Genomic DNA, 138,059 nt, shown 5'->3' with positions numbered 1-138,059 from the left:
CCAGCGACCTTTCTCTTGTAAGTGTGCCAGGAACGGCAACCCGCTCGCATCCCGGAGAGGCAGTGATGAGACAGGATGGGTTTCCTGTGAGAAGCCAGTGCCCATGCATGTGGCGGTGGGGGTCTACACCAGATGCCGCTGCTGCCCTGTGCAGGTGCCACAGGCTTGCGCTCGCCCATCTGCCGTCCCGCACTCCAGCTGCTGCCACTGCTTCCACCTGCTGCCTTCCTGCAGGACGCCCTCGGGGTGATCTGCACCGCCCGCCATGTTGGGGCTCAGAGATCGTGCCCATCGCCGCGGGGCAGCTCGTGGCCAAGACCAGCTGACAGGTCACCAGTGCTCATGCCTTTGCCATAAGACAGGACAGAGGCTCCGTAGCCTTTTTCAAAGCAAGGTACAGGAAAGAATTAAGTCCCACAGGAGACGACATGAGTGACTGTTTTCTTAAGTCTCTCCAGGATGGCTCACAGATAGCACGCCCTTCCAGGAGCATGGGAGAGGAGAGAGTGCGTGACACGTAGCACGAATCTTAGCGCTGACGATCTGAAGGATATAGTGACTGTACTAGTTGAAGAAAAAAAAACCACCGGGTGACTTTCTTGTTTATAAGTTTACTCCCAGGGGAGGGAGAACCACAAAGACCTTGGGCTCAGGGACCCCAGAGGCAGTGGAAGAGAAGGGCTCTATGCAAAGCAAGGATGAAGGTCAGGGTCTCTCCTCTCCCCTGCCTCCCAGATGAGGGCACTTGGGAAGTTAGAGGATAACTTTTAGAGAAACTGGCCCAAGCATAAGAGCCTTATGAATCGTCTGTTGGTGTCTCCCAACAAAACGTCCTTCCGGCTCACCCTCTTGCCGCCAAAATTGGCAGACCCTGTCTAGGCATGAAAGGTTGCAGTGAGCTCACGAGAGCATCTCTCTTGAATACAAACAGAGAGCAGACCCCCCACAGGAGACCCGAGCAATGCATCTAATAGCAAAAATTAATGCAAACAGGAAAAAGGATTCTTTTATAATTATAGTTCATATTTCCAGAGATCTCAGGAAGATATTTTTCCAGGGCTGCTCATGAGGCTAGATGAACTGTTATGGGCATCCTGGTTGTGTAGAGTCTGCCTCTAGGGTTACTCTTTTTTCCATTGGCTGGTTCTGTATTTATCCTACTCATTAATGATTCTGAATATCACTACTCTTTGTATGCTAAAAAAAAAAAGAGAGAGAGAGAGAGAGAGAAACTTTTAAAGAACAACAATGATGCCCACAGTAAAAACCACGTATCATCCCCACAACCATAACCATCACAGCTTGGATGAGAAAAAACAACCAACAGCGACATGAGGGAGACACTGGGGTTACCTGACAGGTATTTTCAAGCAGCAATCCTAAAGAATGTTTCAACAAACAATTATGAACACTCTTGAAACACATGAAAAAGAAAATCTGAGCTGAGAAATAGAAGACCTTAAAAAAAAAAATCAAATGGAAATTAGAGAACCAAAAAATGCAAGAACTGAAACTAAAAATTTACTGGAAAAGCTGAATACTAGAGACAACAGGGGAAAAAAAGAGTCTGTAAACCAGAAGCCCTATTTTGGAAATGACCCAGTCGGAGCAACAGAGTGAAAACAGACTGGAAATAAATGAGCAGACTGTTAGGAATCTGTGAACAACAATGAAAAATCTAACACTTGTGCCAGCAGAGTTTCAGAAGAAGAGAAGAAAGAATGTGGGCTGAAACGTGTTTTTAACTGAGATATAACTGAGATACTACATTAGTTTCAGATGTGGCCCATGGTGGTTCAGTATTTGTGTATGTTGTGAAACAATCACCACCGTAAGTCTTGTTAATATCCATCGCAGCACAGAGTTACATTTTTTCTTGTGGTGAGGTCTTTTAAGATCAACTTTCTTTCTTTCTGACGCAGCACAGTGTGGTAACTGCAGTGCCACACGAAACGTGGGGTATGGGACAGCCCCAGGACTTACCGATTTTTATAACTGGAAGTCTGCATCTTTGGACCCCCTTCACCCATTTTGTCCACCCCAAAACCCCACCTCTGGCAACCACCAATCTGTTCTCTGTATCTGTGAGTTTGGTTTTGTTCTGGTTTTGATTCCACATGGAAGTGAGATCACACACTATTGGTCTTTCTCTGACTTCTTTCACTTAGTTTATGCCCTCGGGACCCAACGGTGTTGCTGTCCATGGCAGGATTTCCTTCTTTTATGGTTATTACTCCAGCGTGTGTAGATGCTGCATTTTTTCTTAATCCATTCATCCATCTACGGACACTTTGCTGCTTCTGTGTCTTATCCGTGGTGAATAATGCTGCAGTGATCATGGGGTCTGCCACAAGAAGCATCTTTCCGAGTTAGCGTCTGTCTTAGGGTAAAGACCAGGGGTGGAGTTGCTGGATCATAAGCTAGTTCTGTTTTTAACATGGTAAGGCATGTCTGTCCTGTGTTAGAGGGGCTGCAGCCAGCTTGCCTTCTCACCAACAGGGCACAGGCTTCCGTTAACTCCCAGCCTCGCTGACACTTGTTACCTCTTGTCTTTTTGATAACAGCAATTTTACAGGTGGAAGGTAATACCTCACTGTGGTTTGGACTTGCATCTCCCTGATAATGAGTGATGTAGAGTGCTTTCCCATCTACCCGTTGGCCATCTGTATGTCTCCTTTGAAAAATGCCCATCTGGTCTTCTCCCCATCTTTAATTAAGTCAGGTTATTTTTGTTTTGCTACTGAGTTGTGTGAGTTCTTTATATATTTTGGACATTAGCCCCCGACCAGAGATACAATTTGTAAATATTTTCTCCCATTCCACAGGTTGCCTTTTCATTTTGCTGACGGTTTCCTGGGCCTTGTAAATCTCTTCAGTTGGATGTGGTTCTGTTGGTTCATTTTTGCCTTTATTGCCTTTGGCATTAAATCCAAAAAGATCATCACCAAGACTGAGGTCAAGAAGCTTACTACTTTTGTTTTCTTCTAGGAGATTTATGGTTTTGGGTCTTACACTCAAGTCTTTAATCCCTCTTGAGTTGATTCATGTGTACGGGGTGAGGTAGGGGTCCATTTCCTTTCTTCTGCAGGAGGTTGGCCGGTTTTCCCAGCACCATTTATTGAATGGACTGTCCTGTCCCTATCACATATTCTTGGCTCCTTTATTATAATTTAATTGACCATGTATATGTGGGCTTATTTCTGGGCTTTCTGTTCTGTTCCATTGATCTATGTGTCTGATTTTTTGCCAATACCATATTGTTTCATTTCCCTTAACTTTATAATAGAGTTTGAAATCAGGGATTGTGATGCCTCCAGCTCTGTTCTTTCTGAAGATTGATTTGTTTGGCTATCCGACATCTTTTGTGGGTTCCATACAAACTTTAGGATTGTTTGTTCTATTTCTGTGAAAAATGAAATTCTATGGAATTTTTATAGGGATGGCTCTGAATCTATAAATTGCTTTGGGTAGTACAGACATTTCAACAGTATTGATTCTTCCAATTCATGACACGGAATACTTTCCCATTTATTTGTGTCTTGTTCAATTTCTCCCATCAGTATCCTAGTTTTCAGTGTACAGGACTGCACCAACTTGATTAAATTTATTCCTAGGTATTTTAAGCTTTTTGGTGCAGTCGTAAATGGGATTGTTTTCTTAATTTCTCTAATAGTTTGGTATTAGATTATATAGAAATGCAACCAATTTTTATACTTTAAGTCTGCAGGCTGTGACTTCACTGAATTAATTTATTCTAATAGCTTTTTGGTGGTGTCTTGAGGGCTTTCTATATATAATACCATGTCATCTGTAAATAGTGGCACTTTGGGGGGCACCTGGGTGCCTCAGTCAGTTAAGCATCTGACTCCTGGTTCGGCTCAGGTCGTGATCTCAGTCCTGAGATCGAGTCACACATCAAGTCTGCGTCTCCCTTTCCCTCTGCTCCTGCCCCCGCTCACTCTCACAAATAAATAAGACCTTTTTTTAAAAAAAAATAGTGACACTTTCACTTCTTCCTTTCTGACTTGGGAACATTTTCTTTGTCTTCCTACTTGCCTCGCTAGGACTTCCAGCACCATGTTGAATAAAAGTGATGAGAGTGGACATCCTTGTCTTATTCCTGATCTTAGAGGAAAAGCCCTCAGCTTTTAAACATTGAGTGTGATGTTAGCTGTGGGCGTGTCCTGTATGGACTTTATTAGGTTGAGGTACATTCCCTCTGTACCCACTTTGTTGAGAGATATTTTTTAAAATCATAAAAGAATACTGAATTTGATCAAATGATTTTTCTGCACATATTGAGAGATCAAATATTTTTATCCTTTATTTTGTTAATGTAGTGTATCACATTGCTTGATTTGTGGATGTTGAACCAACCTTGCATCGTGGAATAAATCATATATCATTTATTGGTATATGCAATGTATACAGAGACCCTGCTTCTCCCTTTGCCAGCCCCTACCCTGCACACCTGCTCTCTCTCTTGCTCACTCCCTCTCTCTCAAATAAATAAATAAAATATTTTTATTTTATTTATGGTATATGATCTTTTTAATGTGTTGTTGGTATATGATCATGGTATATGATCCTTTTAGTGTGTTGTTGAATTCAATTTGTCGATATTTTGTTGAGGATTTTTGCATCTACATTCATCATGGATGTTGGCCTATAATTTTCTTTTCTTGAGGCATCCTTGTCTGGTTTTGATATCAGAGTAACACTGTCCTCATACAATGAATTTGGAAGCCCTTTTATATTTTTTTGAAGAGTGTGAAAAGGAATAGTATTAATTCTTTTTTACAGGCTGGGTAGAATTTACTAGTGAGGCCATATGGTCCTGGACTTCTTGCTTATTGGAAGGTTTTTTTTTTTTTAATTTGGAAAGTTTCTTTATTACAGATTCAATCTCCTTATTAAGAACCAGTCTGTTCAGATTTTCTATTTCTTTGTGATCCAGTCCTGGTAGGTTGTGTGTTTCTAGGAATTTGCCCATTTCATCTTATTTGTCCAATTTGTTGGCATATAATTTTCCATAGTAGTCTCTTATGATCCTTTGTATTTCTGTACCAGTTATAACATCTTACTTCATTTCTGGTTTATTTATTTGAGTCCTCTCTTTTTTTCTTGGTAAGTCTAGCTAAAGGTTTATCAGTTTTGTTTGTCTTTTCAAAAAAACAGCTGTTTGTTTCATTGATCTTTTCTGCTGACTTTTTAGGCTCTCTTTCATTTATTTCCTCTCTGATCTTTATTATTTCCTTCCTTCTAGTTGCTTTGGGTTTTCCTTTTTCCTTGTTCTTTGAGATGTGGAGTTAGGGGGTTTATTTGAGCTTTTCCCTTGTTCCTTGAGGTAGGCGTTTATCACTGGAGTTTCTTTTCTTAGAACTGTTTTTGCTGCAGTCTGTAAGTTCTGGTATATTGTATTTCCATTTTCATTCATCTCAAGGTATATTTTTATTTCCCCTTTGGTTTCTTCTTTGACCCATTGGTTGTTCTGTAGCATGTTGTTTAATCTCCACATAATTGTGAGTTTTCCAGTTTTCTTGTGATTTCTAGTTCCATGCCCTTGTGGGCAGAAGATTCTTGAGATGATAGCAATTTTCTTAAATTTATTAAGACTTGGAGCCCAACCTGTGATCTCTCCTGGAAAATTCTCCATGTGTATTTGAGAAGAATGTGTGTTCTATAGTTTTTACATAGAATGTTTTGTATATATCTGTCAGGTTCCTCTGGTCTGACCTGTCAGCCAACGTTTCCTTATTGACTTTCTGTCTGAAAGATCTAACCATTGAGTAAGTGTATTAAACCCCCCTTTTATATTATATTTGTTGACTTTTCCCTTTAGGTCTGCTAGAATTTGTTATATATACTTATGTGCTCCTCCTATGTTGGGTGAGTAAATGTTTATAAATATATCCTCTTGTTGGATTGATCCCTTTATTATTATGTAGAACCCTTCTTTCCCCCTTTATTATAATTATTGTTTTAAGTTCTATTCTGTTTGATAGGAGTATAGCTACCCAAAGTTTCTTTTGGTTTCCATGCACATGGAATATCTTTCCCATCCCTTCACTTTCAGTCTCCGTGTGTCCTTACATCTGAAGTGAGTCTCCCTCCTACAGGCAGTGTATAAGTGGGTCTTGGGTTTTTTTGTTGTTGCTGCTGTTTTTTAATCCATTCAGCTCCTCTGCATCTTCTTAAAAAATATTTTTATTTATTTATTTGAGAGAGAGAGTGAGCAAGGGAGAGAGCAGGAGTGAGGGGTTGGGGGAGGCAAAGAGAGAGAAGCAGGTTCTCTACTGAGCAGGGAGCCTGATGTGGGGCTCAGTCTGGGACTCCAGGATCATGACCTGAGCAGAAGGTTAATGACTAAGACGCTCAATGACTAAGCCACCCAGGCGCCCCTACTCTGTGTCTCTTTATTGGAGAATTTAGTCCATTTATGTGGAAATAAGTGTTGATAGGTATGTACTTATTGCCATTTGCTCATTGTTTCCCGGTGTCTTATAGTTTCTCTGTTCCTCTTGTTCCCTTCCTTTGTGATTTGATGATTTCCTGTAGTAGTGTGCTTGGGTTTTTTATTTTTTTCTTTTGTGTGTCTACCATAGATTTTTGTTCTCTGGTTACCATGAGGCATACATAAGACAACTTACACTTGTAACAGTCTGTTTTAAGTTGATAACAATGGAAGTTTTAATGTATTCCAAACCTCTAGATTTTTACTCCCCCTCACACATGCTTTATGTCTTCGATACCATGAAGTACATCTTTTTATCTTGTGTTTCCCTTAATAAATGATTGTAGCTATCCTTTATTACTTTGTCTTTTAACCTTCACTCCAGCTTTGTAAGTGACTAACCCACCACCTTTACAACAGTAGATTAATTCTGAATTTTGAGATTTATACTTTCTTATGTTTTCCTGTTAGTAATTAGCACCCTCTTGTTTCAGCTTTGAAAAGTCCTTTTAACAGTTCTTGTAAGGCTGGTCTGGTGGTGATGAATTCTTTCAGCTTTTGCTTGCCTAGAAAACTCTTTCTCTCTCCTTGCATTCTGAATGACAACTTCGCTGAGTAGCACATCCTTGGTTAGAAGCTTTTCTTCTTCCAGTACTTTGAATACATGATGCCACTCCCTTCTGGCCTGCAGAGTTCTTGCCAAGAAAGCTAGTAAACGTTTTACAAGAGTTCCCTTGTACACAAAAGTTGTTTTTCTCCTGCTGCTTTTAAGATGGCCTCCTTGTTTTTCACTTTTTACTTTTTTACTTTTTGTTTTTTACTTGTTGGTCCCCTGGTTGTTCAGTAATACCCTTATGCTATCTTAACTCCTTTTCACCCTTCCTGCTCTCTGATCTGGTGAGCTCCACTGCTCCGTCTTAGAGTTTTCTGATCCTTTCTTCTACTTCATCTCATCTGCTGCTGGGTCCCTTTTCTGTATTTTTCTTTTTAAAAAAAATTATTTATTTGACAGAGATCACAAGTAGGCAGAGAGGCAGGCAGAGAGAGAGGTGAAACAGACTCCCCACTGAGCAGAGAGCCCGATGTGGGGCTCAATCCCAGGACCCTGAGATCATGACCTGAACCAAAGACAGAGGCTTAACCCACTGAGCCACCCAGGTGCCCCTTCTGTATTTTTCATTTCAGTTTTTATACCCCATAGTTCTGTGTCTTCTCTCTGGTACTTTCTCGTATTTTCTACCCTTTTGTTGATATTCTCACTTTGTTCATCCAAGTCTTGGTGCACACCTTTATGACCATTATTGTGAACTCCTTAGCAGTTAAGTCACTTAACTCCACTTCATTTTGGTCTTTTCCTGAAGTTTTATCTTGTACTTCCATTTGGAACATGCTCCTCTCTATGTTCATTTTCCTTGACTCTCTGTGTGTGGGTGTTTTTGTGCATGAGAAAGCAGCCCCTTTCCCTGCCTTGAAGGAGTGGCCTCCTGGGGGAGATGAAGCTTATCGCTCAACCCTGCCCTAGCTCTTGGCTGTGTCTCAAACTTTAGTGATTATACAAATACCCTACTTTTAGTGACTTGAAAAAATATTTTGAAGAGCTAAAAATTTCCCCAACTTGGTGAAAGGCCTAAACCTACAGATTCAAGAAGTTGAACAAACTCTACATAGGAAAAAAAAATCTACGTTGAGACATATTGTCATCAAAGGTCTGAAAACTAAACACAAAGAAAGCATCTGGAAAGCAGCTGGAGAGAAATGACAGAACACCTGCAAAGGAGCCACTCTTGGAACAGCGTATTTCTCACCTAAAACCTTGACGGCCAGAAAGTGACATTTTTGGAGCGCTGGAAGAAAATTTGAATTCTGAAAATCTGAATTCAATGTCCAATAAAAATATTTTCCAGGAATTAAGAGGAAATAAAGAGATTCTCAGATGAAGGAAAACTAAGAGAATTTATCATTGGCAGGGTTACCTTTAAAAAATTACTATAGGGGACCCTATAGTAATTTTTTAAAGGTAACCCTGCCACCTGAGTGGCTCAGTGGGTTAAAGCCAATGCATTTAGCTCAGGTCATGATCTCAGGGTCCTGGGATCGAGTCCCGCACTGGGCCTTCTTTTTTTTTTTTTTTTTTAAGATTTTATTTATTTATTTGACAGAGAACACAAGTAGGCAGAGAGGCAGGCAGAGAGAGAGGAGGAAGCAGGCTCCCTGCTGAGCAGAGAGCCCGATGTGGGACTCGATCCCAGGACCCTGAGATCATGACCTGAGCCGAAGACAGCGGCTTAACCCACTGAGCCACCCAGGCGCCCATGGGCCTTCTGCTCGGCAGAGAGCCTGCTTCCCTTCCCCTCTCTCTGCCTGCCTCTCTGCCTACTTGTGATCTCTGTCTCTGTCAAATAAATAAATAAAATCTTTAAAAATAAATAAATAAATATACAAATAAATAATTAATTAATTACTAGGGGAAGTTCTCCAAATAGAAAGAAATTTATAACAGAAAGAGGCCTGAAACTTCAGGAAGTTGGAAAGAACAATAGAGTGATATAGGGCTCCATGTATGTAAAGGAAATAGTTAAGACAGTTCTATTTTAGGAGGGATATAAGGAACTAAATGGAAGTAAGTTTTCTACACCTCACTGGAAGTGATAAAATTTTGATACCAGTTAGATTGTGGTAAGTTACATAGGCATTTTGTAATATACCATTAAAAAAACCTACATAGTAAGATACACTAAGAAAATATGGATTGGGGGTAAAAGCAAATTATAAAGGTTAAAATAACCAACAGGTAGGCGAGAAACAGAAAACAAGAAAAACAGGAAAAACAAGAAACAGGGACCAAACAGAAGACAAATAATAAAATGTCAGCCTTGGGCCCTGACACATCAATAATTACTTTAAATGGTCTAAAAATATTAATTAAAACTCTGAGATTGAAAGAATGGATTAAAACACACACACACAGAGACACACACACACATACACACACACACCAGCTATATGCCGCCTACAGGAAACCCACTTGAAATATAACTATATATATAAGATGAAAGTAAAAGAATGGTAAAAGATATACTATGCAACCACTGGCTTTTAAAACACACACACACACACACACACACACACACACATATATATATATTAAGATTTTATTTATTTATTTGACACACAGAGAGAGAGGTCACAAGTAGGTAGAGAGGCAGGCAGAGAGAGAGGGGGGAGCAAGCTCCCTGCCGAGCAGGGAGCCCAATGCGGGGCTTGATCCCAGGATCCTGAGACCATGACCTGAGCCGAAGGCAGAGGCTTAACCCACTGAGCCACCCAGGCACCCCAAAATGTGTGGATATATTAATACCATATAATGCACACTGCAGAGAGAAGATGATCCTCAGACACAAAAAGAGATGGTCCTGAAAGTGAGGTCAGCAAGGTTGCCGTGAACAAGCCCAACACCAAAATCAATCACATTATTACACATTAGCAACAAACAGGGAATCTGACATTTAAAACAGTGCCACTCAAAATTGCTAAAAAGACAAAAAGGTATAGGTATAAATCTAACAGAACCAGTACAGAATCTATATGCCAAACATTGAAAAACTCTCATAGAAAATAAGATACTCAGACAACTGGAACAGCATATCATGTTCATGACTTGGAAGAGTCAAGAGTGGTGTCTAGGGGCCCCTGGGTGTCTCAGTGGGTTAAACCTCTGCCTTCGGCCCAGGTCATGATCTCAGGGTCCTGGGATTGAGCCCCGCATCGGGCTCTCTGCTTGGTAGGGAGCCTGCTACCCCCCTCCCCCTCCTGCCTCTCTGCCTGCTTGTGATCTCCGTCTGTGAAATAAATAAATAAAATCTTTAAAAAAAAAAAAAAAGAGTGGTGTCTGTTCTCCCTGAATTTATCGGTAGGTTTGTCACAATTTCTATTAAAATCCTACTAAGATTTTTAAAATAGATAAAAACAAGCTTATTCTAGAATTTATATGGAAAGGCAAAGATATTTGAATAGTTGAAATAATTTTGAAGGAGAGTGAAGTGGGAGGAGCCACTGTGCTCAGTGTCCAGATCACCTTATAGCTTCAGCACTTGGGACAGCGCAGTGCTGGTGGAGAGAGAAACACAGACTGGGGAGCCCAGAAAGAGACCCTCACGGTGCAGCTGCTGGATTTTCATGAAGGGGCAAAAGCCATCTGATAGAAGCATGAGGAGTCTCTCCAACAAGTAGTATGAGAGCAACTGGACGTCCACAGACAAAAACGCAATGGCCAAAGGACCTTTGACCTAAACTTCTATAAAAGTGAATTCAAAATGGGCTATGGGCTTAAATGTAAAAAAAAAAAAAAAAAAAAAAAAAAAAGAAAGAAAGAAAAAGAAAAGAAAAGTAAAACTATAAATTCACTAAAATAAAATGTAAAGAACGTGTTCAGGACCCAAGGCCAGGCAAGAGTTCTTAAATATGATACCAAAAGCCTAAAATAATAAAAAAAATAATAAAACATAATTTCAACACATTAAAAACTTTTGTTTTTAATTTAGAAGATCCTGTTAAGAGGTGGACAAGACAAGATGAGCTGCAGACGAGAGAGAATGTTTGCAAACCACATATTGACAGAAGTCTTGTATCTAGAAAGCACAAAGAACTCTCAAAACTCAGCAGTAAAGACAAAAAATTCATAAAATGGGTAAAAGATAAGTATTTCTTCAGAGAAGAGATACTGATGGTTAAGTAGACACATAAGAAGATGTTCAACAACATTGGACATCAGAGAAATAGAAATCAAAAGCACCACGAGATGTTACCAGAAAACTATGAGAGCAATGAAAAAAAAAAAAAAAGCAACAATACCAACTGTCAGCGAGGGTGTGGAGAAATTATATTTCAGGAATCTAAAATGGGAATGTAAAATGGTGCGGCCATGCTGGAAAACAGGGGAGCAGTTCCTGATGGGAATCAGGCACTTCCCACACAGCCTGGCAATTGCCCTCCTGAGCATTTATCCCAGAGAAATGAAAATTTCAGTTCACACCAAAGCCTGTATGCAGATTTTCATAGCAGCTTTATTTGTAATAGCCCCAAATCGGAAACAACCCAAATGTCCTTCAAGAGGCGAATGGTCAAACGGTGCATGTCATTTATACAACGGAATATTACTCAGCGATAAGAAGGAACATACCAGATACATGCGTGAACCCAACAGATCTCAAAGGCCTATGCTCAGTGAAAGAACCAATATCCAAAGGTTACATAGTGTCTGATCCCATTTATAGAACATTCTAAAAAAGGACAGAGATGAACAGATTAGTGGGGCCAGGGGACAGGGATGGAGCTGGAGGCATGGGGGAGAACCATGGGGGTGGTTTCGCGTCATGACCGTGGTGGCGTTTACACAAAGCCGTATACCCCGGACACATCTGCAGACCACACACACACGTGAGTGCATGTGAAGGCTGGTGAATGCTGGATAAGATCTGTAGCTTGGTGAACACAGTTGTACCCACAGACTAAATACCTTCCTGCTTTCAGTGCTGTACTACAGTTAGATCTTCGCGTCGGGGAGTGGGGGAGCTCGGAGACTATGTACTCTTTCTGATGGCCCTATGATTATTTCACATTGAAAAAACTGAAACACAAAAAACCTCCCAGAAAGAACAAAAAGGCCATGCAGTGGAGTGAGACAAGGTGCCGTGGGTGTGCGGTGACCGAAGGAGAGCTCCCTCGAGAAGGCATGTTTACCCCTGCCCCTGCGTTAATTCCTGGTACCACCCAGTCTGCCCCGCAGGTGGGTGAGCTGTCCATGGTGCTAGTGAAGACCAGCCATTCCATAAAGCAATAAGCCTCATTCCTTCTTCCTCAACCACTAGCGGCAATCCCCCCGCCGCCCCGCAACACACACACATCATCAGTGCCTTTACTAGATCCTGCAAACATCCTGGTGTGGCTCCCGTCTCTATGTGCCACACCCTTCACCCCCTCAAGGAGAACGGAGGCTCCAGAAGGGAGGTACGCAGTACAGAAAGCAAGAACACGTTCCTTGGCACAGTCGGTGGTAGATAGTATGTAAACCCCAAGCCTGCTGCATTTGTAGAGAAGAGGAACTAGAAAGACACGCACCAAAATGTGACCCATGGCTTATCTTGGGGTGGTGAGACAGTGACTGCTCTTTTCTTCTTTATGGTTAACTCTCTTCTAAAGTTTATGTAGTAAAAGGATTACTTTTGAGATAAGAAAAAAATCAATAGAGGTGGTTGTTCTAGAAACTGCCATCGTGGGGCCCCTATAGCCTGACTCTCATCTCTTTATGCTTGCAAGGCGGGCCATCCCAGCCTGGGGGTCCCAGCAGCCCTGGCCCCACACTGCCCCAGCCGCTGACCTCCCACTGGGTACTACCTGCCCCTTGGGGCAGGGTGGGTCCCATGCTCGTCTCCCAGAGCCTGTTTGTCCTTTGGGGTCTTGGCCTCCCCAAGAAGTCTCCCCCGGTACGAGGCACTCACAGTCTCCTCCTCTATGTCCTCCTGGCACTCCGTCACTGCTGCTGGGCTGCCTCTCCCATTCGCCCCCTCCCTTCCCTACGTCCTTCTCTGCTGCCTCCTTGACTGATAAGTATGGATCTCATCCCTGGGCTCTCTGAGTCCTGGGGTTCTGGCTGTTCAGCCAAGGGGAGCCCTGCCAGGGAAGGGAGAAGCATGGGGGGGGACACATGGGCCCCTGCTCCCTCCTTGGAGTCAGCTCAGGCTGGTGGTCCTCTGCTGGAGGCCCCTCTCCAGGGCACTGGCGGGTCTCTGACAACGGTTCGTCCCGTGACTTCTCCCTTATCCCGATGGGCCACCATGAGCTGCCCACATGGCTGTTGCTATCCTGCATGGGTCCCCTATCCCCTCCCTCCGGAAAGCGTCCCTTTGTAGGCTTCCCCCCTTGAATTACTGTGCGATGTGTTATCACCTTTTTCCTGTGGGCGCCGTGACTGAGTCACTCTCAAAGGAGCAGACGGGTGTCGTTGACGTCTCCAGCATCCCGGTACACAGTAGGCGATCTGTAATCGCAGTTTGAATGAGAGAAATGTGTGAAACCTAAGGAATACCCGTCTTGGATTTGCTGCTCCCTGTGCTCTGAGGTCTCCCCGCATTTGGCATCTGTGCGCAGATAGACCTAACTCTTCAGCCCTCCCTGCGTCTGTGTCTCCTGCGTCTGTGTCAGCTGCCTCCCTTTTCCCCACCAGCCGCCCCAAGGACACAGACAGGCTGAGTGAGAGCCAGAGCGCCGACCCTCCGGGGGTGTGAGCAATAATGCATTGGGGTTGTTTGCAATGCAGTGTTATCGTGTCTGTGGATACCTGGTGAATAACCAGTCTGGTCCCATGTGCCATTCGGCCACCACCGTGACCCCGAGTGGTGGAGGAGGGGCAGGCGTCTCAGCAGCGTCTGCCATGGTCCCGAGTGGCAGAACCTTGGTTTGGGCGTCTGCTTTTGGCCTTCGAATGCTGTCACCTGACAGACCAAGAGCTGGCCTTTGGGCACCTTGGCGAGCTGCCCACTCGGCACCTTGGGGACACGGAGTGCCGATCCCGGACAAGGGCAGGGTGTACCTTATAGGTCTTCAGCCTTCACTCAGAGCTCAGTCCTGAGCCCACAGGACGCCAACCTCTCCCGATGTTGTAGCCTCCAACCCCCTCCTCACTACGATTCCCTTATCCCGACCAAACACCACCCCTTCCAGGAAGCCTTCCAGGTTCTTCCTTTGTTGGGCTTCCCCACTTTCATTGGCCTCCTAGGTCTCGCGCCACCCTGAGCTGGGTCACCTGCTTCTGCCTTAGGTGCCCTGATGGCCGTGAGCTCCTCAAGGGTGGGGGCAGGGCCCAACAGTGCCCCGCATGGAGCTCTGCACACATTAGGTGCTTAATAAGTGTTTGTCTCTCCCATCCCATGCTGTTGCTTCTTGTTGATGTCACTACCTCTTTCAAATAAGGGCACGGTGACATACACATCTGTGTCTCGGAATGGGCCTGGCGTTGGGCATCCAGCTGCCTTTCTAGGGCCCTGGCTGTTCCCGGGAGGGTCTGTGCTTCTGGAACGGGCTTCTTGGCTGCTCCAGAGACACCACACCTGCCTCCCCCTTTATGCATGTCCCTCCCCCAAGGCCCCTGCCCCGGGGTAGTGCTCCTGGTGGTGACGTGTCCCTCTTACACACCTGGTCTGTCTGGCCAGCTGCCCTGCCTGTCCAGGGCACGCACCTCTCTTCTGTGCCCGTTGTTCTCCAAGCCCCTATAAATAGCCAATTTTATCTCCTCGGTGACAGCAAGCAGCTGGCTGAGAGGCCTGGCCCCACTTCTGTCCCCTGGCCAGGACTGTCCCACGTCACTCTGTGACCTTGGGCCAGGCAGTCCTCTCTCTGGGTCTCCCCCACCCCATTCCTGCCCCTGCTTCCCTGGGCCCCCTTGCCCATCACCAGGCTCCCTGCACTGTCCTCCCAGGGCCCCATGGCAGAGACTGAGGAGCCGCCCGGGGCTGGGGAAACCTGGGCCTATCGGGGCAAGCAGGGAGCAGGAGGCGTACCTAGTCCTCGGAGATGACCCATTCTGGAGGGGCTCCGGTCATGGGGACCAGTCAGGGTCATGCGTTCCACACAAGCCTCATACACAGGCCCTCAACAGGGTCGGCTGACATAGAGGTCAGGAGCAGGTGGGGGGCGGACTGGGCCTGTCCACAGTGCTGCGTGGCCACTAGGGCTGGGGGTGGGGTGGGAGCTGGGCCCTGTGGGAAGCCACTGGTTTCCCCTCAGTCCCAGGGAGGGACCTAAAGCTGCAAGGAGCTGACAAGAGGAGTGAGCTCCCTGTCCCTGGAGGTATACAAGCAGAGGCTGCTGATCTTAGAGCTGTTTCCAGTCCTGACTCCTTTCCTACTGACCTGCCAGATTCTGAAAACCCGCTTGCACCCCTCTGTTCCCTGCCCCAACATCTCCCAGGGTCCCTGTTGCCTCTGGGATCCAGCACCTTCTCCCGCCAATGCCCAATCGGGTCTTCCTCGGTTGAGTCTGCGTTTGCCCCTGGCAGAGAGGGTGAGGCCTTAGGAAGGAACAGGGAGGGCCTGGGGTGGCCAGGCCAGCAGCGCTGGGGAGATGGGATGAGGCTGGTGGGCCAGCCTCAGGGTCAGCAGAAGAAGGGAGGGAGTCCCTGCAGGGCCCTGGCCACCCACTCCCTGAGGGAAGGTGGCTCCGCTGGACTCAAACTGGACCCAGTCTCCCATGGGAGACTGTGGCCTCCGTAGCAAAGACCACTGACACTGGCCATGGACGGGGGCTTTGCTTTGGAGTTTGGACGGTCTGGAGTGGTTCATACATTCCCAACTGCTTACTAACTCCAGATCTGGGGCCACACTGGGGAGGGCGAGGTGCCCGTGCAGTGAACTGTCTGTGGGTCTGGCCAAGGGGCTTAGGCTGGCCCACCCCCGACTCTGACTCACCTGCCAGTCCTCTCCGGCTCACCCCCACTCAACGGCAAAGCCACATCAGCCACCCATCACCTCTGGCCACCCACTCACACCCACGCGTCACAGACACATAGCCCTAGCTCCTTCCTGCCCTGTCCACACTGCCTCTGCCCCCTCTCCAACCTGGCGTGGGCTCTCGTGTCTCCCCCGCTCTGGGTCTCCAGGGGTGACTCCTATTCTCCTGGGAGGAGGGCTTAGTGGTAACCCTGCTTGTAACCCCAGAGCCCCAGCCCAAGGCCTAAATCAATAAAACCCCCACTAAACAGCACATAAAACAAACCCAAATCATTCTCTAAATCCCCAGAGTAAAAACCCAGTACAAGCATTTGGGTTTTTCCCTTTGCAGATTTTTTTTTTTTTTAGTAGACATAGTCTCTTTCTCGTTTTACAGCAAACATTGCAAATATAGAAATATTTTTCTGTACAACGGGAGGACCACAGCGTACGGTGGGGACGAAGACAGAGCACATACGTCCGGCCCGCGCCCCTTCCAGCCACACCCCAGGCACAGCCCTCCCCAGTGCCCCTCGCGCCCCACAGGGCTCCGGGCAGGTCCTGGAGGCCACCCGGCTGCCTCGCTTGCTCTGTCCCTCTTTGGGGGCCTCTGGAGTTCGCAGCAAAGAAATGGACCGGGGAGGGGACCCACAGGGATCCACAGCAAACCTGGGCGAGGCAGTCGTGGGAGGAGCCGGGTGGCCACTCTGTGTCTAGCGTTTTATGTCTTTAAGAGAACTTGACTTTTATTATTTTTTGTTTAAAAAAGGAAGAAAATAAAGACAGAGAGTAAGATCAAGAAGGCAGAGAAGAATCCAAGAGGAAAGAGAATGAAAAAAGTCCCCTCCCCCACCCCCATCCCCAGACACAGTTTTCTCAAGTCCCTTGTGTGTGTGTGTGTGTGTGTGTGTGCGCGCGTGCGTGTGTGTGGGTGTGTGGAGGCCACGGCTCATTCTCTGTTGGGACTGGCAGCGCCCCCTCCCTGCGCTCTCTGGGGGCCCCAGGCTTCCACCCTGGCTGCGTGTGTGTCTGTGTGTGAGCGTGTCTGTGTGCACGTCTGTGTACACATGTGCACATCTGTGTGAGCGTGTCTGTGTGCACGCGTGCGCGTGTCTCCCTGTGTGAGCGTGTCTGTGTGCACGTGTCTCTGTGCGTGTCTACGCGTGTGTACGTGTGTGGCGCGTTGCGTGGGAGTCTCTGGGTTACGATAGCTGCAGTGGGTCTTGTGTCCTTTTTGGTCCCGTGGGCGTCACGAGTTCTGGGGAAGGTGCGGGGTGGGCGCGGGCCGTGGGCTCAGGACTTGTGCTGGGCCGACACGCCCTTCCAGTAGTCCAGGATGTCGTGCAGGTCCTCGTCTTTGGCGAACTGAACCTTCTTGCGCAGGGCGTGGCCGGCCGCCATGAACTCCTCGTGGTCCTTGTGGCGCCGGCGGCTCAGTCTGAGGCGCTCCCAGATGCTCTGGGAGGCCCTGCAGGCATACTCGGGGCTGGAGGAGTAGCTCAGGTTGTGGTACTGCGGGGACAGCGGCGAGTAGGCCAGCTCGCGAGGCCGCGGCCGGGTCAGCGGCTCCAGGATGGACGCCTTGCGGCCGCCCAGGCTCTCATGGGGCGGGGGCGCGGGGGGCGCGGGGGGCTCGGCCGGGTGGGAGCCGGGGTATGAGTGCCGGTGCTCGCCGTAGTGGCGGCCTTTCTCGGCCTCGGCCCGCAGCACGGCGGCCGCGGGCGTCACAGTGAGGATGGCGTCGGTGGCGGGGGAGCTCTTCTCAATGTACTTGGCCTCGGCAGCTGCAGCCTTGTGGGCGCCGGTGGCCTCGGCGCGGAAGGCTCGCGGGCTGCGTGCGGAGCCGCTGGACGAGGAGCTAGCACGTGGCGGGCCGGTGGCTGCCTCCACGCTGTGGTGCCGCTGCAGACCGTGGCCAAAGGCGTCCTTGTAGACGGGCGCCAGGAAGCCGTGCTTGCCGGCCAGCGGCTCCGACAGCAGCACCAGCTGTGGCTCAGCCGCGGACACAGCCCCGGTGCCAGCCTTGCCGCCCTGGAAGGAGGTGGCCTCAGACTTGAGCGCGTCGATGCAATTGTTGATGATCTGGTTGACCTTGTCCACCTCCTTGGCGATGGTGGAGATCTCGGCCACCGAGCTCTGGCTGTCGGGGCCGGGCCGGCCCAGCTCACAGTCCCTGCGCTCTGCAGGCTCGCCCGTGCGCACCTCCATGTAGCTGCCCTTGCTGGCCTTGGGCGTCTCGCCGCTCTCTGCCAGCTTGTACGGCTCCATCTCGCCGGCTGCCAGGTATGGGATGCGGGTGGTGGCCTCGGGGCCCAGCAGCGGGCCCTGGGACAGCGGGGCCAGGCCGGGGGCCTCCAGCTCGGGCCCATACTTGAGCTCGATGATGGTCTTCTTGAGGCTGCCGGCCGCGGCCGCCTTCTTGTGCTTTTCCTCCTGGCGCCTCCGCCGGCGCAGGCAGTAGTAGACGGCGCCCAGCACCAGCACCATGCCGAAGAGGCAGCCCAGGATGGTCATGATGTAGTGCGTGGCCGTGGACGGGCTGGGCACGGGGCCGGGCGGGCCGGGCGGCTTGGGCAGGCCGATGGTGAGGCAGGTGTGGTTGTGGTGCAGGCCAGAGCTGGTGGACACCACACAGTAGGTGTAGTTGGTGAGCGTGTATAGGTTGGTCAGGCGGATCTCCTCCTGCGGCTTGGTCAGCCGGGACACGGTGGACGAGCGGCTGTTGTTGAAATGCTCCAGCGTGTACATGCGCGTGAACGGGCTGGGCAGCTGCACCATGATAGTGGCCGAGTTCTGTGTCAGCTGCTTGACCTTGAGGAGGGGCCGCGCCTCAGCCTGGGGGGCCAGCGTGGGCAGCGCCACCAGCGGCGTGGTGCCGTCGCCGGAGAAGCAGTCCTCATCGGCACAGGGGGGCTCGCTGGGCTCGGGGGGCGGCGGGGGCGGGGGCGGTGGGGGCGCACGGCCGGGGGGCAGGCGTCCTGGCACAGGGGGTGGCTCAGCCACGTAGGCGCCGTCGGTGCACACGGACTGCAGCTTGGCGAGGATGCTGCGCTGGCCGTGGCGGCCCTGGCCCAGCAGGAAGTAGCCGGCGTAGAGCGGTGGCGACTCACACTGCACGCGGTCGTGGGCGTGCGTGGCGTTGGCAAAGGCAGCCAGCCAGCGCAGGAAGCCCAGGAGCTCGCAGGAGCAGTAGAAGGGGTTGCTGTAGAGCTCGCACACGGACAGCCGGGCCAGGCCGGCGAAGGTGGTGCCGTGCAGCCGCTGGATGCGGTTCATGGACAGGTCGACGTTGACGACGTTGGGGCACTCCCAGAAGGCGCCGGGCGTGACCACCTCGATGAGGTTGGCCTGCAGGTACAGGTACTCGAGCTTGGCCAGCCCGCGCAGCACGCCCTCCGTCAGGTTCCGCAGCCGGTTGTAGCCCAGCTGCAGCACCTGCAGGTTGAACTGGCCGGAGAAGGCGCCGTCCTCAATGTAGCCAATCTCGTTCTTGGTGAGGTTGAGGTACGTGAGGTTGCCGAAGCGGCTCAGCGAGGCGTAGTGCACACTGCGGATCCGGTTCTCGTTCAGCCGCAGGTCCACGATGGTGCTGTTGATCTGCTGCGGGATGGCCTCGTAGGGCGGCTGGTTCTGGCTGCAGATGGCCAGCCACACGAAACCCTTGTCGCCCTCGATCAGCCAGCAGTCTCCGCGGGCCAGGCCGCCCGCGTGCAGCAGGATGGCGGCCGCCACGCACGCCCATAGCGCGCCCCAGAGGCACCCGGCCATGTGGACGGCCTCCGTGGGACAGCCCGCACCGCCTGCCCAGGGGGACCGGCCGGGAGACCCTGGAGGAACCAAAGGGGCCGGCGCTCGCGCTCAGGGGTGTCCTGTCCCAGGCCGCATGCTGGCGTCGTGTGGGCACTGGGAGCCGGCTGCCACCCTCAGTGCCGCAGGCCCCCGGTCATGCGCCTATGTCCTGCCGAGGCCGTGGTCGCCTCCCCCATCGGCCCGGGCGTCTGGACAGCTCCGCCCTGCGCCTCCAGCTCCACGGTCCTGTGGCAAGACAGAAGAGGGGAAAGCATCAGGAGGGGCTGGGGTTCCGGCAGGCCCCACCGCGGAGGAGCAAGGCCCTGTTGGGCTGCCTGGTCAAACTAGAAGGCATGTTGGGGGAGCCCATGGTCCTACGGGACAATGTTGGGTACCAGAAGGGCACAGGACAGGTTGTGCCTGGAGGGAGGGAGTGAAGGGAAGCCCCCGTCCCAAGCCCTCCCCGGCCCCCAGACCCATTTCCTCCCAGAGGCGACAAAACCCCACCTGCTGGGCTGGGCCCTGGAGATTCAAGGACTATGGGTCTGGCACAGGCAGGGCCACTTGCGGGACAGTTGGGGATCAGGGACGCCCTCTCCCAGGAGGGCCCGGCCAGACTCACAGCCACCTGCAGAGGGTGCTTGGAGCCCTGGCCTAAGGGTCCTCAGCCCAGGACATATATTCCTCCAGGGCCTAGGGCGCCTCTGGCTCCCCTCCAGGGAGGCGCAGGGAGGCGCAGGGAGGCATCTGGCCCCAGGGACGGCCAGGTTCGGGGCCTGAGCCCTCCCGCACTGGGTCAAGGCACACATCACACTCCTCTGACCCTAAGTTTCCCCAAATTAGACTACTGGATGGTCTCAGGAGAAAGGAGGCTGCCACCACCCCCTCGTGGGTGGATCCCGGTAGAAAGGCTGGGAAGCCCCCGTGCCCACCCACACCCCCACCCGGGGCCTAGGAAAGGCCCGATCTCTCCCAGCTCTGCCAGCCAGCTCCTGAGACAAGTGTGAGGGGATGGCCACCGGCCCCTGCACAGACCCAGGATGGGACCGTCCCTCCTGGGTCAGACTGGGGAGCCTGCGCACAGGGAGATGGGGCTGGACACAGCAGCTCCCACCAACGGGAGGACCTCTGGTCTGGGGGACCCGCCCTCTGCCCCCCACCCCAGGTCTCCTGCGGGACAGAAGAGCAGGCATGCCTTTCCTCGTTAACATCTGGATTTATAGCCGGCCTCTGTCACCGCTCTGTGGCCTGGCCGGCAGCCAGCTGAGTGTATTTCACGGATATTGACGTTTGCAACTAGTCTGCACTGAGGCAGCTTAAATTAGGGAACAAAATATAATGATGTGAAATGGATTTTCTTCCCCTTCGGAAACTTCACAGAGCACTGTTTTGATCTGGCTCCTGGGGAGGAGAGTGACTGGCAGATGGTGGGGGGGGGACCCGGGGCGAGGTCCTCCTGGCCAGCCTGTGGCTGTGTGACTTCCTGCAAAGCACGGGGCCTCCCCTGGCCGGTGGGACAGGGAGGGAGTCTGTCGGGGGGACGGTGGGGTCCCTGCATGGTGTCCCTGGGGAGGACGGAGGGCATCATCTCAGTACCTGCCCCTGCCCCTCCACCAGGGGCCCCGCCGTGCGGGTAAGGCAGGTGGGGGCAACAGGGTCAGGCGGGCTCCCGCTGCTGAAAGCAGGTGCGTAGAGCCTGTCTAGGAAGTGTGGCGTCTCAGCAATGCTGATTGTAATCACCTTTAATCTCTTGCTCAAAATAACCCAAAGTCAAGTTAAGGAGGATTACAGGGGCCTGAAGAAGCCTTATCACAGGCAGACTCCGGTGGAGGAGGGACGGCCTCCAGGCTACCGGCCTCTCCCTGCTCCCCCCCACCCCCAGCCAGGGCCGCTGGGTCCCTTGGCGGCTCTGGGAGCAGCACGCACACGTGGGTCTGTGTGCGGCGAGGGAGGTGGTGGGGGACGGGGGGCTCACCCCGCAGGCAGGCTCCCACACGTGGGAGCTGGGGTCTGCATGTGCGAGCGGGAGGCTGTACCAACACACATGTTGGGACCCATGTTAGCACCCGTGCACGTAGACAGGGGTGCCTTCGGGAGAGCACGGCTCCATGGAAGCCTGCCCACGTGGTGGGTGTGAGCCCCCCCCCAGCCCCACCCTCCCCAGAGCGCACGTCCAGGAACACAGCATCTTGGGACAGGCACGTGATTCTGGGGACCCGTCTTGTCTCCCCTGTGAACCGCCCCCTCCCCCGGAGCTGCCTCCACCAGGCCAGCCATGTGATGAGGGAGGCAGGGCTGGCCCCCCTGCCCTGAGGACAGGGCACGTCCCCGCCTCTGGCGCTCCCTCTGGCCCGGCAGGTGTCCTGTTCTCAACTTCGTGGGCCATGCCTGCCCCCAGAGCCTGGGCTCTGTGGGGATGGGCGGCCTTAGGGGGAGGGACATGCTAGGAGTCTGGGTGTGACCCTGCTGGCTGGTCCCCTCTGCCCCCTTATAGCCCCCAAGACCTGGCCTCAGAGGGACGCCAGGATTCTCCTTCTACAGCTCACTGTGCAGATGGGAAATGGGAGACCTGTCTGAGGTCCCAGTGCAAGTGGCCCTGTCCTCCTGTTAGGGCTAGGCGTCCACACCTGCAGGCACCTCATCCCTCCAGGAGGCCCTCGGCTGCAGAGACTGGGCATCCTGAGCGGAAACGGATGCCCAGGGAAACGGCCTGATCGGCTGGGAGGGCTCTGCTCAGGTGGCGTGCTGTCCCTTGGCCTGCCCCCTCCTCCTGGACTCACTCGCTCACCGCCCATCGTCAGTAACGGACCCCAGCGCCAGCCCCACCCCCGTCTCTCTCTCTCTCTCTCTCTCTCTCTCACACACACACACACACACACACACACACACACACACACGTCATCCATGCCTGACTGGTCACTCATGAACCAGACGTACCCATAGATGTGGGAGGCACAGGCCTGTGTCACAGCAGCCCCCACCTAGCCCTGCCGCCCGCACCCCTGCAGGCCGGGGGTCCCTCTGCCAGCACCTCTCCCTCCACACCATCCCTGCCAGCTCGTGGTGCCCCATGTGGCCGCTGGCCGCTCGAGCTGTACTGTAGTCCTGGACAGCACAGTTCTACATTCCACAGAAGCACCTTGACCAGAACCCCCTCCAGCCCATCCAGGCAGTGTCCACCCCGAATGGTCACCAGCGACCCATCTCGCCAGCCCTGGGGGCACACTGTTTCCGCATCCCCCAGCCCCACAGCAGCCTCTTCCTGGAGCACCTTCTGCTCCAGGTCTGGGAGCAGCCGCTCCTCCCGACCGGTCCCCTCCACAGCCCCTGAGGCCAGACTCCGGCCTCAGCTGTCACCGCCTCTGCTCACTTCCCCGAGGGGATCTCAGCGCCCCTCAGGCTCACGGACAGCTCCCCCCGTGAGCTCGTGCCCCACCCCCCCCATTCCTCAAACCCCACACCAGTGCACCATCCTCGAGCACGCTCTCCCCTCTCCCCACATGCAGCCCAGAAGCAAAAGCATCCCCCCCACCTCCCTGGGCCTCTGGGGTCGTCTCCTGGCCTCTGCCGCCGAGGCCGCGCTGGTCCAAGCCACGGCCCCCTCTGGCTGGGCTCCCACCTCGTCTCCTGCTGCCCACAATCCACCCTCCCCACCGCAGCCACGGGAACTGGGGGGACCTTGGAGCGCGGTCATGGGATCCTGCCACTCCGCCATCCCCGCCCACAACCCGGGATGACATCCGTTCTTCCAGGAGGGAGCAGAGGAAAACCCAGGCTCCACCGGGACCTACCAGGCCTCGCCTGCTGGGGCCCCATCCATCCGCCGCCTCCCCCTCCACCGCATGTGCACCACCCCCGTCCTTCTGGCTGCAGGGCCTGGTCCCTCCCCGCAAAGCAAGAGCTTCGGATCCTAGAGCCGACAGCTCCCCCATCGGAATAGCACCCCTTCCGAGCCCCTGCCCGGTACTTGCTTATTTACTTGGATCACTGTTGGCTCCCTCCCTGCCCCCTGGGGTCACAAGCCCCAGTGCCCAGACCCCACGTCCCACCGGCTGGGACGCCCCCCGCCCAGAGCGTCAGCTGACAGGCAGGAGTTGCATGGGGTCAGGCTCCGGCCGTCAGCTCTGTTTTCTCATCTGTGAAATGGGAGCCAAACATGCCGCCTTCCCCAGGACCCGTGGGAGGGACCTGTTCCCACCCCTGCCCTGCAGGGATCCAGACCACCCCACGTCACTGTGGGCCACATCACCCCGAGCCGCCTCTGACCTGCGGGTTCAGACACATCCAGCGGGATGAGAAACACACGTCGGCCTCACGTCCTCACTTGGCAAAAACACCGCAGTGCCCCCCGCAGTGTTTCTCCGTGCACACCTCGCCTGATGGACAGAGAACCCTGAGCACGTTCCCTCAGCCCCAGGAATCCTGCTGGACCCCTGCCCCCTCCCTTCACAGACGCCTCACGCTGGCCCCTGCAAGGCCATGTGACAGAGACCCCACACCTCGGAAGGACAGACGGGCCAGGTGCAGCCTGGCACGTCCCAATGGGACGGGGCATGAGTTCTGGCCCTGACCAGAATAGCCTCGGGGCCAGTCCCTGCTCACCTCGCTTCTGCCCTCAGTCAGTGGGCGTAGAGCCTGGGGCCCCCTCATGTCCCAGCAGAGACCAGAAGCGCCCCAGCCCCAGGTGCCCTGCACAGTGGCGGATCACGTACACACGACAGCCAGCCTTCTGTGTCTGCACATGTGTATAGGGACCTGTGTGCCAAACTGTATCCGCGGCCCCACGCCTGTCTGCACATGCATGTTCACATGTGCCTGGGGGATCTGACAGTGGTCACTGAAGTGGACTGTCCTGAGGTCATCAGATACCAGTGGGGAGGGACAGGAGAGACAGTAGGGCCTGGAAAGGGGCTCCCCTCCCGTCATCACCATGACCATCGGGACAAGTCCCAGAGCCATCACCTCATTAAGCCTCATCACTGCCCTCCACAGGGACAGGGGACAGCCACAGTGCCCTCTGTGGCCCAGGAGAAAGGACCAGCCAGGGAGCCTCAGCTAGTCAGGCAGGACTCAGGCCACCCGAGCTGCTCCACTGACCCCACAGCTCCCCGTGGAGGGTCCCCCTGGAAGGGGGGCAGACGGAGCCCCTGGCTGCCCAGGGGGTGTCTGGCCCCACCCAGGCCTGCAGGGATGGGGAGGTGCTCACGGGGCCACCCAGGGACGGGCCTGGTTGTGGGGGGGGATGCAGATGGCAGGCATGACCAGCGTTCCCCAGCCCCGGGGCGTGCAGAGCTGGGGGCTTGGACGGAACCCCAAGAATGCAGAGGGGGAGGGTGGATTCCCTATCAATGTGCTCGGCTATTGTTAGAGGGGCGCTCTAGGGGACCCCAGGGTGGATGCCTGGTGCAAAGCCCTGTCTGGGAGCCACGGGCAGTGTAAGCCCCCCAGCAGGTGTATTCATCCGGGAGGGGAGCTGGCCGGCTGAGGGCAGGGGCCTGTCCTGGATGGTGACGCAGCATCTGGCCATTGGAAGGGAAGCGGTGAGAGCACGAGCTTGGAGAGGACCCTCAGAAAGAAAGAAGTTGGACTTTCCTAAAGAAGCATCACATCTGGATGGCGCCGGGGCGGGGGGTTGGGGTTGGCAGGGAGGGATGAGTCTTCCTGCCACTCAGAGTGAGGCCCAGCCTGACTGCAGAAAATACCAGACGTGTGACGGTCCCGCACACACACACCCCCACGTCCGGTCCAGCCCCTGCCAGGAGGGCCCTGGCGTTCGTTCGCATCCTCGTCCACAGCAGGGACACGCGCCAGGCAGCGGATATTTAGGAACAGGTCCCTGAGGCACGGATGGGGCACTGGGGGAACAGCAGGGAACAAGAGGGAGGCCTGCTCAGTACCAGGAAGATGCTGGAAAACTGTAGGCAATCAGGGAAGGCCTCCTCTAGGAGATGCCATGTGAAGGGTTCTAGTAGGTGAGTAGGAGTTTGTTAGGCAAAGAGGGGTTACCGGGCATCCCAGGTGAGAAGGAGGAGGCAGAAGGCACGTGTGATCAGAGCACAGCCCCTACGCAGGGTGTGCAGGGTGCCCAGGAATGGGGCAGGGGTCTCGGAACCAGAGTGGAAGGGCATGGTGGCAGGAGAGGAACCCAGACTCCCTGTTCCCGAGAGCCTGAGGCACGATGGTGGCACTGGGCTGGTAGGCGGGACCCCCTCCTCCCTCTCAATCCTGGGGTTGTGGGGAAAATTGGCGACAGTGGGGGAGGACAGGGACCTGCCCCACCCTGGCCTGCTCCCAGCCTCAGTTTCCCCACCTATAACATTAAAGAAAGGGCTGAGCTAGGTGCCTCCAAGCGGAGGTGCCCCAAGTCCCACGTGGTGGCTCCTAACCCCCCCCCACCTGGCGCTTGCACACACTGCCCCCTCCACCCGCTGCCTGGGGGGACGCCGGCGCTCAGGAGGCTGGTCCCACCTCTGTTCCCTCATGTCAACCCTGCCGACATGTTGCCGCTAATGAAATAAAGAAATATGGTGGTTCCAGGCTTTTAAACTTGTCACGGCCAGATTTGCATAATCACCTGCCTAAAAATACCATTGCTCTGCTCCATCTCAGTGCCCAGACTGGGGGCCAGCGCTGGCCCGGGGATTCTGCACAAAGCCCGACTCTCACATCCCGAGGGAAACGGGCTGAGCGCCAGGCACACGGGGAGGCGGGGAGATGGGCGGGAAGTTAGAGATCGATAACTTTTTACCACTCCAATGTTTGGCCGATAGATCATGTTTACTGCGAACGTTTGTCTGCCGCTGCAGCCGGGCTCTGCCGCAGAGGCCCCGGGGCCACGACGGGCACAGTGGGAAGTGCCATTGTGGGGCAGATGCCAGGGCCTCGGGCCAGCAGAGCCCGGGGTGGGGTGGTGGTGGTGGAAGCGGGGGGCTGGGCCCGTCCACCTGAATGGGGCACACCACCGGCTGGGGCTCCAGGCCCCCAGGCCGGGCCACGAATGTTGGTTCCTCCACGCTCTGGCTGTGTGACCTTGGGCAAGTCACTGGCCTTCTCTGGGCCTGTTTCCTCCTCTGGCAGATGGAGATCACGGGGGCTTATCCCTCACAGCCTCACGGCGAGGGTAACACGACATTACCCTCCGTACCTTCCTGCATGTACGCGCGCTCTATAAATATTCATTTCCTCCTAGGGCAGCCCCTTGGCCTCAGGCGGGCAGGGGAGGGAATGCACTGTTCCAGGCCGTGTGGGTAGACTGAGCAGGCCAGCAGGACAGGCCTTGGGGGTTTTTTGACTTCAGGAGCTCCCCATCCCGGTGCCCCCAGCACTGAGGCCGAGCGAGTGCTGTCCCCAGCCTCATCACCCACCTTGAGCCTGCCCTCCCTGCTCCTGCTCCGTATTCACCCACGGAGGCTGGCCCGGGCTCCTGCAGCCGGCCGTCCCGCAGTGCTGACTCAGCCGGGCTCCAACCTCAGGACTTGGCCACAGGGTCGGCCTGGCAAGCCCCCGACCTCAGCTGGCCCTGCCCTCGTCCTCTGGGAGGCAGGCTGGGAGGCCCACGGTGGAGAGACCATCCCTTGTCCCTTGCCCTCCACCCAACAAGGGTACATGCAGAGGGAGCCGGGAAAGGTGACGGGATGGGGCCCAGGGAGAACAGGGAGGACATACCTCACCCACCCAGTGACCTTGGGCGTCCCCCGGAGCCCTGAGCCTCAGCCTGCCTGGCTAGAGTCCGGGATGGGCAGCAAGCATGCAAACAGCAGTGGTCTCCAGTTTCCTATAGGACCCCACGTGCAGCGAGTGTCTCCTGTGTGGGAGCACCCCCAGGAAGACGGAGAGGAGGGAAAGCCAGCAAGCCCAGGCTTTCCCCCCGAGCAAGGGCAATGGAACATGGCATCAGAATCCACCACTTCGCTTGGTAATTCCAGCCCTACCCCGGGGTTTCCAGGGGAAACCCTGCAGCTGGAACCCAAGCTGCAGCCCAGGGCGGGGCTGGGCGAGGGTTCCTGGAGGGGCAGACACAGCAGCAAAGGCCCCAGGCAGGGCTGGAGTCTGGCCCCCACAACGCCGGGCTCGCTCTGTCCCTGTCCCGCCAGGCCCCGCAGCTCCCGGCTGCTCTGAGTTAATTAGGGATCCAAACATTTAATGGTCTGTTATGCTTCCACTGGGCATCTTTTTAAATTAAAAAAACATGATGTACGGCACTGTTGGAGGGAGAAATCACTTTGCGATGGTTTCCTGCTCAGGCACTGGCAGGGACCGGGAGAGGGTGGCTGGCTGGCCTCCAGGGAGGCCGGACGGCGACACGTGACCCTCTCCAGGAACACTGCCCCCAGCCCCCACCGTCGGGAAGCATGTTGCAGACTCCAGGCAAGGGTCTGGGTGTCCAAGGGACACCTGGCACTCTTCCCCATGACACCCTCCTAACCCTGGCAGCCAGGAAGTTCTATCTTTAGTCTGACCTGAATCTCTCCAGTTGTTTTGAGGGATGGCCAGCCTGAGACCGCACTTGGAGATGCGCTGGTTCTGCTCTTCCCAGTCGAACCTAAACCCCCAGGAACCCTGAGCTCTGGGAGCCCTTTCTGGGCACGGGGATTCTGTCCCTCTTCCCATCTCCTGCAAAGGGCAACGTAGACCGCTGGGAGGGCCTCGGGGGACACTGCCCCCCGTCCCCATGCTCCACCAGCCGGGGCCACGCACCCAGACACGGGGACCGCTGCCCACCCTGATCACTCATCAGGTCCTGTCTCGAGTCCCCGCTGCTGTGATGATTTTCTCCGAGCACAGTTTCCGGCCACTACGAGTTGCACTAAAGATCTGGGGCATGGTTTTCAAGCAGAGGTTGTAAGACAGCAGTCAGCTCCTCAAACATCACATGAAGGAGGGAAACCAGGTCCGAAGCAAAGTCCCACCTAAGGCAGCATCGGTGACCCCACCCCGGCCAGGGACGGAGCCGAGACACAGGCTGTCCCTGGGCTAACCGGGCCCCCGGCTATGTGTCGGGATCACCGGCCATGCTGGGATGGCGTCATCACTCTGGTGAGGGGTCCTGGGGAGAGTCCAAGATTGGGGAAGAACAGCCAGTAGGGTCCCTTAGCAAGCAGGGGGTCTCCGCGTCGGAAATGGGGCTCTCTCCCCACATGACCAGATCAACACGGGGCTTCCGACCAAACAGCCTCCCCAGCGCCCCCTCGGCCACAGCCAGGACCACACCCCCCCCCCACAGGCCCTCTCCCTCCAGAAGCCACCCCTCCCTCGAGGGCCCCTCATGGACACCTGTCAGGAGGCTGCTGCAGCTCCCAGGGGCAAGGATCCTTCCCAGGCTCCCCGGGAGCTCTGAGAACAAGACCCCCTTTCTCTGCAGCCCCTGTGCCCCAGGGACCTCAGGCTCCTGTCCCAGGAAAGAGGCTTCTGGAGGGGAATCCAGCACCATTGGCAGGCCTGGGCCCAGACTCTTGTTCTTAATTTGTCACTGAATCCAAGCACACACACAGACACACACACACATGCACAGGGTCTGCTGCCTGGCGGCCTGGGGAGCCCGGAGCCATCCTAAGAGCAGACATCACCTCTGTCTGCTCACATCTCTATGGTCCCATCTAGAAAGCATTTCACTGGGATGAAGGGGTAAAATCGGTCCCCCCAACCCCATATCAACAGGCAATGAAACGTCCAACACCATATAGTGAATCATCTGTTCCCTCGGCTGATCTGTGATGCCCCACAGGGTGAGTCAGGTCGAGCCTGCCCTCCCCCTGTAACCCCGCATGGCTCCCCAGTGCCCTCAAGAGAGATCATGTCCCCGCCTGTCTACCTCTCTCTGCCCCCACCTTGCCCTGTAAGACGATGGTCAACCTGCTTCTCTTGCATTTTCTCTAAGCTGCTGTTTCCCAGCCTGGGACACATCCCCCAGCCACCACTGTAGTCTCTGCTTGGACTCCCGAGAGGGGCTGGGGTCTCCCCTCGTAAGCACGAAGTGGCCCAGCTGTGCCCCCGTGCGTCCCGCCCTGTCAGCCAGACTGGGGGCTGCAGGCATGGGTGGCTGGCTCTTCCGCGTCCCTCCCAGGCACAGGGTAGGCAGTGGACGGGGACTGAGCCTGTGGAGGTGCTCAGTCCGTCACCTGGAAGGGAGGGTAGCTCCATGTCTTGATTCTCCCTGGACGGTCTCCACACACCTGCTGTTCGGTGGCACTATGCGTGGAACCCCCCCACCCCAGTCACACACCCCGCCAGGTGGCTCACAGTTGCATTGGTATGGACACCTCTGCTGGGGACCGCGCCATTGTTATCGGTGGCCCCTTGCCCCTCTTGTGACGCCTAAACGGCCCTGTTTATGTCCCTGGGACATAAACTCTGTAATGAGCTTGCCCACAGAGGACGATAGACACCCTTTCGCGCTTCTCCGTTTCTAGAACCTTGGCTCAGCGTCCCTCTCCCAGGTGATTGGGCACAGCTCTTCCAAACACGCAGCCAAGATGCAAGTGGGACCCCACAGAGCCTACAAATTAACTTTGGAAGAACCTTCGAGATTTTAATATTTCGGCACGGCCTGTCCCGTGACGCCCGCTATCTCTCTGGTCTCCCAGGAAGACTCCGCAGAGTTCCGCACGATGATCTCAAAGTTTTCTCATAACTGCATTCATGGGAATCCCACGGGGTGTTTGTGTTGTTGCCACTGTGAGCGGGGACCGCTGATCTCATTATGTTTTCCGACCAGCTGTTGTGGGTACAGATGAGAATGACCGACTTGTGTGTGTCTGTTCAATATCCAGCCCGCTACTTTCGCCAAGTTCTCCAGTGACCACTTCAGTGGCTTCTTGGTTTCCTCAGGCCTCCGATCAGGCCGCCGGCAAATGATTACAATTCTTTCCCAGAGACCGCGCATTTAATTCTGTTTCATGTCTTATTGCTATGTCCAGGATTTCTGGACAATGATAAAGGGCTCTGTTGGTGGTGGCTGTTTGTTGTTTGTTTTTTTTTAATAAAAGTTTTTGAACTCCCAGGAATTTGAAAAATCTCATCATTTAGCATGGTCCTGGCTGTGAAGTTGGGACATAGTTTCTTTACTGGGATGAGAAACCATCCCCGGTTCCATTTTTAGCAGTTCCTTTAAGATCGGAAACCAGAGCTAGATTTTATCAGATGCTTCTTGTCATTGCTCAACAGGGTCCCACCGCCAACCTGTTGAGGTTGTTATGTATTATATTAACAGGTTTCCCCACTATTAAGCCATCTCTGAATTCTTCTGATAAATCCTACTTAATCACAGAGGATGTGGTTAGGTAGGATCCTAACATTAGGATCCTATTAGGATCCTAACATTCTGGGAAACGGGATCTGTGTGTATCTCACCGAGGATTTCTGATGCCATCCCCAGGGGTGAGATCTGGGTGAGGTCTTGTTTCTGTACAGTGTTCACAGTCTGGGGCCGTTCTCACCCTCTCTCACCGGGGTGACTTCCTGCAGACAGCAGCTTCCCGCTCCGGTGAGACTCCCGGGTCTCTGAGCTTGGGGCCCCTCCCCGGCGAACGTGTTCCCAAAGCCATGTGGGCAAACACCACGGACCACTCCGTCAAGGGACCGTCACCCTGCGTTCATTGTTAGTACGTTCCTGATTTTCATGATTCGGGGTTAGCTCCAGGCCGGTTACACGGCAGGGAAATGGGCTGGAAAGTGGACACCAGCCTGGGGGAGGTCAGGACTGTGACACCACCCGCCGAGAGGACCCTGCAGGGCCTCCTGCTCTGTGTTCCTTGTCACCCACAGGCAGACGGATGGACGTCACGTCGGGCATCAGGGGCACGGAAAACACAAAATGAGGGAAGGCCCGGACCCTCTCAGAATGTCCCCTCTGAGGAGAAACCCCGCAGAAGTGAGGGGCTTGGCAGGAAGGACACCCCTGAAAGATGGTACCATCTCACTGTCCGCCTGCCACGCTGGGACCTGGACCTACCCCTGCACAGGATGTCTGTCTCTGCATCCCTTGAATCCGGTGGTCCTGACCACACTGGCCACCAGCGCTGCCAGAAGTGAGACCTATCTATCCTGGGCATGGCCCTCGGCTGCTGACACGCGGACGCAGCCGCCGCCACCAAAAGCGACAAGCTTCGGCGTGGTTTGTTACATGGCAACATGACACAATGCCGCGTGTCAGAGCAGGACAGTGACAGGGAGCGGGAGAGCCCCGCGCCCCCCCACCCCGCCCATCACAGGGAGCTCCTCACCCTCACAGTCCAGGAGGGGGCGCCTGCCAGGTCGGGCGGGGGGGGGGGGGGGTTGCGGGGGCGGCGCCTGCAGTGTGTGGGTCAAGGAAGGCCCGTCCATGCCCACGCCCCTGAGCAGTGGCCTGGACAACAGGGTTTTTGACCCGCGAGAGACTCAGGCCCTGGTGCTCTCCAGGCCAGCAGGTTTGTGCAGATGCCTTCACTTTGAAGGCTCAGTTTACCTCCCTGACCAACGGGGCCATGGGCCCCTGCTTACAGGTAAACGCAGCCACGTCTGGGAACAGCCAGGACCCAGTGTGGCAGGTGTCCCCGGAAGCAGAGGCTCATGGGGTGCAAACCATCTGCCCCCAGACCCCTTGGACTTTCTCAGCTGCATCTTGTCTGCTCTGGGAAGTGGGAACAGTGCACGGAGCCCGCAGGTTCACCAAGGGGCCTGGGCAAGACACGCGTGTTCGTGCACCATGCCACACCCGACGGGGCCGCGTGAGGTTCTGGCTGCTGCCAGGATGTGGGGACAGGGCTGAAGAAGAGCTGATGCAAAGTCCAGGGGGCGCAGGCAGGCCTGGGCAGCTGGAGGGTTGGGTTCCCCTTTCCCAGGGCGTGGGCTGCAGTCGGCCCACAGCTGTCCCTCTGAGGGCCCGCCAGCTCTCAGAGTCCATAAAAAATCAATCTAATGACACAGCAAACATTAATTATAGCCGTGAGACCAGGAATGGGATTGATCTGGAAGGGGCCGCTCTGCTGTTAGTCATCAAGATGCTCTGTGGGGGTGGGGAGGGGCCGGGGCTCGGGGGCAGAGGCCATGGAGCCGACCAGAGCCTGCCCCCCAACATCGGGCTGACAGCAGGGGAGTGGAGGCTGCTGGGGGCCCAGCCGGGGGTCAGGGTCCTGGGAGCTCGGTCTGGCCCTGCTTCCCACTGGTTTTCTGGCCCAAAGGGACACTGCAAAGGGGCGGGGCTCCCTCCAGAAAGCTCCGGGTGGGGAAGGACCAAGCCGGACTCCTCAGCTCTCCCTGCTGTGCGAACAGCAGAGCTCCCAAGTGCAAGGAGCTGAGCATGAACCCTCAGGGGCACGGCCAGAGCCCCCTGCCAGACGGCCCTGGGGAAGGGCCTGCAGTCAGCCAGCTGGACAAGGACATGAACGGAAGTCCCGGTGGGGGCTGGGCAGCCAGCGGCACAGCCTCTGACCCACGGAGGGACACAGACATGTTTTAAGAACATGCAGAACATGTCCCGTGTCCCCTGGGGAGGGGGCACCTGGCAGCCCCCCGCCCCTCCTCTAGGTGGGGAACACAGGCTCCATTCTCCCTAATGCTATCCCCCGAGCAGCACACTGGTCTGTGTTCTGGGGGGCGTGGGGCGGTTGGGAGAAGAGGTGCTCAGGGACCCTTCCCAGGTGAGAAGTGACCGCAGATGCCCTCGGATGGCGGGCTCCCCTCTCCCACAGTCCCACCCATGTCCCTGAGGTCCAGGGGTGCTAGGGACCACCATGTGGGGCCAGGGACTGCTCCGGCCAGGCCTCCCTCTGCGTGTGTGGCTGGGGAGGGGGACTGGAGCGCGTCTGGCTGTGCCATGCCTCCGAGCATATGTCTGAGCAAGAAATCCAGCGAGGTCCATATGCCGCTGTTCTAAATAGAGCCTCTCTGGAGCCTTCAAAGGGCCAAGGTCAGTGAAACTGGAAGCCAGGAAGCATGGTGGGCAGGGGGCTGGGCTGAGATGGCGACCTGGGTCCCCCTCCCGGGGCAGCTTCGAGGTGAGGGTCGGGGAGGCCTGTATCGAGCGCCCCTGAGACCCGCAGGGAGGAAGTGTCTGTGGCGACCTCACGTGTGTGTCCCCAGAGTGCAACCCGGCAGCCCTGGGCCCTCTGCCTGCCCCCGCCGCACCTCACGCGCACACACCCGCACGCACACACGGGCGTCTAATTATTGTCTCGCGGCGGGCAGGAGTCCGACCGCCGGAGCAGCTGGAGGACATTCAATTCTCGGCGTAATTGACAGTGCTGGAAAGCACCCAAGTGGGGTGTGAGGACGCGCTCCCCTCCGCGACTCAATCCTTCATCGCCGAGCACATTACTGCCTTGGTTCACACTGCCTCCGCCCCCTCACCGCCTGCCCGCCTGGCTCTGGGCCTCCGTCTGTCGGCCGGCCGTCTGTCCGTCTGTCGCCCGAGATACCACCGGCCACCGGCCTCACCTCTGTGCGTGGAGGGAGCTGCTTTCCCCCCGACCGCCCGCACCCTACCCCCCCACCCCAGTGTCAGGCCCCGGGGACGGCTATGGGGAGGGACTTCAGGGAAGGACTCTGGGACATAGCGTTGGGACTCCAGGGGTCACCACCCCAGTCCCTGGGCTGCCCGGCAAGTGCTAGGAGGCCAGGGGCACCTGCCCCCACTCGCTCCTCCCCAAAGGCTCCTAGAGGACAGTGTGACATTCTTGGGGACCGAGCCTCCCACAGGGGATAGGGCCAGTTAGCAGGCATGCACAGACAGGGCAGTTGCCTGGGTGGCAGAGTGACCGCGCACCCAGAGTGACCGCAGAGTCGGGGGAGGTGCAGAACACATCCAGGGGCTGGGGGGCACCCACAGGGCTATCTGGGGAGGTCTCCGGGCTCTGTCCTCATCCGTGTGAGCAGCAGCCTTGATGAACTCTGAGAACCTGTAGGAAGGGGACGGAGGCTGAAGGCCAGGACTGGGAGCCAAGCACTCCCTCCAGCTCGACGAATATCTCAGGGCAAAAAGCATGCCAGAAAGGGGTCAGCATGGCTCTACATCACCCGTGGGGAAGAGAATGAAGCGAGAGCCGGTTGGACAGGTCAATGTGGCCACCTGAGAAGGTAACTGGCTGACTTAATAGAGATATAGCAGGGAGAACAGAGAAGGTGATGACCCGGCTCTAGGCAGCACGGCTCAGCCTGTGCTCAGAGCATCTGGCTCCAGACTCCAAGGAACATGACCAGAGCCCACACTCCTAGAGCACCTTCTAGGAGCTAAACTCTCGTCTATCAAACTATTCAGAACTGGGGCCAGTCCTGTGAAGCAGGAAGTAGTATTACGCACCTAACCAAAGAGGCACGAAGTTCTTAATGAACTTGGCTGAGTTTCCACAGCTGCTTAGTCATGGGGCAGGATTGAAACCCAGGCACCTTGGCCCCAGAGCCCCAGTGCCTACCCACACGTGATGCAGCCAACAGACCCAGGAAGGCGCGTCTGAAAGCGACGGAGTTGGGAGAGCACGGACGCGAAGGTACGGACGCGAAGGTGGGAGGGACGGCGTGGGGGTGTCTGGCTGAGAGGCTGCCTGCAGAACAGGCCCCCCAGGCCCTGGGGTGGACCTTTTCACCCTCCCAGAGAACTCCCCGAGTCTGCTCACCAAGGTTTAACACACACGGCCTCCCTGGGAAACACCTAGGTGGCATCGCACAAAGATCAAGACCCACGGAGCCCATGAGCCCAATTCTGGTGTATTTTACCACAATGGAAAGTTCAGAAAGAAAGGTGGCGGGTGGGGGTGGTCTGAGAGGGGCACACAGAGGCCCCGGCAGGGGTGGGGGGGCGGGGACTGACACTCAGCTGGACAGTGTTCGGGTTCTCAGGGTATCGCTCTTCACACCTTGAGCTGTATTAAATATATCATAATTAGTGAAATATTTGAGATTTCTTAAATCTTTGAGACGTCTGCAATACTTTATAATACATTTTTAAATGTTTCGGAAAGGAATGGGCTGCTGTGTGCGACTGAGTTCCCCGTCGCCAGAGGTGTGCAAGGAGAGGCTGGATGTCAGAGAGGGCACTTCCCCCAGCAGGGGGGTGCCTAGAACCAGGAAAACGGTCAGCATCACTCGTGAGCCTTTACGAAACAGAGACTTCCGGGACCCATCTCTACTCCTGATTCGACAGGTCCCAGTGTAGGGCCTGGGTGTCTGCGTTTGTGCCACAGGCCATGTGTCCTCTGTCCTGGTTGGGACACAGATTCTGGCTCATGCTTTGTTTTCTCTGGCCTTGAGGACCAGGCCCAGGCTCCTCGGCCCCCGTCAGGCTGAACACAAGGTGGGGGTACCAGCCCCAGGAGCTGCAGGCGTGGGGCCTTCGGCAAGGTGTGCACGGCCCCCCTTGCAGAGACGGGAGCACTGAGGACCAGAGAGGGGAAGAAAGAGCCTGAGGGTCACAGGAGAGAAGGGAGGGGAGAGAGATGTCCTTTCTGTTCCAGGGCTGCCCCGGTCACGGGTGTCCCCCGTCCTGGTCGTCAGAGCACTAATGTTGACCCGTGGTGTCTGGAGACAGTCCCTCCCTCACAAGGCCCCCCTCAAACCTGAGCCCCTCCCGCCTCTGACCACACACAGAGGAAAGGTTTGACGGATGGAGCTTGGCAGGTGTGTAGCTTGGCGCCCAGCAAACAGGCAAGCTGACCGACGGCCCTGAGCTCTGGCCTTTCCTCGTCTGATGGTGTTGAAAGCGGCTGTGTGCCCGGCCCAGGCCAGAGCTGGGCAGCGGCAGACAGAGGTGGCCACGAAGCCAGGTGCCTGAGGAACCCCATCGAGAGAACCTCCCGACATTGGCCTCAGCCTTGTGAGAGTGTGCACTCAGGCCTCGAGAAGGAAAGGCATTTTCCCCGGATCACACAGAAGACTGTAGCACAACCAGGACGAAGGCTTTGCTCTCCTGAGCCCTCTCCAGCCCTCCTGCAGCTCCAGGGCATTGGGGCTGTGCCGTAGCCCAGGGCGGGGATTGGGGGGGTGGTAGGAGGCTGCCCCCACCTGCCTGCCGCTCCAGTACCCACGGGGGCCTTGGAGCAGCGGGGTCGAGTGCCCAGGCTGGCAGACAGAGATGCCACCTGGCTGGTGACGGCCTCGTGGGAGGCCCGCAGCGGCCCCGCAGGGCTGGGAACCTGTCACCGGAACGGCGGCTTCCCGCCACGGAGGTCTGACTTTACCAGCGCCGTCGCACATTTCTGTAAACGTTAGCACAAGCGCAGCATCGCAAAGGAGCGGAGAAGCGTGCACCGTCCTCGCTCTGCTGAGGAGGAAACAGGTGGAGGCTGGGGGGAGGCCAGGCGGGGACCGGGTCGGAGAGTGAGTGGGGACAGTGGGACAGCCCCGGGGGCCACCGGAGAAAGTGCGGCTGAGCGCACTCGGTATTTAGCTGCGGTTGATTCCAGTAATAACGAAGCAACGTTCGCACTGTAGGATCAAGATAACCATACCAACCCATCCCACAAAGAGAGACCCAAGTACTAAGACAGGAAGGAGGCTCAAGGGAGGAGGAGCCAGTCCCGGGAAGGGAGAGGTGGTCTCAAGGGCCCGCGGGGACCTGGAGCAGGAAGGGGCTTTGAGGGACTCGGGGCCAGAGCCCCGCGCTGCCATTCCTGCCACACAAAGGCTGGGACAAAGGGCCATCTGGTCTACCCCCTGCCCCCACCCCTAGGTCGGGCTGGGCTGCTGACGATGGCCCAGTACCCCTTCTGGAGGCTAGACAGGCCTCCCTCCCGACCCGGCCCCCTGCATGGACAAGGGGCTTGACATAATCCACAAGGCCTCTGGGGAAATGAAAAGCAGGAGGAGGAAGCTCACGGACCAGGCTAGAGAATTCGCACCCCACCCCCTTGGTTCTGCCTTCTTCTTCCCAAAAGAGGTAATGGGTAGAGGCTTTGTCCAGACGGGGGGGGGGGCCCGGGTTCAGGGATGCGGGCTTCCTCCTGAGGAGGACAGCAGGTGTGCTGTGGGGTTGAAAAGGAGAGGTGTCCGGCCAGGCTGGGCTCACAAGGGAAAGCATGCTGGGATGCTGTGGACTGGGCTGGGGCTGGGACAGAGGTGGGGGTGGCCAGAGCCCACCAGGGCCAGGCTGCAGGAGCCATGGGCCTCCCCAGGGATGTCCTCCTTGCTGGACCACAGTGCCCATCCCTCCACGGTCCGAGGCCAGCCCTCTGGGCCCTGCTATGTCCTTGGCTCTCAAGACAGCTCTGTATTCGTGCCAGCTGCCTTGGGAAGAACACGTCCCCACAGGCTCCGTGTCGGCGGTCCCTCATTCTGCGGACCGGCTGGGTGACTGACCATGCCACTCTGGAGCTCCCCGATCGTGCACCCACACCATGGGGGCTGCAGCTCTGCCCTGCCCATCCAGAGTCCACACCTGGCAAGCGAGTCCCTGCCACGTGCCAGAGGCAGGGCTAATGGGTTGCAGAGGGACGCCCAAGTTTCAACCAGTACGTGGGTCAGCCGGGGACGCAGCCTGGTCTTGTGGGCCCAGGAGGGCTCCCCCAGAGAGCTGACATTTCTGCAGAGACTTGAACAGTGAAAGACCAACCCTACAAAGGCAGTGGGGGAGACAGGGCAGGGGAAGGGGCCAAGGAGGCCGGAAGAGCCAGGAGGGTGGGGGTGAAAAGACCCGAGAGGCTGCTGGGAGCCTTGATCTCACCCCGGCGCCCCTGCCAGAGACCGGATGTGATCTCAGGGGCAATAGGGAGCCACTGAAGGTTTGGCGCAGATGACGTATGATGACTCTGGCTGTTGATGGAAAAGGGACTGTTGCAGGACAACCGTGGATGTGCAGGGAATCGAGCAGAAGCATCTGCAGTCCGCGGGAGAGGGGGCAGGAGCCCGGTCAGTGAGGGGCAAGGGAGGGACGTGGGCGGAGCCGAGAGGCAGAGACACGCCCGACAGAGCACATGGGGACCTGTGCGGGAGTCCAGGGTGTACACAGCAGCCGTACCCGGATAGCCCCAAACCGGACATTACCCAAACGCTCGTCCACAGGCAGACAGACAGCTCCCAGCGGTGCAGCCATGACAGAAAGCTGTCACGCGGCCACAGAGACGCACAAGCCGTCCCGACGCAGTGACATGGAGAAGCCCTACCCTGGAGGGTGTGCAGACCGCCCCAGGGAGCCGCTGAAGCCCGGCCGTTGGTCTGGGAGCTGGGGACATAAGACCTTATGAGAGAGTTATAAGAACTTCAGAGAGCCATGCTGGTCTGGGGTTCCTCTGTCCCCATGGCCCGCACTGGGCAGAGAACCAGCGCGGTCTGCATGAGGACGTAGCTGACCCCAGACCCCAGGGCAGGACAACTGATGCAGCAAGAGAAGGGGCAGGCACTTTGGGGGCACCAACTTCTAAGGGGGCACATGAGAGAAAGCATGTCAAGGCAGGAGAAGTGCGGATGCCAGGAGCAGAGGAGGGGCTGTTGCGAGGTAGAAGGTGTGGTCTGTGACCCTGAACCGTGAGTCTGCAGGGACCCTGCGGAATAACCGGGAGCTGTCAGGGCTGTGGCCCATCCCACATGTGGGCCAGCATCATGATGCATTCTCATGGGTAGCAGGTGCCTGTCCATTGTGCTGACACCAGCCACCAACACACAGTCCAGCTATGAAGGGCTCCAACAGCACGCACATGGGACAGGTGCAGGGGGACCTGTCCTGGCCACACACGGAGGAGGGACTGTGGACAGGACCAGGGCAGGTGGGACTGGGGAAGGGAGCTATCTCTGAGCCACAGACATCCGCCAGGACACGTGTGTCCACACCAGACCCTGGATGCGGAAAGGGGCACTAGAGGGGGTCAGGGCTACCTGACCGGGTACTACTGGTGGGGAGCTCACCTCCGGGGCGTGGCGAGGAGGGACAGGTGGCACTCAGCTCGCTGACATTGTGCGGGTGGTCAGGACCCTGGACACCTCAGGCCTGCCTAGATGCTCCCGGAGGCAAAAATGGGGAAGGCCAACCCTGCCGGCCTCAGAAGAGCTCAAACCCAGACTCAGAAAGGCAGAGATGCTCAGGAGAAGACATGACAGACTTCCCGAGGCCCTGCTGTCAGGGGGTGGGGGCTGTATCCCAGGCCCCACCTGGAACAGTGGAGATGCGGGAAGCATCTCTTGTCCCAAGCCCGGTGTGCATTCATGGTCGTGTCTTGGGGTGGGAGGGTCGGTGCCCCCCTGAGCCACATCCCCAGCCAGAACTAGGCTTGTGGGAGCACACAGTAGGACAGCAGCACAGGCCCTGCCCCCACCTGCCTTCCCCAGGAGACTCAGAGCAGCCGCTGGCAAGCCCAGAAGAGCCACCGGCTGATGTACACACCGCATTTCAGGGCCCAGTGCCAAGCAACCAGGCTGGGGACGTCCGTGTGCCAGGGCGAGGGCCAGCCTGGAGCAGAGTCCCTGCAGGCAGCCCTGTGTACCCTCCTCCCCATCAGAGAGCCCAGATACTTCCGCAAGGTGGGCGCATGTCAGACCCCCCAGGCACATGCCTTGGGCAGGACTCACGACCTCCCTCTACCTGCAGACCTTGGGGCAGTTGTTCAGGGCCCCTGGACCGGAAGGCCCAGTACTGGAGGTGGTGCAGAGTCTTCTGGACTAGGATGGAAAGCCTGTGCAGAGTAGGTGCTCAGGAAGGGAGACCTCCCCCAGCCCGCTGCGCCCTCCCCCTCATCCTGGCAGAGAAGCCTTGCCAGAGCTCTGGGCCACGTCCCTCCGTATCAGATCATGACTGTGAGAAACAGCCCTGTCTGCCGGTTTCCTCTGGGCTGCTCCAAGCCTCTCTCCCCCCACCAGCTCCCCTCCTCTCCCATCAACCCCATGGCTGCACCAGGCCTCCCTGCCAGACCCTCCCCCTCTCCGCAGACCCCCTGACCCACTTCCAATGCTGGATTCAGGGTCCACAGGCTGGGGCGCCAGGCCGCTGTGAGTCCCTGGCGTTGACCACGTGGAGCCAGGGGACAGGGCAGGATGGCAACAGGCACCGCAGCCCCCAGCCCCCCAGGGCCATGGGGACACCTACGCAGAGATGCTTACACACATGTGTGCAGAATGTGGACATGCACAAAGCCGGAGTTGGTGGGGAGAGGACAGGAGAGGCACAGGCAGGCGCCTCTCGTTCACTTTATCAGCGATCTGAGGAAAATCTGCTGTGGTCCCCGTCACACAAAGAACACAGAGAGGTTAAGTGACTTGCCCCTGACTGCACAGCTGGTTAGCAATGGGGTCTGCAGTGGGACCCCCTGCACTGGTGGCAAAAATAGGGGTCAAAGGCCAGAGGCAGGAATAAAATCTATGACGGGAGGAGGCGAGAAGCAGCTCAGGCCGAAAAGCAAAGCTTGTGGCAAGGAGGGGCCGAGCCAGGAGCCCTGCGCCGACAGAGGAGGGGTCCCCAGGGCCTGCAAGCCAGAGAGAGGCCAGAGGCGGGAGGCACCCCGAGGCCCGCCCACTCCTCCTGCTCATTAGAGCCAGGAACCCAGGATACGCATTCCACAGGGAAATGAGAAAACAAATTAAGACCTATAGCAGCAGAAATGCAGCCCTGTGGCCTGCTGGGCTGCCAGCTGAGAGACCAAACTGCCAAGAAGGGGCTTCAGGGAGGCTGGAGAGGGAGAACGGGGAACCAGGACCCCAAGAGAGCTGTGGGGGAGGGGGAGAGGGAGGGAGGGGCTGCTCCTTTCCCAGGGCAGCCCAGAGGTGGGCAGCTTGAGCCCAGACCCTCTCCAGCAACACCCCCCACCTCGCCCCACAGGTGGTGAGGACAGGGAAGGGTAGTGGGGACAGCACAGGGTCCACCCTGAGCTGGGCCCACTGTGGGCAGCAGAAGCCAGGTGTGGGGGAAGGGGAGGCCCCAGGAGGGTGTCCTGGGATGGGTCGTGACTCTTTCCACAGATGCCAGCACGTGACCTCACGGCCGGGGTCTACTGCCTGGAAAATGACAGATAGCACATCAATATAGAGCCAACAGGCAAACTCTTCAGTGAGAATGTCCGTGAGGCAACAGTGGACCATGGTGGGTGAGAGCACAGGCTCCAGTGCCTACCATGATCTTCCTGATAACAAGGAACCGACTCAGCCAGCACACTCCTTTCTCTTCACCACTGCTTTTCCTGCCTGGAATGCAGACATGATGGCTGGAGAAGCCACTGCCATCTCGAGGCCATGAGGACAAATGCTAAGAATGTCTAAGAAGAAGTCTATGTGGGGTGATGACTGACAGCTTCCTTGGGCTGTGGACCAACACTACAGCCATCCTATATTTCCATGAGAAAGGAGAACCCCTATGCAGGGCTCAATCATAAGACAGGGTCTCCGTTTCATGCAGCCAAACCAAATCCCTGGCTGATACAGCAGAAAATAATGCTGAATTCTTTTATGAAGAAAGTTACCTTCAATGTAATTCTTTTCAGGGCTTCTAACTACATCAAAAAGAAAGTCTCGGTTTGGGGCTGGTAAGTGTTGAACACCTCTGCACACTTCCTGTTCTCCCTTTTTAATAAAGCAACAGCAGGCCTTGGGCTCCAAGCCTCCCCTGGGCTACAGCATCCAACTAGAATTTAATAACGTTGTTTTGTTTCCACTGAATTTATTTTTATGATTATGAATTCTATTTATGGCAAAGGAGGCTTGTTTTCCATTTGTAGTAGTGCTATAAAACTTCCCTTTTAAATAAATGTATTTATTTAAGTTTTTTAAAAGTGAATTTACTTAAAGAAAAACAGTAAGAACACAGAGGGAATGTGGGGGCACATGGGCGGCTACTGCCCAGCCCCACACTTCCACCGCTGGGGACAGTCTGCCCCTGGGCTCTGTGGGGGAGGCGCGCCCTCCAACATGGGTTGGGGACACAGTGTCTGTGGACTGTCCAGCCTGGGGCAGGGGGCGGACGGCTGGACCCCTGGTGCTGGGAATCTCTAGGCGAACGAAGCCTAGAGTCGTGGGCTGGGCAGTCAGGCGATGAGCCGTGGCCAGGGGTTTGAAGCTGTCCTGGTAACCAAGCCACTAACTCAAAGTCCCAGGTTCCTTCCAGCCCGACTTGTGAGGCCTGACTTCAGAAGCCGGGCTCGAGCAGCTGGAGTGACCTTTTGCTAATTAGCTCGGGCTGTTTGCTCTGCAACCGCCAGCTGATCTCCGGACAGCAGCTCTAACTCCAGCCACTGCCTCCTGTCACCGTCAGGCAGATAAATAACTCTGCTCTGGGAAGGGGGGAGGGAAGGGGGACTGTCGGAAGGCTGGGGGAGGGGCAGGACGTGCAAGGGAGAAGGTGGGTGGCCTTGGGCAAGTCCCCCGTGTGTCATGCCAGCCTATGCTAGGGAAAGCATCACCCCCACTTCCCAGAGAAGAAGACTGAGGCCTGGGGGCAGGGGTCTTAACAGTGGAGGCTGGGCTCTGCCTCTGCTGACCCCCAGCCCCCAGACCCCATTTCCCAGCATGCCTTCCATGGCACCCAGGGGCCCAGGGTGGGGCTGGCCGTGGCTCTGTCCCTGGTGCTGAACACAGGGCCAGGGCCAGGGCTGGGTTGGGGCCAGCAGGTCACCTGGGGTCATCAGAACACACAGAAGCCTCCTTCTGGCCTCTTAGTCATTGCTTCAGTAAAGCAACTTCCAGGGACGACGAGGCCTCAGGACCAGGAAACGGAGGAGGGAGGGAGGCAGGAATAGAACTGAGAAAGTTCAACTCGCCGCATGATAAAACGTTGTGTCTGTGCAGGATCTCGGGAACAGTGCGCCCCGCACCCACCTTCCTGAACCGCCGTGTGGTGTCCGTATGCCTCTGCCGGACCCTGCAGGAGCCTCAGGCCATCTGGTCTCTCATCTGCCTCCTAGGTGGGCCAGGCTGGGAAACATCCTTCCATTCATTCGGCGCGCACTCGCTCAGCGACTGCCACCTGCCAGGCTCAGGAGGGGCAGAACACGAGGCCCTGAGGTGAGGGAGAGGACAGAGACGCAAGGGTCTGGGGCTGATGGGGGGGACTGAGCCCTGCCGGGCTCCCCCTGGGCTCCAGGGACCTGGGACCAACTCAGGGAAGCCTGAGCGTGGGCTTCGAAGTAGGCAGAGAATAAACATTGCTTGGATGGGACGTCCCAGAGACTCTGCTGTCTTGTGCTCAGAAAGGGGGGCATAACCATCAGAATTTGTTAACTGCCTACTGTATACCGAGCAACTTGCACGTCCTGCTGAATGCTCACCTTCTGGGAGAGGTTATTACTCCACTTTACAGATAAGAAACAGGAGGTCAGAAGTAGTAGGTGACTTTCAAAACTCTACATGCAAAAGTCATCAGAATAGGGTCTATGGGACACCCATACTACCCCAAGGACAGGCAGAGTGGGGAGACAGGGTGCTCTATGCAAATGCACAGAGGTGGGAAAGCACAGGGCTATCGCCAGGAGTCTTGGCCAAAATCCTGCTCGGGCTGGCCCATGCCCGGGGGTCAGCACCGTCAAGTCCGCCCAGCCTAGACCCAACTGCCCCAGCACCTCTGAGGGGTGCTGTCAGCCTGTAGTGGCCCGCCTGCCCCACTGCTGCATGGGTCTCTGTGTCCTGGCACGGTCAGAGCTGACCCTGACCCCAGACCACACACACTGCCCTCTCAGCAACTCTTAGCCTCAGGGGACATCCTTCAGGATGGTCCTTGGGGATACCATCATGTTTCAGACAGAGAAACTGAGGCCTGTGGAGGGGTAGGTGCTGTTCACTGTCCCATGAAATGAGAGGCAGGGATGGGTCAGACCCCAGCCCCTCACCCCGGGCTTTCCTGATGTCCGCTGAAGGGACGCAGCCGTCACATGGAATGAACCGTATGACCTCACACCCCTTCCCTCGTTCTAGACTCTGCGCTCCTAGAGGGATGTGTGTCTCTAGCTCCGCAGTGTCTGGCAGATGGCAGGCACTCCATGGACATCTGGAGGAACATGACCAGGCAGCTTCACCCGCCCTGTGACCTAGCCCCTGTCCGCCCTGCAACCCCGTGGCTCCCACGCCCACAGGTTCCAGGGAGCCTGGTCTCCCCGTGAACCTCACACACACTAAGCTTGTCCCGCCTCAGCTCTGCTTCCCCAGCCGGTCCCTCTGCCCAAAACGCCCCGCTTTTCTTCTCATGGGGGGCTCTCCTCCCCCCTCGGCGCTCCCCTCCTGGAAGTCTCCTGCTAAAGCCACGGAGAAGGCTGGGGAGCCTGCTAAAGACACCAGCAGAAGGCATGCCCTTGGAAGTTCTAGGAGTCTCTGCTCCTCCCTGCTACCAAGGACAGAGCCCTGTATTCCCAAATGCTCCCTCTCTCGGTGCATCAGAATTGGAAGAGCCTGAGTAATCACGATCGCAGTGGCCGGATGCAGCAGGCAAGCAACATGTCGCAAAACTCCAAACCCTAAAACACACATTTCAAGGTATTGAGTCACTCACCCCCTTCTGGTCACGCGAGCCAGGACAACCCAGCTCCAACAGACGGGCCACCTCCCGAGTAGGAGCACCTGCGCCAGAACTGGGTTTGCAAACAGAAGTCAGTCCCAGCCCTGCAGGAAGGGCCCCCGACAGCGGAGTCCAATGCACAGGGGGCAAGAGGGGTTCTGTGACCTGGGACAGTGCTGAGGAAGCTAAATCCCAGCACGCCCAGCGCCCCAGGCCGCAAGGACACTTGCTGTGTCACCTGAAGGCTGCCCGATTCCCCTTCCTGAGGCGCTCAAGTCGGCATTCCGGGTCACTGTTTCCATAGGAGACCCTGTTTTTCAAATACACGGGGTGAGTCCCTATTAATACACAGCACATCGTACACTTGGCCTTCGACATGTAACGGAAGCGCACAGCACAGCGCCCAGCACCGTGAGGTGGTAGAGGATGAAACCCACACGGCACCCCAACTCACCGGGGGGGACGGTGGAGCCCCAACCCCACTGTGCACACATTGAAGTGGCCCGTTCCTCGGCCCGAATGCCCCGTCGGCTGGGCAGCAGCTCCATGTGGGGACCTCTGTTTCCGTGGACCAGCTGAGCCTGACCCTGAGCCTGGCTCTCCCAACGCCTGCGTGGTGACCCCAGCACACAGGTCTTCAAGACCGGCCTCCCCCCAACCCCCCACATGCTGAGCGCATCGGATGGGCCAGAGCGCCCCTTACCTTCCGGTTAGGGCCCGGCGGCGACACGGCACACCGGGGCAGTATAGGCTGGCGGGCTCCTCCCTGCGGGGGTCATACACGTCTTCTCCACCTTCCAGAACCCAGAGAACAGCACATGGACACCCAGGCAGCTGCCACTGCAGGGAGACAGAATGGGACGCCGGTGAGAAGGGTGCTGGGAGCCATCGCAGCTTGAGCAAGAACCCACCTGCAGGAGCCACGGGGACATCCGTCCTGTTGGCCCCATGCACGGAGAGTCGGCCTCCACGTGCACACCACGGAGGCCCATGCCCCAAGGGCAGAGGGCAGGGAGAGGAACACAGCCTGAGGCAGGATTTTGGCAGGTCAGATGGGTTGGGAGGGGGAGGCAGGGCGGGCGGGGGTGGGGGGGCGGGGGTGGAGGGGCCTTGGTCACAGCTGCTGTTTCCGACTCGGTGGGTCCCCCAACTGCTGCAGCCCAGGTGTGTGTGGGGGACCAGCTCTGATTCCCTGACCCCCTCACCCCCCAAGGAGGTGGGCTACACAAAGACCCAGGGCAAGGCCTCTCCCTGCAGGCCCCACCTCCACGCCACAAGCGAGTGCTTGCTGGGGAGCAGAGGGCAAGGACTCCAGACCAGGTCCCCGACGACATGGGAGGGCACCAGCCGGGAAGCCGAGGCTCGCGCGGGCCCAGTGAGCCTGCCCACCACTGGTTCCCCCACCTGCCCATGAGCTGCATCCCTCCCTGCCCCCTTCCTTCCCTGCAGCAGGCCCGGCAGCCGCGCACAGGCTCACTGTGGACCTGGATACATGCCCCGCTCAGCCACACTCCTGCACACTGGGTCCCCATTCTGCAGACAGGGAAGCGGAGGCTGGGAATGGTGTCCACGCCCCAGGCCACAGCACAAAAGTGCAGTGTCAGACCAAACCCGGAGGCACAATGCCGACGACTCACGTGGCAGCATGGGATGGGGGGGCAGGTGGCACCTTCGGGACAAGGGGACTCCCTTGAGGCCCTGCAGGCCAGGTGGTGACCCTCAGGAGGGCCTGGACAGGAGCCAGAGGGGCCCCTTGCCCCAGCTGTGCAAACCACCCCTGCCAAGAACCCCCAGGCTCCTGGGCCAGGAGCAGGAATTGGAAGGCAAGAAAGAACCCGTGGTGTGAGGAAGAGCTTGTGCGCGTGTGTGTGTGTGTGTGTGTGTGTGTGTGTGTATGTGTGCGCACGCGCAAACGTCTGAGTGAGTGGCACGTAATTACCTGAAATTGTGGTTTAGAAGCAGATGTAAATAACCAAAAAATATGTGGGGAGGTGGGGAAATGCTCATCAATTAGAGCTAATTACCTAACAGCTAATTGAAATAATAATGGACTGCGTTTGAATATGCTAATAAGGCCAAACCTGTCTTGGATAAGGTGATTGGGACAGAATGAGCGTGCTCTCCGCACGCAGGGCCCCAGAGGAGGCCCCCAGGCTGAGGCCCAGGGCCCAGGCACCTGGATGCCTCTTCCTTCCTGCCCCCTGGGCCTTTGCCCACATGGGTCGCCTGCCGGGAAGGCCCTCTCCCTGCTGCCCACCCGGCCAGGGCCTGCTCTCCTCTCCCGGGCCTGGGAGCCTGAAAACGGCCTCCCCGGCCGCTACAAGGACCCATAGCTCATGAGTGAAGCCGGCGGGGAACAGGGATGCAAGCTTCTTGAGTGCTCACGGGATGCCCAGCCCCACTTTGCAAAGAATCCCAGGTTTTACGCAAGGAAACTGCTTTGGAACCACAAGGCGCGGCTGCAGCCTGGGCGGGCCATGGGAAGGGCTGGGATGCGGGCTCCTGGCCACCCTCAGACCTCAGGGCAAAGCTGGGAAGGTGGAACATGAGCCGGGGCACCGCGCTTGTGAGTGGAAACCAGTTGAGCGCGGAGGTGCCTTGTGGCCTGCAAGTGGGCTGTGTTCTCAGAACCGAGGACTAGGTGCCTGGGCTAGAGATCTCACTGTCCACGAGCACCCCCTGGGATCCCACGTGCTTGTTCACACATGTGTACGCACGCCTGTGCATGCACACACACCCTCCACTTTCCTCACAGGCACACTGGACCCCAGGCCTCCCACATGCCGGCTCTAGGCTGGATCCGGGTGGTAGCCCACCACCCACGCCCCGCCACCACCGGCACGCGGCCTGGAGGGGCTGAGTCCAGAGAGGGTGGCCGGGCTGGCAGGTCGCGCCTGGGCCGCCCCGACCCACCGGCCCCTGGATCACACCCACTCTCACCTTCACGGCCCAACCCAGGGCATCTCTCGGTGCCATCCCTGGCACAAGCCCTGAGCCTCGTCGACCCGCAGGGCCTGGCAGGAAGCCTCGCTCCTCTCTGGGGCTGAGCTCCTCCTGGAACGGAGTCGGTCCGAGAGCTTTTAAGACCTCGCTCGGCAATGCAGCTGGAAACGTAGGGTCCCAGCACCTTGTTGATAATGTGGGATCTGCGGCGGGTGGGGTTCGGGTGAAGCTGGTGATCTGACACAGGGGGCCTCCCTGGCCCTGGGCTGCGAGGTGCAGACAGATCAGGGAGAGGGTTTCCAGGGGGAGCGGCTTGCTGAGGCCAGAAAGGAGGAGCCGGCCCTCAGGCCCTCATGGTGCAGGGAGCCGCCAGAAAGGAACCAGGCACTAGACAGAGCTGGCATCCGACCACGCTCATGAGGGAGACCACCACAAACCCCGGCAGGCCATGCCTCAGATTTTCCTCTGTTGAATGGGGATGATGGTGGGTACCTCCCACTGGGTCACACAAGCCCAGGCTTGTCAAAACCCACTGGCCTGGAAGCCCTGAAACCTCAGGGAGCACCCGGGCTGGAGGAGCCACAGGCAGGGACCCACCCTGGAAAACACACACACACATCTTTTGCATGCTATCTGGGGGTGCACCCGTCCAGGAGCCCTATGTCTCCACGTGACAGCTGGGAACACATCCGTGCAGGATTTTATAGATGGGAAACTGAGGCCCAAACCCATCAATAGAATTACTCCTGAGCCAGAGAGCACGGCGAACAGACACACCACAGCGGGAGGCTGGGGGAGCCCATTACACAGACAGGTAAACCGAGGTTCCCAGAGGCCAAGTATAACTGGCCCCTGATCACACAGCAAGGAGGGGAGGGGAATGGGAGGTCTCCCTTCTAAGGCCTCCCCCCACCCCTGCACACCACTGAGGGGGGAGCCTGGGTGTCCCTCAGGCTGCAGAGGGAGCTGCTGTCGGGGAAGCAGTCGCCTCAGAGGAGAAGGAGGAAGAGGCAGGAGGGGGGGCCCCAAATCCTCCTTCCAGGGCTGAACGGTAGACTTGCAAACGTCAGGGTGAGGGGTGGGGAAAATGAATGCGCCCAAACTTGACATTTGCATTTCAAACACTTATATCAGCAAAACAAATAACAGTAATTATACCATTTGCATATTTTGTGCAATGATTGTTTGGCGAGGTAAGGAGGAGGGGCTCCTGCTGATGCCAGCAGCTTGGGCTCCCCACAGCTGTGCCTGCCCCACCCACGGGGTCCCCTGAGTCTCCAGCCCGCCCCCCACCACCCACCAAGGCTGGGCAAGGGAGGAACCCCAGCGAGCAGAAAGATGCCCATCCCAGGTCGGGTCGGACTTGCCCCACTACCTGGCTCGGCCTCCCCTCTGAGGAGCCAGGCCCCCACCTGGGAAATGAGGGTGCTGCTGGGTGCCCTGGGACTCTCCTGGGGGCCCCACCCCACCTACCAACCTCAGGTTGTACCATTCACTCCTCTAGGCTCTGTCCTTCCGCCACTCCTCTGCCTTTCTGTTTCTCCAACACATCCCTCCTCCTCCCCCAGCATGTGGCCACCTCAGGACCTTTGCACAGGTACCCCCTAGCCTGGAAGGCTTCCTCCCAGATCTACCCACAGCTGGATCCCTATCATTTGGGGCCCAAATCCAATGTTCCCTCCCCAACGCCCTGATGGGACAGGTAGGGCTGCCCTCACTGGGGCCAAGAACTCCAGCAGGCCTAAGGGGACCTGGAGCCTTGGAAGGCCAGCAGAGCCCACAGCCTGGGACACACGGGCCCTCAGCAATCGTGATACACCCACTCAAGTCCCCTGCCTGCCATTCAGAAGCATTAGTGAGGCCCCTACTGTGTGCTGGGGACTTGCACTGACACCTGGAGGTGGAATGCTGGGGGGAGAGGGCAGGGGAGAATCCTCCCACTTAGAGGGGAGCCACGGAGCAAGTGGTAAGGCTGGGCAGGCAAGCCTAGCTGTCTAGGGTCTTCTTGGGTCTTCCTCAAAATTCCAAGCAGACCCCTATGGTGCTGCTATGGTGAAAGAGCCAGTCCTGAGCTCACTTCTGCCCCCCAGTGACCTTGCTCCACCCCAAGGGGTCCTGAGGGAGGCTAACGGGCCCTTCCTCCACCCACCCCTGCAAGGCTCCAGGTGGCAGGTCAGGCACAGGGAGCAGGTCCCATGCCGGTCCCAGATCTTCATGATAATCATGAGCGTGTGCAGACCCCTACGGAGGGAGCTGGATGGGCTCTCGCGGCCCCTGGGTGCAGAAGGTTCCGTGGCCTTTCCTGCCCCAGGTCCCACCCCTGCCGTGTCTCCTACAAAGTGAATGCCAGGAGGGAGGAGAGGTAAGAAGAGAAGGGGGGACGGGGGGGGGGAGGGGAGGAGGCAAGGAGAAGAGAGAAGGCCATCCGCATCACCTCAAAAACTGAAGTGCCAGAGAGGACAAGCCAGGCTCCTGACTGTGCGGGGCAGCGGGGCAGGTGAGGGCTGACAGGAGTGGGAGCTGCCCAGGGAGGGCCCTGGTCTGCAAGGGCGAGGCAGAGGCATGATGGGAGCAGGAGAGCTGAAAACCAGCTGTGGCCCGGAGCACAGCTCTGCCAGTCATATGCGTACCTCGTGTGTATGTGTGTGTGTACTTCTGTGCATGCATGCATGTGTGCACGTGTGTGTGCGTGTGTGCGTATACATGCCTGGTGTGTGCAATGTGTGTGCATACATGTGTGCACATGTGTACACGTGCCTGGTGTGTGCACTGTGTGCACATACATGTGTCTCGGGTGTGTGCATGCACTGCATGTGCATGTGTGCATGCGTGCCTAGTGTGACTGTGTGTGCACGTGTGTGTCTGGGGTGTGCGTGCATGCATGTACATGTGTGCCTGGTGTGTTTGTGTACACGTGTTCATGTGTGTTGTGTGTGTGCGTGCCTGGTGTGAGTGTGTGCCCACGTGCACACATGCATCTGGGATGGTGCACACATGTGTGTATATGTGTGCCTGGTGTGTGTGCATGTGCCTGTGTTGTGTGCATGGGTGTATGCATGCCTGGTGTGTGCGTGGCCTGTGTGCACGTGCACACACATGTGTGCTGGGTGCACTGTCTCTGCACCTCTGTGTATTAGAGCACATGTGTTTCTGACCCGTGAGTCTACATAGGTGGTGGGTCTATCCGTGCATGTATTTCCATGTCTGTGCGTGTGTGTCCAGTCTTGCATGAGTCTGTGATACGTGCGCATGGCTATGCGGGCATGTGTGGCTGTGGAGGGCGGGCACTGTGTGTGTGTGTGTGCCACCGTGTTCTACTTCTGCCCAGATCAGGAAGAAGAGACTGGGCTCTGCATGCCCATCCCCCCATAGCTGGGGGAGTGAGGAGGGGAGGTGGGGGGGGCATGCCCCACCCCCTTAGAGCTGCAAGAAGGAGGGGCCTTCTGTGCCATGCCACTTCTCCCCCCAACCCCCCCCGCCCCCCGCTCTCCTTTCCCCATCACAGCTGGGCCAGGGCCCTACCCAGAAACCACACTGGGAACCCCCTCCCCACAGAGACGCTCCTCACCCTCTCCCAAAGGTGAGCAGCAGTAACAACCCCGCAATGCCTAGCTGCTGGAGAACTAAGAACCAGACACATGGCCCAGGGCCCCACGAAGAGCAACTATAGTACTGTCACTCTGGTTTCCAGATGGAGAAACTGAGGCCCAGAGAGAAGTGTCGTCATATGCCCAAGGTCGCACAGATGAGCCAGGATTTGGACAGGGCTGCCTGACCTCTTGCTTTCTGCAGGACGCGTCCGACACATACACTCCCAGCTGGACGGGTGTCATTAGTATGCCCACTTCGCAGATAAGGAAACTGAGTCCCAATTACATTAAGAGATTTGCCCTAGGATGTTGCTGAACTAGGCTCACAGCTCTCTGCTTTGGACTTAAAGGGAGGCAGAGGCAGCTGACGGGACTGTCCCGAAGGTAATTACAGCACCACAGTCCCAGGGCTGGCTGCAGCGGGGGCTGACTCCCTCCTCCCTTTAATCTCCTCCCGCTCAGCCTAGATGTGGGGAAGCCAGAGCCCTGAGACTTGGAAGTGCAAATGAGGCCCCTTCCCCTGGTAAAGAGCAGAAGCAATTAACTCCCAGCTTCACACCCCACAGCCCCACCAACTCCAGACGGAGTAAACAGTTAAATATGAAATATTAAGCCATAAAAAAAAGCTAGAGGAAAACAGAATTCAATACTTCTCAGTCCTCAGGAGGGAGACAAGCCTTCCACGCTCAGGAGGAATAGAATAAATTGTAAAAGAAAAGAGGCAGATTTGACCATATAAAAGTAAGGAAAGGGAGCATAAGAAAAATAACAAAAATTAAAAGAGATACAACATACACAGGGAACACATTTGTAGCAAACGTGACAGGGAAATGACACCTATCTTCATTCTGTAAAGAACGCACTCAGATTTGTTAGGGAAACACCAACAGTGTATCAACAAACGGAGGGAGGAAGCGAAGCCCAGGACAAAACACAGGTGGCTGATGAATATGTAGGACAATGTTCCACCTCTTGCATAATCAGGAAAATGCAAATTTAAAAGAGATACAGTAAGACACCATTTAGGCTCATCAGAGAAACAATGATCTAAAAACAAAAACCAACCAACCCTCCAGGAAAAAAAAAAAAACCAAAAAAACAAAACAAAACAAAAAAACTCTAAAGATAATACCCAGTGCTGGTAAGCTTATGTTGAAAACGGCACAATTCTTTGGGAGTCATTCATTGATACCAATTGAATGCTTATAAAAGGAGCACAGCCTACAGCAGACAACTCGCCAAATGGTGAACTAGGCCTTTCCCTTTGAGATCAAGAATGATGCAAGGATGCCCACTACCACCACTTCTCTCCAACACTCTGCTAGTGGTCTCAGCCACTACAGTAAGACAAGAAAAAGAAACACAAATGATACACCTTCAAAAGGAAGAAAGAAAACTGTAGCTCTTCCCAGGTGCTACAATTGTGTACATTAAAAAAAAAAAAAATCCCAAAGAATGTCTAAATACAGTCATGGATAAGAGGGCTTACTTAGAGCGCTGGGTATAAAACCCATACACAAACAGGGACTGGATGTGTATACATCTGCAGTAAGTAGAAAATAAACATTTATTAAAAAGTCAACACTGCAAATTGATCCATAGACTCACAGCAACTGCAATCAAAATCCCAGCAGATTTTTTTTTCTTTGCATGGAACTTGACAAGCTGATTCTCCAAGTTCTAGCCGTAAATAACTATGTTGAGCGGGGGTTTCACTCTATCAGATAATTATGATTTATTATGCAGCTGCAGTGATAGAGTGTGGTCTTCATAGGAGATTGGGCAAATGAACCCCGGGATCAAAACAGAAAACTCAGAGACTGACCTAGGAATTAACCCTTGATGTGACAAAGGAGGCCCGGCGAGGAAAGGACAGTCCAATCATTAGGTTGTGTGTGGGTGGGGGGAGGGAAATGAACTTGAACCCCTACCTCACACCACAGGCAGAATCAATCCCAGGTCGATTGCAGACCCAAACGGGAAAAGAACTATGTATTTTAGAGACACAGAAACATACACTGATGACTTGGAGGCAAGGAAGGACTTCTTCCCACCCACGCGCACAAGAATATATGGATAAACTTTACTGTGCACAAATGAAGAATTTCTGCCCTTAAAAAAACACTATAAAAAGAATAAAACCGCAGGCCACAAACGTTACAAGGTGGATGTCTTCCCTCCATGCAGAGAGAATGTTTGCTTTCTCACTCGGAATCTGTGAACTCCTACACGTGAATGAATAAAATACAGACACCCCAGTAACAAGATGGGGAGAGGTCTCGAAATGGCACTTCATAAGCGAGGACCTCCAAACAGCCCAAAAACCCAAACCCCAAAAGATGCTCAACTTCACGAGCCGGGAAGACGGAGAAGCTTCCACAGCCTGGCGACACGGTACGTCAGGGAAGATGAGAGCCCCGTGCCCTGTGCTGGGAAACAGGGTGGTGCGAGGCCGCGCGGCCAGACGGTGGCGATCCCCTTCCCTGGTGTAAACCTGCCTTGGTGGCCCACGCGCAGAAGAGACACAGAGAGGCTCATCCTGGCCCCAGAGTGGGGACGACGATCCTGGGCTAGTCCTGGAACAGAACACTCCACAGCAATGAGGAGGGACAGACAGCACCTCGGGATGGGTTAGGATTCGTCCCCAGATGATGTCGACCAAAAGGAGGTGGTCAGGTAAGACTGTGTACGCTGCGGACACATTTATGTAAATGTCAAAAACGGGCCGAGTCAAGATAAACTGTTTGGGGATGCCGGCTGCCTTGCTCGGGATGCAAATAGGGCTGCGGATCGGGGAGGAGTGCTAGGCGGGCTGTCTCTGCTTTCCCCTTGACACTGATGTCCCCTCAATAATCATTCCTTATCTTCCTGGAGGTTTTTCTGTTTTCTCCTGTACGTACTGTAAAAGCCATGGGGTGTAGGAGAAAAGCTCATATCCTCAAGCCAACAGTCTTCCTCCTAAGAAACTCTCATAAGGAAATAACTCCATAGAGGAAAAAAAAAATGTATGGCTGAAGACTTCCATGGCCACTTATTACAGAAAAGGAGAAAAGGTGAGAAGCAGCCTAAGTGAGCAGAAGAATGACTAAATCAATTGCAGCACAGCCTTACTGAATGCAGCCCGGCCATTTCGGTAATGCTGATGGATATTCTGCAACTGGGAAATCGTTCAGGGTCAGTAAACAACCGGACACACCAAGTCCGCTCCCAGACGGACACACAAACATATACCCACATGCACACATGGTCAAGGAAGGAGGTTCTTAGCAAGGCTATCCAGGGCAGCCCAATCTCAGACAGCCTCAGTGTCCAGCCGTGGGAGACAGGCTGCTCCTTCCCAGAGTGGGTATCTCGGTGCCTGGGAGGACCAAGCCACAGTGAAGACGGGAAACCCACAAGGCCGAGTGAATGTCACCAGCAAAGCCAGACAGAGCGCATAGCGTCCGACTCCGCACAGAGATGGACAGAAGGTGGCTGGTGAGCCGACACCATGGCTGCCCGGGGAGGGGCCTGGCCCGGGAAGGCACGAGAACGAGAAGGCTTCCACAGGGGGCCGGGCCATTCTGCCTCCAGACTGGGATGCTGGTCAGACCTTGCAAAGATGTGCTCAGCGGTAACCTGCGGTTCGGGAACTTATCTGTGCACTTCGATTTCTTACAAGGGTTTTGTTTTGTTTTTAAAGATTTTATTTATTTATTTGACAGAGATCACAAGGAGGCAGAGAGGCAGGCAGAGAGAGAGAGGGGGAAGCAGGCTCCCCGCGGAGCAGAGAGCCCGATGCGGGGCTCAATCCCAAGACCCCAAGATCATGAGCTGCGCCGAAGGCAGAGGCTTTAACCCACTGAGCCACCCAGGCGCCCCTTGTTTTGTTTTTTAAAGGAGAGATGGATACTGACACTGTAACAAACTCTCGTGTCGAAAGAAAGAAAAGACCAGAAGGACATTCTCCAAAGCGTAGACGTGCTCAGCGCCCGGCGGCAGACCGGGACTCCTGCCTCCACCCTGCAGCAGCGTCTCCAAACCTCCTTCAGGGAAGAAATACGGGGACCCCTTCTGAAATAAAAAAACAAGTAACAGACTATTTATCATGTATATTTACACGCCTGGCCCAAATCACCCGCGTTTGTGCTGACCGGCGCACTGTGGACCCGGACAGCCGCCGGACCCTTCCTCCGACGCGACCCACGCGCCGACCTGCCGAGCAAAGTCAGAGGGAGCTCGGGGCGCGAGCAGGGAAAAGAGACCGCAGCAACCTGAGGCGGGAATTCTCAGCAGGCACTCGCCTCACCGGTGGTATGTAAAGGCCGTAAATTCGATACGTGCTTATTAGAGACGTGAAAATGAGGCTGAGAATTTTCTTGTTTGCTGAAATGAGGCTGAGGTCCCCTTGGACTGTAATTGGGTAAAACTTTGGTGAGATACTGCACTGTAGGCACACAGGACATGAAACCCGCAGCAGAGCACACAGCAGGCACCCTGGAAAAGCCCCTAGGAAGCAGGTCTGGGAGTCTGCCATGACCCCTCACCCCCTCCTGTCCCCTCCTAAAGGCCGTCCAGGCCAGCACTGAAGCCTCGACCCCAGCCCACATCCAGCCAGCCTGGGCACCTGTCTCTCTGCCCACCGCCTCCGAGCTGACCTCCAGGCTAGCGCTGATGGTGATGAGGGTGGCAGCGACCGTCAGGGACCTTGACTACCACCCAAGTCTCATCTCTCATCTACCACCAGCCCGACCCCAGGGGGGTGAGGCCTCTCTTGAGACCCATTCTACAGGTGGGGAAACTGAGGAGCAGGAACAAGTCGCTGCCCTCCCAATTCTCACCCTGCTCAGAAGCCCTCACTAGACCAGCTGCCTCCTTGTTGGACATGGTGCCCCGTGGGAAGGCCCACAGGCTCCTCACGGTGCCCTTGCTCCCAGATCCACAAGTGGTTCGCTGGAGATGACAAATGCCTTACGTAGTCCCAGAAGAACGGGTAGGGCTGGGGGGGGGGGGCACCCCTGAAAAGGGCCTGAAATCATAGGGAAAATATTGCATATCTGGCAGATGCTGGTTTTCACAGATGTGTCCCCGGGCCAACTGTCTTCTCACTGTGGATCCTTTCGATGGATAAGGTAATAGCGTCAGAGGCCCCAAGGCCAGTGGGAAGGCAGCTGGGATAGGAACCCCGATCAGATACTCCCCGCACCCCTGAGGCCACCCCAGTGCTCCATTCCAGCTTGTGGAAGGAGCGGGAGCTCAGAGAGGCCTGTGGTTGGTGTCCATCCGTGTGCCCCACTAACAGCCCGGATAACCTCCAGCGGGGGAGGTGGGGGGAGGTAGAGACAGCTGTCCTAGGACTGTCCGGAGCCTCGTCTGCGTTCCGAGGGTGGCAAAGCAGGCGTGAGACGCAGTCCCTACCCCTTCTGGAAGCTGACTCTCAGCATCTCTCTCGCCAAGAATGGTGGCAGTGTCTCTGTTCTATACCTCAGGAGGAAGGCCACCTTGTCCCCTTCTCCCTAGCTTGGAGCACACTCTCCCTACCCCTGCCGGCGAGCCCAGGTCACGAAGGGCAATGGCTTCTCCAGGGTCTCAAACTGAGTGTCAGGGGGTGCAATGCCACCTCCTCCAAGATGTCTTCCCAGGCTGCCCCACCTCAAGGAGCCTCACAATGGCCGCTGGTAGACTGCCCAACCAAGGGACCTCTGCAGAGCCCGATCACTCTAGCATCTGTCTCCCTTCCTCCCTCACTCACGTCACCCCCACCGGCTGCAGTGCCCTCTCCTCCATGGCTGTGCCCCGGGGTCTACACTAGCTCAGGGCTTAGCACACAGTAGGAGCTCAATAAACGCATACCTCATAAGAATACGGACTTTGTCTTGCAGCCCCTAGGCCTGGCACTGGGTAGGCCCCACAGGCTTTGCTGGGGAAATGTTTGTGGGTGAGTGAATGGGGACCAGTTAAGCCAATACCAGCCAGGCTTTAAAAGCAGGGGCCATGGTGGGGGGCAGGAGGGTGGTGGTGGGGAGAGCCATATCCCTTTCTCTGCCTCCGGGCAGCGTCTGCTCTAGACGTGTATCAACGAGCTCATTCCTGCCCTGCACTTGGATCCATGACCTTGAAAGTACAACCCAAAGGGAGAGGATGAGGGCTGGCATTGGGAGGGGGCTGGATGGAGCCAGTGGGACCCCCCTCCATGTGGACTAGATCTGCCCGGGGTCGCAAGCATGGAGGGAACAGAGGCTGCCGGCACCCATGTCAGCAGGAGCATCTGCGTGGACCCACTGAGCGACAGCAACGCGTCACAGGCCCGGCCCAGCTGGAAGGTGGGCACTAAAGTCACAGGGCCGGTCCCTCCCTGCGCGTACCCAGAACACGCAAGGGACGCGGATGGCCTTCACAGTAACCTGTACCTGCAATGTCTCAGAATGCTGATGGAGAAGGAAGGGGCACAGACCCAATGCTGGCTTCTAGGGTCCTTTATGTCCCCGTGCGGAGCCGGCGGCCCCAGCATGGCAAGTGTGGTCAGCAGCCACACCGTGGCTTGTGGCAGGGGTCAGGGAGGCAAGAGTCTGTTGGAAAGGGTTTTTTTTTCAGGAACAAATCTTATGTCGGTTCCAATGAGACCAAGAAACTCAAGGGCAGGTTCCAAGGCCTCCAGCCCTGCAGGGTCTGCCGCTGGGGTGGTCATGGGACCCCTGTGGATCAGGTGTGTTGGCCAGCTGCCCTCAAAGCCAGGTGAAGCTTGCCAAAGAGCAGCTGGGCCGGCCAAGTGTGGTGGCCGGCCTTGATCCTGTGAGGGTCTCTGCAGGTGGACAGGTGGGGGCATCCTTGGTCGGGGCGGGGGGGGGGGGACAGTGTCCTGTCTCTGGGCAGCAGAAGAATGCTCGGGACCCACTTCCAGGGTCACACAGCTCATGCCCGCAGAGGAGGGACTGGAGGACGGAGAAGCCAGGAATCCCCTCCTCCGTCCTGGCCCTTTGTGACGCACCACGGTTGCCATGGGAACCCTGCCAGCTGAGCCCGGACTTCAGGGCAGAAAGGGAGGAGCGCGGCTGGGCCCGCCTGGTCTTGCAGTAAAGGTCCTGGACAATTAGCCAAACGGCAGAGGCAAAACTCGGCCCTATGGGGAGGGAGTTCCAAGACTGGGAGCCCGCGGTGGGTGTGGGCAGAGTCCGGGCTCTTTCCAGAGGGAGGTGGGTGGGGCCCACAGCTGCAGGGCTAGGCAGGGCCCCCCACCCCAAGCTGGCTCTATCCTCAGTTTCCCTTTCCCCAAAGCGGGATGAGACTACAAACAGGGCTCCTGGCTGTGTCTGTGAGCAGCATTGACTGGGAACAGGAAAGCACCTTCACATCTTCCTAAAGCCCCGGCCCAGGGCCCCTGATTGGCTCGGCCCACCTCCGGGGAACCTGTCACGTGGGCCCCACCTGTCAGCACCAATTCGGGTCTCCCAGACACCTGCTCTGCGCAGGGGGTTGCCATGGGGACGGGTCGTGGGGAGTGTGTGGACACACCTGTCTGTGTTCATACGGAGCTGCGGCCACCGCGGAGATGTCCACACGGGAGCGCGCAGGCTGAGCACACGCCCACAGCCTTGACCATGGTCCCCTCTGGTGCTGGGAAAGGGAGGAGGCCTGTTTTTCCTCTCCTTCATCCCCACAGCTCCGGGAGAGGGACTCAGGAAGCTTCTCCCCATTTCCAATTAAAGAAACAGAGGCTCAGAGAAAGCGCTCACTTTATGCAAGGTCGCTGAGCCCCCAGAAAGTTCCAGAGCCGTGAGGGTTGGGGTTGGAGGAGGGGCCAAGAGGGCCCCAAGAGTCCGGTGGAACACGGCCCCTCCAGCAGCAGACCGGCACGCGGGTCCCTGGCCCCGGGCGCCTCCTGCATCCCGCTCTGCGTCTGACACAATGAGCAGCTCGTGCAACACGACTTCCCTTGGCTGGGCCCTCGCAGCCGTGGCCACCACTGACCGGCTCTAGTGCTGCTTCGCTGCCTCAGCCCCACTCAGACACCCCGCAACCCACTCCCCTTCCCTGCCTCCGGGCCACAGGGCCCTCTGGCCCAGCTGGGGACAGAGAAGCCACTGTCCCAGGGTGGACAGTGAGTGGCCATGAGGACAGAGGGAGGGACCTCGGGCCCGATAGGCACAGCCTCGCTTGTCCCCGCAACCAGCAAGAGTGCTATGAGGGGGCCTCTGAGAACCCAGCTGTGGCTGGGCAGGCTGGATGGAGCTATCCGGGTCCAGTGAGCAGGGCTGAGAGCTGGAATATGGCTGCAGCCTGGGGGAGGAGGGTGCGCCCAGCCCCCTTGCCTCCAGGAGAGAGGCTCCTTCGGCCTCAGGAGGCTACAAAGCCCCCTGCCCACCCCTCACGGGCAGTGTCCATTTCCTGTCCTCTGCTTGGCACACAAGTCACAATGCAGGTGGCAGGTGGAGAAACTGAGGCTTGGAGTCAGACATGGCTTATCCAAGGTCACAGAGCCAGGAAACGGCAGACGCTAGGAGGGTCTGACCTGGGACTGGGTCACCACCCGCAGGGACAGATGATAGGAGTCCCTGGTCCCAGTACCATCCCCGCCAGCCACCCCAGCTGTCCCGGCTGCCCAGGGCACCCATGCACCAGCCCATCCTGGGGCCCAGGACCGCCGGGCTCAGCAAGCCGACGCTGCTGCTCAGGAATGCAGAATTGGCCTTTAAATACTTCAGTGATTTCATGCCGTGGCATCTCCCTCTTCCCCAGCCGCCCGAGGCACCGGGCCGCGCCGCTGAGGCCTAATGAGCTGTGAAGGTCCATTTTTCAAAGTTAAACATTTCCCGGGCTCCCTGGCCCCAGCCTTCAGATGCAGCCCCAGTGCGGGGCCAAGACAGCCACCGGGGGAGGCTGTCGTCCACATGGATTCCCATCACACGGTCAGCTCCCACGGCCCGCTGATATCCACAGAAAACCTGCCCGAGTAGCCAGCGCGTGGACGCAGAACCAGGGTAGACGAGGTCTGGCGAGCTGGGGATCCCAGCTCAGTGTAACCTTCAGCTGCCTATGCCCCAAACCTTCCCCTTTACAGATAAGAAACCCGAGCGGGCAGTGATAAACCCCCTCGTGTCCAGGATCACAGCGTCTTACCCACTCTGCTTCCCTCGGGGTCTAATATGGGGCCAGGCACACAGCAGGGGCTGAATGAAGGTCTGCTGCCGGGAGGCGCTCACTGGACGTGCGGAGAACATAGTGGTAGTCGTGGATGGGGCTCTGGGGCCCAGAACCTTGCCCCTGGATCTGCAGATTGGCCTGTGGGGGGCTCGACCTGCCCTGTGTGCCGGGACCCCTGCCAGCTTCCACATGCGGTGACCTGACCCCTGGTCTCCACCCCGCCTCTCCAGGGGGGTTGCTGGTGGAAAGAAACCTGAGTGTGGACTTGGGCAGAGTGGGGGCGTCAAGCCCCCGATCTGCTCCCACTGGGCTCTGTGAGCTTGGGCAAGCCACTTCTCGGGGGCCCAGGGTCTCTATCTGCCGTTTGACAACATTAATCTTTTCAGCCAAGTCTTCTTGCTCCCATTTCTTCCAGCCCCTGGACGTCCGTACGGACGCTGTCCCTCCTGATCCCCACAGGAGCATCTGTTATCTATACCGTCGACATAGGTGCATCCAGCTTTCAGCCATGCACCCGTCTAGTCATTCACCCATCCACTCATTCATCCTTCCACAGTCCACCGCCCCCCATCATCCAATTCATCTACCTGTCTATACACTCACCACCTCGCCGAGCCATGTGTCCAATCACAGATATACAAAGAATGCGGCAAGCATACAGTCTGCCAGCTGTGGGTCAGGGCTAGAGCCCAGTCTCCAAACCCTGACCCTGACCTTTCCACGATGCCAGGAACTTCAAGAGCTCTGCCTCCGAGCCCTGCCTGCTTGGGGAAGAGCTCCTCTCCCCAACTCGAGATCCCTTGGAGAAAACCGGAAGTTAAGGCACCAGCAAAGCCCCACAGTCCCCACCAGCCCTGCTTCAGGACCACGTGAACCAGGTTGAGAACCTCAGACTTGCCGCCTACAATGGGCATGCGATGGCACAGGCTTTGAATTGGGCCCCACCAGGAAAACGGGCGGGCTCGGAGGACCACGAATAGACAATATAGTTAGGAGATCCAACAGAGTGACTACAAACAGAGGAACAAGATACATTTTCCCCCTTGCCACCAGTTCCATGCTTCTCGAGAGTCTGTGGCGCCCTGGGTTCCAGCCACCAGCAAAGGTGGGACTAGGCGTCCCCGGGTGAGCCCTCTGCAGATCCCAGGGCAACTGATTCGGCTGGCAAATCCCAATTATACCAAACACCCAGAAATACGTGCAGGGTTCCTTAGCAACCATAGCTGTAGGGATTGAGCTGGGAATCTGTGTTTTTCCCTGCGTGGCCCTCCATGCTTTGGTCCCCTCACTTGTCCATCTGTACTCTCAGCCCTCGGACACATTATATGCCGGGGATAGTGACTGACATTGTGCTTACTCCAAAGCACACACACCTGCATACCTACCATATACCGTGTGCCACAAGGAGAGGCTAAGGTCAAAAAGCATTACTACTGGGCACCTGGGTGGCTCAGTGGGTTAAAGCCTCTGCCTTCAGTTCAGGTCATGATCTCAGGGTCCTGGGATTGAGCCCTGCATCGGGCTCTCTGCTCAGTGGGCAGCCTGCTCCCACCCCACCCCCCGCCCACTCTCTGCCTGCCTCTCTGCCTACTTATGATCTCTGTCTGTCAAATAAATAAATAACATCTTTAAAAAAGAAAAGAAAAGGAGTGGACTATTGATAAAAACAACAACTTGGGGGAATCTCTGGGGACTTTCGTTGAAAACAAATCCAATCCCCAGTTTACATAGGATATGATTCCACTTTTAGAGCATACTCGGAAAGACCTCATTACAGAAAGAACATGGTAGTGGTTACCAGGATCAGAGACGGGGCTGGGGGCAGGGAGCTAAACGTAGCTATAAAGGGCAATGAGATGGAACTTTGTGCCAGTGGAGATGTTCTGCATCTCAACGGTGTCACTGTCCCTATCCTAGTCGTCACACTACTACAGTCCTGCAAGACGGCATCCCTGTCGGGAACTGCCAAAGGGCATGCGGGATCTCTCTGAATTATTTCTCATGACTTCATGGGACTCTACAGTAACCCCAACATAAAACAAGATTAAGTTCCTATAAATGATGTCATAAAAAATGGATGGTATTTTTAATAAAAGATGTAAGATCAACTGGATTAATACATGGAAAGACCTGAAACTTGATCCCTACCTCCAGCTGTAGTTAAAAAATTAATGCCGGTTGGGCCACAAATCTAGCTGTCAAATGTAAAACAATAAAGCTTTAGAAGATGGCATGGAAGAGCATCTCTGAGAACCTGAAATGAGAAAACATTTTGTTATAAGCCAATGAAAAACACTAACCATGAAGGATGACTTGGACCACAATAAAATCAAGAACTTCTTCTCTTTTCTTTTCTTAAGATTTTATTTATTTGACAGAGAGAGAGAAAGAGGCCACAAGAGAGGGAACTCAAGCACAGGGAGTGGGAGAGGGAGAAGCAGGCTTCCCGCAGAGTAGGGAGCCTGATATGGGGCTCAATCCCAGGACCCCAGGATCACGACCTGAGCTAAAGGCAGATGCTTAACGTCTGAGCCACCCAGGCACCCCAAGAACTTCTTCTCTTTAGAAGATAGAACCAGGAAAGTAAACAGCCAAGACGTTGGATAGAAGAAGATATTTATAACCTACATAATCAAGAATAGACATGTTTATAGACATACAAAGAATTTCTACAAATGTGGAATCAAGACAAACCGCTCGGTAGAGGAAAAAAAATGGGTAAAGATTTTGAACAGATGCACTACAAAAGAGAATATCCAAGTGGCCAATCTACTTATGAAAAGGTACTCACCAGGAGGGCTCATGTTCAAAGGACAAGCAAATATCAAGTGTTGGCAAGGACCTAGGACAACCAGCAGGTGAGGCACATTCCTGTAAAAATCAGCACAACCACTTCTGAAATCTGTTTGGTGGTAGCTACTGAAATCCAACATCGGAACAAACCCACAACCCCACTGCTGGGTATCTGTCCCACAAATGGCGAGTACAAGGGTGTTCACAACAGTATTGTCCGTAAGCACCAGAGACTGGAAACAACCCAAATGTATGTCCATGGTAGACGAGATGAACGTGATACAATACAGCGTCGCGCCGGCATTTAGGGACCACGCGTATATATCTTGTTGAACAAAAGAAACCAGCCTCAAGAGCACACATATGGTGTGGTTCTGTTCCTAGAAAGCACAGAAACAGGAAAAACTAATCTATGGTGTGAAAAATCAGGGAAGTGTTTCCCTTTGAGGAGGAAAGGGGAGCGGTGATAACAGAAGAAGCAGAAGCACTATGAGACATGGGTGATGTCTCATTTCTTGATCTAGAAGCTCCTTCTATGAATTCCATCATGTGATTTTACGGAGCTGCATAGGCTAAGTTTTTCAGAGTTTTGTTTTCCAAAGACAATACCACAGGGTGGGACTCGCAGCATGCTAGAGTAAAAAGGTCACTAAATCCTGTCACCAAAACAACTATAAACAGAGTCAAAACGATAAAAAATAACATTTTCAACATCCTAGAAACTGACCAAAGGCATTTCAGCATGAAAAACAGCTGAACTTTGAATAAGACAGGGTAAAGGGGGCGTTCTTGCCTGAAACTGTTCCCATCTCCCCACTCCCAACTCAGCTGGTGCACCATCATAATAGGACAGCAAAGGGCATGGAAGGCCAACGAAACTAGAAGCTTCACTGCCAGAGGCTGATTTGATTCAGAGCAGAAGACACAAAACTCATGAACAGCAGCAGTGGTGTCCGTGATAAGTGGCACTCTCGGCGCAAGGGAATGGGGAAAGCCTGAAATTCTACCAGGCAGAGCCTGTGATCCTGACTTGGGCAGCAACACCCCAGTGGATTAGCCGGAACTCTGACAGAGAGAGACATGAAATGTGACAGTCGTAGCAATGCTCTATAAGCTCTCCACGTGCACCCAGCTGATGGGCTGTGCACATGAACAGGAGAGAGCAGAGAGGGCCCATGAAATTCACCTATCCCTGGCTTACTGAGAGCCTGCAGACATAACACAGAGGAGACACAAGAGGTTCTGGCAGAAAGTAAGTACCAGGCAGGCTTGAAAACTGCCTGGTCTTTAAATGTGCTCTTAGACCCACAGGCAGATTCATTGGCAGAGAGTGGAAGACTGACCGGCTCCAGGTGTTTGCACACAACCTTGGACCAATCACCAACTGACCGCTAGGCTAAAGCAGACATAGAGACGATCCTTGGGAAGCCAGAATTCAATACAATAGCAGGACTTAAAATGGGGAGGGGGACAAAACAGAAATATCCACAGTTATACGATGGGGAAATGGATTTCAACGTTTTAGTCCAGAAGAGTTATTCAAAACCCAACAAAAATACCAACTTTGGGGTCAAAGATGGGGGAGATCGGAATCTAGAGCTGCTGCAAAATATTATCTACAATGCCCCTGTTCAACCCCAAATTGCAAGACAGGCAGGGAAACAGAAAAGGGTAACACATACTCAGAATAAGAAACTGTCAATAAAAATTGTCCATGAATGTCAAAAGATGTTGCATATAACAGACAAATACTTCAAGACAGTGATCACAAAGCTTTTTTTAAGAAAGACAATTATGTTTGAAGAATGAAAGTATGTGGGTGCCTGGGTGGCTCAGCCATTGAATGTCGGCTTCCTGCCTTTGGCTCGGGTCATGTTCCCAGGGTCCTGGGATGGAGCCCCACATCAGGCTCCCTACTCAGCGGGGAGCCTGCTTCTCCCTCTCCCACTCCCCTTGCTTGTGTTCCCTCTCTCACTATGTCTCTGTCAAATAAATAAATAAAATCTTTAAAAAAAAAAAAGAACAAAAGTATGACAATGACTCAAAAATAGAGAACCCCCAAGAGAGAGATTATTCAAAAAATGAGAATTCTGAAATTCCAAAGTATGCTAACTGAAGTGGGAACTTCACAAGAGATGGCAGAAGAAAGAATGAGTAAACCTGAAGCAGATCAAATGGAATTACCCAACCTAAGACAGAAAAAGTAGGGAAGGAAAACAAACCAAGCCTTGCACACAAGTGGGACATCAGGGACACCAACACCCATGTGATGGAAGTCCCAGGATGGGGTGGCAGGGAGAAGCAGAAAAAATATCTGAAGAAATAATGGCTGAAAACTTCCCAAATTTGATGAAAAACATGACCCTGACAAATGCAACATCAACAAATCTCAAGGAGGATGAAAACAAAACCTGCACATTAGACACACCATCATCAAACAGCTAAAAGATAAAGAGAAAATGGAGGAAAGTGGTCCATCCTGTGCAGGGTGAAGACAGTATGACTGATGGCTGACTTCTCATCCAAAATTATGGAGGGGAGGAGACAGTGGAGTGGCATTTTCAAAGTGCTGGAAGAAGAAATGTCAGCCAAGAATTCCATATCCCATGAAACTACCCTTCAGACATGGAGGCAAACTAAAGACCATCATAGACAGAGACTGAGAGAAGACAGTGCTGCAGTCCTGCTTCAGGAGAAATGCTAAAGGGAGTCCTGTAGGCTCTAAGGAGACAATGGCTGTAATTCACATCCATGGAGAGAAAGGAAGAGCATCAGAAATGGCAAATGTGGGGTGCCTGGGTGGCTCAGTGGGTTAAGCCTCTGCCTTCGGCTCAGGTCATGATCTCGGGTCATGGGATCGAGCCCCGCATCGGGCTTTCTGCTCAGCAGGGAGCCTGCTTCCTCCTCTTTCTCTGCCTGCCTCTCTGCCTACTTGTGATCTCTGTCAAATAAATAAATAAAATCATTAAAAAAAAAAAAAAAAGAAATGGCAAATGTGTGGGCAGCCACCAGAGTTCATAAAGGGTGCCTGGCTTGCTCAGTTGGAAGAGAGTGCAGATCTTGATATCGGGGTTGTGAGTTCGAGCTCCATGTTCGGCACATGGATAATTTTAAATTTAATAAAGTTTAAATAATTTTTTAAAAGCGTATATAAATGTCTTTCTTTCCCTTTCCTTAACTTCTTTTAAAAGCATAAGATTAGGGGCACCTGGGTGGCTCAGTTGGTTAAGCATCCAACTCTTGGTTTCAGCTCAGGTCATGATCTCAGTGCTGAGATCTGAGCCCCACATTTGGCTCCACACTCAGCGTGGAGTCTGCTTGAGATTCTCTCTCTTTCCCTCTGCCTCTCCCCCAGCTTATGCTCTCTCTTTCTAAAATAAACAACTTTTTTTAAAAAAAAACTATATATTAGAATAAAAACAAGATTACATAAAGCAATAATCATAACATTATGTTGTTGGGGTCTTAGCAGATATTAATGTAGTATATATGACAATAACAGAACAAGGAGAAAGAGATAATGGGACTACACTGAAGCAGAGTTTCCATATTTCACCATAATTAAATTAGTGTTAATCTGAAATCACATGCAATGAGTTAAGATGCACATTCTAATCCCCAGGGCAGCCACTAAGAAAACAACTTAAAGTAATGTAGTTTTAAAAATTAACAAAGGAATTAATACAGCTCACTAAAATTATTTACCTAAACACAAAAGAAGACAACAAAGGAGAAAGAGAGGAGGAAAAGGAGGAGACATGTAGAAAATAAGAAAAGTGTAACCATATCAAATACAAAATACATTAAATGTAAAGGGACTAAACAGCCTGATCAAAAGGCAGAGATTGTTGGACTAGATTAAAAGAACAAGATCCAAGTACAGATTATCTAAAAGTGTTGGACTTCAGATTCAAACATACAACCATGTTAAAAGCAAAACGATGGGAAAATATGTGCAAACAATTCACGTAACAGAGCGGGACTGAACACATTAGTATCAGACAAAATAGACTTAAGAAATATTACCAAAGGCTTGGGCACCTGGGTGGCTCATTCAGTTAAGCATCCAACATTTTTTTTTAAGATTTTATTTTTATTTATTTGACAGACAGAGATCAAAAGTAGGCAGAGAGGCAGGCAGAGAGAGAGAGGAGGAAGCAGGTTCCCCACAGAGCAGAGAGCCCAATGCAGGGCTCGATCCCAGAACCCTGAGATCATGACCTAAGCTGAAGGCAGAGGCCCCAACCCACTGAGCCACCCAGGTGCCCCATCAGTTAAGCAACCAACTCTTGATTTGAGCTCAGGTCATGATCTCAGGGTCATGAGATCAAGCTTTGTGTCGGGCTCCATGCTGGGCTTGGAGCCTCTAGATTCTCTCCCCCCACTACACCCCTTCTCTCTCTCCCCACACTCTCCTGCTAAGAAAGAAAGAAAGAAAGAAAGAAAGAAAGAAAGAAAGAAAGAAAGAAATCCAAAGGCAAAGAGTCACATTTCATAATGATAAACAGGTCCATATCTCAGGAGGACATAATTCTATGTGACTATGCCCATAATTAAAGAGCCCCAGAATACATTAAGCAAAAATCAACAAAATTAAAAGGAGAAACAGACATTCAACAATAGTTGGAGATTTCAATTCTCCACTCTCAATAACTGACAAGAACAATAGTCAGAAAACAAGCAAAGTTGTAGAAAACAAACAGTACCATCACCAAGTTGACCAAACTGACATTTATAGAATATTCCATCCAGCAGAACACACATTCTTTGCAAATACACATGGTACATTCTCCAGGGCAGACATGTGCCAGGCTGTAAAATGAACCTCAATAAATTTAAAATGAATGAAATTGTAGAAAGTATTGTCTCCAGCCACAATGGAACTGAAAAGAAATCAACAAAAGAAATAAATCATGAGAAATCTCCTCAAATATCTGGAAAGTAAACTAGAGTTTTAAATAGTCCATGAGTCAAAAAAAAAATCCACCAAGGAAATTAGAAAATGTCTTTAATTCAATGAAAATAAAACCAAAATGTACCAAAATCTATGAGAGGAAGTTAAAAGTAGGTCTTCTCTTAAAATGTATAGATTTTAATGCATATCAGAAAAGAAGAAAATCAATAACCTAAGTTCTCACCTGAAGAAACTAGAAAACCAGAGGAGGGGTGCCTGGGTGGCTCAGTGGGTTAAAGCCTCTGCCTTCAGCTCAGGTCATGATTGCAGGGTCCTGGGATGGAGCCCCACATTGGGCTCTCTGCTCAGCAGGGAGTCTGCTTCCTCCTCTCTCTCTCTGCCTGCCTCTCTGCCTACTTGTGATCTCTCTGTCAAATAAATAAAATTTAAAAATCTTTAAAAAAAAAAAAAAAAAGAAAGAAAGAAAACCAGAGGAACCTGAACCCAAAGCAAATAAAATAAAGAAAATAGAGAGCCTGGGTGACTCAATGGCTGAGTGTCTGCCTTCGGCTCAGGTCAAGATCCCAGGGTCCTGGGACCGGGTCCCGTGTTGGGCTCCCTGCTTGGCAGGAGTCTGCCTCTCCCTCTCCTCCCTGGTCATGCTCTTTGGTTATCTCTCTCTCTCAAATAAATAAAATCTTTAAAAAAAAAAAAAGAAAGAAAGAAAAAATAAAGAGAAAACTGAGATTGATGGAATAAAAAAACAGAAGAAAATAGAGAAAAATCAATGAACCCAAAATTCAGTTATTTTAGAAGATCAACAGAAATGGGAAACCTTTAGCTAGACTGCCCAAGAATGGAGAGCGGGAGAAGACACAAGTTATAAAAGCAGTTAGTAAAGAGGAAACATCACTACCAGTCCTACAGAAATTAAAGAGAGGTTCAAGAAATATTATGAACAACCTGATGCCAACAAGTTAGACAACTTAGATGAAGTACAATATTCCTAAAAGACAAAAATTTTCAAAACTGATGCAAGAAAAACCTGGATAGACTTAAACCATTTTTAAATGAATGATTTAAAATACCCCCACAAGAAAAGTCCAAGCATAGGCGACTTTAGTGGTAAATTGGGTCAAATATTTAAAGAAATAATATTGAACTTTAACAAACTCTTTCAGAAAAGAACAGGGATGAAAACTTCCATACTCATTCTCTGAGACTGGCATTTTTTTCCCTTGATACCAAAACCAGTCAAAGACATCATAAGAAAAGAACAGACTGATATCCCTCACGGACACAGGTGCAAAAATCCTTCACCATTAGGAAACCAAATCCATCAACATATAAAGAGGATTATATAGGTGGCACTTATCCCAGGAAGGCAAGGCTAGATTTAGGGCTGGTGTCTGAAAATCAACCAGTCCCATACATATCACACGACTATAGACAAAAGGACAAGAACCCCATGACCATGTCGCAGATGCAAAAACCAAAACAAAACAAAATCACCTGACCAAACCCAGCACCCATGCGTGATAAAAACGCACAACCAGGAGTACAAGGCACCTCTTCAGCCCAAAAAGACCATCTATGAAAACCATGACCAACATCTTACTTAACAGTGGAAAACCAAACGCTTTGCCTGTAGAGCCAGGGCCAATAGCAAAGCACATCTGCCTTTCAGCATGATTCTGGAGGTTCTACCAAGTGCAGTAAGACGAGAAAAATAATAATAGGAATCTAGTTTGAAAGAGAAGATGTTAAACTCTCCTATTTGCAGATGACATGCTGTTGTATGAAAAAAATCGAAGGAGTCCACAAAAAGTCCACTGGAACTAGCTCATAACTAGATTTAGCAAGACCACTGGATAACAGATCAATATATCAAACTCAATTTTATTCCTAGGTAGTAGTAACAAACAATCTGAAAATGAAATTAAGAAAATTATTCCACTCACAATAGTATCAAAAAATATTGAGAAATAAATTTAACAAAAGAGATTTAATTAGCAAGACTTGCACATGGAAAACAAAAAATTGCTAAGAGAAATTAAAGGTCTAAATTCATGGAGAGACATTCCATGTTCATGGATTGGGATACTTAATATACCCAAATTGACAGATAAATTAAACATGGGCCCATCAAAATCCTAGCAGCCTTTTTTTTTCCCTAAATTGTTCTCTATTTCTAAATTATCTAAGAAATTGACCAATTCAGAGGCCTGGGTGGCTCAGTAGGTTAAGCATCCAACCCTAGGTTTCGGCTCAGGTCATGATCTCATCATCATGAGACAGAGCCCCACATTGGGTTCCCTACTGGGTGGGGAGTCTGCTTGAGGATTTCTCCTCCTTTGCTACTCTCTGCTCCCCCTTCCCCCACTCTCACTCTCTAAAAATGAAGAAGAAAAAAGAAATTGACCATCTGATCCTTAAGTCTACATGGAAATGCAAAGGACTTAGAATAACCAGAACAGTTTTTCAGGAAGAAAAACAAACGTGGAAGATTTACATTACACACTTGAAAAACTTGCCCACGATGCTGTCAAGGCTGTTCAGACATCAGAACAGACAGGAGCATCAGTGGAATAGAAACAAGACCCCACAAACAAACCTTTACCCTCATGCTACCCAGAACCCTTCATGCAGAGAAGTTAGTCCTCAATAAAAATGGTGTGGGGACAATCAGGTCTCCATATACCGAAAACTAAACTTAGACCTTTACACACTGTGCCCAAATAGTCACTTCAAAAAGGACAACAGTGGGACGCCTGGGTGGCTCAGTGGGTTAAGCCGCCGCCCGGCTCAGGTCATGATCCCAGAGTCCTGGGATCGAGTCCCACAGGGGCTCCTTGCTCAGCAGGGAGCCTGCTTCTCTCTCTGCCTCTGCCAGCCTCTCTGCCTGCCTGCTTGTGTGCTCTTGCTCTCTCTCTCTCTAAAAAAAAAAAAAAAGGACAACAGCAGGGCTCCTGGGTGGCTCAGTCGGTGAAACATAGGTCATGATCCTAGAATTCTGGGATCAAGTCCCACATTGGGCTCCCTGCTCAGCGGGAAGCCTGCCTGTTCCTCTCCTGCTCCCCTCCCTCTGCTTGGGCTCTCTCTATCTCTCTTGACAAATAAATAAATAAATAAAATCTTTAGGAAAAAAAAATAGACAACAGACTCAAATGCAAGAACTAAGACTCTAAAACTCACAGAACAACAACAAAAAATGTAGAGGAAAATCTTGGTGACCTTGGGTTAAGCAAAGAATTCTCAAGTACCAAAAATGAGAACGGAACACAGTAAAGGGAAAAAAAATGGACAAAAGCAGAGTCTACTATAAATAAAAACTTCTAAAAGCCACCTTTAAAACACTGAAAGATGAGCTACAGACTGGGAATAAGGTATTTGCAAGTCATACTTCTGATAAAGGACTTGTATCCGGAATGTAGAAAGAATTCACTCAATGCTTTTGAACGGTTTCGAAACTCAGTAAGACAAATTAATGTGGGCAAAAGATTTCAACAGAAATTGTATCCAAAAAGTAAGAAGAATATCTCACGAGTGCATGAAAAACATTCAACTGTGTTGATGGGAAAATCATTTGACCGCATGTTAACAATTTAAACATGAACTTACCATACGATGGGACAGTCCCACTGCAGGGACCCTGCCTGAGAAATGAAGACACACGTCCACGCCAAGCCTCTACACCGAAGGAAGCAGCATCATTCATGCCTGTCCCAAACTCTACACCATCCCAACACCGGAGATCCACGCATAGATAAATGAAACCCGGTACAGCGAAAAATGGAATCCTGTTCAGCCCCGAAAGTAAACAAGCTATTACCCTGGGTTACGGATTCGGGAACCTGGAAAACGGGAAGGAAGCCACATGCTGTAGGATTCAACTGATGGGAAATGTCCAGAAAAGGGGAGTCTATAGAGACAGCCGTGGGTCCCTGCCAGGGGGGCGGAGTGCTCAAGGACAAGGACCTCTGGGGGGACCTCTGCTAGTGTGCGGAAACCAGGAGGAGCACCCCCCAGGAGGCTCACGCACCTCCACTGTCACAGTAGGTGAATGATCCCGCTGACAAGCGGCTGAAGGCCATGTTGCACGCACACCACGCAGCCTCTGCTCGACCCAGCCTTCCTGACCACCAGAGTCCCTCCAGAACACCGTACGAGTCACCAAAGGCCATCGGCCTCTGCTGCCCTGTCCCCCTTAGGATTTCACTCCAAACATGACCTCAGGGTCATTTCCCTACAATCTTGGCTGCTTCCCCACCATCGAAATCCAAGGCTGCCTCGGTCCCGGACTCCTGCTGACCATGTCCGACAAAGAACTCTAGGCGGGGTGGAGAGGGGGTGGCCTGGGCCCCACCAGCACCTCCTGCGGTCCCTCGCCCAGGGCCCTGGTTCCTCCGCATCGAGGGCCAGAGCCAGCTCCAGGCTGTCAACAGCCAGTGACTCTTCCCCCTCCTCAGGGAGGCTCAGCTTATGCATCTGTAAAATGGGCAGAGGGCCAGCTGCAGTGGGCTGGGGTGGGAGGTATCTGTGATGGGCAGATCTGGGCTCTGGTGAGCAGCAAGCCTGGCCCAAGTCACCGGCTCATTCCTTAGTCTGTTCGTCTGTGAAATGGGCACACAGCCCCTCCCTCCCTGTCCCTGTGAAGATGACCGGGGTGCATGGCCTGTGAGTGAGCTAAGCTCACGGGGTGCAAGGTCCTGTGGCTGCAGGATCCCCCTTGAGATGGAGGTTAGGGTCAGCAGGTGGGACAGGAGGGAAGGGTCCTGAGCTGCTGGGAGATGACAGGGGGTTGGTGGCTGAGGAAGCCAGACAGCTGCGGCCGAGCACCAGGGGTTGAGTCCCTGCCCCTCCCAGCCCGGGTCCCCAGCTGGAACAGCCCCAAAGCTCTGATTCTGAAGCATGGCCCAGCTTCCCCCCTTTCCCACCAAGTACCTCCCATCTCCTGTCCCCCCCAAATGGGGACTGTCCCCCGAATTCAGAATTTGCAGACATTTCCCCTCACAGGACGGTGGGAGCTATAAGTGCTGTGCGGTTGGTTCTGTCCCCTCCCGGCTGTGTAAGCAGGGAGGCACCGGCGCCACGAGAGTCTGGGCTTCCCCACAGCCCCGGACCCAGCCGCACACTGGAGCCCTCCTCCCAGCCCTGCCAGAGAGAAATGCACCCCTGTGTGTGTATCGGCACACACGGTGTGAGCACACCTGGCATGTGTGCCTGCTGGAGCACGCCGGGGGGGTTGCACGAAGATGTGTGGAAACTTCAGCACCACGTCCGACGGCACAGGGGTGTGACAGAGGACGCGGCTGGGCACGGCAGTGCGTGTGCTCAAGAACCCCAGAGGCCGTGCCGACGGCTTCAGACTCGTCCAGGGCCTGGGCGTGAGTGTGCATGTGTCCCCACACCTGTGTCCGAGTGAGAGCCGGCTGGCAGGTTTGCATGAGTGAGAGCATGTGGTGTGCTTGCACACGAGCGTGGGAGAGGTGCCCAGTGTAAGTGCATGCGTGTGTGCACGCATGTGCGCTGTGCCTGGCAGCGCGTGGGTATCCTGGCCTTCCGGGCACAGCTGCCCACTTCAGCCCCGACGAGTATGGATTAAGGCCGGTGGCAACACTGGGTTTCTGGTGAGTTGTTTTTCTAAAAAGCTGTCTCTGGCGAATCACGTTCCTTTAGACCTAGCATGTTCTTTCTCTGTGGGGACAGCATAATGAGGACACCAAAATAAGCCCGCGTCTGTCAGACGGCAGACGCCTCCAAGGCCCGCGTCTGGCCTGCCCTCCTCCCCCAGGCCCACAGGCGCGGGCAGTCCGAGCTGGGGGGCCTCCAGGAGCCCGACAGGCACCCTTCATTTTAAACCCTCGGTCTGCTCTACTGAATTTGCAAAAAATAAAAAGAGCAGACAACAAATTCATGTCCCAGCATCTAAGCCCTGAGCCCGAGGACTTGGCCGGGAAGGTGCCCTTCGTCGGGCGACAGCCGCTTCCTGCTCCTGTCTTTGGGAGGTAGAGGGGGCAGCTCCCCTAGGTGGCTGTGGTGCAGATGCGTGTGTGAGCGCATATACACACACCTGCACACAGAATGCACGCCCCGGCACACAGGCGATCGCTCACAAACCCAGACCTGAGGAGCGTGTCTCCAAGGGGAAGCTCACCTGCCCGTGGCCACGAACATTCTGGCACTCCATCTGCACCCAGCCCCCTGAGGGCTGGGCACCACGTCCACCCTGGGGGGCCTCCTACCCATCTGTGTCGGCGGGGGGGCGGGGGGCGTTCAGCTCCCGTGGAAAGATCTCTCTGAAATGCTAATGGATGTCAAAGGGCCAAGAAGATTTGCTTTACACAATCCTGTTCCCTGCACAATGCATGCCTCATTTCATAACGGACACTCATAGGCAACGGTTTGCTTTACAGGATATCCTTCTCTATAGGAACGCAGCTCTGATATTTTAGGCGACGCCAAAACACAGGCAGCCTATGCCTCTGTCTCTCCATCGCCAGTGCCATCGGCCTGATTCGGGCCACCCCATTTCTCCCAGACATCAGAGACTCCCAGCTGGGTGGCCCATTCCCACCCCTAAAAACCCTGCCTTTGCCCCCAGAGGGATCCCTTAAACAGAGAAGCTATCCTCGTTGCTTACTGCTCGAACTCCCCAAAAAGCTCCCCAAGGCAAACAGAAAGGGACCCAGCTCTTCCCAGAGCTCTGCCACCGTCCCAGACGTGGGGGGCCCCCTGACCCCGCCTACCGGCCTCTTGCTCCTGGTGGCTGGCCCGCTGGTCTTGCCCCTCCTCCAACACCAGGCACCTTGCTCCCCAGGGCTTTCGCACTTCCTGGCCCTTTCCCTGGCACCCTCTGTCCCTGCCTCTGCACGGCAGGGCACAGAGGGACACTAGAGCCGAGCCAAGGCCTCCCCGAGGAAGCGAGGATTGTGGGGCTGAGGCCCCAACGGGAGAAAACAGAGGCTCTGGGGGCCCCGTGAGTGGCAGCAACTTTGTCCTCCACGGAGCTCACATCAGTTCACACTCCGCTGGACGCTGAGCCCAGCTGCCCTCCCACTACAGAGAACACCAGGCTCCAGGAGAGGAGGAAAGCCACTGCACAACCTGGGCCTCCTGCCCAGGGCCTGTGATACCCCAGCCCCAGCATCCGACGACCGGGCTGCGCTTCAGACCCATTTGACAGATGAAAGCACCAGGCTCAGCCACCCCCCAACCCCTGACCAGCAGCTGGGTCCTTCCAGAAGCTTCTGAGGGCGCTCAGAGGCAGGGCATACCGTTCAGTGCAGATGGCGGGGAGGCCCAGGACAGGCTCATGAGACACATCTGGGGGGTCCCCGGCCCTTTGGGCTTCCGGGATGGGCGTGGGGGAACGGGTTGGTAGATGTGGCCTTTAGGGAGGGGCCAGGAGCCGACATCTGCCTGTCTGCAGCCTCTCCCCATGGCTCAGACAGTGTGCTGTCAGGGCCCCCAAGAGCCCGCTGCCTAATTGCTGTTCTCCCCCTGGACCCCCCCCCCCAGCCAGTTGCACGGTCCTCATGCCTGAGTGGGGGGCAGTGCATGGTGCCCTGCCCTTGTGTCTTTGTGGTTTTTAAACTAAAGGGATCTAATGACAGGGAGGTGCCTTGGCTGGATCCTGCTGGAAACAAAATCAGATTCTGTCGGTGAACACGGGGGAACCTCCAGGCTGCCCTCCCCCCGCACGTCTCCAGGAACAGCCCAGGGCTCCTGCCTCACTGTGCCCATCTGCAGACACAGACGGCTCTCAGGGCCCCGGGCTTCCTAAATGCCAACCTGCAGAAGTAGCCACTGGAGGGGCAGACAGTAGAGAGCTGACCTAAAGGGGGGCTGCGGCCCACAGGCCAGTCTGCATGTGCACACCCTGACCCTCACCCCACAGAGCAGCAGGCAGGGCCTCCGCAGCCTCATCTGGGAGGCAGAGAAGCTCTGCAAAGACCCCGTGCTCACTGCAAGGGGGAGCGAAGGCAAGATGCAGGGCTGAGCCTGGACACCCCCATCTGCTCTGACACCGGCCTGCTGTGCTATCTGGGCCTCAGTCTCCCCATCTGTTATACGGAAGGGCCAAATCAGAGGCACCGTGGAGTGCCACAAACCCACACTGAGGGCTGCTGATGGGGGGCGCCAAGCCCCATGGCCGTGGGAGCCCATCCTGGCGGAGGAAGGTACCCTGAATGGCATCCCCATGCCTTGGTGTGGGGTCCGCCCCCTCCCTGCCCAGCTGCCTGTGAAGGTCCCCCCTCCCCCAGCTCCGCTCACTGCTCCCCCAAAGGCCTCTGAGCCCAGATGTCTGCTCCTTCCTTCTAGGTCATCCAAATGCTGTCCGCCATTTAGGGGGCTGGCCCAACCCCTCTTCTGGGAGCCCCCAGGCCTAGGGCAGGGCAGTCCCCCAAGAAGGAGCTGGAGGCCAGCTCACAGAGGAGGGAAACCCTGAAGGCAAGGCTGGCCATTAATTCTGAAGGAACTAAGGCTCATTGTCAGGCAGGAAGGGAGGCTGAGTCACAGACAGCGCCATGGAACAGCCCCAGGGTCTGGGCAGGGAGGGGTGGAGGCTGCCACTGAAAGGCCTCAGTGTGGCCTTGGCCCCAGTACTCAGATGCTGGGCCAGCCTCTGTGACTCAGTCTCCCCACTGCTCCCCCAGAGCAGGGAGCCAAATTTTGCCCATTGTTGACCCTAAGAAAGTGGTCAACCCTAGCCCCTGCTGCCCTGGGTTCTCTGTTCTTGCTTAGTCTCTAAGCCCGAGGCCAGCCTGGAGGAGGCAAGCACCTGGTCCTGCTTCCCTCCCAGGAGGATTCCAGCCCTGCTCCACCCCCCTGTAGCTGTGTGACCTCTAGCTAATGCTAGACCCTTCTGGAAGATGGGCCTGCATGTGTACGTTTGTATGGTTATGTCTAGGATATGAGTCCCCACCCTGGACACAAGCCCCACCAACAGCAGAGCTCTGTCGCAGTCTCGTCCCAAGGCTCCAGGCAGAGAGCACAGTGGTCCTCAATATATTTGCTGAGCAAACCTTCAGGGACTTTTCCAGCTCGAAGGGCTGCCCCCATACGGCCACCAGGTCCCAGGATAGTCCCTATAACCTCTCCTCTTCCCCAGGAGAACTTGACGAAGCCAGGTCTCAGCCTGCCGGACTTGGGCAGGTGGGGTGGAGGACGAGGGACAGGCAGGCCCAGAGAAAGGAACCGAGCAGCCACAGCTCCACCCCATTCCTGCTCCCCTCCGGGGCCAGCGGCTGGCACAGGGGGTTTGGGAGGTCAGGGGTGCACAGGGAACAGGAGCTGTCCCTAGCCGTGGAGGCTATCCATGCCTGCCCAGTAAGCCCAGAACCACTACACAGAGACGGGACCCCTTTACCGCCCTCTCTGCCCCCACTCACTCTGCGACCTCAGACAACAGCCCGCCCTCCGTCTCCCCACATGTACAGCGGGTGCTGGGATGGATGGCGGCAAGGTCCCTGCCGCGTCAGAGCTCCAGTCCCCCCCGCCTCGTGGGCGGCACCGTCGGCCACACACCCAAGGCCAGCGGACACCAGAGCCTGTGTTGGAAGAAATCAGAATCCACGACAAACAAAAAGGGAAGGGCGCTGTTGGGGGGCACGGCGGGGACCGCGGAGATGATAAACGGATCCAGTGTCCGCGGCAATACCACAGCCGCTCCAGGTTCACGCCCGGAAATTTATGGCCCTGTCACCTGGCCCCAGAGATCTATCTCCTGCCTGTCACTCATGGGCATTTTTTTATCCTGTGTCCTCCCTCCGTATGTTTTCTCCGCCACCCACTCGGTCGGCATCCACAGGGTCGGTCTGCCTGTTTCCCACGGAGATATACGAACGCCCCAAATTCAAGCAGCTTTGCTCAATTTCCCTGCTGCTTCGACATCCTTGGGAACAGGGTCCTTTGCTGACTGGCCCTGGGCCCCTAAGGGGGAAGAAACAGGGGGTGGGGCAGGGGCCCCGGCTCCTGGGTGTTTAGAAAACCCCTATGAAACCTACAATGGGGTATGTGTGCATGTGTACACATGTGTGCGTGCTAGAGACACACAGATGTGGGACCCAGGCTGACAGTTCCATTTCACTCCGTTGACCTGAGTCACGGCCACAGTTTTGGCCTAATGCTTCTTCCCTGAAACAGGTGATGCTGACGAGGAGACATTTAGGGTCCAAGGAGTCAAATCCCGGAGTCTAAGAGAAGGTCCAGGCTCTGGCCCTAGGCTCTTCTAGGGACTACGACCACCTGTTCTTTGGGGGGGCGGGGAGCAGAAGCCTCTCCCCAGGCCAGGTGTGAGGCACCTGCTTCCAAAGGCATTTGGAAGAATTTCTGAGCTTTCCAGAGAGTTCCATGGGGCTGATGAGGAAAGGGACATTGTTCTTCCTCCCTTCCTCTGGCCACAGGTGAAGGCATACACCACCACCCCCGCAACCCGGTTTGCCAGGCCTTCAGATAAGGTGCCTATCCCGGCTTTTCTGAGAGTCGAGAATTGCTTGCTTTCGGCAATCCCACACAGGCGACCAGCCTATCACCATCAGGAGGGCTGCACAGTTGTCCCCAGGAGAGGGTCCAGCCAATGCCAGGAGCTCATGGCTCCCAACCTTTCTGATTCGGACATCGTCTGTCCACTGGAAGATGTTCAGAGCCCCCCACCCCCAACCCGGGGGCATGTGCCCAGGAATACGAGGGACCAAAGTGCTGGCTTGGGTCCTGGCCTGTTTCCAACACCCTAAACCCAGAGTAAAGGCAGGCATTCCCTTCTAACAAGCCCCACTGTCTGAAGTTTGTCTCTCTAGTTCTGGGGTTTTCTCCTCTTCAGACAAAGTGGAGCACAAACCTGGCATGGGGTAATGATTCTGCGCCCCCCACCCCCACCCCGCAAGGCTGTTCAGTTAAAAGCTGAAAGCTGCAAGGACCCAGGGCAGGGGAGGCCAGGGGGCTGCCTAGGTGGGAAAGATCAGAGTCTCTGTGGTTTAAAACAACAGAGCCCCATTTTCTCCTTCCCTTTTGGGGCTGGGCAGAGGCTGGGGGTCTCTTTGGAGATGGCCCCTGTGAAAGACAGAGTGGAGAGGTTTGCTCTCCTAACTCCGTGCACTCCGCACACTTCAAAAGCTTCTGTCCCCAAGGCTTGTAGGATCTGAGACCCAGGGAATGCTCTCTGCACAGTCCTCAGCCCAATATAGCAGGGAAAAGGCAGCTACAGCTGCATCCAAGCAAGGACTCCATGATGCACCGGCCCAAAGAGAAGCAGTTCACACCTGAGGCTTTGCTGGGCAGTGCAAACCTGGGTTGGTCTCCCAAGCCTGGAGGAAAGGACTCCGGGGGCCCTCCCAGTGCTAAGCCTCCATCGTGGTGTTTCCTCCATAAATTACACATTATCATCCTACCCCCATTTTCCAGATGTGATAACTGAGGCTCCAAAGTCATGTGCCTCCAAAGTCACGCAGGTGATGCTTGGAAGTCTGATTTTGATGCCAGAGGCCCTCAAGCAGGTGATTCGAGGATTTTAAAGGATGAAAAGCAGATGCCTGTCTTTAGAAGCAGACTGGGGCAAGAAGGCTCAACTGCACTCCCCCAAAAGCCATGACAATGAGAACGGGTACAAGGTCGGGGGAGGGGTGGAGAAGATTCACCAAGTTCAGAGGCAAAGGCCCCGACCCCCACACCGGGGCTTCAACTCCCCCGGGGGGTACCACGGAACGCGGCCCCTCCCCCGAGTGCTCCCGGACCGTCCCGCCGCCGGGTGACGAGAAGCGAGACGCCTGGAAGGCAGACCGGGCGGGGATGGTGCCGCGGACACCCACCCGGGTCGCGGACCCAAGGCCGCAGAGGGTGGGCCGCTGGGAGCAGCAGCAGCTCTGGGGCACACGACCTGCCGCGGACGGCGAAGGGTGCAGCCAAGAGAAGACCGAAGAAGGAGCAAGGCCACGCGAGCAAGAAGTGGTGCGACGGGAAGCAGCGACAGGGGCGGGGGTGGGGGGAGCAAGACCCCAACCCGGACCCCCGCTCCGCCGGCTGAGCCGCGCGCCCGCCCCAAGTTCCTCCAACTTTGCCCGCCACGCTGCGAGGGCGCACGGGGCCCGGGGCGAGGGGGAGCGCGCGGGTCCGCCTGGGTCCCGCGTCCCGGGCTGGGCGCCCGCCGCGCTCGCCTCGGGCTCCCGGCGCCGCGCTTACCTGCCGCCGGGCCGCGCTCCGCGGCTGCGCCTGCCGCCGCCGCCGCCGTCCTCCAGGCTCTAACTTCGCTCCGGGGATTGAGATTCCTCCCCAGCTTCGCCCATCGATCCGCGCGCGGCCCCGCCCCGCCCCGCGCCTCCCCCCGCCCCTCCCGCGCCCGCCCGCCCGCTCGCTCCCCGCGCGAGTCCCGCTCCGAGCCTGCGCCCGCCGGGTTCCCCTCCCTCCCGGCCGCCGGGCGGGGGGGCAGGGTGCAGGGGGGTGGGGCAGGCCGGGGAAGGGGGTACTAGAAAGCGAAGGAGGGCTGGTTTCCTCGCGATCCCTCCTGCCCTTCCTCCCCCATCCAGGTGGGGGCGGAGGGCGGCGCGCGGGTAGGGGAGCGCGCGACTGCTGGTGCTGACCTGAGCCACCCACGACCCCCACCACATGAAGCCAAGCCAGGGCGTTCGCAGGCCCCGGGTGGGCCCGTGGGTCCCGCCCTCGTAGGGAAAGACGGAGACCTGGGCGCAGAGAACGCGGTAGGAGGGGGGACAGGTAGGGCCGCCCCCCTCCCCAGCCCTAGCTCCCCTTCCTTCTCTCACTCACCCACACCTCTGGGATGACTCCGGGGGTTCTCCCACACTCTTCCCGTTCAGTTTGACCCTCACAACCTGCGTGTGGAAGCCCCTCTTCCCGCATATTACAGGCGAGGAAACGGAGTCAAGAGGGACCCCGACGTTTGCCCCACGCCACACAGCCCATCCAAAGCAGAGGCCGAGGGGCAGCCTCGGCCCCCAGGACAGAGCCTCCCGACCCCTCCGGACTCCTGGCTCCAGCCGGGCAGGCCTGAGCATGCCCCTCGGCCAGCCAGGTTCCCAGCTCAAGGCCTGCTAGCTCACTAGAGTCCCCGCCGGGGCAGCGCCCCCTCCCCGCTTCCTGTCCCCGCCCGCCTATGATTCCCGGCCTCAGTACCCCCGGCACGCTCTCCGCTCCCCGCCAGCAGCTGGGCAATTCACCGAGCATACAAAAGAGTTGACTCAATTCAAAGGCAGCAAATCAAGATAAATCCTATAGTGTGTGGGGACAGAAAAGGGAATATGAATGAACGTCCACAGCACAAGCAAGTCCTATATGGACTGGCGAGTCACCCCCCAGCCCTGCCCAGGCACAGAAGGCTGACCAGGAAAGGGGGGAGCAGGTTCTGAGCTGGCCACCCCCTGCCAGGCCAGAATTTGTGCTTTGTAGCCCCCTCCTGCCTGTCTGCTGGAGCTCTGTTGAGGGTAGATGCATAAAGGGGGTGTTAGCTGGTGCCCCTCATGGGGGGGGTCAGTGTACCCCACTCACATATGGCTCCAGGGTCAGGGCTGAAGCATGGGGAAGAAGGCGAAGGGGCCATTTAGGGCATCTGAGCTGTGTGTAGCCTTTCTCCTTGGGCTGCCCCCTACCCACACTCCTGTCCCAGCAGGTGGAGGCCAAGGCCCCCCATTTATCACCAAATAGGTACTGGAAGCCTCAGATATACCAGGCCTGAGCACAGGGGACAGAGAGGGTGGTGACAAGTCTCCCCTCTCCTCCCTGCTGTTCACAAGGTCTATCCAGCTGCCACTTCGAATGGGGGCAAAACTCATCCTCCCCCAGAGACAACCCTGGTCCCTCCCTCTTAGTAGGTCTCAGAAAGCAACCTTCTAGCCTCTGGCCTCACTCTACACAGAAAACACACAGCAATGACCGGAGATCCCCATGCAGCCTTTCCAAGGCAAACCCCTGCCAGTGGTGACCCACCACTCCCTTTCTGACTGATTCCCCCAGACCCACGCTGGCCAAGCGGCTCTGGTTCCAGAAGGATAGGCAGGCTTTTTGATGCACGTCTCCAGCGTGCCAGGGACTGTACTAGGCTCCTGCCCAGACTTGACATCAGGACCTTCTCACTACTCCGCTGTAGCAAGGGCTATGAGCCCATTTCTGCAGCCTGCAAGCAGAGGCCAGAGGCCTCAGCCCGCCCTTGACCCACACTGGCCATCCCCGAAGCAAGTATATGTGTGCCCAGTGTTAGGGATCCACGGAGGGACTCAGAGGTCAATGGGGGGCAAAGAGGGGGACGGGACTGAAGTCCTAGCTGGAAGGTCCCTCAACCGCAGGATGGGAGGATTGAGGATGGGTGGGGAGGTGCAGAGAGCAAAGCCCAGAATGGGGGGCGCAGAGGTAGGAGGTGGGGCCCAATGGCTAGGGTCAGGGTCCTTACCACTGCGTCCCCCACCCTGAGCAGAGGTTGAGCCTCTGGCTGTGACCTCGTCCCCTGAGTCTCATCTGGGTCGCCCCTCCCCCGTGTCCGCGCCCATTGGCGGTCTGCGTGTAAGTCATTAAATCTGTTACAGAGACGCCGGCGCGCCGCGGCGAGGACATCTGTCAGGGACCCAGGACTGCGATCCACGCCCCCTACCCCACCCCCAGACCCAGAGAAGGAGAAAGGATGCGACACCTCGCCCACCAAAGCTGAGATTGCCGAGAGCCGCACGGGAGCGCTAGAAGGCGTTGGGGGGTCCCCCAGTTAATGGAGGGGGCGGGGCCGGGCCCGGGGGACAAAGACCCCCAAGCCGCTTGGGAGCTGAGCTCTGCAGATACGCAGACGGGAAGAAGTATTCCATATCCCCCCCCCCCCAAATCCTCAAATCCACTCAAGCTCGGATCTGAGTGTTGGGATGGGGTGGCGGCAGGAGACGGAAACCTCCTGGGCCTTCGGGGGTGCGGAAGAGACGCTGAAAGAGAGGCCCCCAGGACACTGCCTCCGCCCCTGCACAGGCAGTTGTAGCTACACCCCCAAACCCTCTCCCGAGCTTCGCGAGTCCCTATGCCCTCCACATTGCCCCAAGGCTGCCTGGGGCGACCACCCCACTCCCCACTGCCCCTCAAATGGGGCAGCAACCGGCCTGCAGGGTGGCGGGGCGTTCGAAGGTGTCGCGGCTCACTGTGTAGGCTGGGAGAAGAGGCGCTGATGGGAGGAAATCCCCGCTCATCCCTGGCAATCTGGCCTCAGGAACCCCACACCCATCCGGCGGAGGAGGACTCTGTTGGGGACTGTGCTCAGATCGCGCCAATCTGGCTCGGGCCCCCGACTGACTGGGCGGCCACAGGCCACACCGTGCAGTTTGGGAAGAGAAAAAGTTGGGGGGGACACCCCAAGACCGGGATGGAAAGGCCGGGAGTAGAGCAGGGATGGGGGGGGGGCGTGGAGGGAAGAGCGACAGGACAGAGACGATGAGAGCCGGGAAGGGAGCCAGTTCCGGGCCTGGGGTCCCGCCCCACCCCGCAGCCAAGCCCAGCTTCGCAGCTTTCAGGGCCTGGAAAGGTTTGGGTCACAGGCTCCTATTAATAGCTGCGAACCCGGTCCTTTCCGCGGGCTCGGCAGCTGCGGGCAGAGCCGGGCGAACGGGGCGGGCGGGGGGGGGGTGTCCTGCAACACCCCTTCCAGGGCTCCAGAAGCGCGGGGAGGAGCGCTGCTTCCCCCATCCTGGCTGCGCGAATGCTAGGCGCCTTTAGTCCGCTCCCTCTCCGCCCTCCGCTACGAGATGGGGTTCTAGGTTGGGGGAGCAGTCCCGGGGCCAACTTGGGGCACCGCGGCTACCAGTACGCACTCACAGGCAAGACCACCCTGTCCCCCTCCCTGCCCAGCCCGTCCTTCGCTGGGCGGTCAGGAAAGTTTTGGGGTCCCCGAGGCGCCTCCTGGCTCGAGGGGTCCGGCGTCCCGGGCCTTCGGGCCGCGGCGTCGGGGAGGGAAGTTTGACCGGCCGGCGCTCGGCGACCGCTAACTTCGGGTGCGCCCGCCTCGGAACCCAGGGTGTGTGTGTTGGGGGGGTGCCCCGAAATCGCGGACCCAAAGCGCCGCAACCGAAGCCACACGAGCGGGGGAACTCGGCCCCGGCGCGGACGCCCAGGACAGGGCGCGGGGGCTGGAGCGGCCCGGGCCGCAAGAGCCGCCGGGGACCCCGCGCCCGCCCCCACTGACGCCCGGGAGAGCATCTTCCCCGCCTCCCCCAGGGGCGGGGACCCACCAGCCCCGCTGCTGCGGCAGAGGGGACCCCCGCCCCTGCAGCCCCGCGTAACCCCTTCCCCCACCATCCCCCTCATACCTGGGCCCGGGTGCGGGCCGGGGGCTGGCGCCACCGTCGCCGGCGAGCGGAGCGCGCGCGCCCAGATCCCCGGAGCGCGGCGGCGGCGGCGGCGGCGGCTTCCCCTCCTTCCTCCTCCTCTTCCTCCGCCGGGCTCGCTGGCTCCAGACAGATCTCCTCCCCCTCGCGCCCTGCCCGCCCCTCCCGGAGCCCGCCGGGCTGGGCTCGGCCTGCGACCGGGAGCGGAGCGGAGCCGGCGGGAGCCGGGCTGCGGCGCTCACTGCGTCAAGCGCGGGGCGAGCGCGGGGCGGCGGCGGCGGCGGGGACCGCGCGCTGCGAGCCCGGGGCCGGCCGGGCAGGCGGGGCGGCGGCGGCTCCGGCTTCGGCTCCGGCTTCGGCTTCGGCTCCGGCGCGGGCGCGGGCGCTGTATCGGCCGCGGCAGCGCCGAGATTGTAGCACATTCTTTCTGAGCGTGATCGAAGGTTTCCTGTAGGAGCCGAAGCGGGGAGGGCTGGAGGAGGGGCGGGGGACGCGGGCGGGGGCGGCCGGAGGGCGGGCGGCTGTGTGGCTCCCGCACGTCGGCGGACTGGGGGTGTCCCGAGAGGGCCTCGGTAGGGGAAGTTGGATCGCGCTGTGGGGGCGGCGTGCGGAGCCCAGAGGCTGCCTCGCCCCCTGCTCCTGGCCCGCCCCGCGCGCCCCCGCCCCCCGCCCCAGGCCACCATTTGGAGCTGAAGCCCCCAAGGTCTCGGAGTCGAGACTTTGGGAGGCGACGGGAGGAGGGCACCGGGGACGGAGGGTGTGCACGCGCGTGCGGACCCGGCCGTGTGCACACACACCCGGGAGCCGCGTGAAAGTTGACCTGAAGTCAGACCCTGTGTGGGCGCGCGCGTCCGCGAGTGCAAATGCACAGCCCGCAGGGGCGCGCGTATCCGGGGACGAGGAGGGCTAGGCACGTGGGGGGCGGGGGCTAGAGGGTGGTCGGGCTCTCAGGGACGTGCCCTCCCCCAAATAGTTGATCTCCCCCCCAGCCCTCCCATTGCTCACCCCCACCTTCAGCTGGGGAGAAGGTGGGGGCGCAGGATCACCCAGGCCCCTTCCGATTCCCGGAAGGTTCCGTTTGGCAGACTTCCCTCCCACCGATCCCCCCTTCCCTTTCATTCGCCTCCGGAATACCCGGGGATCCGAAATCACTCGGCTGGCCTCTAAACTGGGTTCTAAATCCACAGCCCCCTAGACGCCCCGAGCCCACACCCAGCGGCCACACCGCCCGCCCGGGGCTCCCACTGCCCACCACCCCTGCCCTAGCTTGCTGCTTGCGCGGTGGGTAAAAATTCCAAACCAGGCTCAAGAGCGCCCCCGCCCGGCACGGCCTGCGCTCCGCTTCCCGAGCCGCGGCGTTGGAGCTGCGGAGTGGGTACCCCAGCGGGCGCGCGGCACGACCCCCGGACCCCGCCCCCGGCGCTGCGCACCTGCTGCGCGTTCCTGCCCGGGGTGGCGAAGGGAGGGAGGCGCCCGGGCCAGACTGCGTGCCTGGGAGAGCGCGCGCGGCAAAGGGGAGGGGTCTGTTGGAGGGCCGGGGGGTTTTCCCTGGGGTGCCCTTCCCCCCCACCCCAAGAGGAGGCCGGGGGCGGGGTGGGAGCTACGCGTGAGGCTTCGAGCAGCTGGGCCCAAGGCTGTCCTGCCGAGGATCGGCGCGGGGCTCTGGTCCGGGTTTGGTCCAGCGGCCTCTCCGCAGCCGATAAACTCCATCTAGCCTGCTGCGCCGGCCGCCCACCCTCCGTGCTCCTCCTATCCCACCCCTGGCCTCGTCAAGTCCCTGTAGGTGATACCCTAAAAGGGGATAGTTGGGAGCGTGGGGGAGAAGCCACCACCTTTCGCTTGGACTCTTGGACCAGAGGCTGATGGTCAAGGACGAAGCCACTGTCTGGAGCTGTGCTGTCCTTGAGTCTAGGCGCAGGGGCGCTCAGACCTCCTGGGAACGGGCGTGGAGACAGAGGCTGGCCTCAGGGTCTCTTTTACCTAGGTCCCTAATGGAGGTGCGCTGCTCCTTTGTAGCCCTGGCCGGCATGCAGCCCCTTTCCCCAAGTCCTTTGTGCCCAGTGAGCCAGGGCCTTGAAAGTCCTGACCTGGTTCCCCAGGAACTGTCCTCCCGCCAGGCATTCGGCCCTTTCCTGCGTTCACCCCCTGACTCCCTCTCCAGCTCCTTGAGGTCTTGAAATATGCCCTTGTTTTCTCGGGGAGGGCAGACTTGGGTTGCTGCCCCCCAAAAGGCAAGACAGCCCTCAAGCTGGGAAGAGGGGTCCCAGGGGGTAGATTGGAGAGAGTCCTTCTCTGGGCTAAATAAAGCTGGAGGCCCCCCCCCACAGCCCTCCCCACCCTCTGTGTGTCTGTTGTGAGGCAAGATCTCAGTCTTCTCTCTCAGACACTCCTCCTGAATGCCCCCCACACAGCCTCTGTTGTAGACACACACTGCATACCCACACACTGCATGTCTCTACACAGCCCGAATCTCACCCTGCCAGGCCCCCCCCACCCCATCCCCTTGGAGCTAGGAGGACCGCCCAGGTGGGGAACACCCCAGCGCCCCCTCCCATCTCACAGCCCGGCTTCCACCTGCCGCTGCTGTTGCCACTCGTAGGGGTACCCAGCTCTGTGTCCCCCCCAAACACTTCGCCCTCACACGGGCTAGCAGGCCCGTGGGGAATTGTAAGTTTCAGCCCCATCCATGTGTCAGGCACATGAGTGCTGCTCCCTTCAACTCAGTTCCACCCCACAGACACCCTACAAGTGAGCCCCTTTATCAGGTCCCATTTGCCAGGGGGACCAACCCTCAGAAGGAACTAGCACGGCAAGATTCTTGCTTGTATTCAAACCAACCCACCCTGCCCATGCCATTTAGGGAGAGGCGAGCTGAGAAAGGGAGGCCCTGGAGCTCTGGGGCTGCCACCTTCCATCTGTGCCTGTGCCCCCAGTTGCCCTGGCACTCCCTAGCCAAGGACCAGCCACCCAGGACTTCCCACCAGACTGTGAGTTAGTTCGGGGAGCAGGAGAGTCTGACTCACCTAGGGCTTGCTGTACCACAGACTGCACCAGCACAGAGGGGGTGATCAAGCATGCTTTCAGAATAAAAGAGGACTTGCCAAGGTCTCCGCACCCCTGTAGTCAACTCTTCTCTCCTCTAAAGATGACCTGGCTGCAAGTAACTGGTCCAGGTGGTCGATCAGTCACCCAAGAGTGTGCTTGGACATGGGGCAGGAACACAAGGGTCTGGGACTCATATGGACCAGAACCCCTGCCACACCTATCCTAAAAAAATGGTACTCAGAGAAAAATAGTGACAATCTTTTCCTGTGCCCAGAGTTTTACAGTCACAACAAACATACGTAGAACCTACAAAAGAAACAATACGTCCACTTATGTCCTAAGCAAAGAGCCCATGTCCCCATATATAAAGAGCTTTTACAAATCAATAAGAAAAATACCCAAGAGGGGAAAAACTGGTCAGAGGTTATGAACAGAAAAAGAAATGAAGAGAATGCTGAAATGTACCAAAAAGGGCCCAGTCTCACACTTGCCAGCAGAAATGCAAATTAAAATTACTCTGAGAGATTTTTTGCTTGTCACATGGGCAGACTAAAAAGTTTAATAACTCACCCCGTTGCCATAGTGCAGGGAAGCAGACACTCTTGGAACCTCCGAAACAACGTCAAAATTCCAAATGCACATACCCTCTGGCCCAGCATTTCCTTCTAGGAATCTATCCTCCAGATACTGCTCACAATTGTGAAAAATGACAGAATCCTATGCGCAAGGTTACTCAATGAAACACTCTTCATAATAACAGCAGATTGGAAAGATCCAAAACATCCGCTGACCACAGAGGCACTTAGCCGTATCCCAGCACAGCCATACGGGTACCTCAGCAGCACTGTGAGCCTCTCTCCCCTCCATCCTCCCAACCCAGTGTTTGAGTTTATCTCCGGGTATGTTTTTAGGGGGAAAAACAAGGGTAGATCTGTGTATGTAGTGCTTTTTTTTTTTTAACATTGTGTACCAAAGGGATATAAAAAAATTTTCTCTTCTTGTGTGTGCAAAGAAACAACAACTGTGCATCCTGTGGGAAATTGGAAAGTGGGGGTGGGGTGCTGGGAGACACAGAGCAGAGAGAGGGAAGAGGTTTACTTAAAAATATGTTTTAATGTGTTATTTATTGACAGTGAAATTCACAGTTCTTATGGGCTCAGTTCTATGAGTCTTGGCAAATGTTCACATCTGGGTAATCACCACCCCTATCGAGATATTGAACATTTCCATCACCCCAGAAAACGAAGCTGACTTTCCACCATGTCCCCATTTGAATCTTGTACAATGCGCGTACATTTCCGTTCGCAATAAATGTAAATACAAAATGAAATCTTCAAATGAAACATTAAACTGAGAAATGGGTTCCTATCTGTCACCTGATCTGGTCCCCACAGTAACAAGGCAGGCAGATCGTCCTGCCCCATTTTACAGAGAAGACTGAACGTCAAGAGGCGGCCAAGACTTGCCTAAGGGGTCCCCGAGCGCCAGGTCAGACTCCTCTGTCCCACACAGTTATTGGGGTGTAACTTATGCATCATACAGTTCACCCATTTAAGTGTACAATTCAGTGGGTTTGAGTCTACCAGAGTTGTAAAACCATCACTACCATCCAGCTTCAGAACATTTCAGCCCAAAAGGAACCCCCGCCCCATGCCCATTAGCATTTACTCCCTACTTCAACTACCTGCCCCCAACCCTAGGCAGCCACTGATTTCTTGTCTGTCTCTGTAGATTTCACATCGGTGGAATCATACGATGTGCGACCCTCTGTGACTGGCTGATCTCACTTAACATTATAGTTTTCCTGAGTCCTAAATGTCATGCATTTCACAATTTCACTCCTTGAAATGGTCCCATAAGATCCCTTTGCATAGGGCGCCTGGGTGGCTCAGTGGGTTAAGCCGCTGCCTTCGGCTCAGGTCATGATCTGAGGGTCCTGGGATCGAGTCCCGCATCGGGCTCTCTGCTCAGCAGGGAGCCTGCTTCCTCCTCTCTCTCTGCCTGCCTCTCTGCCTACTTGTGTTCTCTGTCAAATAAATAAATAAAATCTTTAAAAAAAAAAAAAAAAAAAGATCCCTTTGCATAGAGAGACCACACCGTCCATTTATCAGCAAATGAGCGTTCGGGTCATCCCCGCCTTTGTGACACGACCAGCAACACTGCTGTGAATGTTCAAAAGCAAGGTTTTGCATGAGCTTGGGTTGTCCTGTCTCTTGGGAACACACCTATGGGTATATTTGCGCGGTCAGGTGGTATCTCTGTTTAGCCTCTTGGAGAACTCTCAAACTGTCTTCCAGAGCCCAGGCAACATGGTGCATCCCCACCAACACTTGCTATTATCTGTCTTTTCGATTCTAGCCATCCTGGTGCCTCTCCCTGGTTTTGACTCACATTTCCTCAATGGCTAATAATGTTGAGCACTTTCCATGTGCTTCTTTGGAGAAATGCCTACTCAGGTCCTTTGCCCATTTTAGAAACTGGGTTATTCATCTTTTTATTGTTGAGTTATATGCGTTCTCTATATACTCTAGGCTCAAATCCATCATTAGACGTATAATTTGCAAATATTGTCTCCCTTCGTATGAGTTGCTTTTTCACTTTCTTGCTGGGATTGTCTGCAGACAAAAGTGTTTAATTCCGATGAAGACCGATTTTTCCTTTTCTTGCTTCTGCTTTCGGTGTCACATCCAAAAAGACTTTTCTGAAGACCGGGATTTACTCCTATATTTTCTTCTAAGAGTTTTATAGTTTTAGCTCTTTTGTTTAGGTCTTTGATCCATTGAGTTCATTTTTTTCATATGGTGTGAGGTAGGGGTCCAGCTTCATTCTTTTCCTGTGGACGTCCAGTGGTTCCAGCATCGTCTGTCAAAAAGATCTTTCTTGCCCCCACTGGACTGTCTTGGTGTCCTTGTTGGAAAAAAAAAGTGACTGTAAATAAATGATTCTTCCCCCGGAACCCTCAGTTCTACCCCCACTGATGTATACGTTTCTCCTGCCACTCTCTCCAGCCAGTACCACTCTGTCCTGATTACCATAGGAAATTCTGACAGAGGGAGTCGAATCCCCTGACTTTGTTCTTTTTCAGTATGGCTTTGGCTTTGGCTCCTGTGGCATAGCAAGTCTAATTCCGAGTTTGTAAGAAGAAAAAGGATATAGGCACATGGGGGCAGTCTTGGCAGAATGATGTGTGCTTGTGGTTCTCTTTCTCCCCCTACCGCGCTATTTCTCCAAATTGTCTGGCTTTGCTATCAAGAATGTGTGTCACGTGGGGTGCTGCAGCCATGGGGAAGGACACGGGTGCCCTGCCCCACAGAGACCCTGAATTCTCAAATGTGTGGCTCTCTTGGAGCAGTGGGACCCAGCACAGGGCCAATGACCAGCCAACACTCATGGGCTGGATGGCAGCAGGAAGGACAGACAGATGGGCAGAGGCACGGGGCCTCACACCCCAGGAGCTGCAGAGGTGCGGTGGGCCGGGTAGGCTGGGAAGGCTGTCTCCTCTCTGTCCTGAAGGGCCTCACACCCCTTGTGTGTTGAAGGGCCGGGACCCAAGCTCCCAGCCCCGCCCCCTTGCCCCTCTGCCACTCATCCTACTAAGACAGGCCTTCATCAGAAGGTAACAGAACAGGCATTTGCATGAGAGGTACTTTGTTTCTTAAAAATAGTTTCAACCACCAGGTTTTCTCTTCTGGGGGAGGTGGATTAAGGATGTGGGGGGGTTAGAGTGAACAGCCCCACAAGGGTCCCCAGTGCCTTCTGGAGGCTCCCTGCTGGCGGCAGCAAACAGGGGCCACATGGGAGCCCACAGCACATGGGGTCCTTTCCCTAAGCTCTCACGGAAGCTCCCCAGGGGTCTGGACTCCCACGCAGTTCTCGGCGTGCCATGGCCTGTGCCTACCCCACTGTAGTCCCATGGCATCTCCTCTCTGAGCATGCCTGTTTCCATGAGCAAATTCCGTCCCCCCCTTTCTTTAAGGACACCGGCCCTATTGGATGAGGACCTGCCCTGATCACCCCATCTTCACCTGATCGTCTGCAAAGACCCTATTTCCAAATAAGGCCACACTTGGAGAGGCTGAGGGTTAGGGCTCCGGCATGTCTTTTGGGAGGGAACACAATTCAACCACAACAATCCCCATCTGGGTCACTTCAGTCACCCAGAAAGTCCATGCGTTAGTCCCATTTTATAAAGGAAGTTCAGAGACCTCCAGCCCTTTGCCCAAGGTCACACAGCCTGGGCACTAATATTCCCTAATATTCTCACCCGCAGGTGCTGCAAATGCCGGGAGGATATTAATTCTGTCCCAGGCAACCGGGGTGGCTTCCTGGAGGAGGTGGCAAATGACTGGAGAAAAGGCTCTGAGAATCAAGTTACAGGGGAGAGGCCTGCTCTTGACTTTGGCTCACCTCCTACGGCCTTCCTTCTACACTCTCTTGAGCAGGGCCTCCCACAGTCCCCAGGGCCAAGGCAGCACAGTTGCCCAGGGACTCCTGCCCCCAAGAACTCAGACATCCCGTGCCTGATGTTCAGGAAGCATCTGGTACTTTAGCCCATGGAGCATGAGTCTCTGCCCCAATCCACACCCCCGAGAATACCTCTCCCACCCCTGCCCTGTGACCCCTCCTCAAGAGGTTGGTCACTACCCGGAACAACAGGAGTTGCGAGGAGGGGCCTGTGGGTCTGTGGGCTGGCCCTGTGCAGCCTGGAGACATGAGACACATAGATCCAACTGTGCCTGAAGCAGGTTCTAGAGACCCAGTGGGGAAGAGTGGAGGTGGGGGCAGCCAGTGTGCCCAGGATATCAGCCGGCCTAGACCCAGCGGAGATTCTCTAGCTCATGCCGCGGCTGGAGCGAGCCTTCCCCCAATCCCTCCCTACCCTCAGAAGCAGCCTGGATCCTTGGAGGGCCTCGGCCCCCACTGATCATCCCCCTCATAGATGCAATCCCCTGTGCACTGCCACACTTTGCTGCTGGTGGTGCCTCTGTCTAGCTAGTGTGCCCACGCCTGGTCTGGCTCGTCCTACCTCTTTGTCCTCAGGACAAGCGTAGGTGTCCTGGGCTGGGCAGGGTGCCAGGCATGGCCCGTCACCTGGGCTGTGGTTGTGGGGTCAGAGAGTACCTTGCAGGGAGGGGCTCGTCAGGTCCCACTCTGAAGCCCCAGTCTGGGGAAGGACAGGCTGGGAGTCTGGGACAGGGATGAGCGGGGGAATCCAGAGAGCGGGGGCTTTCCCAGAGAAGGGCCAACCGCCCACCGCCCACGAGCAGACCGTCCCACCTCCTCATAGGAAGGCCACTTACTTGGGGCCCCCACGGTGCTCGGAAGCCAGGCACAAGCAGGAAATCCTAGCCAGCCCTCCCTCCACTGCAGGGAGCAAGCGAGCAGGTTCCTCGGGAAGGAGGCCAGCACCTCCCTGCTCCCTGGTTGAGCCCCTCCTCTGGCCTGATCGCAGGTCAGAGACACGTAGGAACAAGAGTCCGGAGCCATGGCCCCCGGTCACAGCCATCGCTACCTGCCTCGGCTGCTCGGGGTCACACAGGCCCTGGGAGCCACCCTCCGTGGCGGGCCTGTCATCTACAGCTACAAGGCTCTGATCCCACCTGGAACCGCTCTGTGGAGATCACTGCCGGCCGTGGACCAGAGCCCATGGCCTCCATTAAAGTACCAATTCACGTGAGAGGCAGGAGAGCGACAGGGGCCCCTCCCCTCGCCCCAGAGGTCATCCCCTCCACTGTTTGCTTCCAGGACATTCTACCCACCCCATAATTACTTTGGTAAAAGTCCTCCCCTTGTGACCCTGGCCTTTCTACTTCTCCCACTTGAACCTCCTCAGCCAAGGGGCATCTAGGCCTGCTTGATTTCCTCCAGTGTCAGGGAGCTCAGCACTGCCCCACCCTGGAGGCTGCCGGCTTTATGCACTGCCCATGTCCCACCAGGCTCTGTCTCGGACAGGGCTGAACACCTATTCCCACCCCCATAGGGTGGCTCCTCAGGCCAGCCCCTCCGGGCCCCAGCCTAGCTCAGACAGGCAGGTCTCCCTCGGAGGCCTCCCAGGGCATGTCCCACGTGCCCCTCCCCCAACCTCATCGCCTCCCCTGGATCTCTGCAAAGTTCCCCCACTCCTCTGGTCACGGGGCCACCAGCATTGCTCCTAGAACCCATTTCTTGCGGTGTCCCCGCTCCCTGGGCTCTGCCGGCAGCAGCCCAGGACAGACAGGCGGTGACGGACTCCAGCAGGGCAAGGACCCAGCTTTATGACAGACCATCAGGTGGGCAGCACATAAAATGCCTACCCAGCGTGACACCAGCAGGATATAAAAAGCCTCCGAGGTGCCTTTTTATTGACTAGAAATCTTGGGCTTCATGTCCCATTATCTCCGGGCCTAACAGGCTGGACACAGAGCCGGAGGAACTCAGTGCCCTGGCTGGCAGCGAGCCCCCAACCGTGGGTCCCGACATGGCCTGGGGGGGTCCTGGTTCTCCCCACCCCCAAAGGAGGGGAGGTCCCTGTCCCTTTCTATTCCCTTTCGCGGGGGTTCCAGCAGGACACGAGGACCCCTCAAAGAGGCCGCGGGCAGAGAGGGACTTGCCAGAAGTCGAATGAGACACTGGAGCGCTGGCCCGGAGCAGGCCAGGTTCTGCCAGTGCCAGGAGGGACTCCAACGGGAGCACAATCCTGCCACAGCTTCAGGGGTCCGCAGGGCCCCGTGGCAAGATGGAGAGGACGATCCCCTTGTTCCCAGAGGCCAGCAGACGGAAGGTATCAGGAGGGCTTCCGGGCAGCCCCAGCCCTGAGCTAGGTCCCCAGGGGCCCCCCAGCGCCTGGCTGTACCCCCCACACCGCGGGCTGTCCTTGCACCGGGCCCTCTGCAGCCTCCTCCCGGGCAGGTGGCAGCTGCATGCCTGCTTCTCCTCGGCCGGCCTCGTACCCCGGGGACCATTCGGAGCCAGAAACGTCTGGTCTCAAAGGAAGCCGGGAGGAAACGCACGTTGAGCTAAATGCAGGGCTGGTTCTACTTCCAGAATAGCTGGGACTCGCACGGCCGGCAAGCCTGGGGCTCGGGAGCCAGTCGAGGCACGTGGAGCCAGTAATTAATAAAAATGGGTAATGATAGACCATCTGTCCCAGCCTGTGCTCCATGGTGGGGCCACGCCGAGTCCTCATTAGGCATTCCTCTGCTGCGTCCCCACAGATGTCGGCGGTGGCCATGTGGGTCCCGTGGGAAGACGAGGTTGAACAAATTTAGGCAAACAGCACGGAGCAGGCTGGGCCCCAGCCACGGAGCTCACACAGGGTCAGCCTGAGCAAGAGCCACAGGCAAGGGACCTCCATCTGTCCTCCACCCGGGAAGGGGCACAAAGTCCAGGCTGCAGTGAGGGGGGCCTGGTTCCCACTGCTCCCTGTGTGACCTTGGACAAGCACCGAGACACTCCAAGGCTCCTTCAGGACGGCGCAATGAGGTCAGGGCAGAGTCCCAAGGACAGAGGTCCGAATGTGCACCCGGAAACACAGAGATGAGGGTTCGGGTCTCCCGGAGCCTTGAATCTGCTTGTGTGCAAGGACTCGGGCACTGCACAGAAGCTGCCGCTCACGGACGATTAGGCGAAGCTCCCAGGACAAAGTCAGCGCTCAGCCGGATGCACAGGCCAAGGGAGCCCCAATGTCTGGGAACTTTCCAGAAGGTGCTGGGTGGAGCTCATCCTCTCTGACAATTCCAGACAACCTATCTGCTCCTGCCGGAGCCCCTCTAGGCAAGTCCGGCAGGCCCAGCACCACCCACCCCCCAGAGGAGGAGCCATCCAGTGGGAGACGGGGCCGCACCTCCAGGAAACGTTGGGGACCCCAAACGCTCATGGCTGACAGCCCAGGGAGAGCCAGGTAAGCGAAGAAGGAGACTCAGGGAAATGGCGTTCAGCCTGGGCAGAGGAAGTGGGCTTGTTCTTGAGCACCTGGGGGCACAGACAGGGGGACCGACAGGGCACAGCCAGCAGCAGGGCCAGGCTGGCCCCTGTCTGAAAGCTTTGGGCCCTGCTCCCTAAGCTGGGTCCTATCTGGACGAATGGCCAAGTGCCCACAGAGTGACCCTCCGGTTCTCTGGGCAGGGTGGCTTGGCCCGGAGCACAGTGGGTGGAAGGCATTCACAGAGAGGGACACTAAGGCATAGAGCTGAGTGGTCTGCTCAAGGTCATGCGGCCTGAGCAGTGAGCCCAGCTCCCTCCAAGCAGGCCCAGCCCCATAGATGGTCCAGTCCTGACTCAGCCTGAACCCTCCTCCCTCGAGTTCCCCGGGTCCAAGCATTTCCCTGCTGCCCATGCAGCCTTGCCGGTGAGGGCCCTTGGCACCCCCCACCCCCATCTTGCCAGTCCCAATGGACAGCCAGCTGAGCAGAGCCTGGCTGCAGGTGTGGAGGGCCACAGGGACACCTGACCCCAGTTCTCTCCGGTTACAGGTAACCGAAGTCAGGTCCTGGTGGGTCCTTGGGAACCTGAGCCTCCTGGCTTTGTCTCAGCACAATGGAGTGCTCGGAACGGGGAATCAGAGAGGACTTGTTTGCTCCTGGGACAGTGAGCCTGGCTGAACCCTCTCGGGGCCAAAAGGGCCCTAGAGGTCAGAAGGGAAACTGAGGCCTGGATAGTGGGGCCAGAGTGGAGATGGGAGCCCCACCCTCCAACAGGCCAAGGAACCTTTCCATATGGGGGTCTCCTTGGAGCAAGGGCTCCCCGAGGCGGCAAGCAGCCCCTGGGAGCCGAGGTAAAGCTACCTGCAGGCAGGGGTCAGTGCGGGGGAAGAGGGTGTGGGGCACCCCGGAAAGCAAGGGAGGTGCCCAAGGTCAAGGGGATAGAGAGGAGGTGCCTCATTATCACCATGAATATTCATGTGAGTTTGTGAATATTCATGAAACCTCTCCCACCGGTTTGGGAGAAGCTGGGCTGTGAGGCAGAGCCCATCTCTGTCTCGCCCCTCAGGCCAACCTCAGAATCGGGGACAGTGGCCCTGGGCTTTGGATCCAGCCAGGTCCCCTCTCCAAGGACCGCCAGGGAGCAGACCAGCCTGAAAGGCACATGTCCTCTCTCCCGGCCATGAACACGGGCTCTAGAGCCCAGCCAGTCACGGAACCCGAAGACGGGGCAGGTAGCCATGAAGGACGTGGGGGAGGCCTGCAACAGGACCCTCTGGGGCCCGACGGGGAAGGGATCATATCGGGTCCACGGTGGAGGAAGTCCAGAGAAGGAAATGCAGGAAGTTTCAGAGAGCCAAGGAGTAGCCCAAGCCACACAGCAAAATCAGAGGGAAGCCCGGGGCTCTGGTCTGCAGGGAGGGGGGACATCTGAGCTGGTTCCTACTCTAAGACAGGCACGGAGCTCCTCCTGGCACACATTCGATCCTCAGTGGGTGTTTGTTGAATGAATGAATGATCTACAACCCTATCTATGTGTGTCTCTATGTAAAGATGGGGAAACTGAGTCTCAGAAATGAAGAGAACCACCCTGGTGGTGGGCCAGAAACTTCTGCTTTATTGGATAGCATCCGCAGGGTGGACAGACCATCCTCAGGGCCCACGAGGAGCCCAGCAGGCTCCAGAGAGCCACCTGCCTCCTCCATGAGGTCAGTGCCTCTAGGAAGGGGAGCTGAGAAAGGCGGGCAGGTGACACTTACTTGAAGGAGGGAAGGCGCAATCCCAGGAGCGGGGCCTGCAGAGCAGAGGGACAGGGGAGCTACGGTGCTGTGCGCAGCTCTTGGCGGGGGAGCCTTTCCTCCAGCCCAGGCACACAGGCACCCACACCCCAGTCCGTAGGGCGGGGGGGGGGGTGTGCAAGACAGGTGGGCAGCTGCGCTGCTGAGAAATGAAACAAGACAGCCGACTGTCAGTGGAAAAGAAGAAAAATCCTAAATGATGGTTTTTATTAAATATATATATATATATATATATCACCGGGAAAACATATGCTCATTGCAGGAGCCCGGAAAGAGCCTGAAATGTAATAAGGGGGAAGCAAGAGGAAGGGGAACAGAAAATTAAAATCTCGAAAGTGGCCTGAGAAATCTCCTGCTTTCTGCTAGGAGTTCACCGCACAGAGGGAGGAAGCAGGAGCAGGGGAAGGACAGAGGGAGGAGGCAGGATGCCACTGTTGTGTGAAGCGATAAACATTATTCTGCAACTAAAATAGCAAGAGCCGCGGCAGGATAAGGGACAGATCATCTATCACGGCTGTGATGGATGTTCCTGCGAAAGCCCGAGGGGCCAGCCGGGCCTGGGGTCCGGGGGGTGGAGGAGGGGGGTGCTCTGCCCGGAGGCAGGGGGCTGCCCGGGGGAGTTACCCATGTCTGGGCCAGAGGGGCCCTTGGGACCTGGAATTTGATCGGTCGGGAGGAGAGAAGAGAAACTGAGGCCCAGAGGGAAGAAGGCATGTGCCCAAGGTCACACGGCAAGCTAATGTCAGCACGAGGCAGGAGGGGGCCTCCCCTGGAGAGGCCTGGGTCCCTGCAGCCCCCCGCATCCTCCCGGCAAGCCCACGTGGGGAAGCTGAGTCCCATCCCTCAGGGTTTGCCGTCTGGGTTCGGTCCCCAGGCTGCCCTCGGCAGCTGCGTGACCCCAGAAACTCCAGCCTGGGAGGGGAAGGGGTGACATGTGTAGAGGGCCTGACCCAGAGCAGGGCGTCCCATGGGGTGCCAGGTCCTGACCTCTATAAAGACGGGAGAAGAGGACCCAAGAGGCTTGTGGCCCTTCCAGCCCCAGCATCTGTCTCTGGCCAGGAAGAAACATCCGGGGTCGAGCTGACCTTGTAGGGGAAGGGCCAGGGTGGCTGGGGCTCAGGGGCTCTGGGCCTCTCTTCACCTGCCCATGACCTTGGGAAGCGGGCGGCTGACAGGCACTGTGGGGGTGGCACCTGGACAACCAGCACCCTCGGGCAGGTGGCTGGGGCAACCTGTCGCCTGAAACACCATGAGCTCCCTATAGCTCCCCTCTACCCACAGGGCCCTAGGCTGCCCTGCTCAGCCGCATACCCAAGGCCCGGTGGGGCAGGCCAAGAGCCTGACAAGCGAGGAGACACACTCAAAAGGCCAAAACCATACCAGACAACAGAGAAAATGAGACAGAGACCGCCCCCCCGGGGCCCCCAGCTGCCCAGGTCCCCCCCCCCGGGGCCCCCAGCTGCCCAGGTCCCCCCCCCGGGGCCCCCAGCTGCCCAGGTCCCCCCTTCTGGGCCTCTTTCCTCTTGCCTTCTACTCACTTACATGGGACCCCAAGCTCCCAAGATTTTTCAACCCTAGGAAACCCACGCTTTGCCTCCCCGGGACCCGTGTTTTTTGGGTTCCCCTTCCCCAAACTCCCCAAGACACCCCCTCTCCCAGGACCCTACCCCTCGGGGACCTTCCCCTTGTCAGGACTCCTGTCCCTCCCACCTCCCTGGGACCCCTGCTCTCTCTGGGGCTCCCGCACTCAGTACCCACTCCCGCCATCTCCCTGCCCCCAACCCACCTACAGGGCTGGACCTGTGGGAACATCTTCCCTGCACAGCCCCAACCCTCTCACCTCCCTCTGCTCCGAAATTAAAGGCCATCCCAACCCCTTTCAGGAAAGTCTGGTGAAAACCCCAACTGGCTTTCGTGTCACTATGACCAGAGCAGGGACACTTGCTTTCCGACCCCGAGGGGCAGCCTGCGGTGGGCTCTGGGACCCAGGCATGGCCCCACCCCTGGGCCCCTGCTGTCTGCCACAGAAGGATCTGGGGTCGTGGTCCCAGCACAGGCCGGGCTGAAGAAGTGGTCACAGAAGGGCTCCCACCTGGAAATGGGGAGCAGAACCGGCCTCTCTTGGGAAGTTGGGAGGCCCACACCTGCCTGCTGTGGGGGGAGTCCTGACCATCTGGCATCCCAGGGAGAGATATGTCTGAGACACCCCACTTCTGCGCCCCCTGGGTGGATGTGGGCCCCGAGAGAAGGCTGCAGGACAGCACCTCAACTCCCCAGCCAGCCTGGGGGGACCTCAAGTCCAGGCTCCTTCGGGGACTCAGGGGTTCAAGAGGCATTTTACCTCCTCGGGCCCACAAGGCTGTTCCCACAGGGTTGCTTGTGACGGCGCCTGGCTTGTATCCAAGGGCTGCTGGGCACAAAGAACTGGGAGGGGCCCATCTGTCCTGAACAGCGGGCCTCCTGGGCCTCTCCTAGGAGCTTTGAGGGAAAGGGGCGGGGAAGGGGAGCAGGAGGAGGGGGCAAGGGACGCAGGGTGAAAGCTTGGGTTTCTCGAAGGCATTCTGGTCAGAGGCTCTCTTGGTGAGGGCAGGAGAGGGGATGGGAGAGTGGCCTGGCCAGCAGGGGAGGCTTAGAGGGGTGGGCACCTGGCCCAGAGGGGCTGAGGGATGTCTCTGGCCCAGCCATCAGGCTCCTGGAGTGCCCACTGCACCCAGGACCCAGGGAGAGAACCATGATCAAGCCCACAGCTTGGAGGGCCTCTGAGCCCAGGCTCCTGAACAGCGCTCTGTTCCACGGAGGAATTTTTCATCAGATGCAAATGATTTCCCTCCACGGTGGGGGGAGCAGAGCCTCCTTACCCCTGAAGGCACCACTGAGACTCCCTGCCCAGGATCCCGAAGGGCCCCCTGGGCCTGTCACGTGTCAGCCCGACACTGGGGACACCCCAAGGCCCCCTCCCTCTGAGAAACTCCACAGGAGGGGACAGAGACGATGGGGGCGTCCTTCACCCTGAGCGGAGGCAGGGCCGCCCCCCCTCCCAGACCAGGGTGGCCCCAGACCCAGGACCCCGCCCCCCCACCCCGGCCCCCCGGGCTGCGCTGGTGTGACACCAGTCCCTCCCCAGCTCTAGCGTTTCCCGAGGGTCGATTAAGATGTCTGGAGTTGATTAGATTCTGACGCTGATGAAGCCCAGAGGTAATTAGCAAACGAAAAAAAAGTTTTGATTAGTCCTCAGCATAATTCGCGGCAATTATTCAAAGTTCATGCCTGCAGGGGGTGGAGTGTCTCCAGGAATATTTATTTATATCGGGATTTTTTTTTTTTCATCAACTTTGTGAATCTATGTAATCACCAAGGCCCGACAGAACTTGTTAACTTGGAGACTTGGCAGGGCCGTGGCGCTGGGCCGAGGGATGCGGGGCTCCTGTCAACCCTGAAAGGGAGCCTGGGGTACCCCCCTCGGCCCTGGCAGTGTGTAGGCTGTGTGGTGTCCTCGTCTTACTCACATGGAACACGGCTGCGCAAGGTCGCGGCCACCACGTCCGGGAGCCCGACACGCGGGTAGATTCACCACCGGCCTGTGTCCGGGCTGCGTGCCCCCCCAGATGGTCAAGGAGACCCTGACCTGTGGCCTCAGGGGCCCTGGTGCTGGACAAGAGGTAAGGCCACACGTCTTAGCATGGGAGAGCACGAGGCGGGGCACGGGAAGGCCTGCCTCTGCCCTGCCCTAGAAGGCCTTGCTGTTTTGGGAAAACCCCAGGGCAGGTTTGGGGACACCCTTCGGGGCTCGGGCTCACCGGCTCAGGGTGACACTTAGCAACTCTGAGCTCAGAGTGACTGTGTGGCTGCTGGCCCACGTGACGGCTTCCCGCATCACCCAGCCCAGGCCTCACAAGGACAATCCCAGGAGAGGGGCGGGCAGCGGGAGTCTGGGGATGAGAGGGGAAGCCCAACACGGAAGGAGAAGGGTTTTTACTGCCCGAAACGTGCTTCAACCTCCGAGGAAGGGGGACGAAGCTGTGGGACCACAGGCCATGCCCCCCTCACCCGCTCCCAGGCCCAGCCCCTCCGAGCCCGCCGCTCGCAGCCCCGCCGTGTCCATTCGCCTCGGGACCTGCAGCCCCAGGAAAGCTCACCCAGGCTTCCCCACTGCCTGCAGAGCTCTGGGCAGGGCCGGCCTTCTGGGGGAGCTCTGAGCCAGGTGACCCTGGGGACCTTTCTGCTGCTTGGCCTGAGGTCCCTGCAGGGGACCTCCAAATGGCCATAACGTCACTCTCCCATGCAGCCAGCCCTTTCCAGAACCTTAGTACTCCCAGGCCCAGAGGTGGCGTCTTGGTCCCAGCCCGTGCGCAGTGGTGTCTGAGACCTGGCACGGACGTGTGATGCTCTGACCTCGAGGCTGGCTCATGAGGGCCATTACACCTGCCACCTGCTCTCTTGTGGACCCCTGTCCTGAGACCCCCAACACCTGCCCCGGGGAAGCCCGGGCCTCACGGAGACACCCGTGGGCAGCCCCGGCTTGAGTCTCCTGGTCAGGCTGCCACATCCGATGTCTGCAGGCTCATGCTCAGCCCTGCCCATGTGGCCGACTTGCCAGCCCAGTAAATGAGTTTGGGGTGCTTTGTATGTGGCAATGGGTAATGAGAACATGGGAATAGTAGGGAGAGGGTAGGCTTGGCTCTCACCTGCCTGGCCCCCCACTGCCCTCCCCTCCAGCCCTGGCCTGAGCAGCTCCTGGAGCAGGAGAGGCCGGGATTGCCTAGGGATGGGCGGCAGAGACTTCTGTCCGCCCTGAGAACTGAGAACGGAAGGCTCCAGTTTTCAGAGAGGATGCTGGGAGCCCGCCCGCCCTCTGTCTTTTCTGCCCCTGTCAAGGCTGCCCAGAAGAGATGGGCCTCGGCGTCAGATGACTCTCTTTTTGGATTAATTTAGCCCAAACCAGCAAGAGCTCTCAGGAGGGTGCTGCAAGTTCCGTTGTAATGGCGAACTTATTAGCTGGGTGGTTGGGGGAGGGCTGCATGCTCCCAGTCCGTCCAGTTAATGCTGCCCTAATCCAGCCAAGACAGGAGCCTGGAAACTCCCCTCCTTCCCCTGCAGGAAGAAGTTCAGCAGAAGGCTGTGGGCTTTTCCCAGAGGGGAGAGGACTTCGGGACTGGGCCCCCACATGTTGGGCAGAGAGAGGCCTCGCTGCTGGGGCCAGCTTGGACACCAGCCCCACCGCCCCAGGGGGCTTCTCAGGCCTGGCCCCGCCTGGACCTCAGTGCCTCGGGGGGTTGGCCTCCCTGCCTCTGGGCTTCCCCAACACAAGAGGGCCATAGAGCAGCCTAAGAGGTCAGCAGACTTAGCCCACCTCTGTCTCCCACTCCCCAACCGGGCATGGCCCCAAATTGCACAGAAGCTCTGAGGGCCAAGTCCTGGACTGGGAGCTGGTACGCAGAGGAGGAGACACTTGGAGACATGACATCTGCGGGCAGATGTTGCAGCCCGGCCTCCCAAGCCCTCCATAATGGGCTCTGCTGCACGCTCTGCTCCTGGCTGACCCAGAACTGACCCCTTTCATTCTTGGCTCTGGCCTTATTCTTTGGGGCTGGGGCTAGACACCTCCTCCAGGATGCCCTCCAGGGCTGCACTAATCCCAGAGGCCCAGCTCAGGGCATAGCAGTGCCCACAGTGACTCACAGAGACCCCACCTCAGCCCCTTCACAGGTAAAACAGGAACATGTCGGGGAACAACAAGCTAATGCGTGAACTCTGCTTCGGAGGGTAGTTCTTTGCAAACCGCAAAGTTGCTTTGAGATCACAAAAGCCCGCCACTAACTGTGGCTGCCGTCGCCTGCAGCAGCCTCCAATGATCCTCCTTGCTGGAGTTTATGGCCTCGTACAGCCTTCCCCAGCACCGAGCGAACTGGCCTTGGTGTGACCTTCCCCCTAGCGTACAAAACCAGCCCTTCCTTGTTGCTCCCGAGGGCCCCTCGTCTTGGGAAAGTCAGCATGGTGCAGCTGTGGCCCCAGCCGGCAGCGGAAGATATGGACACATGTGCTACCTTGGAGGAGGTGAGTGTGTGGTAGGGGTCCTTCCTTGGCTCCAGGCGAGCCTTCAGATGCTGGACCCCCCCAGGGGAACCCCAGCGGCAGCCACACAGCTAACCCATACCCAAATCCCTCGCCCCAGACATTGTGTGAGGTAACCCGTTGTACATTATTGAACCGGGGGCTGATTTGTTACCGGCCGGAGCTAGCCGGTGCACAAACCACGTGAACCAAACATCACGATAATCACAATGCTAAAATCTCATAGGCGCGTGGCTAGGGGCTCCTCCCATGGAGACCACCATGATGGTGGCAGGTGCAGGCTTTCCTAGGCACACATGGGGCGAGCATGGGTCCCGCGCACTGACAGCCCCCAGCTTCCATGGATTTCCCATTAGCTGCCTCCACGCAGCTTCTCGTGGGCAGGGACAAGACGCAGGGCTCAGAGGCCCCATCTCTGCCTCCCCCCAAGTCCAAGTACTGCCCCTGTCTGGGCAGGAGAAAGGCCCTCGCTGGCTTCCCCCACTCGGCGGCTTGTGCCAGCGATGTCTGCTTTCTCACTCAGAAACCCTTTCTTTCTCAAAAAGCCCTGCTCTTACAAAAGAAATCCTCTCTGCTTTCAGAATATGGCCTCTGCTGTGAGTTTTTAAAAATTCATCCAGAAAGTCAATTGATTTCTTTGTTCTAGCTGTGTCTGCCTCCCCCGCGAGGCAGCTGGGGCCCAGATTCAATGGGCAGAGGCCACAGAGCAACAAGAAAACTGTGAACAGAGAAAAACGTCTGTTATTAACTCCAAACTGTACGGTGCCACCACGGGGCCCAGACTGCTCGGGAGGTCCGGGCAAACCCCGGGAATCCTGGTGGCGGTGCAGCTGGGGCGGATGGGAAGGGGGTCTACTGCCCCCCCACACCCCCTCTGCCCCCCCCCATGCCCTTCAACTTGGAGGCTAGCCCCTGGGATGTCAGCTGTGCCCACCCACATGCTGTGCACAGCCCAGCCTGGGCCATGGCGGCGGGGGGTGGGGGGTTGCAAACAGTGCTGGGTACACAGAGGTGTGGCGGGAGGTACAGGCAGAGATGCGGTGGGAGTGGCTAGAGCAGGGTATCACGTCTGATGATGTTGTCAGCTCAAAGGCTGTCCACATGGTGGGCCTGTGCCCTTCCCCGGGAAAGATTAGCCTGAGGCTTCCTGAGGCCCCCTACTCTGCCCCCAGACCCTGAGTGGCCCCCACTGCTGGTGTCTCCATCCTCCATGCCCACCCCCCTGCTTCCTCAGGGTCCTGTTGCTGCAGACGTCAGCAGGATGTAACACACAAGCAGCACATGGACAGAAAAGGAAACCTTCTGGGTGTCCAGTCAGTGCTGCCTATAGCCACTAGAGGCCATCTCTGGAATGTCCCCTGTGATGGGGATCTCAGTTCCCAGGATCTTGGCTTAAACAGGGGCAAGGAGCAATCTGTGTTCGTCCAGGAATCAATGGTCATGAGACTGTATCTCTGACTTGGCCCAGCTCCTCGTCCTTGTGCGAAGAGGGTAACCCCATCAGCCTGAGCTTCAGGTTGTCTTCGCACAGCAGTCAAAGAAAACCAGAGTGTGAAGGACCCTGGGAGAGCAGTTCATTCAAGCGTCTCCATTAAAGACAGGCAACTGAGGTCCTGGGAGGCATTCTGTGCCTTGGTGTCCAGCATGGTGTGTGATCAGGACAGGATGGGTGGGCAATGGGAAGATGGACAGGAGTTGGAAGGGGGCCAGTAGAGGACGGACAGATGGGTGGGAACTCACAGCATTAGATATCCCCACTAGTAACCTGATTTTAGTCCAAAATATAAAGGAAAGGACTTGTATGGAAATATAATCAAAGCCTGGAAACCTCTTCTGGGCACCTGAGCCTCCGGGGCTCGTGCTGGACTGCAGAGAAAGAGTGGCGGTCCCCAGCTCCAGGACATGCGGGGGTGATGCAAGGTGCCTGGGTTCTCTGTATGGGGGGGAGACACAAGTGAGGGAATAGGGTCAGAGAGTGGGGGACCACATCAGGGAGAAGCAGGAGACACTCCTGGAAAGATCAACCCACCAGAGAGAAAGGAATCAAGAGCAAATGATTGACGATCATAGCAAGCGTGCTTTAGCTTTGGTCTGGTTGCATCTTTGGAAACTGACAACCATTTGTAAAATTCACATGGGCTGCCAAGGACCCAGAAGAGCCAAAACGGTTGAAAAATAACAGAGGTGGAGCATGAACAGGATTTGATTTCAAGACAGATCATAAAACTGTAAGAATATAGACAGTATGGTATTGGTGTACATAGAGACAAACAGATCAGTGGGACAGAATATGTACAGAAATAAACTCCCACAAGAGTGGACAACTAATTTTTGACAAGATGCAAAGGCAATTTAATAGATGGTGTTTTTATCAAATGGGTTAGGAACAGGTAGAAATTCACACCTCACATATATACAAAATTTAATTCAAAATGGCTCATGAATCTAAGTGTAGAATCCAAGATTTAAAAAGTTGTAGTAGAGAGGAGCAGCTGGGTGGCTCAGTGGGTTGAGCCTCTGCCTTTGACTCAGGTCATGATCCCGGGGTCCTGGGATTGAGCCCCGCATCGCACTCCCCTGCTCAGTGGGGAGCCTTCTTCTTCCTCTCTCTCTGCCTGCCTCTCTGCCTACTTGTGATCTCTGTCAAATAAATAAATAAAATCTTTTAAAAAAAAAGTAGCAGAGAACATAGGAGAAAATCTTTTTCTTTGCTTAGATAAGAACTGTTTAGCTATGACATGAAAAGCATACTCCATAAAATAAAAATTAATAAGCTGCACACCACCAAAATGAAAAAAACCTCCTGCTCTCTAAAAGTCACTGAGAGAGAAGAAAAGGACAACTCACAGACAGGGAGAAAACATTTCCAAACCACGTATCTGATAAAGGATTCATGCACATTCATACGAGGAATGCTCAATATTCGACGATGAGAAAACAAGCAACTCAATTTAGAAATGGACAAAAGATATGAACAGAAACTTTAGAACAGAAGATACTGGAATGGGAAATAAGAACCTAAAAGGATGCTCAAGGTCAACAGTCATTAGGGAAATACAAATTAAAACCACAACGAGACTCCCTCAGTGCTTATTCAAATGGCTAAAATTTGAAAGACCAACCATCTCAAGTATTGGTGAGGATTTGGAGCAACCAGAAGCTTGCACATGCTGCTGCCAGGAATACAAAATTGTTTAACCACTTCAGAAAATAAAAGCTAGAAGTTAAATACATACAGCCACAGGATCCGGTCATTCCACTCCTGGGTATTTACCCAAGAGGAATACAAGCATATGTCCATTCAGAGACTTGTGTAATGACCACAGCAGCTTTATTTGCAATGGCCTAAATGAAAAGTGTCCAATGTCCACTAACAGGTGAATGGATAAATAACAGTGACATATCCATTCAATGGAATACTGCTCAGAGGTAAAAAGGAACAAACTATTGATATATGCAACACCACAAGTGCATTTCAAGGTTCCAAGATGCTAAGTAAAATTATCTCTAGTCATGAAAGACATGATCTTATGTAGAGAAACCTAAAGAACCGAAAAAACATGTAAGAGCCAACAAACAAGTTCAGCCAAGTTGCAGGATACAGGATCAACACACAAACATCTGCTGACATGAGCCATCCAAAAAGGAAAGTAAGAAAACAATTCTGAATAAGGAATCAAGAATAAAATACATAAAAATACATTTAACCAGCGAGGTACAAACAGGTACAGTGATATCAGCAACATTACTAAAAGGAATGAAAGAAGATCTAAGCAGATGGAAATACATCCCATGTTCATGGATTGGAGCACTTACTAATATTGAGATGATAATCATCTCCAAATTGATGTATAGATTCAACATAATTCCTTCCAAAATTTCAACCATCTTTTTTGCAGAAATGGACCAGCGAATCCTCAGATCCATACGGAATTGTAAAGGGACCCTAAAGGGCCAAAATAATCTTTAAAAAGAGTAAAGGGTGAGGATTCAACTCACAGTTTTCAATTTCAAAACTTACAACAAAGCCACAGTCATCAAACAGCATGGCACCAATACAGATATTGATACCAATACTGATAACAATCAGTGAGAGTCTAGGGGAAAACTGTATGTCCACAGCCAACTGATTTCCAAGAAGCAAGCTGGGGCTACTCAGTGGGGAATAAATATTCTCTTCAACAAAGAGTGCTGGGACAATAGGTCATCCACATGCACAAAAATGAAGTTGGACCCCTACCTCACACCATAGAAACAAAATTAACTCAAAATGATTTTATTTATTTATTTGTCCAAGGGATAGAGAGAGACCATAAACAGGGGTAAAAGCAGGCAGAGGGAGAAGCAGGCTCCCCACTGAACAGGGAGCACGATGTGGGACTGGATCCCAGAACCCTGGAATCATGACCTGAGCTGAAGGTGGATGCTTAACTAATGGAGCTACCCAGGTGTCCCTCAAAATAAAATGTAAAAACCTAAATATAGCAGCTATAAACCTCTTAGAAGAAAACACAGAGGTGAATTTTTATGACCTTGGATTTAGCAATGGTTTCTTCAATACGACACCAAAAATGCAAACAACAAAGGGGAAAAAGATACATTGGACTTCATCACATTGTAGAGCTTTTGTGTGTCAAAGGACACGACCAAGAAAGGGAAAGGACAATGCACAGAATGGGAGAAAACATTTGCAAAACATGTGTCTGGTAAGGGTCTAGGACCCAGAACACATAAAGAACTCTCACAGCTCAAGAACAAAATGACAACTCAATTTTTTAAACAAATGATCTGAGTAAATGTTCTTTCACTAGAGGACTTACAGATGGCCGAGATGACACAAGATGCTCGTCATTCGTCATTAGGAAAATGCAATCAAAACTGCAACGAGTTACCATGTCACACCCACTAATTTGGCCTTAATAAAAGAAGAAGAAAGAAAATGCCAAGTGTCGGCAAGGATGCCGAGAACCCGAACCTTTTTATAAGCTAGCGCGGAGGCAAGATGGCACAGCCAATGCGGAAAACACCGTGGCAGTTCCAGAATGTTCCATGTAGACTCACCACACAGCCCAGCAAGTCCATTCCTGGGGAAATGAAGGAACTGAAACTTGTTCTTAGAACAGAGACCTGTGTGCAAACGTCTGTGGTGGCATATTCCCCAGGCAAAGGGTAGAGACAACCTAACTTTCCATCAGCTGTGATGTGTCCAGAAAGGGATACTATTCGGCCGAGCAGAGGGATGATGTGTGGACACCTGCTCTAACATGGACGGCTCTTGACAGCACATGCTAAGTGCAAGAAGCCACACACAGAAGGCCACACAGCATACAACTCCATTAAAATGCAGCAACATAAATTTGCTCCAGATCCTACAAAGGCTCCAAAGGCCACATCACATATGATTCCATTTACAGGATGTCCTACAAAAACTAAAACCATGAATACAGGCACAGATGGGTAATTATATGGGCTGGAGCTCAGGAGGAAGGAGGCTGCAGGACGCAACTCTTGGGTGCGTTGGAAATGGCCAAACGCGGCTGCATTTTTCAAATTTGCAGGACTGGACGCCAAAGGGTGAATTCCATAGTCTTTCAAAAAGCCTCTGAGGTTCAAGTCATAAGGTGAGGTCTGAATCCCAGGACCTGGCATAGAGAGAGCCCCCTGCCAAGGAGCAAGAAAGGGACAAAGCTTCTCATACAGTGGGTACAAGAGCTCAGAAGCCCGGCAGGTCACAGAGGGAAGGTCACAGCCAGCAGGTGGCCAGCTGTCCACGTGCCAGCAGCTCCTTGAGCACTGCTGATTCCAAGACGATTTTCCGAAGTGGCCCCGGTAATATTGCTGGTCCCACATGTTCTTTAGGACCAGGGCTTCTCCCCCCAAAAAGCATGTCCTGTTGCCTCCTGTCCCATCTGGGTGAGGACTTGGGTCTCCTCCAGCCAGCCCAATGCAGGGCAGACAAGCATAGGAAGGGAGCAGGAGCAGGAAAGAGAGACGTGGAAAGTGGGGTCCAGGCTGCTCAGGGCCGGCCTCTGGGGGAGCAGGACAGGAAGTGATGATCTGAATGGAACCAGGCGTGAGGCTAGGGACAGGCAGCTGCAGGGCCCTGGCCCAGGAAGCAAGGGGCAGGTGCGAGCTGTGAGCGGGAGGGAGGGGCAGGAGACAGAGAAGTGGGGCCAGATGGGGGCACAGGGGGGCTTCAAAGGGCTCTTCCCAGGTGAGTAGCTGGAGGGTCTGAACAGAATCCAAACATGACCCCAGGGTTCCCAGGCCTTGGGTTTCTGTTTCCTCCAAGAAGCTAGAAGTAAGATTTTAGTGTAAAATCTCTCCATTTCTAATCTTGGCAGGTCATTCCAGTTTTTTGTTTTTTTTTTTTTAATTAATATTATACTTTGCAAACAAGGGGAGTGTCTGGGCCACCGCTGGGGATCTCTGGTGAACTCTCCAGCCTCCAGCCTAGGAGCCCATGTCAAATCCCGTCAAGGTCAGAAGGAGATGCCTAATTCCCAGGGGCTCAGCAGGGGGGGCCTCTCTGCTAATCTCTGCAGAGGCTGGGAGGGCTGTGTCAGGCCCATGCCAAGCTGGAGGAGCCCCAAGCAGGCCCGTGAGGGGCCCTTCTGCGCTCTGTGCCCTCCTGGGCTCCGGGAAAGGGGCTGCTGTCCACCTCTCCTCACTGGGGTCTAAACCCACCCAGCCACCCTGGGAACCCAGCCCACCCCACCCCTACCCCCACCCCCAGGCTAAAGCTCCCGGGGCTCAGACCCACTTACAGGCCCAGGATGGAGCAGGTGGGGAGACGGGCCCCCGGGATTCCTCCCTTCCCAGGCACCACATGCTGGACCCTTCTGTCCTGGCTTGTCTGACTGGCCGTTCTCGGTGGCTGAAGTCCAAGCTCTGGGCCAAACACAAAGACCCAGGAGAAGCAATAAGACAGACCGTGAGCAGGGCTGCCTCCGGCCCCTAAATGGGAACAATTAGGATTCTCTGTGACTCCGCCAAAGGGCGGCCTTGAGGCTTCTCTCTTCCCGGGGTGGGGGGGGGGTGGGCGGGGGAGGCAGGCCCATGGCCTCAGTTCATCTGGGCCCCCTCCCTTCTCTTGACGAGCTTGGGTCTGAGTTCCTAAATGTGTGTGTGAGAGAGGCTGGCTCTCCGCGCCACCTGCTGCTGGGGCATTGCACCGCCCGCTCCTCAAAGGCCCCCAAGGCATCCTCATCCCCATGGCCACATGGCCTCCAGGGCTCTATCTGCTCCTTCCGCTCCGCTTTGCAGCCGGGAGACAGCAGGCCATCTCTCCCCAGCATTACCTGCCACCCCCATCACACCCCAGACCCCCCTCACCCACACAGTCTGCCATACCTTGCACGTGCACCCCCAGCCCCAGAACCTCGACCAGGGTTCAGAGCAGGTAACAAGGGCCAGGTCCCACCACCCTCACACTCCTCCCTCCCGGCGCACCCCACCTTCAAGGCTGAACGGTATTTTCCCCAAGTTCACACGTCACTGTCCTAGCCCCCAGCACAGCATAGAGGCAATTCAGGTAAAACACGTCCCAAGTGTGGGTCCCCATCCAGTGGGCCTGGGGTCCTATAAGAGGAGGACACGAGGACACAGACTGCACAGGGGGACGACCACACGAGGTCACGGGGAGACAACAGCATCTACACGCTGCAGAGAGAGGCCACAGGAGAAACCAGCCCAGCCCACACCTGGACCTCTGGCTTCCAGCCCCCAGGACGTGACCAAACACACTTCTGTGGTTTCAGCCACCCCTTTTGCAGTGCTCTGTACCTGCACACCCAGGGCTGACACCCCCATCCCAGGGCTCCAGGGCTCTTGTCCTAGTAACCTTCTGGGGCAACCCCCTGATGTCTGGGGGACAGGCCAGCACTCTGGACCCCTGCAGTGTGAGGCCACAGTGCTCAGGGAGGAGGGGGCCCCACCGGGGGGTCTCCCAGTGTCCCCTCCCCACCGGTTGGGGCAGCTGTCCTGCACGGGTGGGCTGGGGAGCCCCACCAGGGGCCCAGGCTCCTGGGGCTGGTCCTCACCCTGCTAACTTGAGTGAGCCCGGGCCTCACACCGCTGTGTGCAAAGTAGACTCATCAGAGCTTTCTGGCGGGGGGGGGGGGGGGAGGAAGCTTGTATCCAAGAACATGGACAATGAACCCCAGTGTTGCCTATCCCTTCTAATAGTCTGTTTCCATTTCATGCTGTTTAGTGATGCCCATACCCGTCCCTGCTGGACTTCTCTTCCCTGCCACAGTGCCACCAACAGCCCACGTGGACTCCTCACCTCCCTCTGCTTCCAGCTTCCCAGGCTCCTCTCCTGCGGCTGTCAGAAATGCAAATCACCCCATTCATCACGGGGAGGCATCCAGCAGAGGGAGACCCAGAAGGAGGGCCACATGGAGAGGCGTGCACAGGGTCTCCCAGGGACGGCCACACCATCAGGAAGGGGAAGCTGGATTACGCTATAACTGGATCTGGGGAAATTGGCTAAGCCGCTGGGAGATGGTAAATGAGATCCCTACCTCACACCATTACAGGTGGGCCAGAGAAGTCAGTGGGCAGGCAAACCTATTTACGACCTCCAGTGGGACAAGATCTCTTAAACAAACACAGAACACACAAGCCACACAGGGAAAGATGGTTAAATCCAATGAAAGTGAAATTAGAAAAGTCTGTATGACAAAGCCTCGCCCACATGAGGCAGTAAAACAGCCCTGGACCCAGAGCCGGCTTTGGAACTCCCATCAGCCACAGAGGGTTCACGCCCAGCATGCACGGGACCCCTCCTCATCACCCTTATACAGTCCGGCAGGGAGGGAACCGGGCGGGGTGGGTGGTCCAGAGCGGCCCCGTGGGCACTGGGCTCGGACAGGGGATGCGGACCAGAGCCTCAGTGAGACATCTCTTCACGATCATTAGGTGTGAAACTGTGAGAGGTGGCCAGGGGCTGACCGGGCGCCCTCATTTGGGGAGGCTGCTCCGTACCGTTGCACACACACATCCCCCAGGACCCAGTGGCCCCACTCTGCCCCTCCAGACCCCCGCACACGTGTCCAGGAAGAACACCAGGCGGTCCACCGCAGCTGTGTCCGTCATGCCTCGTGCATGGATCCTGCAAAAAGGCACGAGCACGCAGTGTCGTGGACACGAAACGGAAAGACTGTGCAGGGGCAGGACCATGAGACCCAGTTCCGTGAAGCTCCGTGGGCCGTGGGGATATAAGCCCATGCTGTCCATGCATGGGAGCCGTGGGGGGGTGGGATTCGTGGAGCACTATTCCTGTTACTCCCCATTCCCTCTGGGCAGTGGGACCACAGGGATCTGCCACCTCCTTGAGCTTCCCAGCCGGACTGAGGGTGCTCTGAGTTCTTCCAAGGGCGGCTGCCCCTCTGCTCCACTCAGCCCCACTCCCTCCTGCAAGCCAGAGCCCCAGAGTCAATGGTCCACACCTTAGGTCTGCTCAGACGGAAGGTGCCCGAAGCCGCTGGACATTCTCTCCATCTGGGCCAGGGCACCAGCATCCCCTGCAGCTCAGCTGCTGCCCCTGTCTGACCTCCCCTCCAACCCAGAAGCAAACCCCAAAAGTCTCCAGCTTGAAAGCAGCCCCCAATCCCCCAGCCCTCCAGCTAGGGGCCAGGGCCCTGGATCACCCCAGATCACTCTGGCGGCTGCTCCCTTCTTCCCTGCCTCTCCATACCTTCCATTCCCCAGTGAGATGTCAGCTCAGTCTTTCCTAACACAGATCGCGTGCCTGCCCCGCTCAAACCTCCAGCGGCTTCTCACGTCACTGCCCGCCCTGGCCTATGGACAAGGCGCTAATGACTCTGTCCGGCTTCCTGTTTCCATCTGCCTGCCCTGTGTTTGCCACATTCCAGGGACCACACAGGCCACCTCTGGCACCCACTCCAAATCTGTTTCCACCCCAGAGCCTTTGCACGGGCTGTTTCTTCTGCCTAGAATGCAATGGACAAGGCCAACCTGACAGCCTCATTTCAACGTAAGGGCCCTATTTCCAAATACGGTCACATGTAGGACTTTGACACCGACTTGGGAGGGGACAGGATTCAGGCCCTAACGACAGCCCAGCAGCAGCCTCAAGCAGAGCACCTGATTGAGCCAGACTAACGGTGGTTCTTCCCGGGGAAACCAGCTAGAGGAGTGCAAGCTGACCGTATCTGGGGGCGGAGCCTGCCTGGGGCAGACCTCGAGGAGTGTGAGGTTCTGGGCACCGTGGGGCCGGGGCCATGTCGCCTCCCGCGCACCAGGCCAGGCGAAGACGCTTCTCTACAGGAGACTACGTGTTGACAGAGCCTTCCATTGCGTATAAAACCCCAGAATCCCGCCTTCCGGTAAATCCTTTCCTTGTCTCAGCAAATTCAAGCTGGGTGTCTTCTTGTTTGCGGGTGAGCATGGACACGGCAGAATGACCTGGGTAGTAAGTGGGCTCCGTCCTAAAGGGTCTGAGCTGCATGGTCACTTGGTTGGGATGACAGAGAGGGACCAGGCCCACCTTTCCGCCTCCCCCATCTTGAGGACCTCTGTCTCTCCCACTGTAAACCGCAGTGTCAACCCAACGGCCCCTCGGGGCCACGTCCAGTGGAACTGTAACCTTTGGGACTGGTTCCTGGTGGACCTCCAAGCAGCCCAGCTCATCACCCCACCCATCATCCCCCCTTGCTGGGCAGAAAAGACACTCGTGCTGAGACCCAGGCTGACTGGCCAGTCATCCACCAGGGCCCCCACCCATGCTGGCTGTGCCCCTGGGTTCCTGACGGAATGCAGCCTCCCACCCGGCAAAGCCCCATTACAGCTGGTCGGGTTGCAGCAGGTGCCCCAGCGCAGCCCCCGTGGCTTGGACAACCGGCAGAGCAGCCTGACCCGTTCTCAGACTCCCCTAATGGGGTTCCTGATGACTCGGAAGCTGGTAACACGCTCAGCTCTCCCAAGCCCGGCGGGAACCCGGCACAAGGGGCCCATGAGGAACCCCTTAAGGAACAGGGCTACCTGTTGGGATCAGGCCCTCCAGAACAGGCCTGCAGGCCATGCTGCGACCCCCACCCCCCAGAAGGCAACCAGCACCATCTGCTAGACACCAGCCTGGGACCCTCGAGCCCACGAACTTTTGTTGCTGCTGCGAGTCCCCCCAAGATGTCCCGAGAAGGAGTGAGTGGGCATAGGGTCCCCAGCCCACGCGTGGACGCTGCTGGGCAATGAGACAGCTGGCTGACCACCTTCTCCCCCTGAATCTCCTCCTTTGCCTCCGCCCGCACTTCCCCTGTCCCTTCCTGCCTTCCTTCCCTCCCTCCCTGGCCCCTGAGGACCTCCTCCACACACACTATGACCCACCTCCACCCCAATGATGGTCTCCCACGTGACTCTCTGCCCTGGAACTCTCTTTGGACAGCTGCCCCCCAGATGTCTGCAGGCCCCTCAAATTCAACATGCGTGCCATCGCCCCCATCGGTAGACAGTCCCACCACCTAATTAGCTGATCAAACCAGCACCCTAGAAATCATTTCCAGCTCCCACCCTCTTCCCACATCTGCCAATCCTTCCGAATCCACCAAACAGACCTCCTAAGTGTCCCTGGAAGCTGTTCCTTGCCCTGCTCCCTGGGGCCGGCCCAGGCCTCTCCCACCTGCCGCCCTGACCTCAGCGAGTTGGGCATCGGTGTGCCCTCGGGGCTCCTGGGGCCAAGGGGTCTAGCTGGGGCTGTCAGCCACGGGCTCAACCCCGCCTTGCTGGTGACCAACCTGACCCTTGAAGAATCCATTCTCTGGGCATAGCAACCAGCTCAGGGATGTCACATGCCTCCATCTTTTCCAAGATTTCTCTTCCAGAGACAAGGATTCCCAGGAGGATGGGAGGTGGGGACTTCTGGTGGTCACTGTCCCCCCTTAGGTGACCCACTAGGTCCCCCTTTCTACACACTCTCATTGGAGGTGATCTCCCCTGGTTTGCAAGTCCTCAGGGATAGCTTCTGTGGCCGCCCCCAGCCCATCTCTCCGCCTCCGAATGAAGCCCTCAGTCTGCTCTTTGGAATCTTTCTAAAGTGCACATGTGAGCCTCTTGCCCTGCTTGTTAAACAGCACCCCCAAGTTTCCCCAGGGTCCAAGACGTGACCCACACTCCCGCCCTGGCATGGTTTCCAAGCCATATCTATCCCCACTGTCCCCTCCGTGCCAGAGGCCTGCATCAGGAGCAATGATGTGCTCCTGATGTCCCTCCCAGGACACCTGGCCTTCAAACTGACTGTTTCATCTGCTCAGAGGGGTTCTGCCATGACCCACGCCCAAGACCTGGCTAACTCCTGGCCATTCTGCTCAGCAGCCTCCCTTGACTCACAGGCCAGGGTGAGTTATGAGGCCTTCCCGTGCTCCCCCAAAGCTACCAGGTTTAGCCAGCAGAAGACCCATCACACCATAGCATGACCCTCTGCTGGTTTCTCCATCTCCCTTTCCGCCACACCCCCTGGGGCGGGAGCCCCACTCAGCCCGGTGCCTGCCCCACCCCCCGCCCCTGTGCATAACATGCACTCGACTCAGCTGTCAAACAGTCAGAAGAATTACGGGCTCCAGAATCCAGCCACTCTGGGCCCACACCTTGGTTCTACCACTTCCTGGCCGTGTGACCTCAGGCAAGTGGGCAAACTTCTCTGAGCCTGGCCGTCCATCCGTAACTTAGGAGTGGGCACCCCTGGCATAGAGAACTATTCAAGGCATCTGACATGCTGCCTCCAAGGAGCCCCACCCATAATGTGTGCTGGACAATGTAGGACAAAGCGCTCCAGCCCCTGCCTGCGCACAGTAGGTCCTTGTACCTATGAAGACCGTGCTGGGGCACACGCCACAGGGGGCCTGCTTCTCTGTCTGGACCTCTGGTCCCTTGGGCTTCAAGGCCCTGGCGGCTCGCCCAGGGCTCTGCACATCCCAGAGGACCTGGAGGGCTCCTTACGATGCTTAACATGCCATTTCTCATCAGAGACGACCTCCTGGTTCTTCCCTGTGTTTCCATCATTTCCAATTTCTTCTTTTTTCTATTTCTGATTCTTTCTCTTTTTGTTGGATTGCTCTGGCTCTCCCCTTAATAAATCTCATTTATTCTTGTAATTTACACAGACAAAGCTGGGTAGTTTTAATATCATCTGAATTATTAGCCATTCTGCCAGTTTAATGATATCTGCAAGTGTTCACCCGTGGATTTGCCAGCCTGTCCTCAGGGTCAGAAATCCACACGCTTCACGGAGGCAGCCCCCGGCCTGTGCTTGGCTGCTGGCCTCCCCTGGACTGGAAGGGCACAGGCAGCGGGGGTGGGGGTGGGGTGTGGGGGCAGGCCCCTCTGGGATGACTGCGGAACCCATAGACAGAGATGCCGCAAAAAAAGAGAGGGGGGAGTGGCCCCAGATGGGAGGCAGGGAGGAAGCCCCTGCCTGTGCAGGCCTGGCGGGCTTCTTGGAAGAGGCAGAGCTGCAGAGGCTCGTAGGACATTTGTCATTTTTTAATAGCTACCATTTATGGAGCATTAAGCATGTGCCAGGCACCGTTTTATATATTTTACAAAAGCAAGCACACTCAAGAATGCCGTGAAGGTGGGTGCTGGTCTATTTTGGCTGCGTTACTGAGGTCTGCCTCCCCCGCTCAGAGGTCCGAGACCCTCTGCTCCCACTGGTCCCTGGACACCCACCTCGTCTCCCACATTGGGGCTGCGCTCTGCCCTGGGGACTGGAGCCCAGACCCCTGCCTGTGTCTCCAGTAAGGCCTCCCACACGGCATTGTCTGCACTGCGGACCGTGGTTATGACCCGGCGCCCGGAGGGCCTTCACAGGAGACCCCAGTCCCGGGGAACATGTCCAAGCCAGGAGAGCGGTGTCCCCCTCCAAGGACTGGCCCCCGGGAACCCCAGGGCACTGTGACCTGGGGGCCGAGAGGGTGGAGAGCTTCTCCTCTCTCCCAAGATGCACGTTTCTCATTTACAGAGATTAGAACTGTGCTCTCAAGTGTCCCCAGCCACAGCCCCAAGGCCCACATCACACGGGATGACAGTCGCCACAGCAGGCCATGTTCCATGGACACCTTGGCCTGGCCCAGGGGGTTCTGAGCTCCCCTCTGGTCTCACGCGTCCCTTCCCGCTGCGTCTGGGCCACTGACCTTCTCCTGACACCACCTGCCTGAACCCCCCACCCTGGGAGCGCACCCCTCTCTCGGACTCGCTGGGGAGCTGCCGCGGGACCAACCATGTCCCCACAAATGCTGTGCCCCTGCGATAGGCTCCTCTAGGGCCTTCCCCAGCAGGAGTCAGGGTCTGCTGTGCGCCTCCCATCAACCTGGACAGGCCTTTGTCATCCCCTCGATGGACAGAGCAGCTGTGGAGAGACACTCCGCCAGTCAGCTTGGGCAGCTCAGACCACAGACGTGGACCAAGAGTTCCAGAAGTCAGGAGATCAGGGTACCGGAAAGGCCTCTCTCCTCCGCACGTCCCCATGTGGTTGTCCTTCTGGGCACCCCTGTGTCCTGCTCTCCTTTTCTCCAGAGGGCACCAGTCCCATCACGTTAGGGCCACTGAACAATCTCATCAAAGCTCAGCCACCTCAGGAGGGGACCCCATTCAGCCTGTGACAGATGCCATCTGACCCAGGACACCAGGGTCACAGAACCTGGTCCACTGGCCTTGGGAGCGCAGGCCACACAGGGAGGCCACCTGGAGAGGAGCCAGAGGCCTCTGATCCTCCACCCCATCTGGCCAAACTCCCTGCCAACAGCCAAGGACAACTTACCAGTCCCATGAATCGCCATCTTGGAAGGTACACTCCTACGGTTGCCAGTGCTGGGCACTCTACCCGTGCTGATTCCCAAACTGTCCCAGGAGGTCTGTGGGGCGGGGGCACTGTGGTCCCCATTCTACAGAGGAGGCTCGGAGAGGGCACAGATGGGACTGAGCAATCTTGGCCACGCTGGGAATCTCGCTGCTTTGGCCTCGCCACCCTGCCTGGCTGGCCCCACACCTGGGCAGGTCCATGGCCAGCAGCCAGTCAATGGCCTCAGGGAGTGGCTGGGCACAAACTACAAAAGGCAGAGACAACACAGCCAGGAGGAGCCCCAGGTGACGGGCTGCTGGTCTCTCATGGGCGCTGACTTGTATCACCCTGGGCAGCGTGGAGGGCTGGACCCTGTGAGGCTGGGGGCTGTTGTCATGGCTCAGATCTTGCCACAGGGCTGAGCCGGCTCTCAAGGATGCTGGGGAATCCTGGCACCGGGGAGGACTGGGACAGGGGCTGGAGCCGGACCTCAGGGCCAGCTCCTCAGCACCCTCATCCCCACTGTGGGTTGTCCTGGTTCTCGGCACCCGGGAGAGCAGGTGTCACAGGCGGGCTCTGGGCATGTGCCCACCACCCCTCTCTGTGTATTTGTGCACCTGCTTTAGCCTTCTCTGCCTCCTATGTACCCGCCCCCCAACTCTCTTCTTCCTTTGCAGACTTCAGATCTCGGGGAATAAAGCTGCCCCATGGCCACCTGCAGACACAGACCCATTGTCCCCAACTCCTGAGGGGAATGGTCTAGCTTGAGTCACATGACCAGCTCTGCTCCAAGCAGCAGGGCCCAGGGTGGTTGCCCAGGAATGTGTGTTAGCTGGGCCAGCACAGGCTGGGGGGTTCGTCCAGACACCGACAGCTGACACCGGACTAGACTCAGCCTCCTGCAGGCCGCCTCCCTTGCTCTGGCCCCCAGTGGTGACAGGCACAGGACTAGACACACGGCAATTTCTCTAAGGATACCAACCATATGGCCAAGCAGTCTTGCAAAGGAGGTGACCTCTGGCTGGAGGTATGGTGTCCGGAAGTAGGAACGTGATGGGAATCTTGGCCAGTCATTCGGAAAAAAGAAACAGGATGTCTGGTCCTGAGCGCCTCATTTTAGGGACACTGGCAAACCAAGACATCCCCAAGGACAGGATGGTAGGCCCAGACATCAACTCGGGGACACATGGGTAAGGAATCAGAGGTAGTCGGCAGGAGAGGAAGACCAGCTGGCTGTGGAGCCCACGCAGACGCTGGAAAGGCTGCCGTAAGGAGGAAGGGGGTGATGTCGTACATCTTCAGGTGACAGAACAGAATCAACAAAAGCAGATTGTACCTAACATTGAAAAGACTTTCTCACAGCCAAAGCTGACCAGCATTAGATGTGGCTGCTCCTGAGGTAGTGAGCTCTCCATTGGTGGGGGTATGCAAGCAGAGGTGGGACAGCTGTGGGTCAGGGACATCACACAAGGTGAGTGGCTGGCCCTAACACTCCCTCAGGTCCTTCCCGTCTGATTGCTCCATCCTGGGCGAGCTCCAGGGAGAAAGCGTATGCGTCTTCCTGTCTAAAAATGAATTCTTGCCTCTCATCATTTCTGTCATGTTGAGTCCTACAGTAACAGCTGTTAAGAAATCACATTCGTACCTTCTCAGGAGCTCTCTTGAACTGGAGTGCAAATTAACTTCATGTGATCTGAAATATAAAAGGTCGCTTCTCCCACAAATTAAAAGCTGGGAGACGCTTGCCAAGTTCATGAGCACAGCAAGTTCTGCAGGGACATCCGGGGGTGGGGGCACTGCCGTCCGCCCCGCAGCCACATTCACGAGGATGGCCTGCATCGCCCTCTCTCAAGGCCAATTGCTCTGGTCACGACGTCCTCCCGGGCCACGGACTCTGCACCCTGACACCCCCGCTTCTGCCGACCTGCCGACCTCTCGGGAACTCAGGATGCGCTTAACGCCCACGCAGGGCACACAGAACCAGGACCCCACCGGTCCCATTGTCCCGGCTTCCTCCCACAGACCCTCCTTGCCCTGTCATGTTGGAAGGGGCCTCGGGTGTCCCAGAGCTACAGCTGGGACAGACCCCACCTTCTCCATGTTTCCATGGTCCCCACACCCAGCTGGAGGCTTCTAAGAGCCCTTGGATCCCAGCTTTGAAAGCTGGGCAAGATCCTGACTTCTCTGCCCTCCTTCCTCCTCACGTCCCCGCCTCCCCCGCCACCAGGACCCAAGCTCCTCTGTGCAGCCACATCCACGTTGGAGCTAGCTCACCCTGCACTCTCAACAGGACTCTAGGTGATGAGCTCCGCCCTCCTTCTCCAGCCTGGGGGCTTGGAGGCTTGGGGCTCAGCACCAGAGATGGAGACGTCGAGGGGACACAAGAACATGACAGTCTCAGCAGTGCCAGCATTTCTTCCACCACTTGCAGTGGGAGCAAGGTGAGCTGGAACATGAGTGACATCGCAGCTCAGCATCTGGAGTTGGAGTGTGACAGGTCTGCCCCTGAGGCCTCAGTTTTCTCATCATAAGAAGGCAAGCGTGTGCACTTGGCCCCAGAAGCGTCCTGTAAAAGAGACGCTGTCTGGTGCCCGCTGGGTCCCTGACACAGCACGTGATGGGTGGGTGCAGGATGGGGTCCAGACACCCCAAGGGGGTCCCAAGAAAATGAGTAACAGTGGGCGGAATGACCGAGGCACCCATCCTGGGCAGGGGACCGTACCTTGTATTCTCAGCCAGCTCGCATCACAGGGGGAAGGACCACGGCCTCCCCGGCAAGGCCCCACGTGGGCACACACAGCCCATGAGAGGCAGAAGCTCAAAGTCTCCTTCCCTGTGGAAACTGTGCCACGGCCACAGGCGGTAACCTGAGGGCTTGTAGCAACCCCAGAAGGATCATATTTCCAAATTCCCATACCTCCTCTTCATCACCACCATCATGATCACCATCATGACCACCATTATGATCATCATCATCACCACCGTCATGATCACCATCATCACCACCATTATGATCATCATCATCACCACCGTCATGATCACCATCATCACCACCACCACCATCATTGTCATCGTCACCATCATCCCCATCATCACCATAACCATCATCACCGTCACCATAACTATCATCACCATCACCACCATCATGATCACCATCATCCCCATCATCACCATTACCATCATCACCACCATTATCACCATCATCACCATGACCATCATCACCGTCACCGTAACTATCATCACCATCACCACCATCATGACCACCATCACCATCATCACCACCACCGTCATCACCACCATCTCCATAACCATCATCACCATCACCATAACTATCATCACCATCACTACCATCATGATCACCATCATCCCCATCATCCCCATCATCCCCATCACCATCATCACCACCATCATCACCATCATCACCATGACCATCATTACGGTCACCATAACTATCATCACCATCACCACCATCATGATCACCATCACCATCATCACCACTATCATCTCCATAACCATCATCACCATCACCATAACTATCATCACCATCACTACCATCATGATCACCATCACCATCATCACCATCACCATCATCACCACCATCACCACCATCATCATCATGATCACCATCATCGTCACCACCGCCATCATCAACTCGTGCTCTAAGCAGACCCTCTCCTACCTCCAGGCCAAGGCCTATGCTGTCTCCATTTCCAGAACTCTTAGAATACCTTCGCCTGAAGATCTACTCAATAGTCAGGTCTACACTAGCAGAGCTCCTCACAGAACTTTCCCCCAAGAACCCCCACCCCTGCCCTCAGTGAGGCTGAGCCCCGTTCCCCATCACAGCACTGAGGACACTAGATTCAAGCTGCTTGTTGGAGTGTCTGTCCTCCAACTAGGAGGTAAGCTCTGTGAAGGTGACCCTGCCCAGGCTTGTGTACCCCAGCCCCAGAGAGGGCCCACCCACGGTCCATGCACAAACATGTACTGATGACAGGACCTGCGCACCCACAGGATTTCTAACTCTTAGAGCATACGGCCTGTGCCAAAAAGGAACCTGCTGTGCAGGGACAGTGAGTGACTTACCCCAGGTGGCACAGCTCCAAGAGGCCATGCCAGGACCAGAGGCCATGCCAGGTCCAAAGGCCACTCTTCCCCCACCCAGACTTGGCACAGCAGCTCATCACTGTGGCTCTGGTTCCTGGCTCCCCACACTGGGGTCTGGTTTCCTACAGCTATTTCTACATCACTCTGGGGCCCCTCTTCCTGGCCGTTGATCCCCAGAATCACCCCCACTCCCGACTTGCACACAGACACCACTGGTCACTCCCAGGGGTGGTGGCACCATCATCAGAGGGGTTCTGAGTCACCCTGGCCTCACGCCAGCCTCCCAGGGGAGACCCTTGGCCTTGGACTTCCTTCTGGTCACCAGAAGCGCGATCCAGTCTTGCCAGCTGCCCAGAGGTCAGAGCAGCCTGAAACCTGCCGAATGTTCCATGACCCATCCCGCAGCCCCACCTGCTATACTTTGCCGGGAGGGTTCCCTCCAACCTGGTGCATACAGGAATGGTGCCCTGTATGTGTTCTTCTGATAGTCCCGGGTCCTGCTCCCTCTCCTTGTATGTTAACAAGGAGTCCCTCTGCTTAGACCCTGCATGTGGGCGTGTGGTCTGTGGAGGACGGTCCCCGTGCACCTGCCAGGCCCTGGAGGCCTCGGCGACATGGGCTGAGTCTTGGGTCAAGGAGCCCATGCACACCCATGCACACACACGCCCACACACCATGTGTTTGGTCCCCTGCACACACCTTCTCGTGTCTTCTGACACCCACTGAGCCTGCCCTGGCCAGCCCTCTGCTTTCCAAAGGCTGCATTTGACACTCATGGTCTCACCAGAGAGAGAAACCTGGAGAGCAGATGGAATCCAGAGAAACTTCATGACTAGTTCAACCTTTCCATGGACACAGACTTTACACGAGAGCGCAAACCCAGCCAGGCAGCGGTGTGCCGGAAGCTTCCCTCGCAGGTTAGGGGGGATGGGGTCTGAGTGTGGGGGAGGGAGCAGACCCCAGCAGACTGGGCTCACTGAGCGCATCTGCCCCTCCACCAGCCTCTGCTCCTTGAGTATCCCCCAGAATAGAGCAGAAGCAGAGTGATACGGCCCCTCAGGGTCGGGAATGGTTTTGTTCTTTAGCAAATGTATTAAAGTTGTGCAACGTCCCATCCAGCCCCGGGACCTCGAGCCAGCCTCCTCTGGGTCTCGCCTCCACAAACGGGGGGCCGGGTGTCTGCGTGTCCGCATGTCCCACGGGGCTTCTGCTTTCCCAAAAGCCACAGGGAGAGGCCCCAGCTCCCCACACCCACTCCCCCAGCAAATCCCCCAGTTGTCCCTCCAAACCGAGTCTGGAATCCAGCCCCGGCTCTGGTCTCATGCCGCAGCCCCAGTCAGCCCGCTGTTGCTGTCCGGTCCCTAAAGCCGCTCTGGCCCCTCCAGCCGGGCCAGTCTGTGTCGGGAGATCAGATAGGGTCCAACCCTTGCAAACCCTGCACCGACCACCAGCCGCTTGGGAACTATGGGAAGCCCTTCCCTGGGCCACAGCCAGATGTGATCTGGGCTTGCCCCCGCACTCATGCATCCTATCAAGATGACCCTCTTCTTATCCCTACAACACGCCGACTGCACACGGCTGGCAGGGAGTCCAGTGGTGTCCCTGAAGATGTATGTCCAACCCTACAAATGCAGAGCCCAGAAAGGACCTTATTTGGAAAAAGGGATTTTGCAAACATCGAGTGAAGGGTCTCAAGGTGAGGCCACCCTGGGTTTTGGGAGAACCCAACAAGGGAGGGGCAGAGGGAGGCCTGAGACATAAGCACACAAGGTGACCGCAGCTGTGGGGTTTGGGCAGTGCACGCTCGGACAGCCCAGGATGGCCAGTAGCACCAGAAGCTGGGAGAGGGACCCAGAGCCAACTGTCCCCCGAAGCCCCCAAGGGGAACTACCGGGCCCACACGCTGTTCAGACTCTGGATCTCTCTGGATTTCTCTGGATCTCCAGGACTGGGAGGGAGTGGATTCCTGTCGCGTTAGCTGCCTGGTTTGCGCTCATTTATTCCAGCAGCCCCAGGGAACGAAGACACAGAGGCCTCAGGGCCTTTGCACATGCTGTTCCCTCTGCCCCAGAACGTTTTTCTGACCTGCACCCAGCTGACTTCTGCTCGGCCTCTAGGTCTCAGCTGAAATGCCACCCATCTCTCCCACCACCCCCGACACCCTCGCCTGCCTCCTGGGTAGCCCCTTTGTGGGGCGATCCTCATGTCCAACAGGTTTGCTTACCACCCTGCCTGCGTGTGCCCCACAGCATGTGCACTCAGGGACCAGTGTGGGTCAGGGGGCCCCGCGGAAAGCCCTCACTCGCGGGGAGCAGGTTTCAGGCTTCACAGGAGGAATGGCGTCTGCATGTGGGAACCATCTGCTCTGCCTGGAGCGTCGCTGCCTTCCTCCTCGACCCCCCGCCTTGGAGATGGGGCAGAGTGACAGCTGGGTCCTAAGTCGCCAGGAAGACCAGTGATGCCCATGGCCCCCAGGCCTTGCGGCCGGACACACCCCCTCTCTTGGCCACCTGAGCCCCGGGGACAAAGCACAAGCCTGGAGCACACGGGCTCCACCACTTCTCCCCAAACTCCTGCCACCTGCCGTGCCGTGCTGTGAACGGTCCCCATGCAGAGCACAAACTATGATGGCAGGCTGGGCGCATTCCCCCCCCACCATCGCCGGCAAACATGGCTGTTGTTCTCCTGGCGGGTGGACGGATGCGGGAAGGGAACAGTGCAGCCTGGAGGCATCTGGAGATGAAAATGCTTTAATTAACTTTCCTTGATGGATGGTTGCAAGGCCTTCTAGAGATGAAAGCCCTCAGTTCCCACTGTGACTTCCCGAGCAAAATAATCTGCGTAATGGGCTGAAGACACCCTGGGAGAGCCTGACCCCCCAAGGTCAGCCTGAGAAACCAGAGAGATGCTTCCAGCCCAGGGAGGAGGTGGGGCGGGGAGGGCTTATCTTCATCATCACACCCCCTCCCCTCCCCAGGATTGGCTCTTCCCTCCCTGAACCATCTACCAGGCCAGGACCTCCGAATATCTGCGTGCTTGTTCACTAGCAGCTCTGGGAGGGGCCGGGTCTCCGTCCTATGTGGTCACCCCCACTCCAGCCCCACCTCCCCACACGGCCTGCGTCCCACCACCTCCCGGGCCTCCCAGTGAAGCAGCCCCATTGGGCTCAGCAACCGTCGTGCTCCTGCTCTCTCTCCCACCGCCCAGAGGCTCTCCCAAGGCATGACCTCTGTGGTTTCTCCCCGCCACTGTGTCTCCAGCGCCTGGCCCCTCCTGGTCCTGATAGAGGGGGATGGAAGGAAGCTGGCCAGCCGGCAGAAGGGAGGAGCAGTGCCCTAGTCCTGGGCTCTGACCCTCTTGTTGGCTGGGTCTTGGGACCATCTCAGAAAGGCGGGGAGCTAGGGGGCTATGAGCACAAGTGCTTCTGGGCCTGGGGTCTGCGTCAGTCAGGACTTTTCTCCTGTGGGGTTTCCTGCCAGCCCTGCCCAGGGGACAGCTTCTCGAGGTCCAAGATGCCCGGTCTGGGCTGGGCTCCAGCTTCAATCCAACCTCCTGAGGATTCCTGCCTCAGCCTCGCAGCAGCTGGCTTGGCACAGCAGCCCCCATCTGCGGCCCAACCCCCTCTCTGCAGTCGATCTGGTGCCCCAGGCAGGCCCCTCTACCCCCCAGGGAGGCCATCCCAATGCCACGATCCCCGGAGTCTGCCAGCTCCCTGCTGGTATGTCTTCTCCTCCAGACAAAACTGAAATTCCAGAGACCTAGGCTCTGGCCCCGCCCTGGGCCCATCCCTGTCCGGGTGACCTGGGCTATCACAGGCCCTCCTGAGCCATGGTTACCTGGGGACAAAATGGGGTCCCCAGGGGCGAGGGTGAACCTTCAGGATTCCATGCAATAAGTCCACTGATGCTCATGGAGAGTGCCCAGCCTGCCAATGGGCTCTCTACTTCCCAGAGGAAGGGCTGCTTCGGCCTGATCGAGCCCAGTGCCTGGACAGTGCAGACAGAGGGATGGACAGCTCAGTCCCACCATCACCAGCAAAGAGCCCTGCAGGTTCCCTTGGAAACCCGCAATCCTCCGCCCCACACGGGGTCAGGGAAAGTGTTCCCAGGCTGCCCTGGCCTGGCCCAGCCCTGTCCACCGCCCCTCTCAAGCCTTCCTCACCCAGAACTGAAGCATGGGGGAGAAGCGAGCAGACCTGAGAGAAGCCCAGGTGCATCTCGCCCTGTGGATAAGGCCATCAGGGGAAGCAGGCTTGGCTGACGGGCCAGGAAGACCCAGCCCAGGAGGGGTAAGGGGGTGGGCCATATGGAGGGGGCGACCTGTGCCGTGGGCACCACGGGGCAGGGAAGGACACTGGTTGGTGGCTGCTGGCCCTGGAACAACAGCCAGCAGGAGCTCCGGGCCACACCTGCCTGGGGTCCAGCCTGGCCGGTCCCCCATCTCTGGTTCCCTGGGTGGCCAGTATAGCCCAAGTGTCCCCTGAATGCTCACATTGGCCCGTGTGGATCCCGGGCAATGGCTCTAGCTCTCAGGCATTTGTCTGCATTTCTGCCCCTGCCCACCCTCCTCCAAGTGGGCACTCCTGCCCATGTCCCACCCCCACGGCAACATGGTCCCATGACCCTGTCACTGCACACTGGCCAGCCATGACCCCAGGGGCAGACTGCCCTCAGAGATGGACACAGGAGTTGCTCCCCACCAAGAGGGTAGTAAGTGTCTTTCTCCCCTCCCTCGAGGTCTCCCTCGAGGCTCCCCGTGTCCAAGGCTTGACCTCAAGAAGGCCTGTGGTTTTGGTCTGGGCCCCTGGAAGTCCACTCCAAGACAGCCCCACGAGGGAGCTGGTCTGGTTTCCCGCAGGCAGAGGCCCCACAGAGGAGCACAGGCCCAGCACCAACCCCAGCCCACGCGGGCCGCCCCTAGACACTGCCGCTCAGCACAAGGGCCGGCCACATAACCACCTGCAGAACCCCAGCTCCCCTAGCACATCTGGAAACACCCTCCCAATGTCCCCCAACTTTGCTTGCACGGGCACGAGAAAGCAAGGCCAGGCCGGCCCCTCTCATCACCTCCCCCTCAACCGAGAGACTCAAATTCACCCCCTATAGAGTTTCCCTGGAAGCCACAGCCCTATTCCCTCCAGAAGGCAGGCCCCAGCCCTATCCAGAAGCCTCCAGGCCTGCTTTCCCTCCCGGGGTATCCCTACCCGGTGCCTGGCCTCCAGCCTAGCCTCGCAGACCCAGCCTGGTCTCTCCTGCCTCCCCAGACCCTGGGGGCCCCATCTCCCCTACCCCCCCATCATGCAACTGTCTCTGCGGCAGCCTCCTCTCTCTCTCTGCAAAACATGACGTTGGCAGTGGAAGGCAGCTGCAAACTCTTGTCAGCCTCCCATGGGCAGGGAGCTCTCTGTTTACCACAATGAGAACAGCCAGAGTGTAAGGAATGGGCACTGTGGCCCTGGCCTCAGGGAAACCAGCAGCTTCCAGCTCCCGCCTCTTGCAACACGGGCTCCGGGAACCCTGAGTGGCCACATCGGAAGTCTGGCCAAGCCTGAGAGACCCCAGGTGGGAACCGCAGGGGACAGTTCGGGCTGAGCCCAGCCCCCAGCAGGTCCCACCAAGGTGCCAGGCATGGGAGGGGCCCTCCAGACCTGCCCACCCTTGGCCTCAATACCACCTGGTGTTCTCTGGTCAATGACACGTGGGGCAGAAGAACCGCCCTGCCAAGCCCAGCCCAAATCCTAGACCTGCAAAACCATGAGCTTTAACAGAATGGCTGGGGCGGGGACAGGGGTGTGTTATGCAGCAGGGGTGCCTGGAACACAGGGTAGACATAGTGTGAAGGCACAGACCCAGACGAAGGCCCTCTCCCTGTCCCCATGCATGTGGGGGAAGCGGGGGCATTTGGGAACATCAGCAACACCCCCTGCCCTGTGGGGACACATGCAGGTCACCAGGCAGTGTCACTGGAGCAGCCATGAAGGAAACACCAGGCAGCACCAGGGTCCAGAGAGGGATCCCACCCCAACTGGAAGGAACCCCAAGAAGAGACCCTCAATGGCCCTCACCTGTTACCCCTGCCTCGCTGCCCCCACACTGGGGGGGTCTCTGCCTTCAGGGTCTATGTCTGGGGACCCCCAGGTCTTCTCGAGGACAGCTTGACACCTGTCCAGCACAGGCAAGGAGAGGACTCTGGGAAAAGCAGACAGGGCCCCAGCCAACTCTAGAGTGGGGCAACTGTGTGACCTCGACCAGAACCCCAACCTCTCTGAACCTCTCTGTCCTCCCCCGACCACAGAGGCGATAATCACTACCCCTCACAGGGCTGTCGTGAGGTGGGGACAAGCAGACATCTGCACATGGAGGGCTGGGCTCCTGGGTCACCGCCAGCATCTTCCTGTCTGACTGTTGTCATGGGTCCCCCTCAACTCCTGGGGCACATGTCACTTTCTCTCCCTGGGCCTCAGCTTCCTCCACTATTCAGCTAAGGGACTGGCCTCTATCCCGAGACATCCCCCCCGCCCCGAGCTCTTAGGAAACGGGGTGTTTGCTCAGGAAGAATGCCCCGAGGACCGCCTCCATCCTAAATCTGGTTTGTCTTTGGAAAGGACAGAAGGACAAGCCCCCAGGTCTGTGTGGGGAGCCCTGGGGCAGAGGCACATGAATGTGGATCTTTGTTCTAGTGCTTTCCCCACCTTTCCCTGCTCTGGGCACCTAATCCAAGATGGCGTATGTCCTGGCTGGCCACACTCAGCCCAGTTGGTGACCCCCGGGGGGTGCGGGGCCCTCCTTGGGGACCCCTGCCACCCCTCGCTCAAGCTCAGCTCCTTCGACTTCAGTTGCTACACCCTGTGACCTGAGCCCTCCAGCTGCACCCAGAACCCCTTATCTTTCCATGACACATGTGCACACTGCCAAAGAGCCCAAGGATGGGATGTGTCCCAGGGACAGGCCCTGGTGCCCGCACCGTCAGCGCCACAGGACTGACCAGCTAGAAGGTCATGGTACTGGGAAGAGCAACTGACCGGGGCATCTGATCCCAGCACAGGAAACAGCAAACCGCCAGGCCCCACTCCCCCCCGGGGTGGGTACCACAGCCCCATCCATCACTCACAGCCGCCCAGAAAGAGATCCCAGCTCTGGGCAGGGACCCGGCCTGCCCTTGCCGTGACCCTGGTGTCCATGTGCACAAGTCGTGGGTGTGGAAGGTGCACTCACTGAGCCAGCTCAGCCCGCCAAGCCCACCCCGGGAGCAGCAGCAAGACAGCAGATGGCGGTGGTCCCCAGCTTGTGGCTCAGGCCCTGGCTGCCTCTAGGGTCTGCCTGGGGGATGAGGCCAGGAAAGCAGGTCACCCAAAACCACAGAGGACAGCTCGGTGTCCACAGGAGGGCCGCCACCAGAGCAGAGGCTATATCAGGTCTCCTCCAGACACTGTGCACGGCGCCCCTCCCCCAGTGTCCCCAGCCCCCATGGCCACCACCCCCTCCCCAGGCAGGAAGGGGCCCAGATGCTCAGAGAAGGGCAAAGGGGGCCCGGCAGGCGTGGCCCACCCCCTTATGAAGCCATCCTACCACCATAATGAAGACCTCATGTACCTCCAGTGACACTTAGCAAATCCAGGCACAAATAAATAACCCAAGTCCAATTGAATTAACCTTCAACTGATCAGCACGGCTAAACAAATTATCCTGAGGCCCGAACGAGATTAAAAGGCCTGGCGCAGACTGGGATCATTTGGCGGGAGGGTTCATTGGCTTTAACAAGTTTAAGCCAAATCTCCGGTGTTCTCTTTTCTGGTTTCAGGGCGCTCTGCTCCCCGAGTGCAGCCTTTGGGGGGCCGCGGCCCCTGGGGTGCTGCAGAGGGAAACCAGAAGCACGGCGGCACAGAGAGAAAGCGGGACACCCCCCTTGTGCACAAGAGGCTGTTGCAGGACTGGTTCCCGGGGACGATGACAGAGCCCAGCCTGATTTCCCAGGAGACCAGCAGGTGCTGGCAGCAGACACCCAACTGTCCTTGTGGCCCAGACCCCCTGCAGCGCCACCGTGAGCCAAGCCCACCTTCCTTTGGCCCTAGGCGCCCCCCAAGTCCAAGACCTAGAGTGGGGGGTTCTCCCTCCCCAGAGCAGCCCCTGCCCACAGCACCACGCACGGGGACCCCACGCACACGAGGACCTGGAGTCATGAGACTCACAGACACAGAGAGCAGATGGTGGGGCCGGGGCTGGGGGAGCGTGCGTCACGGACAGGGTCTCCATGGGGGGGATGGAACATTCTGGAGCTGGACATGAGGACGGTGTCCCTGAACTGAACACTAAGAAATGGCTAAAGGGTTAAGTCTTATATTAAATTATCCCCCCAAAAAAAAGCATGTGGCTTGTGATCCAACAGACAGGTCAGGAAGAATGAGGCAGGGTGGGCGGGAGTCCCCAAGGGGTTATCCACAGGGGAAGGCAGGCAGTGAAGGGGCTCTGGGGAGGGGGCCGGCAGCTACCGAGGGTGCACGGGGTAGGGAATGGGAGGCTGCACTGAATCCTGACCCCACGCAGCCCTGGGTCCCCTGTGCCACCACCCACATACCGGGGACCTGGTCCTGTCTCCCTTTTCTCTGTGGCTCCCAGGAAGGTCAGAGCTACACCTGAGGCCCCATAATAGCAACTCTGGGGGGGTAGCAAAGGCCAGCGTGCACCCCTCTGTGTTTGCATCGTGGCCTTGACTGTCTAGTCCAGCTTACAATTCCTGCTCCTGATTTCAGATGCCCCCATCTGAGGACTTACGTCCCTCCTGCCGCACGCACCTGACAGTCCCCCCAGGGAACTTCTTGCCCCTCTTACAGCGCAGCGGCACCGGGTCCAGCCCTGGGGACGGACTCAGCGGGTGCCGGGGACAACAGCTTCAAGGTCTTTGTGGTTAGGTGACCGTGCCGCTGGGGGGAAGGAGACACCCAGATACGACAGAGGCAGAGGCAGACAGAGATGGGGAGGGAAGGGGGAGCGAGAAGTTGAGACCTGAAGGACGGAGGGAGTGAGAGAGCAGATGGGCTCCTCAGGGATCTGCCCCCCCCCCAGAGAAGAGACAGGCTGGAGGACCAGGGGGCGGGAATTGCGGGGGGAAGCAGAAGCCCCTCTTCCCCAGGGCGAGTGAGGACCACAGGACAGACACCAGGGTCCCTCCACCCACACAGGGCTCTGCAGGCCTCAAGCGTTCTGTGGCCTCTGCTGCCCCCCAGAGGTGTTCGCTGGTAACACAGGCTCTCTCCGCCCAGCCTTCCCTGGAGGGGGCCTGCAGCCCTCCTGCACCTCCTTCTGAGCCAAGACCCAACCCAAACCGCCTGGGTTCTCCATGGGACTGTGGGCACATCCTCGGGGCACAAGGCTCCCAGGCCACGGAGGTCACAAGCATGCTTCCCGCCCCATGTCCTTTCCTGACTATGAGAACAAAATACAACAGGGTCCACGTGTGCCGATGGACATGGGAAATGCCGGCACGTCTACACCCGCTGCCCCCCGCCCCCAGGACCAGCTCCTGACAGTGTCACAACCGGCCTTTCCCACCAGGCCGCAGACCCTGTGTGCCCAGGGCCACCGCACTGCGGCCTCCCTCGGGCACATTCCACCGCCTTTCAGCCCCGATCCGCCAGTGCCGTTTCAGTGCCGACCTCTCTGCCGGGACCTGCAGCCACAGGCTCGCCACCTGCCCTCTCTTGGCAGCCCAGAACCCTCGCGCCAGCTCCCGGCTGCAAATGCTCAGCCCGTGGCAGCCTGAGAAACCTCTCTCTCCTGGACAGACGGACGACTGCAGCCCCTTCAGGGCATGAGGCAGGGCAGGCCCCAGCGGCGGCAGGAATCAGACCCGTGTGCCCCGAGGGGCTGTGAGTGACGTGGTCCGGGCAGGGCCCTGCTGGCGCCGGTGGCAGGCCACGTTCTCCGCGTGGGACCCGAGGCAGGGTGAGACCTCCCGTCGCTTCTGCCGGTCAGGGGCCATGTCTGTTTGCTCCTACATGGTGTTCACTTTTCCTTTCTGCGCAGACCCTGAGGCTGGTTTGCGAGGTATGGTTTCACGGGTGCAGACGAACCCTCAGAGTCATGTCAGCACAGCCACGGCCAAGGTGCCGATGGTCCCCTCTGGAGTCTGTTGTCAAAGCCATCCCTGAATCCCAACCAGCCCCGGGAATCCACTTTCGGTTCTAATAAGCGGGCCCTCGCAGAGCCCCAGTGGCGTGGTCGGGCCTCACAGACTCTGTACTCGGCTCCTTGCTCTCAGCACAGGCTTTGGGGGTCCCCCCGTGCTGTTGCAGGCACCACTAAGTCCTTCACCTCTTGCGAATACACAGCAGCCTCCCATCACATGGACGCACCCCTCTGTGTCGGCACGCCCCTGCCGAGGGCGCGTGGGGTGCATGGGGGTCTTTTGCTGGGCTGTAGACCGAGGAATGGCCCTGCCGGGACACATGGGAGGTGGTGGTCACCTCTCCAGGGAACCGCTAACCCGCTCTCCAGAGTGCCCGTGACATCCCACGTTCCCGCCAGCCTTGCACGCAGCCGGTCCTTACTTGGCTCAGGTCTGCGTCTTGTTGCATCTGGAACCTTCCAGCAGGACTAAGTGTCTCCCTGTGTTATCAGTTCTGCATGCACAGAACTACAGGCAGTTTGGACTCAAAATCCACCCAAACACTGCGTCCAGCCCCCCAAATGCAGATATCCCGCCCATACCCCAGCCGACCGAGCACCTGGTCTCCATCCCCTTGAAAGGGAGCAGACTTACTACCTCCCAGGCGCGGTCCCGGAGTCTCTGGTCGGCAGGTCCTCAAGCCGAGGTCGGCCCTCCTCGGGCCTCCACCTGGAGCAGTGGAGCAGTCCACAGACGTGGCACAGTCTTCAGAGCCATGAGGCCACCTCCCGCCTTCCCGGGCAGCTCCATCCGGTCCCTGCCGGGTCCCTTCTGCCACAGTCTCTGGGCTGCCTCTTCCTCCAGGGCCCGCCCCTCCCGTGCTGCGCAGCCGTTAAGACTGAATGAGAGGCACCTGGGGGCCACATGGCCCATGTGCCCATTTTAGAGTTGAGGGTTTATAGCTGGAGGCCCAGGGAGGGGAAGGGAATGGTCCAAGGCCGCAGGTGAGCCCACCCTGGAGACCCAACTTCCCTCAACCTCGTCCTCCTGGCTCCTGAGCCCCAGCCCCTCGAGCCGAGGCTTGGCAGACCCCCCCACCCCGAATGCGGTCAGGTCCAACAAGCGTGTTTTGAGGCCCCGTGACACTCAGCACTGGCTTCCCTCTTCTGGTTGGAAACAGAGCGGAAGCCGGGCCTCCATGCGGACAGGCGAGCTTTGCAACAGGTTCCACGCCGGGGGAAATAACCGCTTAAATTATTGAAAGAAAGCCTTCCCGAAATTGGGCATGGATTAAGGTTTCATTTATTAAGGAGCTAAACAAATACGTGGGTGCAAGGCCGTTGTCAGCATTTCTAAGGAGGCCAGAAAGTCTCGTTCTGGGAACAGAACGTTATACCGGCCAAGCTTTACTGAGTTCGAGGGGGGTCAACGCGCCGTCCAGAGCTCCCGGGTCCAGGCGGGCAGGGAACCGGATCCAAAAACAAGGGGTTTTTTTAATGTTTATTGTGCGGCGTTAAGTGAAAACAGTCCCACCGACATAAAACTCTGAAGCTTGGGACCGGGTAGCCCACACAGCCCTTGCCTCCCACGGCTGAGCGGAGGCTACACCCAACGGGGAACACCACCGGCCTCCACGGGAAAATGATGTTGCTCCTTCTTACCCTGTGCTGCAGACGTTCCAGAAAAGATCTTTAAATGCTCCCTGGGAAGAGGATTTATCCCCTTTCTGGAGGAACCGCTCCCCAGATCCTTATAAACTGGACTCAGTTTTAATGGTATTCATTAATTTCCCTTGGGAAAAATTTGAATTTCACAGACACCCGGAGTTTTGTTTTTGTAATAAAATATATGCAATTGTCGATTGGTTGTCTTTAATCTTTTTTTTTTTCTCCGAAAACCTTGGCGGCCTGTGTTTCTTATATCCCCAGCCCCCCTCCCTCTGCTTGGATAAGCCTGGTTTGGAAAAAAAAAAGTTAATTGTTCATTGTTTTTCCAGAAAACCGGGTGCTGCTGAAGGTAATTTCTGTCTTGTGGAGAACCCTAATTAGAACCGCTTCTGATTCCGTGCCACTGTGTGTTCGAGGGTGTCCGTGACCGTCATGCATGGCATCACTCCCTGCTGAGGCACAGAAAGGGCAGACGTGGGCTGGGGTAAATGTGGGACCCCCCAAGGCAGGGTGTCCCCAGCCTTGGCGGCAGCTGGGACACCACTCAGATTCGCAGATGGCTGTGAGGTGGACATGCCCACGTGCCTGCCCTTGCCACCCCTGGGGCTTCTCATGCCCACTCTGTCCTAACCTGCCCGGGGAATCTTCCAAAACACCACCACCTTTCCCCAGGGACAGGATCAAGGCATGAGGACCTCACAGCCTTGGCAGCATCAGGGCCCGCAGTTAGATGTCTCCCGAGCCATCTTGGGGGCATTAGGGGACCGGGCAGATGGGTAAACATGGCCATGAGATGATGTCAGCTCCCCACATACGCCCCCAGTGCAAAGACCACCAGTCGCACGAGGTCCCGTGAAGGGAAGGCAGCTGGGGTGTCCACCAGGCCCTTGCATGTGACCTCGTTGAATCGTCTCAGTTACCGAGCAACCAAGAGCTGGTCTGTCCGAAGGAGAGAAGCCCCCAGTGCCCGAGGGGCGTGCATGACCCTGGTCCACACTGTGCTGAGTGGATGGAGCCAGCCACGAAGGCCACGTGGCTTGCTGGGGGGGGGAGGGGCTTGCTGGCGATGTCCACATGGGCAAATCTGTGGAAACACAAAGCGGGTGCATGGTTTCCGGGCGGTTGGGAGGGTGGGGCGCTCAGATGGTTGGGTCCATTATGATCTCCTTCGATGTGGTTGCTGACAAGGACTGGCTGACTCTCATGTGTTGGGGGAGCTGCTCGTACATGAGCTCGTTTCCCCAAGTTTCCACAGGGTGGTTGGTTCAGAGACAGGCGTGTGGCCCAGGCTGGTCTAGGGAGACTGGCCTGGATGTTCCCCGGAGATTGTGGGGAAGAAAGCGACAGCAATCTTGGAGTTGAGAGATGGAGAGATTTGTCGGAGTGCCTGGGACTTCCCAGCTGCCCAGTGAGCCCGTCTGTCCTCCTTTGGAGCAAAGGTGTCTGTCCCCTCTGCCTGGAAGCACCCTAATGGAAACACCTCCCCTCATGCAGTCCTAAGTCTCCACCGCCTCACGGGGGTAAAATGCACTTATCTGATGCCGTGTCTCGGGCCTGCATCACAGGCATGATCTCCAGCTCTCCGAATCCCCAGGTCCTCATAGGAGACTGGCCGGGACACGTGAGAGGGGCAATCATTTCCACAAGTAACACCTCCACCTGTCACACCAGCTCACTGCCGGTGTAGACACTGCTGTGTCTACGAGCCCCTCCCTTGGTCAGACTCCCGGGCCGCAGCAGAGTCCCTCGCTGGGGCAGACGGGGCTGGGGGGGGGGGAGCATGGACAGCAGAGACCCTCCCTCTGGCAGACCCGGGGACAGCAGCTCAGAGAGCCTCCTGCAGGCAAGGAGCGTGCAGACCTGCCGGTCAAGGGTCTCGGAGTCCCCGAGGCTGATTTGCTTTCAAGCCGTTCCTCACCCGGCATGTGGAAGCAAGATGTTACTCACCTGATGATGAGAAGACAGATGATTAATAATAAAGGTAATAAAGAATGCACATATGTGTAAGTAAGTATGAAAATACGTAAAGTCAGAGCTAATTCCATAAAGTTCCAGGAAATCACTACTGCCAGGCCGGCACACGTGGCCTCTCCATTTCTGAGCCAAGAAGCTGAGGCCCATAGGGAAAGTTGCCCCACGGCACCGTTAGTAAGGGCCGAGGGGGTAGATTCCGGAAACTTCCAAGGCTGACGTCTTGGGCACATGAGCCCACGGAGGGAAACAGAGTCATCACAACACAGAGCGTTTCCCAAATGCATTGACCGTTTACAAGACTGGGCTCCCTTGAAGTGCCCCTCCGTCTCCCCTACCCCACGCACGGGCACAGAGCTGCAAGTTCTGGAAAGCACGCTGTGAGGCTGTGGGCGAGCGGCGCATGGGGAAAGATGCGAGATTTCAGAAAGCTGGTGAAGGTCAATACCGGGGAACGTGGCGGCAAGTGTGGGAGGGCCTGGCAGTGCCAGACAGGCAGGCGGCGGGGCCGGCTGGTGAGGGGACAGCATTCCAAGGGCAGACGTGCATATCACAAGATTAGGAGAGGCTCTGGGGTAAATGGATGGCGCCCTTGGACCACCCTCTTCCCTACACAGCTGGGAACGTTGCTGTTGGAGGATTTGTTGGAAAAATTATGACCCTGCCAAACCAGCGCTTGGTTCTTTGGTGGCACAAATTAACAGAGGATGGCATTCATAACCTAGAATTCCTTGAATACAAGACAATTTCAAGATATTTTCTTTGGTCACCACTTTTTAAGATAAATTCTCGAACCCTTCTGCCCCACCGGTGACACTATTGCTACTTAGCTCTCATTTTAAGTGAACTCACTTAAGGGAATTGGCCTCCTTCTGGAGAACGGCCAACTGCAGGCAATGAGCTGGGCCGGGTTACTCTAAGTGCCCACGTCCTGCCCACACATCCACTCCCGCTGCCAGGAAGCCCCTCCTAGACTTTCCAGCTCCTTTCTTTCATATGCAGCCTCTTCCCCAGATCTAGACCAACATACAGGCGACAGACACTGACATAACTGCTTAAGTGTCATCAAGACACCCGCCGCTCTGCTCTTGCTCATCTTTTATGGTGAGAACTTTATGTCAGAGTTGGGTTTTGGGGGGGGGGGTGTCAAACTTGTCTATTTGCATAGAGAGAATGCGTGATTAGGTGAACAGCAGTAAACTCGCCTTTGGAATGTTTCCCACCGCAGAGCAAGGAATTGGCCATTTGCTTTGAGGTGTGTGTGGGTGGATGTGGGTTTAAATTTAGCCCCAACAAAAACACTCTCCAGAGAAATTGATACCCTTCCTCCTTTTTGAGTATTGGCACCTGGAAAGTCATAATCTTTCCCTCTGTGAGCCTGCTGCAAGAAAGCTCAAAAGCGGGTTCCTTTTGATTTTTATTTCTATTTTGATAATGTTTTGTATACATGCCTTTTATTTTAAGCCACCAGAAATCGTTTTGGAAGGCACATGCTTCATTGGACTTGACACGGGTTGTCTAAGGAGTCATTAAAGCAAAGATTAGGGATGCCAAGGCTTCCTACAGGGCTCAGTGGGGTGGGCAGACCAGGTGGAGGGGAACCGCGCCCCCGCAGGGGCTGTCAGGAAACTGGAGGGCAAGGCCTCGGGGTGGGGGGGTGCTGAAGTGCTGTCACTCACATAAGGAGGGGTCTGCAGGCTCAAGCTACCCCAGTATCAGTGCAAGACTCCCCCACCCTGACAACACACTGCCAGCGTGGAGAAAGGATGAGCCCTCGGGGGCTGTCAGAGGAGGGGGTGGACCAGACATCCTCTTGCCACAGGGGCCACCCTGGCCCCTTCTCCCCCTATCTGGGCACCTGGGCGCA

General features: G+C 56.5%; 1 protein-coding gene across 5 annotated transcripts; it reads right to left on the bottom strand.

Moving 5' to 3' along the window:
• Window positions 1-16,801: 16,801 nt before the first annotated feature.
• ELFN1 (extracellular leucine rich repeat and fibronectin type III domain containing 1) lies at window positions 16,802-84,983 on the bottom strand. 5 transcript variants are annotated; one of them, XM_032328500.1, is made up of 4 exons: window positions 84,715-84,983; window positions 55,521-55,677; window positions 45,795-45,931; window positions 16,802-19,971 (listed from the first exon to the last, which is right to left on the bottom strand). In XM_032328500.1, exon 4 carries the CDS (start codon window positions 19,702-19,704, stop codon window positions 17,230-17,232), a length of 2,475 nt encoding a protein of 824 aa, XP_032184391.1. In that variant the 5' UTR covers window positions 19,705-19,971; window positions 45,795-45,931; window positions 55,521-55,677; window positions 84,715-84,983; the 3' UTR covers window positions 16,802-17,229. The 5 variants fall into 5 exon arrangements, with proteins under 5 accessions (XP_032184391.1, XP_032184389.1, XP_032184388.1 ...); XM_032328498.1 differs by lacking the exon at window positions 84,715-84,983 and adding an exon at window positions 58,014-58,557; XM_032328497.1 differs by lacking the exon at window positions 55,521-55,677.
• Window positions 84,984-138,059: the final 53,076 nt, after the last annotated feature.

Source organism: Mustela erminea, chromosome 20 (genome assembly GCF_009829155.1).
Source record: "Mustela erminea isolate mMusErm1 chromosome 20, mMusErm1.Pri, whole genome shotgun sequence".
Taxonomy (NCBI): Eukaryota; Metazoa; Chordata; class Mammalia; order Carnivora; family Mustelidae; genus Mustela; species Mustela erminea.
The sequence above is the reverse complement of the archived record's forward strand: the minus strand, read 5'-3'. Positions and strand labels throughout refer to the sequence as shown.

Bases quoted from the DNA above. Each gene is read 5' to 3' on its own strand.
- ELFN1 (XM_032328500.1), bottom strand. From the start codon at position 19,704: ATGGCCGGGTGCCTCTGGGGCGCGCTATGGGCGTGCGTGGCGGCCGCC.